The sequence below is a fragment of the Pseudonaja textilis genome, chromosome 14, assembly GCF_049901715.1.
Source record: "Pseudonaja textilis isolate UNSWEBS1 chromosome 14, rPseTex1.2, whole genome shotgun sequence".
In the NCBI taxonomy this organism is placed as follows: Eukaryota; Metazoa; Chordata; class Lepidosauria; order Squamata; family Elapidae; genus Pseudonaja; species Pseudonaja textilis.
Genome location: NC_142003.1, coordinates 4,061,884 through 4,164,749, shown reverse-complemented (window position 1 = coordinate 4,164,749; position 102,866 = coordinate 4,061,884). Strand labels below are relative to the sequence as shown.

Sequence of the window (102,866 nt, the reverse complement as noted above, 5' to 3'; positions counted from 1 at the left end):
ATGTGTAAAGGGGTGGGGGGGGGGTGAAGTGGGGCGAGAAATTAATAAAATAGCAATGTATAGAAAACAAAATGAGGGGGGGAGGGGGCTCAAACAGAAACCTAGCCTGTTCCAAAAATAACATTCCCCCAAAAAAAAATTACCTGTGCCGTGACTTAAAAGAGGCAGGTTTTGGTTACCTTCGCCAGCACGCCGGTCCCGTCAATCTGGCCTCTGGTAATGGCTTTTCCGAAAAACAAAAACAGCCTAATCATTTCATACTGTATTTATTTAATAACTAAAATTCACAAATAAAAAGGTACTCGTAAAGTCCATCTCGTCGTGGCGTCCCCAACTCTCCTCCATTTTTGACTGCTTTCAAACCCATGGGGCGATGATGATTTAAAAAAAAAAAAAAATGGGGGCTCGGGGTAAATTTTTTTGTTTTTTGTTTTAATTAACTGTCATATGATTGGTCAGTTGGAGCTGAAGCACCAATGGAGAAGATGCTTGGATGGAGATGAGAGCACATACACACACGCCCCCGGCCTTCCCACGCACGCCTCGGAGGAACGGCGGGACTCCTCGGCTCCCCTCTATGTCCCTGTCGAGGGCAACCTTCGCGCTATTCTATGTCTTCGCTCAAAGTCACTGACGGCAGCCTCTGGTTAGGTTCCCCCCTCCTCCTTCTGTCCTTCTTGCAGGACCGCAAACCCGAGGAAGAGAGTTCGTTTATTTTATTCCATTATTATTATTATTATTATTTTTAAACTCCTCTAGGCGGTGAGCCAACCGGCGAGCAGGTCCTGTCGCAGCTCGGGGCCAGGTGTCGAATGGGTGTCGTTTTTCATTTTCAGGTAGTGTTGTGTGTTTTATCGGAAGTCTACCCCTCCTTTCGCTTCCTGTCCTTTCCTTGTCGCGTCGGCTGCTGAGCAGGGCTACTCGTACTCCAGGAACTGTTTGTGATAGAACAGCAAGTATCTGCGGAAGAAGGAGAAGAAAGGTGGGTTGCAAGAGCTACGTCGATGTAGGCCTCTCGGCATGAGATCTGGCTCCTCCCCACATCCCTGTTAAAAGCAGGAGGGATTTGGGGTTGCTGTTGTTGTTTTTTTAATAAGGGGAGGACAATTTCAGGGAAGGTTTTTTGTTCCCAGCACATGTGGTGAGAGTCTAAATAATTCAAGGCCGGTGACTCATCAGAGGATATGCCCCGGCTGCTGAGGGATTGACAGCGACACAGGGCTGAGGCTGAATCCCATACCTCGAGACCAAACTCAAAGCGGCAAGAATGGGGAGATTCTGCCAACGTTGGGGGCCTCGTGTCAAAAGGGGGCTTCCGATTAGAACAAGGAGCTTCGGCAGTTTTAGAAGTTTAGAAGGTCTGCCCCAGCAATTCCCAAACATCCCTAGGTAGGTAGGTAGGTAGGTAGGTAGGTAGGTAGGAAGGAAGGAAGGAAGGAAGGAAGGAAGGAAGGAAGGAAGGAAGGAAGGAAGGAAGGACCCTGGATTAAAATACGGGACCCCAAAGTTTTACTTTTGAGGAAGGAGGGCGGAAGAAGATTGCTGCTTTCCCCAAGAGAAGCGCAGGGTATACATTCTAATTACGAACAAATTCTTAAGACGCCTGAAATGTCAGTCGGATTATGACAATGTTCTGTAGACAACAGTCTGCTCATTCCATTCCAATAGTCCCATTCCCTATCTTTCAGGAAGGGGTGGGGGGTGGGTGGTCTCCCATCCTCCATGCAGCAGAGAACATCATAAAGGAAGGAAATACAGGTGGAAAAAAAAATGACCTATGAATATAGGCATTCCTTGGCAATACAGGTAGTCCTTGACTTATGACCACAATGGAGCCCAACATTTCCATTGCTAAAACAGTTGTTAGGGTGAGTTTTGGCCTGTTTTATGACGTTTCTTACCAAAATTGTTAAGTGAATCACTGCAGTTGTTAAGTGAACCTGGCTTCCCCATTGACCTGGCTTACCAGAAAGGTTGCAAAAGGGGATTGCATGACCCAGGACAAGGCAACCGTCATAAATATGAAGCACCTGCCACGTGTCCTAATACTGATCACCTGACCATGGAGGATACTGCAATGGTCATAAGTGTGAAAAGCCGTCAAAAGCCACTTTTTATCAGTGCCATTGTAACTTTGAACAGTCACTAAAGAAATGGTTGTAAGTCAAGGACTATGTAAGGAGTACTAGGAATATAAGGTTTGTATCTCTGGCACCTTTAGATGGTGCTATTACGCAGATCACACAATTCTGTGCAAAGGTAACCCAAGGAGGGAAATCAGCTTTCACAGACTCTCCCATTTTGTGAAACAAAAACCAACAACTAAAATTTCCCTTTCCTGGTATGGTAACACGAAATCTCGGTGAGAATCCCAGAAGCAAACGGAGAAAGTGGAATAACATTTTTGCATCCCTCCCATGCCAGGGAAACCAGAAAAGCAGCAAAAACGGGTGAGTCAGGCCAAAAGAAAAGAGTTCCCTTGCATAATTGATGCAGGCTGCAGAACTGAACTTTTGAAAGCAAAACCTGAGTGCAAGAGGGTTGGCGCTTGTTTTAGAGCAGCATTTCTCAACTTTGGCCACTTTTAAGACGTGCGGACTTCAACTCCCAGAATTCCCCAGCCAGCCGTAGGATTATGGGAATACAGCTGTGCTGGCTGGGGAAGCCTGGGAGTTGAAGTCCGCACGTCTTAAAAGTGGCCAGAGTTGAAAAACGTTGGTTTGGAGTAACGTGCCACCCCGTCTCTTTTGAGGCCACTCCAAAAACATAGGTCGTTTTTTAAAAATATATTATCCCCACTGGCTTGGAGATAATCCCACAATAATCCTCCAGATCAAAGCAGAATTTTATTTTCACACATTCCCTCTAATTTGGCTCCTCTTTTCTATTTCACTGACACGGTAGAGAGCAAAACTGGCATTTGGCGCTTAAGGGGAGTTTGACATACCCTTCACTGTCTAGTACGTCCTTAATGCTAGCCTTGGTAATTATGGCATCGTCACATTTGAACCATTGGTCTCTGTGTTGCCGAATAAAACTGGTATAATGCCCACTCTCCAGGGTTCCTTGATGGTTAACTACTGCGAACAAGGAATACCTGTCGGAATAAACAAGCAAAGAGAAAACAGCTTGATTTTTTACAACATAGAACTTTTAGCCCCTTCAATAATCAACGTTTTGCTAATATGTGGTTGTATGTAAGCTGGGCCATCCGACGTGGAGCTTCCACATGCTACAAGTTATCCTCAACGTACGAGCACAATTGAGCCCCAAAATAGGTGCTGCTAAGTTGTTAAGTGAATTTTGCTCCGTTTTACAGCTTCTCTTGCCCCAGTCGTCAAGTGAAGCACTGCATAAGTTAGTCACACGGTGATTAAGTGAACCTGGATTCCCCAACGACTTTACTTGTCAGAAGGTCACAAGAGATATGACCCTCCGGGACACTGCAACTGTCATAAATATGAATTAGTTGCCAAGCATCTGAAATTTTGACCATGTAACTATAGTAATGCTGCAACGGTCGTAAGTTTGAAAAATGGTCGTAAGTCACTTTTTTCAGTGCCTTTATAGCTTCAACCGGTCCCTAAATGAACTGATGTAAGTCGAGGATTACCTGTGTTAACTAGTATTTCTGAAAAACATCAGCAGTGTTTATACATATTACTCTAACTATCAATGCCAATCCAAGCTGTCAAAACGTCAGATGTGTTAAGATTTTATTTATCATACATATTTGGGTTCCACCCTCTCTACAGAGTCTGGGTGGGCCTTACTAGACCAGTGACTACCTCAACTGGACAAATGAGTAGGTAAAATTTGTGGAGTAGTGAGTCTTTAGAAGATAGAAGGAAGGCTCAGGGGGACGGTGGAGAGAAGTGGAATGGAAAAGTCACTGTTTGAAAAAACAGCCTTTTGTTCCTGGGCTTTTTTCCCCCCCCAGAATTAGTTTAGAATACAAAGTGCTCAAAAAAAACAGGCTACTGAACTCTGCTAGGCAGCTTTTTATACTGTTTTAAGGGACGTATCTGAGACCAAGAAGCACAGAAGACAAAGCCACCTACTTATTATCACTGTTTAGACTATCTGCTGGTTGCTGGTACTGCCCATTCATTCTGCTCTCTTTACTACAATAAAAACAAACAAACAAAAAAACACCATGTTCAATGTCATTTAAAAAGACAGCGGGTTATCAAATCGCCCCTTTAGTTAACAGACATTTAAAATCTGAAGAGATCTCCTTATTTTCTCGACATTCTTCCTGAAGAGGAGGAACAAGTGTTTAAATAAAGAGACAACACTGACATAACTTACCCCTGGCATGAAGAAAACCAGCAAAACACCAAAGCCACAAAGCAGGAGATTTAAATGACTAGTTTGAGCCTTTAAGGCCATTGACAGGGTGAGTTCTGAATGCTTTACATGCAGCGATACTTTGTAGTTTTCTGGAAGTCCTTCTCCAAAGAGGAGAAAGATAAATTTACTGCTCCGTAAACGTATCTTCAAAGGTCCTCTCCCCCATCCCCCAATTGCAATTTTTCCAACTTGGACACTTCTTGAAAGGTCCATTTCAAATCTCAGCATTTCCTGGGACAAAAAGTCATGCTGGCAGGACAATTCTGGAGAACTTTTGACTGACTGTTTAAGGGGGAAAAAATCCTGCCTTTATTATCACAGCCAAAAGTTTTAAAATGTGAGCGTGCATCTTTTATACTTGTCTTGTATCAGTGATCAGTCAGGCAATAAACTTGCCGTTTTTCTTCTCGGCATAATAATCAAATCAAAGGAAATTGATTAGTTAAATGAAAAGCAAGTATACATATAAAACAATTAAAGGAATGATAATAGCAATTGCCCTTAGACTTATATACCGCTTCACGGTGCTTTTACAACCCTCCCTAAGCGGTTTACAGAGTCAGCCTCTTGCCCCCAACAATCTGGCTCCTCATTTTACCGACCTCAGAAGGATGGAAGGCTGAGTCAACTTTGAGCTGGTCAGGATCGAATTCCTGGCAGTGAGCAGTGAATTAATCTGCAAGACTGCATTCTCACCACTGCGCCACCATGGCTCTATGCACCTTAGAGGGAGGAAGGTGGAATCACTCTCTTTTCACTCAAGATACTCCTGCTTAATTTCAATTCTGAAATCCATGCCAGCGGAACCAGTGAAAAGAACACCCAGTTGTAGTCCCTACCTACAAGCTGAACTAGACAATTTCTCTGCCCTTTATATGCTGTCTAAGACATGGAGGGTTTCTCGCAAGAAGAGGTTTCCAGTGCATACCTAGAGGCCATGAAAGGCGTCATGTCCAGCTCTAGTGGAAAGGAGACATACGTAGTGATCTTCCGTCTCAGTTTGGCTGAGTGTTCAAACCGCTAGATAAAAAAATGGATAGATAGACGATCAGATTTAAAATGTTTTAAAAACAATTCTTTATCATTCTTGAGGCATTCTAGGATTTTTAGGCATGGATTCAGCCTGAAACCTCCTTTGTAGCACTGAGGTATGCTGTGATTTATAAAGGAAGACAAATAATATTCTAGGTATCTCACACTGCCAAGACACAAGTGGCTGGAAAAGATTAATTTCAGAGACAATGGGAAATGTGATAAGCTCCATGCTTTCATCATCATCCAAATAAAATGCTACAAGCGGATGTGAACAGGGGGCAGAAAGATTAATGAACTCTTCTTCCAAAAGGGAGCCTTTCTCCAAATTTCTAAAAACTCCTGTCCTATTTACCTTTGTAGGTAATTGTACTCCAATTTCAGGAACACAACAATTCCCTAGCAACAGACCAGGCTATTTTCCACGCACGAGAAAAGAAATTACATAGACAAGATAGCCTTTCACATTTTTGTTTGTTTGCCATATTACATTATTAACATTGTCAGAAGATACAGCTCTTCATCATTACTCTGATAACAGTTCGGCTATAAATAACGCACAGCCCCCTATCCATTACTTCAGCTGCCGGAATTTAGCAATATTAGTTCGCTGGCATTTGAACGCTGTTTTGAGGCATTAAATATTAAAATCTTAATTCTGGACAGATAGGAGGACAGGGCAATTCATAGCAAGAAATCACCCTTTGACATTCAATACAATCGCTGCCTGTTTCCAAAATAACCTTCTCTGTGTTCGCTTTTATGAAATCTAGACATTTGGATACACTACGTATGGCTATTTGTATTTCTCTGCTGTGGAATATGATGATCAACTCAACCCTGAGGAGTCCTTGGTGCTCTCTGAGCTTGCCTGTTTTCTTGCAGGAAAGGTGGGTTGTAAGAGCTAGTTCTATGTGGGTCTCCCCTCAAACTAGGTAACATCATCAGTGCCACCCCTAGTAAGGAGTGCAGTTTGTTGTCAGTTTAAATTGTGGTGGCTTGGTCTGTCAGTATTGGTGGGGGTGGTCTTAAGAGATTCTTTGGTTGAGCTCTTTACTGTTGGCTCTTTGGCAGTTTCTTGATTAAGGTATTGTTTACTTGGCTGTTGGCCTGAAGTTAACCTTCAGGTGCTGAGGTGCTTGAGTCCTTTTGTTCTTTTTTGGGCTGGGTTGATGGTCCCTTTTGCATAGTCTACAGACTTGTATGTCTATTGATGACTGATTTGTCTGAGAGCACCAAGGACCCCCTCATGTCAACCCTACAAATATTCTCCTTTAAGTTTCATAAAATATTAATCTTCAGGAACCACTGGTTGGTAACCCTGACAAAATCTTTTAAATGCTGTAGTTTGGCCTGTTGAAGCTCTATTGTAGTTATAATTAGAATGTTTTGGAAACGTATAGTGGCAATCATTTGGAAGTATGCTTCAATTGAACAGATATTCTCATAAGCATCAAACTGTATGGGTCGGCTAGATTGTTACACAAATGGAAGGGCAAATAGTTTAATAGCAAAAAACCCCAATTCCTCTGAACTATGCTAGTATTCTCTAAAGCAATTCTTCTGGACAGTTATTGAATCAAGGCTGAAAGTTTTAAGTTCGGCAAAGCAACATACAGCTTTGTGGATCAGAGTGCTGGATCTGCAATGTCTATGGAGATTCTCAATCCTCCAGGTCATGGTTGAACCAAAGGTGCTTTTTCCAAAAGACAACTGGACTTTCTTGGGTTTTTTTTTTCCTTTGAAAACCTTTCGCTTCTCATCCAAGAATCTTCTCCTTCAGAACTGAAGAAGCTTCTTGGACTGAAAGCAAAACGTTTTCAAAGAAGAAAAGAAAACCAAGGAAGTCCACTTGCCCTTTGGAAAAGGCACTTTGGGGACTGAGTCTGCAAAATGTTAAACTCTAGATATCTAGAAATATGTCATCCAACAGTCACAAGGTGTGTTCCCAATTCTCAAGTGCACATGCTCAGTTCAAAACCGAGATTCAGTCTACAGTGAGATTTAAGATAAAACCCACAAAATAAAGAAAATCAACCAAGTCCATGGAGGAAGAGCCACTTTCATCATCATCATTTAGCAAACTCACTTTGAGATGAAAACAAGCCACAATGGGTAGTTTCTTCATAGTGAGCTGTTTGGTAGATTCTTGGTAGCTGTGGCAACCACTACATTTGATTTTGGCACTGCTTCCTAGATGTTCTGGCCTTGTAAACCTGAAAAAAAATACGTTTAAAACAGAATGGATAACCAGCACAAGTAAAACACTATTTCACTCTAAATTTCCATTTAGTATCTTTTACCCTCAGGTACAATCTTCTACAGGTTTTACATGTAGAATACTAGCTTCCTCAGAGTTTTCATTCATTTCAAATCCTTTACTATTATGTTTCTTGATTTTTTAAAAAACATAAAAATATAAATTATACGCAACCTATACAACTGGTTTTAAAATATCCCTTCAGAAATTTTCCACAATGTTTATGTTCTTAAAGCCAAGCTTACCTGAAAAATATGACAATAAAAATAAAGTTGGCTCAGAAGCCAATCTATCACAAAAGGCTAATACGAAGAGATCACCACAGACCAAACAAAAACAGGATTTAAAGCTTTGATTAGGTGAATAGGCCAATGTTCTGCATTTGCTTAAACATACACAATTGAGGCATTTGTGAGAACAGATTAAAGTTTTTTTCACATAGCCAAAATACAACATACCTTCACAAATCTGGAAATTACCTTGAGTGAAATCTAAATACACATTTTTATAATTGCCATCCTTACCTTCCAGACTCAAAGAGATCAACTGGTTAAAAAGGGAATATGCAAACCTTGGAATCGTTGAGGTAATGATCCAGACCTTTCTTATTGAAATAATACATCTGAATTCTGTACTGAGGCAGCACATAAGACCAACACTGAACCTTCTTCCACAGAAATAAGTATCCTCCATCCATGAAGATCATTTGGTAATAGGCCTTCTACGTACAATGAATTCTTCGCATGGAACAGCCATGGCAAACTAGCAATTTGAGAGACACTCACTACACAAAACTAATCCTCAAGTCTCTACAAGAAGGGTACAGAACTTCTAAATGAATTATATCTTTTAGCAACTGCGGCTGCTGGCTGTAGTGGTTACAGCTAAAGACAGCTGGAATCCAGAAGCCTCAAGGTTTTCATATTTGCATCATTTCTCTTCCAATCTTGCCTAAAACTAAAACAGCTCCGGATTAGCCATCATTTACTTTTGACTTGAAAAAAACACCCCACCTAAAATCTATGGAGGGCCAAAACCAACTTGGAATGTGAGATTCTTCTGAAATTTCCTGCTTGATGAATGCAGCAGAATTGCTTAAAAAGCAAGACGTTGTATAATTGGCTTTGGTGTTAAGGTAACAAATAAACCCTATATAGTAAGAAGTAATAAGAAAAAAGCATAGTTCTACTGGCATTGTTACTGTATAGTACTTCCATGTTACAGGAAGTTGAAAGGTGAATTCCAGAATTTGTTTAGGATGGTGGCCACCAAAATATGTACCAGTGAATAGTTATGGGATTAGATGGAAGTTTGATCCAGTAGGGCTGTTCCTATGATCTTAATTACTATAATAGTGATAGCTGAATGGATCTGGTTAGCATTATTCTGAAATTGCTTTCCAGATTCCAACAAAATGGAAGAATTTTAGGGGGAGGAACCAATCTATAATCCTAAATAATTTAGTCTCAATGTCCTAATCACAGTGCGGTGATTCAGTGAGTAAAGAAAAATATCCCCATGAGTATCTCCATTAAACTGACCCCAAAGCAAGTAAACAAGTGGCAAACAATTAAACAGTGAACAGGTAAACAGTTAAGAGCCGTGGAAACATTTTCAGTAGTCTACTGAAACTACGGGTAATTGCATAGAGGAAAGCCCAGATAGGGATATAAAAACACCACCCATTCTTGCAAGGAAATGGAATGTAAATTCATTGAGGCCTCTCTCTCGGCTCGCCTGTTATCCATTTGGAGACAAGACAGTCTGTGCAGTCTTCTTCATATGGATTTCTGTATACTGTTGTACAAATTCTTCAGCAAAGATTTTTCTTGTCAATCTTCCTGAAGGAGAAGTGGCTGTGTGATAATTTTATAACCTCTCAGATCTTTTGTGAAGTGATGGTTGCATCAGGTGGAACGGAAAAATAGTCTGCTTACTGTGTTTTGAAAGAAGGATGAAACCTGCTGGACACTGTTCCTCTGTTGATCTTTCTTGAATTCAGTATTAAGATACATTCCACATCATATTTTAGCAGAACATTCTGTTAAACATTAGTAGAATTTCTTCTTCCTAAGGCTAACCAACGGGGGTCCAAAAACTGGTGAAGCAATGGAGGTTTCCTGCTTTACAATTTTGGCTGGCAATTCCTCTTTTTATGTTGGACATCTCTTCCTTACCTCTAAGAGACTTCACTTCTGTTCACTGAGCAAGGGAGGGAGAAGTTAAGAGGCAGACTATCCAGAATTAAGGGAAACAAGGATTGTGAACCTGTACCTATGATCTACAGAGATACCACATATGTAGGCCGTAGGTCCAACATGTCATTTAAAATGCCTGTAAGGTGAGAGATCAAAGGTGTTCATGTTCATCCTGAGCTTGCCTTGCTTTGCAACATAGGAAGCAATACCGTCTACTGTCTAACACAATCAAGGATACACAGTGCTGAAATTTATCATGGGGAAAGCCAAACTGAGGGGGGTTTGTCTTGATTACCTACCAGCTTCTATCAAGTTTATGCTACATGCTTAATTTTTGTCCTGGCCTCTTTTTCCTACAAGGGAACTGAGTTGCTTGCACGATGATTCAGCAGAAATAATTGCAGACGAGGTGGTGTTTATTTGGTTTTTGTTATTTTGCTCCTGGGCCATCTGCCTGCCAATTGCTCATCTGCAGACAGGAGGGAAGGTAAGAGTGCTTCTTTCTAAAGTCAGTCTGCCAGCCTGTACCTTCGCAAGCAGTCTGTGAGGGTGGTGGTTCCTGACACATGGCTCTCTCCGTTCACCACACTGCCATCGCTGCCTGGACTCAGAGGCCAAAACGGGGTGGAGGAACCGGGCAAGTCCAGACTGATGTCCCAGAAGGGGTCTATCGTTGTGGACACACCGCTGGGGGGAAGAAAAGGAAAAAAAGAGAGAGGGAGCTCAGCCACGGGATCACGTGAAGCAATAGTTTGGACAGAAGTGATTGTGGGATCCTTGGTCCTCTCTCAGCTTAGTGTTTTCTTGCAGACGAATCATTACTCAACTAGGTAATAACTTCAGCACTAGAAGGTAGAGGGGTTTACAGAGTGGAGAAAGGAGGAGGAGGAGGAGGACAACAACTGTGGGGCTCTTGGGGCTCTCTGAGTTTGGTTGTTTTCTTGCAGATGTTTCATTACCCAACTAGGTAACATCATCCGTGCAATGATGATGAAAGGCCACTCCCTGTTAGCACTGATGAGGTTACCAAGTTAGGTAATGAAATGCCTGCAAGAAAACAACCAAAGCCAAGAACCCCATCCTCCTCTTCTTCTCCACACACACACCCTTTTCCTTCTAGCGCTGATGAAGTTACTTAGTTGGGTCATGAAACAGCTGCAAGAAAACCACCAAGCTCAGAGAGCAGCCAGGGGTTCCACAGGGTCAGCCCTGTGTTCCAAATATTCTCTTCTATCAGTAACATCCATTTTAACCTGTTAAAATTGAGAGGACAAAATATTAAGGAGGCATTCCTGCAAATCAACAGGTCCAGAAAATGGTGTGATATTACTCTACAAAATAGTAGGTTCACAAGAGTAAACGCTGAGAGGAAAAACGTTCTGGCAACCCTTCTATGTCCAAAATGAACGTGTGAAAGTGGAAGAAAAATTGGCACTTCACCTCTAGGGGGTGCTCGCAAAAGCGATTTCCAACAAAGAACATTTTAAATTTCTTTAGTAGGGATCTTAAGAATAGGGAACAAGAGCAGGATGTTAGGGAACGAACAATATCAACCATCAGTTATAAATCAGCAAGAGGAGTTAATGAAAAGTCTGTATAATTTAATAGTGCAAAATTGTTTTAAGTTCTGGCAGCTCAGGTCTCCCTTAAAAAAAAAAGCACATTGGCTGCCCACTTGCTTTATAATCAAGCAAAAGCTGATTATAAAGATTGTCATCATGTCTTCACCAGAAAAAAAAAAGGTTTCCTTAATGCAAGCAGATTTAAGAGCAGCAGGTTACTCATTGTGCAATTATTATTCTTTTCTCTATTTCATTCAGGTTCTCACTGACATTTCTTGCCTAGGCTCTCTCTCTCTATACCCCAGGAAGATATCGCCATTTTATTCTCCAGGGATGGCCCGTTTTTAGAGAGCTTGTCCATCATACTCACTGGCAGACCTGACAAGTGACATCAGACTGTAGTCCACCTGTGAAGATTTGGTCTATGATACAGTTACAGTGGTTGGGATTGCTGGCTTTCTTCCCATTATCGTCACCTGAAGAAAAGAAAATAAGCACTTTGTTTTTCAAGCCTTCTGAATAGTTGCATGCAGCCGTGCAAAGAACTATGCACTTTATACACTTTATATACAGGCAATTCTTTGTTTAGTGACCATTTAAAGTTACAACAGCAATAGCCCTTAGACTTATATACTGCTTTAGAGCCCTCTCTAAGCGATTTACAGAGTCAGCATCTTGCGCCCGACAATCATCTTCTTTTAACCACCTCATAATCCCTTGCGGGGTGGAGTCTGGGCAACTGAAGGGAGCTAGCAGAGTGCTTTAATGGCCGGATGCCCTTCCTGTTGCCAATGCTGAGTTTTGTTCAGCAGATAAATTCTCAGTGTGCCCAGAGAGAGAAATATCTGCCTCTACCTAGGATCGAACTCACAGCCTTCTAAACTGTGAGGCAAGAACTCCACCTCTAGAACACCACACCACTCCTTACCCCCACAATCTGGGTCCTCAATGGTACTGAAGAAAAGGGACACGATTGTTTCTCAATAACCGCTGGTCACATTATCAAAATTTGGACACTTGGCAAGTGGCATGTATTTATAACAATTGCACGGGCCTGGGGTCATCTGGTCAGCTTTTGTGACCCTCTGACAAGCAAAAACAACGGGGAAGTCAGAGTCACTTAACACCTGTGCTACTAGCTTAACAACTGTAATATTTCACTTAAAACTGTGTCAAGAAAGGTCATAAAATTGGGTGCAGCTCATTTAACGACTGCCTTGCTTAGCAATGGAAATTTCGGTCCCCACTGTAGTCGTAAGTCAAGGACTGCCTATAGACTTAAGACTTACTTTTTGTGGTATATCTACAAAAATAATGTTCCAAGAGTAAGGAAGTGCATCAGGAATGACAGCTATGAAAAACACTACTTCTATTTTATTGCTTCAAGTTGTGCTCGGTTGACCAAACCAAGTAGAGAACTTGATCCAAAATTAGGTATGAGTAACTCTGTGTCATAGGGAACATAATATATTACTATTAAGTAGAAAATTGGCTGGTTTGCTCTGCCCCAAGGACACTTCCAGAAGAGGTAGCCCTGCTATGGCAGTAAGCGGCAATGTTGATTTAAGTGCACTTTGAGGGATTGAGTAATACACGTAAGTCTTTCCAAGTAAAAATGATTCTTGCTGTTAAGAAAATTACACATGTCATTATTCACACTACCTAGCAAATCACTACCAGTCAAGTAAGGTAGGAAAGGCAGCATTCGCAAATGTTGAACAGTTCATAATTTTGACACACAACGTAGCTATTTCAATGTGACTGAAAAAATTAACTAAATTTATATATTTTTTAAAAATATTCATTCTATACATCGTGGGAATTTTCTCAACCGTGTCTAGGAGAACACTCGACCACCAACAAATCCCAGGGAGATGAATGGAAGTAATCTAACACCTTGCCAATGTCAACATGTCATGAGTCTGACTTGGTGTTTTGAGATTAAATAGGGCACCCCCTCATTTGGAACAACTGTCTAACAACTGGGATTTAAACTTTCTGGCCAAGTAAAAGATACATTATTAAATCACTACTGACACACACACACACACACACACAAAACAGCCTTTCCTGTTTCTTTTATGAAGTCATGAAAAGTTATACTGCTGCGTCATTTTGGGAGAAAGGTACATACAGAAAGCAAAACAAAGAATCTTTTTTTTTTAAAGGACAAAGGTTTAACCCTTGCCCGTAAAAGCATTTCTTCCTTTTATTTGCTCTGCTCACAAAAACTAGCAAATGGCTTCTTCGCATTTTCGCTGGGCTGCAGGTAACCCTCCCTGCTGGATAGCCTTAATAGACCATCATTTGCACCCACAGGAGAGTTAAGGCTCTCTCCCTCTTCAATTACCCAAGTCAATTAGGCTCAGTGAGGAGTGGGGGGTCTCTAAAGACTGTTCTGTTAAGCTTGTTCACAGCAACACTGGGAGGTACGACAAACTCACGGGGCTTCCCGTGACATCTGGCAAAATGAAATTACCACCTCCTTGCACCTGTCAATATACAACACAGCAGCAACAGCAAAAAAAAAAAAAAGAAAGCATAATTGGGCTGAAAAGGAATTCCCAAGGATTGAGCAGTTGCAGGTCTGGGCATTAAGCCGTTACTTCTAGGAGGGGATCAATGCTAGTTCAGAGGAGTTTGTGCCACAGTAAACCTATTTAGGACATTCGAAGAGGTTTATTTGGGAGTTACAAAAGCCATACAGGACTACCTGTACGTAGATCTACTCCTCCTTTTTCATGCTGGAACCTACAAAACCTAACTCAACTCAAAATCCTCAGATTTTTATTTTTTTCCAGCTACGAGTGAAGATATAAGAAAGCCACCATAAAAATGAGTGAGAGACTCCAGCCAGTTTAAGAAAGAGCAAAGCAGAAACCTCCTTCTGATATCCCACGGCTAGGTACAGGTAGTCCTCGAGTTACAACAGTTCGCTGAGGTTCAAAGTCACCCAAAAAGTGACTCATGACCGTTTCCCACACTTATGACATGGTCACGTGATTTACATTCGGATGCTTGGCAACGGACGGGCTGGCAGCGTCCTGGGGGGGGGGGGGCGTGGGGTGTGATCCCCCTTTGCGCCCTTCCAACGAGCAAAGCCAACAAGGGAGCCAGATTCAATGAACAGCGGTGTCACTAATTTAACCGTGGTGATTCACTTCCTCAGCTGTGGCGAGGCAAGTCGTGAAGTGGGACCATAAAACTCACTTGGTGAAAGTCACCCTTAGCAACATAAACCGTCGGCTGCGGTCGTTAAGTCGAGGACCGCCTGCCCAAGGCTGCCGAGACGCGCCGGGGAGCAGGAACAAGCGGGACGAACCTCACCTTTGCAGTGTCGATGCAGCACATCCAAGGCAGCAATGAGGAACTCGTGGGCGTCTTGCTGCTCGTACCCTGCTAAATGCCGTGCGTGTGTCCATACCAGGTGCAATAACCTATATGGAATGTGAGGAGATCGGTGCCCAGAGTAGAACTGCGCCCGGGAGAGGGATGGGGAGGGGAGAGGGTTAGAGGGGAGGACGGGAAACGAAACAAAAGGTTCAGCGGGCTTTTTTTTTTTTTTTCCTTTCCCCCTAGCAGCAAACATAGAAAAATTCTTCGTGGAAAGATTAGAATTATTCCCTAATTTTTTTTTTTAATCCTGATTTTGTTATTTAAGGCAGTGAACATATATCATACACCTTCCTCTTCCTGTTTTCCCCGTAGCAACAACAACCCTGTGAGGTGGGTTGGGCTGAGAGAGAGGAGGACTGGCCCAAAGATACCCAGCTGGCTTTCATGCCTAAGGTGGGACTAGAACTCACGTTCACCTGGTGGTTGGCCCAACATCCCCCAGACGGCTTTCAAATCTAAGGCGAGACTAAAATTCAGTCTCCTGGTTTTCTAGCTTGGTGTCTTAACCACTAGATCAAACTGGCTCTCTGATAATGTGTATTATTGGACCTCGAATCCAAACTCTTTATATGTGTATCAGACCAGTATGTCATCTAGAATTAAGGGCAGGGAGCATCTTTCCTAAGTTTACAGATTTTTACACACATCATATTATACATCTGGGAGGAAAATTCTTCTCCTTGCTGTGCTAGAGTTTTGCTGGCCTGAAACAACACCGCAGCAACGCAACAATGCACAAATGCCTTTTATATTCCAAAGGATCGATAAACAATCCTAAGATGCCAACAGGAATGGTAGAGAGACCAGAGCCTGAACGCAACTGAAATCTGCTGATACAGCAGTTGTGACACTATAATTCAAAGAACCGCAGCAATAAAACTTCCCCCTTCTTACAATTAGTTCTGGAATTATCCAATTACTCTACCCAGTGGTACTTTCCATAATTACTTCACTGTGCCTCTTGATATGTATTCCTCAGTGTTTCATTAAAAGGATAAAAAAAAAAAACCTAAAGGAACTTTCTCAAACTACCTTTTACGTTGAACAGGAGGCTTTTTAGCCTCCTGTTAAGTTAGGCTGTCTGTGCAGCTCTAGCCCCTTAGCATTTCAACTGACCCAGTTTCGAAGGCCTTTAGAACAGGTCTATATGTAGGTTGGGCTAGGAAAAGCTTTGAATTCAATTTGGATGGGGTGGTTCAGAAGAGACGGCAACACGAAGGCACGCACGTTATATGAAGACCTCCGTGTAATTATATGAAGGCCCTGGGAAAGGTGCTGATGGTGGAAGAGGTGGAAGAAAAGCGAACAAGAGGATAAGGGACTCGGTTACAGTGACAACGGACACAACATCGTGAGATCACGCTAGGGAAGGACTGTCGTGGAGAAAACCTATCTGTGTAGTTGCTAAGAGTTAACACTGACCTGTGTGTTCTGACCCAACCTCGTCTGACTCTGTTGCAGGGGTGGGATTCAAATTGGTTTACCGCTGGTTCGGTGGGTGTGGCTTGGTGGGTGTGCTTTGCGCACATGGCAAACACACACTTTGCAAGCACGCGCAGAGGCGTTCCTACTGACCTTCTCCTGCCCTCTCCGTCTCTTCAGCAGCTGATGCGCGGCAACCTGCTGTGCCACGCGATGCAGCTGAGCATCAAAAGCAGGAAATGAAGGTCAATATGGAGCTGGGGTGGGTGTATGGGCCCAGCAGCTGATCATCGGCACAAACCGGTTTGCTCCCAGGTGATCTTTGGAGCTACCTGTTCTGTCGAACTGGGCCGAATCGGCAGAATCCCACCCCTGCTCTGTTGGTAGCTCTGCTGGCAGCCAACGGGCCACAACACTGTGTTATAACCAATCAGAATCAGCTGACCATACTGTTTTCAAACCCATCTGCCAACAGCAAGTTGCATCCATGATTACTTTAAACCGATAAGAGCAAATTATGGGCGACCGTTCTGTCGTCAATTGGCACCTTGCAAATGGGAGCGTATGAAAGAGGAAATGGAAGGAAGCCTAAAATACTGAGTAGAGCGATCTCTGGTTGCCTCTTACCCATCGCAAAGATGAAAGTGTGACATTCTGAACAACGGCGAAAAGGGGCAACTTACCTCCTGAAAAAGCGTAGACATTTCACAGACCAGACATGAGCTGGGGCTTTGCATTTCACATTTGTGTCTGTCGGAGAGGAAGAAATCTCGCAGCAGTGGAGTGTGAGTAAGTGCTTGGACAATACAGTTCATAAAACATGTGTTCCCAAGATTAATTAGCCCCCGCAGACCTGTTTCAAAAGGAAACAAAAAGAGGACAAGGGGACTGTGGTTCAGCTTAAACACAACTGGAGGTCAGCTCAGCTCAAACTTTCAATCATAGCAAAACCAATTTATGATCATAATTATTATTTCTTTTGTATTTTGTTCTCCTCCTATTTAGCTTTTAAATGTTATAATAACCAAATGGCTTAAATACATCTGGCAACGTGATTAGGTATTGTGATCCCACCCCCTCAAAATAATGCAGGCATCTCATATGTTAAAAGAATTTACTTTCCCTGCTGAGCAAAGCACCTAGGGCTCACCATACCATGTTTAAAACTACAGCTTCTTAAACCTTTACCACTATGAGATACTGAAGACTTGAGCCCTCTAAAAATGCTGCAGAAAGCTACGCTTGGCAGTCTGTATTTGCACACTAGAGAGGAGATCAAAGCTTGTACTGTGGCCCTCAATCCTTGGTCTCTAGCCACTGTTCACCCACAATTCCCATCACAATAGCCACATCTTGGTAAGAAGCTATAGCAGTTATAAGCCAACATTTGGTTTTTTTTCTCTCCCCGTTAAGTAATACATAAAAACATGAAAACTGCAGAACATCAACAAAATTGAAAAGAGCTTTCAGCATATTCATTTTCATAAGTATTTTCATCCAAGATCCCTAATGCTGGTGGGGTTTCTGGGAATTGGAACCCTACATATCTAGAAGATTGATGAAGGGTGGTTTTAAAGCATTGACTGGAGGAACAAAATATAAATTCACGTTTGTTCTGGAAATGAAAGTAAAGAAACTTCAGCTGAAAGCAGGAAAGTAACAAAATATTTGAACTTAACAGCTGAAATTCTCTCCTTAAAACAACAGGAAACAGGAAACACTAAATCAGGATATTAGTGGATGTAGATGACCAGCTTGAAGATTGGCAAATTCTTACCTCTCCAAAGCAATACAACTAAAATTCTGAGATGGCTCATAATATTAAATGGCCTTGTATAATATGCAGAAATATTTCTGAAAAGCCTTTCATCTTCCTTTCCCAAGCAGGTATGTGTTTCTGTTGCTAGGATACTGCTGCAGACTAAGAACAGTGAATCACTATACTGGACAGCCTATTAAGTATTGATACAGAAGCTGTCCTAAAATCACTGGCATTAACACAACACTATCATCTTATCAGCCCAACAAGGTACCTCTTATTTTCAACAAGGAATTGCTTTGCTTAACTTTTGTCTAAGCGTTTCATTTTTATTACAATCTGCAGGGTAAATATTAAATGCCTTTTAGAATGCCTTTTAACACTTGAATGGAATCTATCATATTTAGAAAGTGTGCAGCACCAGACATGATATATTATGCATTTGTGGGCTAATTGTACAGAGGCAGAAATCAAGAAACCCTGTGTTGTAAGCAAAAAATATATCTTTATCTCACTAGTCCAAATTCCAAAATAAGAAGCAATTCAAAATACCTTACACAAGATAAGACACAAGTGTATCACTTAAATACACTGTGCTTACTGACTGTAACTCTGGAAAATAGATTTGAATAATGGAACAAGGATGATGTTTATTTATTTCTTTTAACAGTACAGGTAGTCTTTGGCTTATGACCACAATTCAGCATTCTATGTTTGGACTGCAGTTGTGTATTGTAGTCAAGTGCACACAAAAAGAAACAAATATCCTTTCCACCAGTGTAATAGCCTTGGCAACAACGAGGCTGTTGTAACCGCAACTCAGGGATAACTACTATAGTTTTAGTATCACTGATTTCAGTTACAAGTTTCTCTAATGATGGGAAACAGCGGAAGAAACAACAAAAGACAATAGGAGTAAGACAAGGTTTAATATGAAGGTTAATGGCAGATTGCGTCAAATGATTTCTGATTTAAGAAACAGAGATGAGATAGAGAAGAAAATATAATAGAGAAGGACAACTGCATTTTTAATCTTGCTTCTTGCCTGCGAGTATGTAAAAAACCCTGAACAATAAGAAGTGAAATATATGTTACAAATTGAATGCAAGAAGGTTGAATGAAAAATAATCTAGTTCTGTAAGTGGCCAACAGATGGCAGTACTGATATCTCCAAAGCTCTGCTGTGTTTTTTAGCATCTCTTCTTTCACTTCAATGAGTGGGAATTATGTTACATGCTGTGACTGAATTTTGACTGGCAGAGGAGTCCCTCCAATTGAAATTCACCATCAAATACAGGTTTGGGATGATGGTAAGAGCATAGATGTGAATACTACGCATCTCCGGACCCAAAATATAAAGACAGGTAGAGCTTAGGTTCAGGAACAAAGTGAACAATGTGTGACAGCAACCAACTGGTTTCCCAGGAGAAGGGGGGCGGGGGGGGTTACATTATTGATATTTTCCAATCTTAGAAGGTTTGTGGGAAAGGGCTTCCTTGCATGCTAAGGGCAGAGGTGGAAACTTCCAAGAGTTGAAGTTGGCCAGCAATTATTGTCATGCTATAGGAAGGAAACTGAGGAATTTCTTCAGCACTTTAAGACAGCCTACTAAACATAGGATCATTGTTATAAGCCAGAATTAAAGAATTGTTCCATGGAGTAGCATCACAAAGTTTCACCTGCAAAAAAAAACAACAACAAACTGCAGAGCCCAGGCTTTGGTAGGAAAAGTCATGGTTATAATTCTTTGGGACACACAGCGAAGTTATTCAGATGGATTTCCTTGAACCTGTACTCACTATCAACACAGAGCGCCACACTGTAACGTCCAAACCTTGAAAACAATGATTAGAGGAACCATGGAAAGAAATTCTGCTGCAACACTGCAACATTAGGCTGACTCATACCTCGTCAGTTATCCATAATCTTACCCCAAATATTATATAGGCCCGAGTTTGGCATCATGTAACTTCTATTAGTATAAGTGAAGAGAAGAACCAGGGGAGATATAATAGAAGTGTTCCAATACTGGAGGGGCTGCCACAGAGAGGAGCAGATCAACCTATTTTCCAAAGCCCATGAAGGCCAGACTCAAGGAATGATGGATGGAAACTGATCAAGAAGAAATTCAACCTGGAAATAAGAAATTTTCTGACAGTGAGAACCATCCAGCGATGGAAGAACTTGTCTTCAGATGTTGTGGGAGCTTCATCCCTGAAAGCTTTCAAGAAGAGACTGGACTGCCCTCTGTCAGAAATGGTGTAGGGTCTCTTCTTTGGGCAGGGGGTTGGACTTGATGACCTACAAGGTCTCTTTCAACTCTGTTATTCTGAGGCACTACTCTGAGACATTTCCCTAAAGTGAAGGAATACCACCGCAGGCATCCGTTTGACTCAAATGATGAAGTGGAAAAAAAAAAAAGTAAGGATCTGACTGAAGAGGCAAATTGTGGAGTTTGTTCATGGTGATTTTAAGAAGTCTGCCTGTCATTGGTAGACATGCACAGAAAATGTTGGTAGGCAATTACATATAAGTAATGAAATAATTAGTTTCAGTGATTATTTCCCCGTTTCATTTATTCAACTATCCATACTTAAAGTAAAGTTATGTGTAGGCCTTACTTTTCGTTCAATGCCCTTATACTGAGATGTCCCCAGGGTTTGCTGGGATCAATAATCCTATAAAATAATGATTACCAAACTGTCTTCTCCTTCAGCTAAACACCACCAATTTCATCAGCATTTCTTCACAACTCAGTCTTTATGCCAGGGGTCTCCAAACTTGGGACCTTTTAAGACTTGCGGACTTCAACCCCCAGAGTTTCCCAGCCAGAATGGGGGAGTTGAAGCCCAGGAGTCTTAAAAGGTCCCAAGTTTGGAGAGCTTCTGCTCGAAGCCACAAAAACTATTTCCGTACTGGGAAATTCCTAACGCGGAATTAGGAGGTATATCACAGAGAAGTTCTTTCCACGATGGAATGTAACTTGGATTAATAGCAGTCTGGGGGCCTCTAAATGGGATGTATAGCAAATGCAGACATTCAGGGATAAAGGCAACAGTGACTTGCAAATGCGGTGTCATTAAACTTTCTGTAGTCTAACTCGTGCCAAGCTTTCTGCCAGAAATTCTGGAAGTAGTTCAACTCTGCAGCCCTGAGCAGCCCTGGAGATCAATACAGAGAGAGTTCTGCAGTAATCTTGCATCAAATTTTCTCCCTTATTTAAAATCTACACCAAAGTGCTTACCGTACATCCTCCTATATAAGACCATCCGTTGTTTTTACCAATTTACCATATGGGGTGCAGAAAGAAACACATTACTATTGTTTTTGTCTTATGGAGAAGGTGAAGTTGGAAGGCTAAGAATAATGACAGGGGACTCCACACAGGCAACCGGAACAAACCTGGAAGTTAAGCAGGACCGATCCTTGTAGGTACTTGGATGCTGGAGCAAGTGGGTATTTCCTGATTCTAGGACAGATCGGGAAATTTTGGAGAAGAAGGGAATTTTTACCAGAACTACACTGATAAAGCAGTAGGGGAGTTTTTCCTCCAACAGATATAATTACAGTAACCCAATCCTTTTCCTTGATAAGTCAGGAATCCGACACACAGTGATCACTGCAAATGGTTTCACTAAGAATCAACAAGAGGGTCAAGGAATTCAGTTTACCAAGTTGTTTTCATTACTGCTTCCAATGGTAATATCAGAACCACAAACTGCAAACTTAAAGCTCGAGAAACAAACTCCCTGCCCTACCACAGTATCTGTATTATGAAGTCATCCAACTGCCTTGGTTAAAAATATTTTGGTAAAGCTGTAAACAAAGAAAGTATGAACACCTCCTGTCACATAATAAGGGCTGAAATGACAAATAAAGAGGGTAAAAGATACAAATACCAAAACAGAGAGAGGCTTGTTGGCTTTAGAGGCTGTTCTTAGTTAGAATTTCACTTTCAGAGCTGACGGTATATGCAAAAGAAGACATAACAGAGTGAAAGTCGGATGCTCTTAATTTAGACATTAAAGCAAAAAAAAAGAATTGATGTCTTGTAGGCAGAGAATATTCCAAGAAAGCTGTTGTGATGTCAAGAGGTTTTAGAGATGTGATAAATAAATAAACAAACCAGCCAAGGAGATGCAGTTTCAATTTCCTATTTTTAGGTGAAACTGAGTCAACTGAGCATTCAACTAGAAATAAGAACATACCGTATTTATCGGCGTATAACACGCACAGGCGTATAACACGCATTCCCTTTAAGAGGGAAATTTCAGGAAAAAAATATGCGGCGGGCGCAGCGCTGACATCACGTCACGACGCTGCGCCGCCGCTAGGCACTATTGGGAACGGGATCCCTTAAAGAGGATTCCGCTCCCTGGACATCGGCGTATAACACACATACATCATTTGCCCCCTATTTTCAGGGGGAAAAAGTGCGTGTTATACGCCGATAAATACGGTATATAGATCACTGTCCCATTCATAGAAACATTTTGCTTAGCAGAAAATCCTATTTGTTTAAGATATACTTTTCCAGTTTGAGCAATTTTAATAAGAAATGTTTAAATCCCTTTTTAAAATTGCCAATTTTAACCTCAGTTATCACCTACACCCACAGAACTCTTACTGCAGTATAGAAGTATTCAATTACTCTTTAAAGGGTGTTTCCTCTGGACTGGGTGGAAATGAATGGTAAAATAAAGAGATAATATATAAATGTATTTCGTGTTGCACATATTTTTTGTAACAAAATGAGGATTTTATAAAGAGGAAATTTTATATTCTCAATTGGAGCTCTGAAGCCAGAATTAAATTTGTGCAGATGGCATCGTTAGAAAATGAGACTCACTCCTACTAAACTGACGAAATACAGTTTATACATAAATTCTTTTCTCCTTCATCCCAGTAACTCACCATATGTTGCTTATATATTCTTATCACTATTCACAACAGACTTCATGTTTCGAAAAATGGGAAGAAAAAAACATTGTCAGTTACCAATAGGTTTTACAAGCCAATCCTACATATTATATATTAGTATGTACCAAAGCATGTCAAACAGACATTGTGCAATTCTTACATTTCCGGTGGTACTAAAACCAGGTATTTAGTTGCTATATTCCCTCACCATAAACAACAGGTTGGAAGAAATAACCACATCTGACAAGACGGAGGAACTGTTATGCATTTTGCTGTGATTTATGATTACAGAAGGTTCCTCCTCTTTAGATCTTTGTCTTTATTCAAGGATCTAGGTAGATTTCCATTACTTTAGCTGTAACTTAAGGTATTTATTGTAATTTTGTCCTAATATCCTAAGGAGATATCCAGTCTGAAAGACAATTTTGCTGTCTATGGCCAGCAGCTTTTTTTTTTTAAAGCTAATTTGATAAACTAAGCAGACCATGTTCTAATTCTCTTCCAGAAGCCCAGCAATCATGCTTACTGTTTCCACCATTGAATATTGATACCCAATAACATTTCCTTGGGCACTGGGAAGAAAATGTGTTTTGCTTCACATTTGAAACAAAGAATGCGCGGCCAAAATATTTTATCAGGGTATTTCAAGTACACTGTTGAAACAAACAAACAAAATCTGAGGCAATTAAAATATTCCGTCAGTACAAAACTAAAAACATTATAAGCAAATATAAATCAATAGGAATTTAAATGAGTCCTTTATCCCTTACTTTTTATTCAGGGGCCACAACTGTAGATAGGATGATAGTTCGTGCCAATCTCTACCAGCTAGCCAACTTGCAGATAGATTGTCAAAGGGCATAGATGATTTTTTTTTTTTAAGTGAAAATAAACATTAAATCCTACTCAGCTTTTCCAGACAAGTAACTTAATTTAAAACAATGGTCGCAATACATACAGCAGCTCTCATTCTTTAACTTACAATTAGTTAACAGCTATCAGCTTAAATATTCTAACACAGCTGGAAAAGCACACTCTTGCTTTCACTACCATGATATGGAGTTCCTTAAATGTTTTCAAATATTTACAAAGCTGCAAAAGAAAAAAGAAAAGGATGAATGCTGCTTAGCTGCATGGAAGAGCATTCGTTCATTAACATTACAATAATAAAACAAAGCAAAATCACCCACTCTTACTGTTTTGCCAGCTTCTGCTACCAATGCCAGCATTTAAATAAATGCAGTTGCATTTATTTAACCGATGAACAAATCAAATGTATTTGGGGTTTTGAGCTTCTTAAATATACCAGGAACTCATCTTATCTACAACCACATAAATGCAGCATCTTTACTGGCCTTCATTCATAAATTTGAAGGAAGGCTTAATTTCATGAATTAAGAAAAAATAAGCAAGTCATCAGAACTATATGTGAATATTTTTTGCAAAGTGCTAACGGGAAGCAATCGCTGTGGTCACCTGGAGCCCCCCCAAAAGGATTTAGTCATGCCTATATTGTGTTTCCCACAAGAGAGATTCTTTGCCGAGTCATGCAAGGCAGCTGGTGGAGATTCTGTCGTATAGTCTGTGGCACAGAATAGCAGGAAACCAACAGATCACATATTTTAGCTTGCCATACCCATTTTAATCCTGGTCGTTTTCAATGAAGTGGAGATCTGTGGCTTGCAAATTATCTTTTGCCAGGCTGCTCAATTTAGGGAGGTGTCAGACTACGATTCCCACAATTCAAGGCTTACGGAAGTTATAGTTCGATGCATCTGGAAAGCTGCACTTTGAAAAGGGTTAGACACTACTGCATGTAAGGCCATCATCATGAGATGTTAGTTTGAACAAAAGTTGCTTTTTTAAAATGTGCATTAATCAGCTGGCAGGTTTGCACACAGCTGCTGAATCTGACGTCCTGCCACTGACTCTCCCAGCTATTAAGACTGTACGGCCTGTTCAGTAGTGGTGAAGAAGAACCAGGGTGGAGTAGAGAAATGCATGCAATTTACTCTTTAAATAAAACAGTTTTTTAAAGCAGCTCTTGGCAGGGAAGGAAAGCCGAGCCCCTGTGAATGGGTCAGAGCCAAGTCACCTCAACTAGAAATGTGTAGTGAATCCTTATTTGAGATGCAAGACGTTCCCGTTATCCAAATTTGACCAAACTGGTGACTCATTGAGAAGCATAATCAAAAGTTGGAGCAGCGCAGTTAAATTCATCTTTGAAGTTTGTCTCCAGATAACTGAAGAGATGCACATATGCTTCTATGACTCACATATATCTCGTAAGAGAGATTTCAGTGGTTTAATGAAAATTTCTGCCTCAAAGAGCTGGGTTTTAAACTACTGATCCTATGGGACTGCTAAGATTTTTCAGCAATGCTTTTCTTCAGAGGAACCTTTTAGACAGCAATTTTGGAATGCGTGAGCAAGCCTATCACCGCGACATCTAATAGGATTCGGTCCTATTAGTTATATACATATTTATTTATAAAAAGCCACACTAAAGAACTGAATAGGGTCCCTAAGAAGAAACTCCAGATTTGGATTTAGATCACATGATCATGGGGATGCTGCAAAGGTTCCCAGTTTTCAGTGCTGTTGTAACTTTGAACTGTCACTAAAAAAACTGTTCTACATCGAGAACTACTTGTATTGTAAGGCAATATGTCTAATCAGACACATTCTTTTGTTGGTTTCCCTGTTAATTATGCAAGATTTGTTAGATCAGGTTAAACATTCCCAAAATAAATGAAACCAAAAAGTTTCTTAATTTCTTTACAGTATACAGTAGATATGGATTAAGATTAGATGACTAGATTTAAACCAGTCATACTGTATAGGAAACCCAGAAAAATGAAGATGATCAACTTAAGAACAGCACCTACATTATAGTTTTTCTGTGGGAATTTGTTCAGCAAGTGAATGTCAAACACAGCTGTTTATTCCCTGTGTTGGTGAAAAGCAAACAAAAAAACCAAGATAGAACAACAGAAAAGGGATGAGTTTTATTTTTAGGACACAGTCCATTAAGGAGGGAATATGAATCCTGAGGGGAAAAAAAAAGCAGCACTCATTCAGAAGGCAACAAATTCTTATATTTACTTGGCATCCCTTCCTGAAGCCTATTATGCAGGTTCTGATTAATCATTTCATCCTGTAAATGGAAATTGGCAAGCAGCATCACTAAAGCACATGATCACCTCAGACCTATGAATGCAACTTAAGGGAACTGCATCCCGATCACCAGATTAGATGCAGCCTGCTGGGCAGCAAATCTGGGAGTTTCCGTTTGATCGAAAAGTCGATGTCACCCATAGATTTCTAGAGGCCAACAAACCTCTGAGAACTCTGAAGCAGCTGTGTGATTCTTGTCTCACAGATGGCTGGTACAATTGAGCCTCCTGGAGCAGCCAGATTTCAGAAAAGCGTTCTGGCAGTTTCTGCATGTGCCTTTTGGGGAGCGTGCAGAAGGGGGTGGAAAGGAAAAAAAAAATACACAGCAAAGCTTCACATTTTCATGACTTATATGAATCAAGTACCAGAAGGAAAGGGCCCCGGGTATTAGAATTGAAAACACAATTATAAGTGAAAGGACAAACCAAAGGCTAAAACCAAGGTCATGATTCTGCATTTTTCAAATTAGAAAAAAAAAAAGGCATAGTAAAAGAGTGGGGTTTAGATTTTTGTGACTTATGCGTATATAAAACAACGAAGGTGATTCTTTCATCGGTCCGTTCTATTGAGAAGTTAGTAAGATGGGGGTTAATTCGGAAGGGAGTTAAAATAGGAATGGTAGAATTGGATTCACACACAAATATTTTAAATGGATAGATTTCTGCTATTATTGTAAATAATTTAGATAGGGGGTTCAGATTGTTTCCATACAAGCCAGTTATGCTGGGGACAATCTACTTGCAGATACATTTTTTTTAACCATACTGATCTCAGTAAACTGAAAACAAGAGTTAATTGATATTCAATTAGAAAGAAGTTTGTTTAGCATGATCTGTATCCATTTTTCACCCGCAGAGAGGCTATATGTTTTATTTAGCTTCTGTGTCATATAGACAGAATACTAATTCTGAATTATGTTCATCATAATTAATAGACAACCCTTTTTAAGTATGGGCTTTTAGAGACCACTACATTTTGACCTACCCTTGCTTTCTCAAGTTGAAAGTAAGCCAGTGCTGGGGTGTTTTTTTTTTTGGCTCAGTTCACCAACCGGCTAGTCTAAATGTAGTCATTCAAGTATTCATTCATGCAATTTTCAACATCCTCCCATCACCTCTGTCCTTGTGCTCAGACACTCATGCTTCAGTTTACATAATATTGAAGGATCAAGCCATGTTTCTGGATGTTGTGTAGAGAATTGCTTAATTACTTTTCCACATGCAAAACCTTCTCGATGCCACTCTTAGGCTAAAGAACTATTACCATATTTATTCCACTCATGTTTTCCTACCCCAGGTCATGCTGCCAAATGTCACACAGCTGCAAGAGGCACCTGCCACTGTTTCTGTTTCTATTGTCAGAGGCATCTCTTCTATTCCTCCTTTTACTTCCCCTTCCATTTCATTTTATTTATTTTTTTAAAAAAAGAGGTTATTCCTCTCCTTTCATTTTTTCTTTCATTTTTATTTTTTTTGCAATGTAACAAATGAGAATCCCAGGTGGCTTTAGCTAATTACTCCTATACTTTGGAAGTCTAATTCTGCCTATTGTGAAAACAATAGTCTTCGGCCACAAAGTAACTTCATATGCTAATCAGAAGCAGACTGTTCTCTAGCTAATACCTCAAGGCTGTTCAGGAAGACTATAACGGTAACAAAATACAAGCTGTGCAAGGAAAGGAAAAAACACACATACACAACGCCATGCTTACATCCCTGGTATCTGAAATTAATCTGATGTGCTCATTTACATCACATGAATAAGATACAGCACAATAGGAAGAATGAACTCGGATTTTTTTTTTCTCTTCCCTTTTAATTAGAAAAGATTCGAAATTAATCTACTTAAAACATTACCAGGCTTCTGATTCTGAATAAGATTGATATGACGAAGCAGAACTATAATGTCCTGAATTAGAAGCCAGAAGTTATTCAGAGCGTTATATGCAGAACCTGTTTTAAAAGTTTGCAGATTAGCTATATTGAGTGGAAGTCAGTATGCATCTTTTTATATACACTGCAATATACAAAGTATATTATTAACAGCTTTTGTGGTAAATAGGCCTCAAAAAAATAATAGATGATGTGGATTATTTGTCTATGTATTCAGCTTAATTTAAGATGATTATCAGGGTGCTATGACAGTTTACAACAATATACACTTTACAAAATACTTTTTTTGCTCCAGAATTCCCCATTTCTCTAGTTCATTGCATTAAAGTCTTACCAAAGAAATACCTTTCTCTCTCTCTCTTCCCAGGAACATCAATCTCTCATCACTCTTCTCAATTAAAATGCTCTTGGCTGAAGTTTATTTTTTTATAAGGAAATTGTACCAGACTCCCAGTATTTGTACTGTTCGTTTCCCATTTCCACAAATCTGATCTGAAGGTATGTCAGAACAGCACATATTCCAAGTGATCACACCACAAATCTTCCAGAATATATAACAAGGTTATTCGAATATCCATAATAAATTTCTAAGGGAAGAGGGGCCTTTTCACAGCCACTGTATGTGGGAACAATACGTTCCCGCCTGCCATGATCCCAAAATCCCTCTGCTGATTAGGAAGTTGAATTAGCCCCTTGATTATGTGTGAAAGTAACGTTTTTGCCCCAATGTGCATCACTTTAAACTTACTTACATTGAACTGCATTTGCCATTTTGCTGCCCATTCACCCAGTTTGGGGAGATTCTTGTGAAGCTCTTCAAAATCCGATTTAAGTTTTCACTATCCTGAAAAAGTTGGGTTTATCAACAAACTTTTGCCAACTTTCTATTCACTCCTAATGTCAGACCATTTAAGTATATTAGCTGACCCTCTAGAAAACCCCATGACCTGCTTAATTCTATTTGACATCTACGCGTTCCTATTCTGCCTCCTGAGCCTTTCCCACAGGGTAAATAGCCTAGGCTACAATGTGCTACCTTTACGTAAGACAGGATTATAAATTTGGCTAAAATATCTTCTTACAGGTAATCCTCAATTTACAACCACAACTGAGCCCAAAATGTCTATGGCTAAGTGAGACAATCGCTGAATGACTTTTGCTCTGTTTTATGACCTTCCTTGCCACATCTGTAAGGGAATCACAGCAGCTCTTAAATTAGTAACACAGTGTTATTGCTTGTCAGAAGGTCGCAAAAGGGGACCACGTGACCATGGGACACGGCAACCGTCATAAATATGAGTCAGTTGCCAAGAGCCTGAATTTTGATCACGTGACCATGGGGATGCTGCAACGGTCTTAAGTCAATTTTCAGTGCTGTTGTAACTTTGAATGGTCACTACATGAACTGTTATAAGTCGAGGACTACCTGTATATCTAACCATGTAATCATTTTTCAAAAAATAAATATAGGTATATACAATCTACTTGATCTTTCATGCCTATGGACCCCAAACAAACAAACGAAGTGTTTATTGAGATTCTCAAACAACTCTAAAGGATTAATGTTAAAAGGCTTACGTTTATTATTATTAAATGTCTGTATTGCTGGGAAATATTCAACCAGTTTTAAAGGAAACCCAGTTACTTCTAAGGATGTTGATGGAGCTATGTTGCTGATGTGTATTCCCGAATGAATTCAAGTAAGAAACACAGATACCAATGGGTGGGGGGAAAGTTAAACAGTTTTTAGGGGTAGATAGTCACCAAAGATGGGGTATCCTGGGCAGTTTAATTGCTCACAGAGGAGAGTGAAAATACAGGCAAGTTACCCGAGTATGCTTGCTTGATTCCTAATAAATAAAAATCCATGCAAACCATATTTACTGATAAAACTCTAAGTTTCCTTCAAGCAAAATGTGTAACTGGCATAAAGATACTACAAATGATTAAATATTTTGCATACAGAAGAATGAAGAATTTTTATTTCTCTTATTATTTTCATTCTGGATTCCTCACCTCAGCACACATTCCCGAGTGAAGGGACTTCTATTTGAAGCAAAGCTAGAAACCTTTCAACAAAAGTCAAAACAGCCAGCAGAACAAGCAAGCAAAGTGGTTTCATTGTTCAGAGATCCTACTCAGACTTTCAATTTATCAAAATACAATCTTGTCCAGCGCTATTGACTTGACACATGGCTGGATTCTCTTTACAATAGTGGAACTTTCTGTAGAGAACTCTGCCCTAAGTTTCCTTAGGTAGTAGCAGTAGTAGTATATGAAATGAATCATTTCCACCAACTTTCCATCCTTTTTAGCAACAGACATGGCTTCTTTTCCAAGAGATTGAGTTTAACATTTGTTTTCTAGACATTTCTAAATATTCAGTTCTTCAGAACTGATATCTACCCAACTCCAAGGCTATAGTACCTTTATGGTACCTGGATTCCAAAATTGCAAAAACATGAGAAATGTATACCTTTTTACTGTAGTTTGAAAATATATAATGCCAACAACAGCTTCACCCAGAAAGAGTTAAGACTCACCCTGCCCACAAGGGATTTATGCAGAAAAATAGGAACAGCAACACAAGAGAGAAATTGGATGAAATATAAGGGAAGCCTTGAGTTTTTCTTATAATTAGGTATTAGATGGATGGAGCAACTATCTGAAAAAAAGAAATTAAAAGGCAGGAAACAGGGAGGGAGGGAAGGAAGGAAGGATGGAAATTTGCCTGTTTTTCAGTTTTTTTTTGGGGGGGGGGAGAATACATTGATAAAGTAACAACAAACCACCTGAGCAACTAAAATATATCAGACCAAATAAAAGATGAAAGAATAAAAGATAAATCATCTGGAAAGAGTATAAGAGGATCATAAACTAGGGGAGAGGAAAGAGACAAATAGGTAAATACCACCAAAGTAAAAAAGACAAAATTGGCTCCTTTCCAAGTATTAACACTATCCAAGCCTCCAACTTTGAAAACTTCACATGGAGATTGACTTTATCAATATTCTGATATAGGGAAGTCGAAGTGCAATAAATGGGAAATCAATATATAAAAGACTAATGAAGCATGACTAGTCCTTGCTTAATAACCCTAACTGGGATTCACAGTTCTGCCACTAAGTTGGAAATATCATGGTGAGGACTGTGGTTTCTGGAAGGAAACAGGTAGGACTACTCAGTTTCATACCTTGGGCCTGTGTTTGCCTCCTAACCATTCTCCTTTGTTTTAGAAAGCTGTTGTGTATTTACTCTCTTGTACACATCAAGAGCTATGCAATGCAATGCGCCATAGTCTTTGAAATCCCTCTTCAATCTCTCTGCTCCACACAGGAAGGTCAGGCAAAGGAGATTACAGAAACCTCTTGCTTCCCACCCCTCTTCAGAGTGGAGAGATTGGAGAGAAAGAGGTTTCGAGAGAGTACTGCAAGCTTTTATAGTACACCCCTGGCTCCCAACCCTGGGCCGCCAGTATGATCACATTGCTTTTGATGGGCAGAAGAGCAAACAGCTTACTCTCTTGCAATCCCTTTCTCTCAACTATTTTCTTGCTCTGCAAAGGAGAAAAAAAAAAAAAGAAATACATCAGGCACAGTCCAAAGCACATTGATTGTAATGGCAATCATGTGACTAAGAGATGCTGCAAAGGTCATATATAGTCTGTAAAGTTATTTTTTAGCAGCACCATAACCTCAAACAGTCCCCAAAAGAATGGTTGATAAGCGAGGACTACCTGTAATTCTGCAGATGATTGTAGAATTAAGTGAGGAATGCAATTCTCTCCCTTACCTATGGTACAGTTTGTGGTTATTTTTCGTCGCTTGGGGTTATGTCGAAGCAGCTCTAACTCTCGTTTGGTTGGCTCCCAAGTTGAATACTTCTCTCCAATACCTGGATAATAAAAAGAAATATAGGACTGTATTTCAGAAGACTGCTTGTAGCTATAAGGATATTTTGGAATGCAAACTGCACCATTCATTAAATAGCTTTCCCTATATATTTCCTCTACAGTTCTGACCTTCTAAGTATGTTCCCACAAATGTATGGTAAAGACCTATTGACTGGACTGTTACTGGCATTTTAAACATGTTTAAAGTAACAGTTTCCTCTCCTTTTCTTATTCCTAGCCGTGGATCAAAATACTTTTAAATTAAAAAACACAACAGCAGGTTGTCCTTTTGAATTAAGACAACTATGCTGTCAGTGAAACCACCCCTGAAGCATGACCTTTGCGTAGAGATGTTTTTAAAATATGATGACATCAGCAAAAATAAATAATCCAATTCATTAGGCAGCTATGTGTTATTTTGAAAAGCTGATGTACAGAACCAATACAATGTGGGTGATATTCAAGCCATTTCCTTAGTATGTAAAAACTAATATCCCCCTCAGTCTGTCTCTGCAATCTGGACCATAAATTATATAAGCTGAGAGCCAAAGAACTTTGCAATTAATTCTGTAAGACTGCTGAGGCTTATCTGCCTGAAAGAATAGCTCCTGAGTCTGGCAAGTCTGTTTTTAAGAGTGAAGAGTTTCAAAGGAGAATATGAAAGGAGAGGTAGCTATTCTACTGAGGAATTACTGTACATATCCACTGAGTATAAGCAGCTCTTTGGATCCTGGCTGTAAGTTTTAGTTAACAATGTGTTGCTGAAAAACAAATGATTGTTATCTGTCTACGAGAATATGTGTGTATATCTACATGTATACAGGTATGTGTGTGGCATGTACACTCTGGATATGAATTTGCTGGGAACAGATAACTATTTGAAGAAAGGGCTGAAATGGGTCATCTTGGTGGCTTTCTGAGTCTAATTGTTACAATCAGAGATGTTAGTAAAACAAATCAATAAAATGATACCTGTTGGGCATTTATTGTATGCAAATTACAGATACATGATCTTATAAATGATATTCTACAATCTCACACGCACCCCAAACAAAGAGGGGGGATAACTCTTCACCTCAAGTAACAAGAATTTCCTGCACTATTACTACTAAGCTAATATTCTAACCACCAAAAGGAAAATATACTTTACAGGACATAAAGCTAAAGTAGATTTCCATGTAATATCGGATGGAGTAACTATAAACAAATACAATATGAAGTCTTAATTTGTAAAGATGAATGAAGCATTTTTGCCGCAACAGATAAAAAGATCTAGCGAGGGTCTTTAGCAAAACTTTTCAAAAATTGAGCTTTCACAGGAAACCCATCAGCTCTTTCAAAGGAGCAGTGTTTTAACTTTTTGAAATCTTATAAAACTAGAATGCAGAAACAATTGGCACGAAGGGAAGGACTTAGCATAAATCAACCAGAGGGGTGGATTAAAGACGATCTTGAGAATTACATGCACTATGCAGAGTGTGTACTAGACATGGCATATCAAGATGAATTTGTGTACATGTTTGTTTAGATTAGTGCTAATGGCAGAAACAAGATTCTGTAAATAAGAAGCAAACAATAAAGACACATTGTTAAATACATGGACAAATATTTACAGGACAAGGACTTACATAATTATCAACTATTTATTTTAATGAGAAAGAAAAAGGTTTCTTTCGACTTTAGCTATGTGTCAGCTCTAAAACAGACCTCCCAACCATCAATACAGCTGCAGGTTGAAAAGGCTTCCTTTAATTTACTAGAGAAACATATATAGCAAACTGAGGGTTCACTCTCAAGTATTGGAGGTTATCACTGCCAATTTTCAGCAAAAGAGCTGTTTTGCTTCTGATTTAATAAGCACAATTTGGCATTGATAAGGGGTTACCTTGACTGTCATGTAGAGAAAGTTTAATGATACTTTGCCAAGTATTTTGTTCTTAAAACTATCCATTATCCCTCCCTCTCTTCCTTTGATTGAGCTACTTTGAAAATAAGATTTAACAAGGCCAGTTGAGAATGATGAACAATGCAATGGCAACGTGCATACCTATTTTTAACAGCCGCCTATAAATGGTGCAATTCCTTCTAGATAGACAGGATATATTTTTTTAAAAAAAATTAATTGCTGTGAAGGGGGAATATTTTGGAGCAGCAACTCAGCTACAGGAAGGTCCTGCAGAATGTATTATTTCCCAGATCATGAAATACATTCTTCACAATATGAAAACATTGCAGATTCTGTCTCTTGCTGGAAAATGGTAGGCAATCAGTAAAGGGACGCTTGCTAGTGAAATGTGTCGCCAGCTCACACTTCTTACCTGTCATTGTACACTGGTAGTGAGAAATCATTGTTGGGGTGAAGGCTAAAAAAGAAAAGAATTAGGGAAAGAAAACTGAATAATAAAACAAACGTGTGTACATATATTTGTGTGTTAATATCTACATATATACATACTGTATGTGCAAACAAAGTGACATTTTTGTTAAGCTGGCACAGTAACTGCCTAGGGAAAGGGTGGCGTTTTGTATGAAGAATATAAATTTTTGTCTACTATGTTCCAAAAAGATCTGAATAACTCTGCACAATCACAAGGGAAGAAAGTATTTTACTTAAATATTCTTCCTAAATTTCGTTTAGCTATGCTTTCGTGATGTGTTCAGTTTAACTCCTGAAGAGAAATAATCTCTACATTTCTCTCTCCCCCAAAACTTTCATTAAAGTTTTCTTATTTTTCTTTTACAAGAATAAAAGGGCCAGTACAACTTGAAATGAAAACTTCTTTCAGGAAGATACTTAAGGAAAACCAAACCTTGTAGCTTCCAAGCTTTCCGCTGTTCTTCTTTGGCAATTTGTTCCATATCTTTGTCATATATGTAATCTTGACACATAAAGCAGTATATACCCCCATACAAAAGGTCTATGGCTGCAGAAGGAGAAGGGATGGAGAAAAATAAACATTTTTTTAAAATATTAAGAAAAAAGAATTAATCTCTTCTTATTAGCAACTTCAACAACTGTCACATGACAAAATGTTATGACTTTTATATGTCTATTGCCAAGCCTCAGACAAGCAGCAACTTTTAAAGATCTTCCTGGTTAAATTATCACAGATTCCAAGGTATGAATCTCCAACACAATCAATGATATGAAAATATTTCCCAGCAGCCAAGGCACAGCTTCACATTCCCTGTAAAAATCGATTCTCTGTCACTGTTTATGTTCATCAGCCTGCAGAGAGCAAGAATAAGCAGATAAACTTCTATAGAATTGTTTTGTGCTTGGACATACCTTTTCTGCAAGCCTCAAAAAATTCCATCATGTTAAGGAAAGTTAGAAATAGTGGATTTTACTGTTTCTGAGCAATGTGAGAGAACTATCAATCTCAAATTTCTAAAAGCGAATTTTAAATCAAGAATCTTCTGATAGTCCTGAATGATACACATGCTAGATCTTCAAAGCCATGCAATTTTAGGTATAAATCAAGGCTAGTCATAAGTTTCAAAATGTGTTGCCTGTGTATTCTTATAATCAATGGAGCTCCAATTTGCCAATGAGCTATGTATCTTTTAATACAAAGAAAACTGAAAATCTATTTTCACTAAGAAAAGCCTTCTAAAAGTTACTAAATTTTAAAATGATTAACACACCGCTTTACAATGAGGATATATCTCTTTTCCTTGTTTAATTGAGTTACACGTGACTGGAAGAATAGATTAATTAAGACATACAACTCTGATCTTGTATCATTTCCATATTCTAATTTAACTAAATTTGATGCCCTACTAAGTCATACCAAACTAAGAACAAAGATTTCAAAACTCTTAGGTTAAATTGCTGCTTAATACTGTTTTATTACACTTTACAAATAAATGTTCTATTCCATTGCTGAAATTGAAATAATTAGTTCCACTAGATTAAACTGGAAATCTAACTATTAGATAAGGGAATTTTTATAAAAGTAGTTCCCGTCATTAATTGGTAGATTTACTAATGGATCTGAAGAGGGTCAAGGATTGACAGCCATGTCCCATAGCATCTTATACTTGTTAACCCAATAACTAGGCTTCAATACGAGGTTTAGCTTTAAAGCAGATTGATTTTTTTAAAAAAATACAATCTTTGTGTGTACCAATTTCAAATTGCTTTTGCTAACAAAATAACTTATGCACACTAGAGTTAACAGGTAAAGCTGTTCATTAATGTAAAAGATGAATGGGAAGGTTTGTTTATCTTCATTTCATACACATACATCCCTTTCTCTTCATATAATGAGAAGATAGGAATGATTTTTAAAATGAAAAACATCAGTTTTAACGATAGCATAGAATGCAGTTCTTGCTTATATAACCCATCCAAGTTAACTGTTGCTATAGCAATATAATGGGTGGATGAATGTCTTACAATATGATTATCTGAATGTTATACCCTAAAATAAAGCTTCAATGTTGTTAAAAATGGAGCATTTCTTATAGATCTAAATGTATGTTCTACTCTGCAACTTGGCTACAAATCAAAGTAATTTTGCAATAATATTTAAAAGTAAATAAACAAAAGACATCAGTGTCAGTTACCCCAAAACTCTCTAGGATAAAAATGGTGTAACTGACATTTGCAAATTTAGTGCAAAAAACCACAATCCTTTTCATGAAGATTTTGATTAAAAATATGAAAATAGCAGCAGAAGCAGATTCTATTACACTTCCAGATCAAATCACATAATCCCTGTTCACTGACAAGTTTTCCCTTTTGTATTTATGTATTTTTCTGTCTGTGTGTGATACAGAATGATCTTTATATTTGTATAAAGGCCTTATACAAATCATCCAGTAATAATCAGCTTAATTTGCATCGAATGGGATTCTTTAGCAGCAGTTAAACTATTTTATTAATTCACATCCTGGAAGCAACCACTGAGATGGCTTCTTATGGTAGCCTGCACATAACAGACACAACACTGAGAGTCTGCTTATGCTTTTTCCATTCCAATCTGGGCTCACTTATCCAGCCTCCTATTTGCCAGGAATGAGGGTACCCATAATTCAGTTCCTTAACCAGAAAGGTCTACAGTTTACACTCTAAAATCATCTGGATGCTGGATTGCAGATTTTGAAGTCTACCGTGAGATAGATTTTGCAAGATGGAGTTACCTATGTTATACGGCTAGTATATTATATTGAGCTTTTTTTAAAAGAGAAAATAATGGTGGATTCCTACACTACTAAGCCTACAAGTGGTGCTCACTTAACAACAATTTGTTCAGTGATTATTCAAAGTTATGACAACACTGAACAAATAGTAAGAAATTGTGCTATTTCACAACTGTCACAGTTGGGTAGAGACTGGAATCTTAATTTCCCACATCCAAATTTAGCATCCTTGCCTTTGCACACTTGTTCAAAACAGATAAAGGGATTTTGACCTGGGTTCATTTGCTACCAGGTGATTTTGAGATTGTAAGAGATGCCAATGTCTGAAATATGGGCAAAGTTCCTTCAGGGTTCAAGATTCTTACTATTGGCAAGTTTATGCCCTGCTGAAAGACAAGAAAGCTACCTGGCCTGCTTTTCCAAAGGAGCTATAAAGGAGTGATAATGCATAACATTTACAACTTATGAGCTCAATTTTCTCCTTTTTTAGAACTTTTCAAATAGAGTTTGGAAAAGGTACAGCTCATCTGTATGGCTAGGTAAATCTCTGAAGAAGACAAATTTGTTTTCGTCATTGCCCTGAGAATTGCACCATAAATAATACCTTCCTTAACGCAAGGGATAATGGAGTAAGGGCTACCATAGCCAGAAAAACTGAGCTTTTTATAACAAAGTTCATCTCCAGCTACCACAGAGATCAGGAAATGTAGAGCGTTTACTGCAAGGTTCAATACCAGCCAAATTAACCATGTGGAAAAAGACAGAACACAATTCAGAATATAAAAATGTGAGCCCAATGCTGATGAACTATGAAAGCAGGTTGTCAGTGACAAGTCCTGTAAAACAAGGTGACAAATCCCTCAAATGTTTCAGCTCCCTCCTTCCTTCTTGGACCTCTGTGTGCAAAACATGCAAATATTTCATTTTGCAAATATACATATAACTGCTTTTGCTAATGATGTGCAGTTGGGTCTCTGGAGTTTGAATTTCTCTTTGTCTCCATGGAGACTGCTGTTAGCTAAGCAGAGCCACTAAAAGCTTCAAAGAAGAAATTTTGTTCATTCTGGTATGTGCCCAGTTGAGAATGAACTGGAAGCAGCTGAGCTGTAGTGATTTTGTATCTGGGGTGACGTTTTGCAACCACTGCTGTCAGAGGGTACAGGTAGTCCTCGACTTATGACCACAATGGAGCCCAAAATTTCTATTGCTAAGCAAGACATTTATGAAGTGAATTGTGCCTCATTTTACAACCTAACTTGCTGTGGGTGTTAAGTGAATTGCTGCCGGTTAAGTGAATCTGATTTCCTCATTGACTTTCTTTATCACAAGGGGATCACATGACCCCAGGATACTGCAACCATCATAGATATGAATCAGTTGTCAATTGTCTAAATTTTCATTATGCGGCAATGGTCATGTGAAAAGTAGTGAAAAGTCACTTTTTACAGCACGACTGTAACTTTGAATGGTCACTAAACTGACTGTTGTAAGATGAGGACTACCTGTAATTGACTGAGCGAAAGGGCAGTGGTGGTGGTAGCAGCCACACCACAGTAAGTAGGTATTGTGGCTGCCATTGCAAACAATCCTGGATTTACTCTTCAATATAGAATGCACGTATCTGAACCTAAGGGATGAACAATTCAGGCTTCTTGGCTTCTAAGAGTTTTCAAATTGGTATCAAAAATAAAAGGAATTATATATAATTCTTTAAACAGTAGGGCATTTACATAGACATGGATAAGAAGATGACATACTGTTGGCTGAATCCTATCAGGCTGAGCATCTGCCAATCCAGGAAGATGAGGCTAACAAAGTAAATACACAACAGTAAAAAGAAACCTACAAGGAGATTCTACAGCTAAATGTCTATTTCAGTCAAAATACAGCAATTATAAAATATGTAAATCATAGATGGGTTAAAGAAAACCTTGAGGGAAAGCTCTAAAGTGAACTCGATAAAAAAAATGCATATCTTTACAAATAAATAAAATTGTGGACGTTAAAAAAACCTGAAAACTAGCTAAGGTTTCTATATACTGTGGGCCACTTGACTTCAGACAAAAAAACGCATCATTTAATAAGTATCAAAATTCCTTTCAAATCAGAGTTGTGTTTCATTTCCCTATTTTCTGTTAAAATGATGAAGTCTTCAACCATGAATCCCCAGGAATTGCAACATTTTCTGTAATTTCAGATTTTATAACAGTAGAGAACATAAAAATGAGAAACTGTGTAAGTTTTATTTCCGTTAGCCTGCTCTTTGGTTATTTATACATATTTAGTTTCAATTAATCATGGCCATAATTACAGGGTAACTTCCATATTAATTTTTTTTATAAAAAACCCTCCTGCGTGGATTATATGGAATATTCTCCTTAGCCAGAAGAGACAACCTGTCTGAATGTATTCAACATAACTGCAGTATTGTATTGTAAAGCTCATGCCTTTATAAACAAATAATTTTACTGTAAGAATCCAGGATAATTACTTACCTAAGTTGTGTCGCTTTGCCTTTGCGTGCTCGTGAATATGTTTCTTTGTAAAACAGCCAAAGAAGACACAGTACAGGCAAGAATGAAGTCTGTTCAGATGGGCACCGCACATATGACAGATGCACGACTTTGCCTAAAATATAAACAAGATGTTTATTAAAAGTAGAAAACATTGCGTCATTTTTCCAATCTACAACCAGGCTTTAATTCAAACTTTAGGCTTAGATATTATTTCTACTTTTTTAATACTAAAACAAAACCAGGCGGGATTGTGAATTCAATTCCATTCCAAAAATGTAGGGTCAAGAACTTGGTATGTTTAGTAGGAAGACCAACTGTCCCTCAACTGCCACACAGTCCTCTGTACCACTCGCTCTTTTGATCCTTTCTGCTGTGACACAGCTATTTTGTAGTCCTTCTGCTTCCAGTGCCACAAAAAATCTCACCCTGGCTTTGACATATGTGGTCCAAAGGAAAATGACTGCCACTCCTTTTTTCAGGAACTGCAAGCAGAAGTAGAAAGTACTGTACCAAACTTTTTATTAAAATATAAGGAAAAGTAAAACTTCCTTTTAACTTGAGGCAGCCACAGGCATATATAATCACACATATAGATGGATGAAGTAGGAATAACAGCATGAAGATTGTAAACAGTGTCTTAAACATCAGTGCCTCCTAAAATTCCAGATGCAGATTCCCAGTAGATGGAAACAAGGGTCAGACAGCATAATGTGATACTTTAGCTGTAACTCTTCTATGGAATAATTTACCTCCAAATCAGATTAGTTCCATTCTATTGCTTTTTTTCCTTTCTTCCTTTCAATTATGTCCAATTCTCAGAAAGTGCAAAAGAAAGGGATTTGCCCAAGGTCAATTTGGCCCAACTGGATTCGCGCCTAAGACAGGACTAGAATTCCCACCCTCCCAGTTCCTAAACTGATGCCTTAACCACTACACCAAACTAGGAAGCCAATAAAAACTTGGCCTTTAAAGAAAAACCTGAGAGGTGGATTTGGGCATGTATTATTCATCAGCTGCCAGAGTTCCATTTGTAATTGTACTTGCTATTGTAAGTTGTGTTTCTTTTTTGCAATATTGTTTTGTTGTTTTAATCTTCTTACCGAAAGAAAGGAATGTAAGCCACTCGGAGTCCCTCTGGACTGGAGCAGCATATAAGCCACAGTAAATTAAAAAGCTTATTGAAACTATCAGGACTTCACCATCCTAATATTGTTATTAAGTCACAATTTTATATAAAATGATAAATAATTAGATAAATGTTCATGATAAGCTCTTATAAAATGTTACCTAGGAGTTTTAAAACATAGAACAGTTTCCATTTCTAAAATTTAGCAGTGCCTCTCATAAAACTATGATTTTATAGGAAATGTTTCGAGCCTGCGGTGCAACACTAAATTGAGAACATTCCTCTTAGTAAATACCAACACTGTTTAGTGGTTGAACCCACTCAGATGAAGGAATAGACTTATGAACGCTGCTTTGGAGGCGTCTATGTACAGTATCATCATTAGTTGTCTTACTATAATAAGAAATCAGTCACTGTTTCAAATGTCACTATCACAACTTGGTGTCCTCAAGGTAAGTTAGAACCACAAGTTCCAGAATTTCTAGGCACTGATCATCTGCCCAAAATTCTGAGTGTTATATTTTCAATTTATCAGGATACCTATTTGGAGAAAAGGGTGCTACATCATTCTACTGCAGTAAGCTACGGTAGAAATACAACGTCATATATTATAAATGCAACAATGATACAAAAAAAAGCCAGAGTTCACAATTCCTAGCACTTATAAAATATCTATCAACTAAAATATGGCCACAGAATGCGGGGAGGAAAGTGAGGACAATTTTGTTTTATATACTCACTTTCATTATTACATACATAGCAGATTTGCCTCAAAGAATCAAGCAATACAGGTAAAGCCTTGACTTACAGCAATTTATTTAGTGACCCTTCAAAGTTACCATGGCACTGAAAAAAGTGACTTATGGTCATTGTTCACACTTATGACTGTTGCAGCATTCCCATGGTACCATGATCAAAATTCAGACACTCAGCAACTGACTCGTATTTATGACAGTTGCAGTGTCCTGGGGTCACATGATCCCCTTTTGCGACCTTCTGACAAGCAAAGTTGATGGGGAAACCAGATTAGCTTAACAACTGCAGTGTTTCACTTAACAACTGTGGCAAGAAAGGCCGTAAAATGGGGGGAAATTCACTTCACAACCGTCTCGCTTAGCGACAATAACATTGGGCTCAATTGCGATCACAAGTTGAGGACTACCTCTATTTATAATTGGAGAATACACTTCCCAATTTTTTTCTCAATGGTGGAAAAAAAAAAGACCCATTAGCCACACCCAATTGCAGGAGGAGCCCCAGCTAAGACACGTTAGGCTGAGTGTGATGCACTAACATGGCTGCAGATTTAAGTAAGGCTGAAAAAGCTGCCTGCCTGTGTATATGAAAGGATATGTTCTGCATAATAGGAGACAAAAAAAGAGTTCAGGGCTGCAGGTCCTGCTGCTTTCAGAACCATGTTTAAAACACACATATTTTAGGCTGACTTTATCCTGCAATGCATCACTGCGGTAGCCAATTTTCATATGGGGAGGAGATGATTTGCAATAGCCAGTGGTATGTTCTAAAACAGATTATAAAAATTGATGACTTCATCATTTCTCTGTGTCAGCAAGTCATGACAGTGTTTTAAAATATTCTATTAACCCCAACCCTGTCACTATTAAGGAATGTACCAATAGAATCTTCATGTACACATGGCTTGAATAGTAATGCAGCAGACAAAGTAAGCAGCCTTACTTACCTAACCACTGAGTTGGATGTTCACTTAATGCTGCCCATACTACTAAAATGTTGTTTACAAGATAAGATCACACTGCAGGAAAACAGTACTTTTCCTAGGATTTGGGGAGCTGTAGAACAGAAAGCTATGCTTTTAGGAGCCTGCCTATTGCTTCAAGTTGCATTCTATCACCTAAATGAAATGAAGATTTAGAAATTTACTGCATGTTTTTCAAGCAAGCAAACTCTTCAACTCTGATTTATTTAAGCACTGCGAACTCTCTGCAGGAAATGTAAATTTAATTAGCCCACATCAAAGTCAGTGCAGTGCTACTAGTGAAAATGATAACTGGAATGCAGATCGGATATGAAATGATTTATTTAGGCAGCCCAAAAGAGCAAAAAAAGAAAAAACAAGGTTAACTCATATTAGAAATTTTAAAAAAGAAAAGGAAACATGCATTTACATTGGATTAAGGCTTATTGAAGGCTTTCTACCGCATCATGCTGCCCTCAATTAGTTGAATTATCCCATTCTGACAACCTATAGAACTAGAGAAGCATAGCTTTAAAAACACAACGAGGAAACAGCAATAAATCCAAAATCTCAGTTCTTAAAACTCCAGGAGGTAAGCTTCCACTTGTGTTTTTATTATGTGTTTTTATTATAGACTTGGGCAACATGTAACCCTACAAAGTATTAGGTTAGTGCAGTAAGGAACTGCTTTTCAATAATATAGCAGCACAGTCATGATATATGGTATGGATAAGTGATGTTGATCTATCAGGTTGTTTCTTCTGGATAAGAGATATATAATGATGCTATGGGAAGTAAGATCAAAACATTGCAATTGTCAAAAGAAGATTAAATATGTTATACTGTACTCAGCATTGTAGTTGCATCATCCAAATCCTGTCTTCTTTTTAACATTACTAAATATTATAATTCGTGTGAAAGAAGGAATTAAAAACACTCATTCATTACCAGTTTGAACTTTTACTACAATGGACACACATACACTCATTCCACCCACCCCCAAAAAACAAAACTGGACTTAGCTATATCTGTACATAGGGTGTACTGTAAACAATTGCTACAAGTCTGTCAGCTCTACAATATGTTGATATAACTACAAATGATGTAACAAACTGTAATGAAACATGAAGTAATAATTCTAAAGCTTATTCTTAAGGATTTATATTCAGCCTCCTCAAACTCTCTAGAACTATGACTTCGACAACTACCATATGTCCTCTGACAAAACTTTTAAAATTTCTAATGTAAATGGGTATTTAGGAAACCAGCTACAATACTTTGAAGTTCATTAGCAACACAAAGGAAAAGAAAACCCGAGACAGTAGCATTTTAGGCACATCCACTCAGACTGTTATGCATCTAACGATGGCCCATTTCTATATTTTCAGAATGAAGTCAGTAACATGTAACAGTAGTTCTGGAGCACATAAATTTCAGCCCTGTCAGATCCCAATGCATAAAGCCTACAAAAGAAAGATACCATTAAAGTGTGAGAATAGGATATACCAGTAACTCTTTGAAAATTATTTCTTTCATCTTAAGCAGATGAAGATGAAGCAGACAGAAAAATGTTGTGTCATAGGAAGTAGAACAGGGAAGTGGGGGGATCAAATAGGACCATTCTGCCAGCATTAATTAGTCCCAATACCTTGATTTTGTTACCTTGTTCGTGTTTTTGATTCAAAGTGGTTTGCTGGGTTCAGGAAAAGTTTTTAAACAAGAATGGACCTCCTGTTGGGTGGTTAAGCATTATTTTTAATATTTTGGGAAGGTTGAGTACTGTCCCATGGGTTGAGCAACATTATATTTGTGAGCAGGGTTCAGTTTTGGGAAATTTGAGATTTAACTAGGACAAGCTTATTGTAGAAGTTATAGCACATAAATCTCCCAATTCAAGATAACAACAAAGTCTATTGTCAATTTTCAGGTAAGAATGAATATTATCTACACCGACAGAATAATTTTAAATGGTTATAGAGTTGGTAAATACATGTTTTAAATTAAGGAATATCCAGCTTTATTTCTTAGCTGCTGTTATGTGATATTGTATAATACTTTCTCTGATTGGAAACAATTAAAACCAATTTAAGAGCTAACCAGGAAGTTCTTTAAGTAATTGTTTACTCAACCAATGCTATAGGCTAATTCGCTGGATGAAAAAGCAGAAAAGGACTGTTTTTTGCTCAATTACATTGTGGGGATAGTGACAATACACAAGTCTTTCATCTTGAATTTTGTATAGACTAGAAACTTTTAAGGAAAGATGAAAACCAGGGATTATGACATCTGGTCCATAGCAACTTCCATAACATTACTACAACTAAACAATCAATTCTTTTTAATTGGAATAATAATCCAGGAAAAATATTAATAAACAAGATACAAAGATGTCAGTCCTCCTGGTATGCAAAAGTCCCACAAAGACGGACTCTTAATTGCAGAGTTGAACAGGTAGGCCAATGAAGAAAACCATCATTTATATACAGATATTTAAAAGCACATTACAAGTAAACAAGAAATAGAACAGATGATCAATACTCAAATAGGAATCTTGTACATTAAAGCAATCTGCTCATCAAAATATTTCAAATAAGTTATAAGTATGAATGCTCTCTCCAACTTTACAAGACAACACTGTGGAAGAAGACATCAATACTCAGATCTCCCCCCCAAAAACCCACACCCCAATATAAATAAATATGGCATATGCTATGGGTGTACCTAATGTCCTAGGCAGTGGTAGATAGCACACTATTTAATGCAAATCATATGCTTCACATGCTAAGTGGGAATTTTTTTCCCTTCTCTCACAATAATCAAATATCTCACCAAATACTACGTCTGTCAAATAGGAGCTTGCCTTTATCCTCACCCTACATCTACTATATCTGATAGACCATATATATATATATATATATATATATATATATATATATATATATATATATATATATATATATCAACTCTATCTAATAGAAACAGTCAGAACCCAGAGAACATAAACTCCCCCCAAATAACCTCACAGAAGTCACTGAAAGACCTTATTCGCAATTCAAAAAAAGAAACAAATTCTGAAAGCTATAGGCAAATACCCTGTTTCTCCAACAATACGGCCTCCCCCAATAGGAAGTCCCAGCATGTTTTATAGGCATGAAATGAAATTAAGCCTCTCCCCCCAAATTAAGGCCTATATTAAAACATGCGAAATGGGGGGGAATGGTGGGGGGGCTTGCCGTTAGGAAGTACTTTTGTTGCACACCCGGATATGGTGCTGCCTGTGTTGACTCCGATACGAAGTGCCCCACCAACGCCGAGGTCAACATCCAAGCCGTCGCCGCCCACCCACCCGAAGATGCAAGTGGGGGAATTAAGTCACCTCCGAAAAGACGGCCTAGCCATTTTTTCGGGGCTCAAAAAAAACCTTTTAAGTACATGTTCATAATTCATCCAGTAATTCTATGGTATTTTCATACCTGATGATGAACACTACGGTATTCAGGTTAACATAGCCAGTTACTTCCAATAGATCAATAGAATTTAATAACGAAATCAGTTTTCTCATATACATAATGAAAACAGTAAATGTGAAACAGCAGTTAATAAATTTTGCATGGTTCACAATGTGAGGAGCAATCAACAACTAGTGAAGTACAGATATGACATTAACTGAATTCTGGACTGATTATTATGTAAAAAAAGAAAAGAATATAGCAGCACTTTGAATTTTTTTCTACCTATCCAAAAAATTATGCCAAAAATTCAGGAAATATTATATAGAGATACATATTTTAGTCAGGCAAAAAGGATTTATGAGACAAGTACAATCCAACCTATGCTGAAGTACAAAGAAATCATATCAATTTTGTCTCTCTTTGGGTTCCAAACTTAGGGTGTCAGCTCTAGATACTAATCTGGACATCCCTTTATAGCAATTAAGCTAGAGCTAAAATAAAATGAATATTTTACACGAAGAGGGTGCTGGAATACAAAAAGATGTTACAATTGCACTAGTTAAAAAGGTCAGTGTATATAATTTTTTAAAGAAAACAACAATGTGATAAACTTATAATAATAATTAATTCTGTTAAGGGGGAAACCACATAAAATTTGTGCATTTTAAATAGTTGCTTACTGTATTTGGATTGTGTATTTTAACTATGGCTTCAGTAGTAGTAGAAGTAACCTACATGAATATACAACTATTCCCAAGTCATACTACAAGTAGACTTCCAATTCTATCAAAATAATTATTATTCTCAGATGGAATATTATTGTCAATAAGCTAAAATGTTACACTGAGAATATGCAGTACACAACTGTTCTAACTGAAACATCTGAGAAAAAAAACCTTTTGAAAAACAGGCCAAGCATTATTATCTTCTTGGATCAAGCACTGATTTTCTGAAGTACCAATCAGAGGCCTTTCTAGAGACAAACCATAGAGATAACCATGCACAATGCATTTGTTCCAGACATCAATCCCTTACATTTCTTAAATCTGTGAAATCAAGAAATCTTTATCATAGTACATCAGCTGCCAATTTAAATTTGTAAATGTAAATATTACCAAGACAGAACAAAATACGAAACAAATATTCTGAATGTTCTAGTCTGAGGTACATATGCATTCTCAAAATAGATTCTCTGACTCGTCAAAAAAAGATTGCTATTATCCATTCTAAGCACACTGTAGTTCTTGTCATGTAGTAACTTGCACTAACATTGGCTTGAACAAAAAAAAAACTTTAGTGAAAGGCAACCTTCATTTTCCATAATATAAAAAGCAATGGATTAACAACTAAGACATGCATACTGCATGGGGAAGAGGGAAGAACAATAGAAATAAAAAAGCAACACAATACAGTTAGCAGCCTTTCAGAAAAGGTAAGGCAATAAGCAGTGTAGACAACCAAGTCAGAAATAAAAATACACCCCTTCTGCCCCCTACAGTTTATTTGGATATCAGGATGTTTAAAACACAAGGGCCAGAAATAAAAATGGGAGGTTAATCCTGAACATCAAATGACACGATTTTTCATTTATTCATTGGATAAGCCATAGTAATTTGCTTTCCTTTGCCAACACTGGTTTTAGAGTTTTCGCTACTGCATTTTATAAAATCAATACTCCATATACCGGCTGTTCTATCGAATTTCTACATTATCTCCTCTCTCTGGAATTGTCAGTGCCTGAGCAGTGCTATCTTCAGCTTTTTCTCTCTCTCTTTACGTCTGTGTACCAATTCAGATAAAAGCAATGGAGATTTTTCTGACAAAGCAAGGCCAGAAAAATCATATCAACATCTTTCTACAAAGCAATATTAGATAGCAAGCCATCACAGAAGAAAATGCTTGTACATTTTACTTTTTCATCCCCAGTGCCAGAACTGTGAATGTCAAACTACCCAATTATTTAAAATGCTATAGGAGGGAAACTAGTTGTTTTAACAGTTGACACATAAAGACACTTTACTGAAAGACTTTGACACTTCAGATTGGAAGAGAGGGTTTGCATGTACGGAAACCTCTACTTAAAAAGTACCACATAAAGAAAACTGGACAAAGGCTTTTCCCTTACAATATGCATTTGCTATCTGTGAGAAAAGGTGGGTATTTTCTAAAGAGGAATAGAGGCATTTCAAAGTTTTTAAAAATGGAACCCTGTTCTATGGACAATTCTCTCCTATTCTTCTGCATATGCATATGATTTATCTGCCAATTACTAATGGAAACTACTGTAACCTAAGCAGGGAGCAACTGTCAAGGCCTCAAAGTTACATCTGGAGATATGCCTACCCCACAAATATTTGCCCCATGGGCAACCACCTACAAACCATTTTCCTGATGTTACAAATTACATCCAAGTGCAACCAACAACCCCTCTAACATTCATCCTGCCCTGCATTTGTTTAACTTTCTTTAACTTGGCACATGCCTTTCACTGCTGCAGCCCTGCCACTTCAACTCTGACCTTGGCTTGGCTCCTTAAAAAAAAAAAAAAAAAAGCGGCCTTCACACCAAAAGCCAGAACTCCACATCGGTTTTCTCCCCCAGCAGCAGCTGCCTTTTGTATCCTGGATTTATGGAGCTTGCTCCTTTCCCATAGGGACACTTTAGTTGTTTTCGCGTGTTATAGGGGAGGCCGACTCTGCAACCCACCCATTGAAGGAAAGAGGAGGGGAGGGGGGAATCCCTGCCTTAGGCTTAGACCCTGTGTTGTTACATGGTCCTTCCTTCCTGGTGCATCTTTCGAGGGTAATCTGTGCCCTGAAACAGATCTCCTCTCTGCATTTCCCTTCTGACTTCCTCCGCCACCCACAGATCATGTTTCCCCCACCTACGATGACCGTGGACGCCCGGCCCTTTCAGAAACATCCCTGCCCGCCTAACGGCAGGACGAGACCAGTTTCCACCTATTGTGTGGTGGGCAACCCCGGCCGGCTTCCTCCGGCAGCCGGGGGGGGCGGGGGGCAGCTCCAGCCGCGGCCTCTCCCCATAGAATGGACCAAGGAGCGGAGAGAGAGAGAGACCCCCCCGCACTCCGACCGCGCCCCTTCCTCCGCCTGAGCGCTCCTCGCCCACCCACCCACCCACCCAGCCGCGGGACATCGGAAGGGAGTGGGGGGAGAGAGGCCGGCTTTCCTTGGCCGAGCGGACAACCCCCCCAGGCCAACTTGAGCAGGCCGGGCGCGCTCTTTGGCCCCAGAACTCCGGCTCTGCTGTCCCATTTTCCCTCCTCCTCCTCCTCCTCCTCCTCCAGGCGGGCTCTGCAGCCGCCCGATTCCGGGAAAGTCCGCCCGCAGCAGCAGCAGCAGCAGCAGCAGGAGGAGGAAGAGGAAGGCTGTCCCCTTTTTCTCCTCCCTCCCTCGCTGTCCCAAGCCATGAGGACTAGGAACACGCCTGGGGTGCTGCTGCTGCTGCAGGGGTGTGGGAGGAGGGGCCGCCCCGCCCCTCGGGACCGGTCCCTTTGGGGAGGGGCGAGGCGGAAGAAGAGGAGGCCGATGATGATGATGATGATCCCTCTTCTTCTTCTTCCTCCTCCTCCTCCCCTGAACCACCAGGACCAGAAACGCGTCTGCTGATGCTGCGGGGAAGGGGGCTTCCCCTGGGGCCTCTGCTCCCCCCTTCGGGGAGGGGATGGGGATGGCAGAAGGAAAAAGAGGGTGCCTTCTCTTTCCTCAACCATGAGGACTAGAAACACGCCTCTGCTGCTGTAGGAAAAGGGGGGTCGGCCCCTTAGGAGAGGGGAGGGCGGAAGAAGATGCCCCTGAGGACTAGAAACGAGCTTGCTGCGGGCAAGAGAAAGAGAGAAGCCTCCCTTGAAGAGGAGGCAAGGAGGAAGAAGAGGAGGCACCCCTCCCTCCTCTCTCTCCCCCCTCCAAAACCATGAGGACTAGAAGCTTGGGTTTGCTGTCCCCCGGGGGAAGAGGAGGGGCAGGCCCTTTAGGGGAGGGGGCACCTTGAGGACTAGAAACCTGGGGGTGGGGGCGGAGAAGAGGAGAGGTCGCCCACCGGGGACCAACGCCCCCTCCCCTCTTTCCTTCTCCCCGCCCCAGAACCATGAGGACTAGAAGCTTGGGTTTGCTGTCCCTGCAGGGAAGGGGGGGACAGGCCCTTTAGGGGAGGAGCCAGGAGGAAGATGCACCTTGAGGACTAGAAACGCTGGTGGTGGGGTGGGGGAGAAAGAAGAGGGGAGGTTTCCCCGCGGGACCTCCTCCTCCTCCTCCTCTCCGCCCCAAAAGCATGAGGACTAGAAACGCGCCCGTCTCGCCGCTGCGAGGCCGCCCCGCCCCCCGCCCCCCTTCTTCGGGGGGGGAGGAAGAGACGGTGGGAGGTCGCCCCCCGCAGGCCGGGCGGGGTAAAAGGGAGGTTGCCTGGCTCACCTTGCGCTTCCTGCTCTCGGCCGAGCCGCTCCAGACGAAACACTGGTAGATCACCCGCAGGTTCTGCTTCCAGTTCTCCACCTTGAAGCCGGTCACATGGCAGCACCCGGCGGCCGGCGGACTCATCTCCGAGCCCCCCACATCAATCCCCCGCCCGCCCCGCCGATGCGGCTACGGCTACGGCTGCTTAAGGCGGGAGGGGGGGGGAGGGTCTCGCGGGGGAGGGGGGGGGAAGAGAAGCCGAGGAGGCGGCTGAGGCGGGGAGGGGGAATCTCCTCCTCCCCCGGGAGGGGGGCCACTGCGGGCCGATCCCCCCCCTCCCTCCTTTCCTTCCTCCCTCCTCCTCCTCTTCCTCCTCTCGGGCGCGCTCCCTCAGGGCGGCGCGGCCGACTGCAGTGCCGGGGAGCGGCCGCCCGCCCGCTCCCTTCCTCCCTCGCCGCCGCTGCTTCGCCTCAACCCCGCCCCCGGCTGCTGCTGCTGCTGCCGCTGCCGCCGCCGCTCCGAACAAAGCGTCGACGACGACGGCGGCGGCGGCGGCAGCGGCGCCGCACAAAGCTGAGGGGAGAAATCGGCGGGCGAAGATTCTCCTCAGAGGAAAAGGAGGAGGAGGAGAGAGAGAATCTCCTGAGGAGAATCGCCGCCGGGTCGCGCGCTGCTACCTCATGGAGGCCTCGGGGGAGGCGGCGGTGGCGGTGAGGGAGAAGGGGAAGCCCTGGCAGCCGCGCTGGGCGAGGAGGGGTGTGTGCCGGGGCTCTTGCCGCCGCCTCTTCTTCTTCTCCGCCGCTTCCCTCCCTCCCCCACCCCGGCTCGCCTGTCTCTTTAAATCGAGCCTCCTCGTCGCCGCGCGTGCTGCCCTTCTTTTCCCCCCCCCCGCGCCGCCCTGAAATGAGCCCGTCCTCGGTTAGAGAGCGCGCGCGGCAGGCTCCTCTCAAGCGCCGCCGCCGACGGGCCCGAGCGGGACAAACCAATTGGGAAAGGATCGGGGGAGTTTGGGGAGAGAGAGAAGTAAGGTAAGGAGGAGGAACGGAGGGAGGGTGGGAGGAAGGAGTGGAAAGGAAAAAAAAAAGAGAGGGAGGGGAGGAAGGAGGGGGAAGGAGGTCGGCCCTGCCTGACTAAAGCCCAGGAGGGCCGCGGATTGGAGGCGCGAGGCGTACGTCCCGTCTCCGGGCCGCTTCTCATTGGTGGCCGCCGCCTTCCCTTACAGCGGGATGGCGAGGAGAGGCCCTCCCCTCCGCCGCCTTTGATTGACAAAGGAAGTTCTGGCGACGGGGAAAATGGAGGGGTGGGAGAGAGAAAGAAGAGGGACCGCCGATTGGCGAGGCCTCCCGCCGCTCTTTCGGTCCGCGGCGGAGGATTGGCTGGGAGGAGGTCACGGGGGGTTAAGCGCCGCCCCCCGAGGAGCCCAGACCAGACGGGAGGGAGCAAACCAGCCAGTCAGCCGGCGGGTAGGGCCGCTGTCACATCCGCTGGAGGCTTTGCAGGCGCTCCGTTTGCCCAGCGTTTCCCTGCAAGGAGGGCGGAGCTGCCTGGATGCTGCTCCATTGACTCTGCTCCGGCTGAGCCTGGCCCAGCCCGAATCCTTCACCTTGCAAAGGCCGATCCCCTTGCATCACCGCACACACGTGCAACTCCCGGGTTGCCTTCACACGACCCTCGGGTCAGATCAAATCGGATAGATAGCCAGTGCGCCGAGCTGGTCTTGAGAATGCAGCCAGGGAAAAAGGAGATCCGTGTCGGGCAAATAGACTAAAACTCAGTTTCAACCGTGGCTCAAATGTAATGTGAGAAAGCAGTTTTCCTTGCTTTTTTTTTTTCCCCAAGTGCAGCAACGTCTTAGTTGGAACTAAAGCACAGCTATTCAACTTGGAGGGTGCCTGGTCCATTTTTCAGAGTTCGAAGAAGAGCAACTAAGTCTAAGATGATCAAAGGCCTGGAGATTAAAACATGTGAAGAACGGCTGCAGGTTTTGGGGTTGGCCAGTCTAGAGAAAAGAAGAATTAGGAGTGACATTAAGCACACCAACATGCCTACAGTCCCTGTCCTAATGTTCCCTTAATTTGTATCCATTTCGTTTATTAATAATTATGTTTGTATTTCTGTTATCTAATAGATGCTTGACAAAATAGATAAATAAACAGTATTTGAGGGGCTGCCACAAAGAGGAAGGGGGGGTCAACTTATTCTCCAAAGTACCAAAGAAGGCAAGAAAAGAAACTAATCAAAGATAAAAGCAACATGGAATTAAGGAGACACTTCCTAACAGTGAGGGACAATTAACCAGTGGAACAGCTTGCCACCAGAAGTCGTGGGTGCTTCCATCACTGGAGGTTTTTAAGAAGAGTCTCTTAGAGAGTCACTTAATCTGAAATGGGAAAGGTTCTCCTGCTTGAGCCAGGGGGCTGGACTAGAAGACCTCCAAGGTCCCTTCCATCTCTATTATGAGGCTCCGGAAGATTAATGCAGGTTCCCCCCCTCCCCCCACCCAAAAATGGGGATTTCAAGATGTCTTTCGCTTCAGCTCCCCTAGGCTTTAATTTAAAAAGTGTGGGTCCAGAGATCAGAAGATCAAATATCCCCTCGCCGGAAATCAGTCCCATCCTCATTTAGCAACATGGCAAGAAAAGTCATAAAAATGGGGGTAAAAAACCCACTGAACCTATTTCTCACTTAGCCACATACATTTTGGGCTCAATTGTGGTCGTAAGTGGAGGACTACTTGTACTGCCCTCAAACAACCACCCTTGTAAAGGGTTTTGGGGAATAATAACTGTAATAATTATTAATAGTAATAATCTTGGGTGTGGCAAGCAGCCACAAGAGGACAGCTCTTAAGTTATTCAGGGGAGGAATGTGGCTTAAACAACCAGCTGAAAACCAAGGCCTCCCCTCTTGTGCCCAGCTATCACGTTACACACCTGGGCAGAGTCTATTCCCTTTCCCACCTCCACGGGGAGGCTAACCCGACCCACCTCCAGGTAATATGACAAGCCTTAATTCCCAGCATTTGAATCATTAGCTTCCTGGATTTTCTGGGCCTCCCCAAGCAAGGCCATTAAAGGGGCTGGTAATGTGTATTTAGGTGCCAGCTGCCTGCCAGCGAACACAGGGTTGGGTGGCCTTGGGGATGCGCCGGAATTCACACACGCCGCCGGGCTCCCGTCTCGATTGGATTAAGTTTCTGAAATACAAGTAATCCTCGGCTTATGACAAGTTTCATTTCCTGACGGTTCGAAGTTACGCCGGCACTGAAAAAGAGTGACTTCGATGACCGGGTTTTTGTTTTTCACCGTTACGACTTTTGCATCAACGGGATCAACATTCAGAGGCTTGCCAACTGGTTCATACTTATGACCGTCGTTGTTGTGTCCCCAGATCACGTGATCTGCTTTTGTGACCTGACAAAGTCAATGGGGAAGCCATTTAACAACCAAATTACTAACATATCAAGTGGAGTGATTCCCTGAACAACTGCGGCAAGGAAGGTAGGTCACCAAATAGGGCAAAACTCACTGAACAAATGTCCCACTTAATGACATAAGTTTTGAGCTCAATTGTGGTTGTAATTCGAGGACTATTCGTATCCAACACTCTGTGGCTTCCTAGAGACAGGATCTGGGGCCTATTTATTCCCCTGTTACGTACAGGTAGTCCTCGACTTGTGACTGACTGTTCAGTGACCATTTGAAGTTACAATGGCAGTGAAAAAAACTGACTCAGGACCGGGTTTCCCACTTAACGACCGTGTGCAGCATCCTCACGGTCATGTGATCCAAACACAGGTGCTTGGCAACTGGCATGTACTTACGACAGTTGCACTGTTCACAAGCAAAGTCAATGGGGAATTTTGATTTTTAAGAAGTGACTGAACAGCCACTTGCCTGTAATGGTTCTCCTGCTTGAGCAAGGGTTGGACTAGAAGACCTCCAAGGTCCCTTCCAGCTCAATTCCGATGGATAATCGCAGGATCTCCTTAACAACTGTGGCAAGAAAGATCATGAAATGCGACAAAGCTCATTTAACAACCACCTTGCTTAGCAATGGAAACCTTGGGCTCCATTATGGTCGTAAGTCAAGAACTACCTGTATATTTTTTTTTCATGTGCAAACCTTTTCTTTTTAGCCGTTTTCCTGTAAACGGTGAGATCAACAATTTAATAAGCAGAAGCATCTTTTGGGAGGAGCTGTTTCCCACCACAAGCAGCAAGCCTTGTTTGCAACTACAGTTCCATGTTTATCTCCACTTGGCTTGGGACACTAAATTAAGCCGTTGCCTAATCCTGGTTTATTGAATAAGTCCCAAATGTCCAGATTTGTAAAGTATTACCAAGCGGCAGTTATAATTTTTTTTAAGCCACCCAGAATCAGAAACAGTGAGATTGGCAGGGGTGGGTGGGAGTACAAATTTAATAAATAAGACAAACTATGTAGGGTTGAATTTGTACAATAGCAAAAAAAACAAAGCCATCGTGAAATTTGACTATTTGCCCAAATATGCAGGTAATACCTTGATGAGGTATTATCCTCATTTGGGGAGGATGGGGTGATTTCCTCCTTTTCTTTCCTTTGGGCCGGGCAGAAAAGAATATTCCTTTTGGCAGCCTCTGGATCACGGAATAGCAGATGGCAGGACTCTTTCAACACAGGGTGGAAAATCGATGTTGAGCAAAGAGGAAGATGATTGCAAAGCAGGAAGACGCACTGACCTTGACAAATGGGGGCGGGGGCTTTGTTAATTTAAAACCGGGCGGCCGTTTAAATTCTCCCAACAGCCTTGGGCTAAAGCAAGCCCACTGTTTTCCAAGACCCGAGACTATCAACAAGAAAGTATGGTGAGAGAATGGTGGGTTGTCATTTTTAAAAAATCCTTGCAGCTTTCTCTGTCTCTCTGTCTCTGTCTCTGTCTCTCTCTCTCTCTCTCTCTCTCTCTGTGTGTGTGTGTGTTTGCAAGCCTGGGAAACATGGAGAAAATTCTTCACTGCAGCAACCCAGCGAGCGATACGCTTTGGAAACCAGAGCCTTAAAAAGCGAACCGATGATGGGTGTGAACAAATATGGGTGATCTGCTGAACTTAGCCGGGTAGCCAGTGACAGCCCCCTTTTCCCCCCCCTCTCCAGAATCATTTTTTTTTCCTCCCCTCCCTTTCCCAAACTGATTGTCAGAGAGAGAGAGAGAGAGAGAAGTAGATGAGGAAAGGACACCTGGAAAGCTATGTGTGTTTCATGGTGGTTCAATTTTATTATTATTTAAGGCGCATTGGGAGGGAAGAAACAGCTGCACCAAGGTATGGATCAACAGCAGCATCTACTGGCCAATGTAGGGACTGAGCCTTGGTTAATAGGCTCTGCAAAGAGGCAACTGCAATAAGTACAAAATGAACAAATGGAACGAGTAGTGTGTTTTTTACCTGGTCCTTAGGGGAAAAAAAAAACAAAGGGCTTTGATAGCATGAACCAGTCCTAGCTTTGGTGGGCTTTGCATACTAGCCCTTGGGGGATTCAGGGATGTGTTTAATGGGCAGAGAAGAGAAACTTCTACCGATTTGATTAGTTAACTTCTTCTGTTGCATGGAATGATACAAAAAGAGAGATTTGATCAGGAGCAGAGGTGGTATTCAGCAGATTCTGACCAGTTCTAGAGAACAGGTAATGGAAATTTTGAGTAGTTCAGAGAACTGGCAAATCCCACCTCTGACTGGAGATTTTACAGTCTCCTTCCCCTGCCACGCCCACCAAGCCACGCCCACAGAACTGGTAGTAAAAAAAAATTGAATCCCACCAAGGTTCTTGACAAGAGTTGGGATGGTTTTAGATCCAGATCCTAGTCCACTTGTCAACCAGGGAAGTCCTCGTTGCTCGACTTTGGACCAACCTGTCTTGAAAAATTATTGGGATCTATTGAAGTGGGGTGGCTAATATATTCAAATATGTAAACAAGAAGAAGCATTCCATACGCACTGCTTTGAATTTGAATTCTTTATTGTCATTGTACATATATACACAGTATACATAACAATGAAATTCAGATAACACCCAGAGTACCAGACCCAACACGCACACACACACATGACAATCCCCAAACACACTCCCACTCACCAAAATTCTGCGCCCCCTAAAACACACAAGCATCCACACAACAGACCAAGTAATACTGTCCAACAGCTCACTGATGGTGGTCCTTAAGTTCATTGTTAAGTGCAATTATAGCTCTGGGCTAAAAACTGTTTGACCAGGGGGTGTTTAAAAATAATCGCAGTCACAACAGCTTGGCTGGCTGGGCAACTCTGGGAGTTGAAGTCCAGAAATCATAAAGTTGCCAAGGTTGAGAAAAACACTGAAACAGTAAACACATTGTCTTATTCCTGTGAAGATTAATGTATTGATTGCCTCTTGCTCCATGTTAACTTTGTATAATGGTCCGTGGCTTTATCGTATACTTGAAATGATCTCTGCGCTAAGTCAAAATCCAGTCATCTGTTTTGCGAAATGGTGCTTAATGCAACCCACAATCCTTCCAGGAGAAAATTAACTTCTCCTGCTTCATTTAGCAGAGAAGAAATTTGCGACTAAACCCAGACCTGCTCAGCTTCTGTCAGCCCAGCTAAATGAGGGATGAATAATGAGAAATATAATCTAACAATATTTGAAGGAGCATAGGTTCTTCAATGCAGAGAATCATTTTGTGATTCTCTATCTGACCAGCTTTTTCTTCCCTCTTTCTAATGTTAGCTTAATAATACGCTTGGTCAAAAAGAGGTTGAGATTCCAACAAGCTTGAATATTGTTTTTCACCCACAGTTGTGGAGATAAATGATACCTAAAACAAGGTGTAAACATTAAAGTGTCCCGCAAGTTGAGTTAGTAACTTCATGCTCTCTTTCATTCATTTGTTCATAGATTTTTAGCGTAATTTTTATTTGTAAATAAATAAAAATGGTTTTGCCAATTATCTAAGAATTTTACTTCCGCTTTGACCTCTCTTTTCTGAATTAGAAGGTAAACAGCTATCTAAACTTTGAATTAAGTAACGCATAACTTACTTTGCTGTCTGGTTTTATCAGTCCAAAGAAATTGGTGTGCCTTAATCCTATTTTGTACAATATAAATCCAACCTAAGGGTAAAAAAATACAGGATAAATTTTAAAAGCTTATAATTTACAAATTTCTTCATGCATTTCTTTCCTTCTTTTCAGTTCTGTAATGCTTCAAAACAGCCAAATTGCATGAATGGTTTTAGATTTCAATCAAATATTGGACAATTAAGGCTGAACAGCTACATATTCCTTGAACATATTTCTAAAAAAGAGGTGCAGAGGGTTTGCCTCTATAATCTGAGTTACTGTGTTTTGTCTAGCGGTCTTTTCATTTCAAACGGTGAACACCGCTGAAATTAATGCTTCCCTCCTGGGCTAGTGCTAAAAGAGCAGCAATAAGGATCATCCTGCTGGGGGAAAACGGCCCTTAAGGGACATTGCAGATTTTCACTGACAGGCAGATGGCAATGGTATGTAGGAACAGCAGCTTTTGTAAAGCAAAGCATCACAGCAGAAGTTGGTAGGACGGTGAGAATAGAAGAGAAAATAGTCCAGGATCTTTCAAACTTTGCAATTTTAAAATGAATGGACTTCATTTCCTAGAATTCAATTCCTGGCCAATCTAGTCAATTATACAACTCAGTCTTTATTAAAGAACCCATTTTAATCAATATCAGAATACATGCCTGGTTTCAAAATACGATTTTAAAAAGAAGATTGTTCATTTGCCTTACTTTTACAAATACTATGTGAATTCTTTGTGGGATTTGTCTCCAGTTGAACTGATAAAAATATATTTGGTTTCCCCCTGTTTTTTATTATAAATCTTAGCACTATATTCTTTTGTATGTTGATTTTTGTGTAACATGTTTACACATTACTGCATTAACATTAGTTAAATAACTTAGAACATTGAGAATAGGGGGAAAAAATCCATCAATGTTACTGTTTGGCATTGCCACATACACACACACATATGGGGGGAAAGTACACAAAGCAAATTTAGTAAGAATTCATTATTGTATCTGAAAGTTATATATATATTATTTGTTTTATTTGGTTTGTCAATTACTTACAATAGGTATAAGTGAAAACATAGCTATGAATACATGGATACATATAAGAAAAATAAAAGAAATAATAGGACAGGGACGGTAGGCAGGTTGGTGCGCTTATGCACGCCCCCTACAATTTTTATGCTAAAAACATTCCCTGAAAATCACAATAGGAAAAAAAAACTATTAATATTACAGACCTAAAGAATTGACTCAATTCCTGGTACTATATAGACAAATCCAAGCAGTTTTCCTGCAGTAAATTTCTATGTAACATTTCCATTGTTTTCCTACAAAGCTTCCAAATATGCTTCCAAATATATCCAGCTGATGTAGGAATCATGTTCAGGGCCAAAAATTCATTTTAAGAAATCCTCATCAACAAAATATTTTGCAAGAAAATGGAGGACTAAAAGATTTTTAGGCGAAAACCCTATAAAAGAATTCTTATGGGTGAATGAAAAAAACAAAATCCCTCTTAAATCCTGAATTGGCCTCTCCCTATTCAAGATTCATGAAACCTCCGCTCCGGCTTTTTCATTACTTCTCTCCCTTGCTGACCACAAAAACAACAACCAAAAAACCTCCCCCAAATCCTATTTTATCTTATTTTTCTTCTTTTTCCTTGGAGGGATTACTGGATCAGAACCCTAAGCCAGGCGGAACTCTATTCCTAAGGTCAAGGTTTCCGGAGGGGATTTAAAAGCAATCGGACCACCTTTCGCATCAATTGCGTCCGACCTCGCACCGTCGCTGATTGGTAGCTTGTCCGATAGCTCCGCCTGGTGTCTGGTTTGAAACGGTGCGTCTTGATTGGACAGAGCGGAAAGGGGGGCGGGGAGAAGGTGTCATCCCACTTCCGGGTATGGGATCATGGTGATGGGGGTTGCAAGGTAGTTTGTGTAAGACCGGAAAAGGGGGGGAGTTGTCGGGGGGGATATATGTCTTGGGAAGCGGGTCACAATTATAAATATGGGGAGCTGGTTATATAAATCCGGGAAGATGGAAGGAGGTAGAGTTGCTTTCCCCACTCTTGCAGGTTTGGACATTGGATTGCAGTGCCCATCATCCACAGCAACTGTACTAGTTGGATAGAGAGTGGGGTTTTTTTTTGGGGGGGGGTTGTATTCATATTTAGCAAGAAAAATAAACCCAGAAAGAGGGTAGATGGAAGAGGGTTAGCAGTTGTTTTCCCAACCCTTTTATGTTGGGCATTGGATTGCAGTGCCCATCATCCACAAGTGTAATAGGTGGATTGAGAGGGGTGTTTTTCTTTGGGGGTTCATACATTCTTGCTAAATATGGGGAGCCTGGCTACGTAAATCCAGAAAGAGGATAGATAGAAGAGGGATAAAGTTTCTTTCCCAACTCTTCCCTGTTGGGCATTGGATTGCAGTGTCCATTATCCACAGCAAATGTAATAGTTGGGCATGATGGACATTCCCATCCAAAACAGGTGGAGGGTGCTGGTTAGAAGAGGTGGAATGGAATGGAAAGGATGGAGTGGAGAGTGACAGGTTGAGGCCATGGCTGGATCGGTGGGGATGGGAATTGTAGTCCAATGGTTATGGAAGGCAATGGATGGGAACCATGCGAGGGGAGTGGAATGAAATGGGTAATGGAATGAAATGGGACATGGATGAGGAGGGAGTTTAGAGCAATGTTTCTCAATCCCAGCAACTTTAATTCAGTGAATTTGTTTCAATTCCCAGAATTCCCCAGCCAACAATTGAAGTCCAGACTTCTTAAAGCTGCCACGGTTGAGAATCTCTGGTTGGAAGGTGAGACTGGGAGTTGATCTTAAGGCAGTTGACATCTGTCAGTCTAGCTTACCTTGTAGGATCATGATCGGGGTGCTTATGTATCTGATTTGTTAATAAATAGTTATTAATTGTTGTAACTCCCTGACTATCTTCACCATGGACGATGACATAGCTGCATTTTGGCTTAAAGTGTTTGTCCACAAAGGTCTTGGAATTAATTTAGGACAGTCTCAACCTTGGCAGCTTAAAGATGGGTGGACTTAACTCCCTGAATTCCCATAACTGTCTGGAGAATTCTGGGAGTTGATGTCCATCAACTGCGAGCTGTTATGGTGAAAAAAGCTGGTTTGGGAAATCCAGAACATTTGGCGTCTTGAGTCATCCTTAATTATGTTTGCCTCAAAGTCAAACTGGAATCTCAACATTTTCATAATATTAACATAGCAGAGGCTTGCAGCTAGATTCTGTTTTTTTCTTCTTGGAATTAAGACCCATAGAATTGAACTTCTCAGAGTGTGTGGCATTTTAATCAGAGATGATGTCGAAAAAAGATCAAGCTAGTTGAAGGATTCTCTCGAGTTCTAATTGCTGCTGGGTTGGGATGCTTAACAAGTAGACTTGTTGTGTCTTGATCAGGGACACTTGAGCAATTTAATTTAATTCCATCACTTCAGCAAGTCCAAAAATATGTCAGTAACACTGGCAATTGAATGGATGTATGGAAAATGGGCACATGTAATTTTGCGTATATGCCTTACGTGGAAAGTGAAAAATGGAAGATAGAGTGATCTCTTTCTTGCTTGATTACCCATCAACTGGGGTGTTTCCTTCATCCGGCACAAGATGGAGTAGATTGTCCAACTCCCTAATTCTGAATTTATAACCTCCATTTGTGGTTTTTAAAAGCTCTTGGGCCTTACTGGCAAAGAACAAGAGGAGGAGATATTTAAGAACAGAACCTGTGCGACAAGTCCTGGTGAGAAAAGAACTAAATTTAGCTTGCAAAAAAGAAGGACCAGATTTTTTTTTTATTATTCCCTCCCCATGTAGGTGAAGCAATTCTGAATCATTAAACGTTGGCGAGCAGTCTGGTGCTGTTAAAATTAAAAATAGTTAGCAGACAGACAGCTTCCAGTGCAGTAAATGAATGGGGGGGGGGAGCTACTTTTGATGTATATATGTATATTTCCCTTGTGGCGCCTTTGAGTCAGTGTTGACTTCTGGCAAGTGCCTAGAGAAATCCTTCAGTTTTCTTGGCAAGATTTCTGAAACAGAGCTGAGAAGAATGACTGATCCAACATCACCCAGCTGGTTTTCTGCCTGAGGCAGGAGTAGAACTCATGGCTTCTCCATTTCTAGTTTGGTGACCAGACTGGCTCTCTGACATATAGATACCCTCTCAATTTCTTTAATCCGATGTCATCTTCTTTTTAAAAAATATTTTTTTAAAAATTTTGCTATGTAAAGAAAGAGCAACAGTTTCAATGTCTATATAAACAGTATGTTGTCTGGTTACAGTTAGTTTGAGCAATAATCATAATAGTAATGTTCATTAGTGGTGGTCATATAATAGTGTTTTCTCATAATAATATTAATACTTATTAATTATACCATGGTAAGCCCTCATGGTTAAATTAGTCCTTCTCTTATAATTTTAAATGTTCTAACTTCTGTTTCTGCTAGTTAACCATTGATAAAACGAATCCCATATTTCAAAATATTCCATCTCTTCCTTCTCTTTAATTCCAAGTGTTAATCTATCAATTTCTGCACATTCTAGTATTTTTTATTATTATCTTATCTTCTGTAGGGATCTCCACACCTTTCTAGTTTTGTGATGACCTGGGGGGGTGGCACAAAGGCAACACAGTCAGATAATCAGTAGGAGTCCCTTTATTAGCTCCAACTTTGCCGCCAATGTCCTGGTTACCTTCTGGCTGGAGAAAAACTCTCCCAGGAACAGCCTTTGGCTGCAGAGAATCAAGTCCAAAACGTGATCAACACAAACTGTAACTATAAGTCCCTGTTCCCAGTGCGTGTATGCGCAGAGCTGCTAGAAGGCAAGAGCAGCTAAGACAAAAGGGGTGACTTGGGAGTAAGGCTGGGAGGTGATTGCCCTTCTCATAAGATATAAAGGAAGTACAAAGGGACAGGAACCTTTGCAGGAAGCAACGTTGTTCTCTCTGTTCGGATTAAACCTTGAAGCTCTGTGTGTCAACTCATAAAATATTTTTGTGGTCTTTTAGAGTTGCCAACAGAAAGGGAGGAGGGAGCAGTGGGCAGCTTGCATTCCATAAATGTTTTCAAAGATAGTAACTTGGTGACTGAAGTTTCTGCCATGCAAAATTCTAACTGGAGAGATTGATGACTCTAGGCTATGGATGTGTCCCATTGGAGAATATGAATTACGATACACCCAGGGAGTGGGGGGGGAAACCAGGGTCAAGGGTAACAATGAATGATGTGCCTCAGAGTCGGCTACACCCAGGCAATGCTGGCATGTTTACTCCTAATAAAACTTCTTTAAGTTTGAAAATCCGGCTGGAGACTCATGATTTAAATGGGGGTAACTACCGGAGCCCTGACAGCTAGCCGACTCTCCTAATAAATCAATTACTGGGGTCCTGGGGCCTGGCCTCTCTGATGGTTCCCCGATATCTGGGATGCGTAGAGAGAAACTGGCAGCCATGGCAGAGATCGGGCTACCAGGACTTTTTACTTCGTTTGGCTTTTAACAGTTAATTTGGCACTTTAGTTGTCAGTACTTCAAAGGAGAGAAAGGTGGGTGCTTATCTCGAGGAACTGTTTGGGACTTATTATCGGCTGGGAATGAACATAATTCCCAGTGTTAAAATAAAACAAGAGTTGTTTTAACTAAGCATGTGCTTAATTACGGTCTCAGGAAGCCTTGGTCAGAACGCTTACCCCACTTCATTTAGCAACCATTGGAAGTTGCCACGGTCCTGAAAAGAAAGGACCATTTCCCAGACCGCGGAAGCCTCCCCACGGTAGCGTGATGAAATTCCAGACGCTTGGCAAACCAACTCGTACTTATGACGGTCGCAGTGTCTTGAGGTCACGTGATCCCATTTTGTGACCTTCTGCCAAGTAAGGTTTGTCCAACACAAGACCTTTTGTGTGTTTGGTGAAGGCTGTGGCTTCCTGGTTCTAGGCTGAACCAGGCCAATAAAACGTAGATATTCATTCTATGAATATTTACGGGACATCCGTTCATTCTTGAACGCCTATAACCTGGCAGTGTGTTACTTGGAGGCTGGCTGTACTCTCATGTGCCACTTCTTAGCTTGGCCATCAGCCATTTTATCTATTTAAATCTTTTGGCTGTCGGTGAAAGCTCCAGAGACCAGCATGGGACACTGCTCTGCCTTAGAAGCTTCTATTTTTCCACAAGGTAAGACAGTACGATATTCAGGATGACACCCTCAAAGACTTAGGAGAGAAGGTCTTACGTTTTCTTGGTCCTCTCTTTTCTCGGTCTCCCGTTTAGGATTTGTTTTTGCATTAGGCATTTTTTCCTTAAAAAAGAAAAGAAAAGATCCCACAGGCCTCCTTTTAGGCCTGCCTTCCTAGCATGGATTGCAATGTTGAATGTCTGGAAAAGCTCATCCGAGAAGCACCGTTAAAGTGAATGGTTGTTCTCTCTATCGGCAGTGAGGGTTCCTTGAAGGTTCATTGGGCAGGGCTTGTCTTGATGGCCGGTTTAAATTCAGCAGAATGTGGTTTTAAGAGCACAAAACGTTGCTTTGCTTTATCTCTGCAGGGAGGAAGGATTCCTACATTAACAGTTCCACAGAAAAGGTTTTTCTTAGGGTTCCTTAAATAGATAACAGATAATTGATAACAGATAATCAGAGTTGGAAGGGACCTTGTAAGTCATCTAGTCCAACCCCCTGCCCAAGCGGGAGACCCTTCACCATTTCTGACAGGTGGCAGTCCAATCTCTTCTTGAAGGTCTCGAGTGATGGCACTCCCACAACTTCCGAGGGCAACTTCTGTTCCATTAGTTGATTGTTCTCCCTGTCAGAAAGTTTCTCATTTCTAGGTTAAATCTCTCCTTGTTCAGTTTCCATCCATTCTTCCTTGTCTGGCCTTCAGGTGCTTTGGAGAATAGCTTGACCCCTTCCTCCTCTCTGTGGCAGCCCCTCAAATATTGGAAGTCTGCTATCCTGTCTCCCCTGATCCTTCTCTTCACTAGACTAGCCAAGTCTAGTTCCTGTAACCATTCCTCATATGTTTTAGCCTCCAGTCCCCTAATCATCCTGGTTGCTCTTTTCTGTACTTTTTCTAGAGTCTCAACATCTTTTGTATAGTGTGGTGACCAAAACTGGATGCAGTACTCCAGGCCTTACCAAAAGCCTTTACAGAGTGGTATTAGTATCTTCCTTGCTCTCGATTGCATCCCTCTGTTAATGCAATTTAGGATTGCATTAGCTTTTTTTGGCCGATGCTGCACGCCACTGGCTCCTATTTAGCTGGTTGTCCAGCAGCTAATACCTTTGTTGGAGCAGCTAATACCTTTTGCCAATGAATATGGCAAAATATTCACCCTTCCCATTCAAACAGGTGGCCCCTCTCATTCATTGCAGTTATTAAGTTAGTAACCATTAACAGCCATAACAATTGCAAAAAAAAAAGGTCGTAAAACAGGACAAAACTCACTTATCAACTGCCTGATTGAGCCGTGGAAATGTTGGGCCGCTCAACCATAGTCGTACGTCGAGGACTACCCATAGACCAGGGATCCCCAAACTTGGCAACTTGAAGACTTGTGGACTTCAACTCCCAGAATTCCCCAGCCAGCCGTAACTGTTTCTTTTTTCTCTTAACCTCCTAAAGTGGAGAGATTGCAGAGGAAGGGAATACAAGAGAGTAAGCTGTGCTGGCTGGAGAATTCTGGGAGTTGAAGTCCATAAGCCTTAAAGTTGCCAAGTTTGGAGACCTCTGGCATAGACAATATTTTTTTTAAAAAGTCATTTCAAAGATGACTTGGGATTTCCGCTGCTGTTCTTGCCTCCCTGACGTTGCCTGAACGATCTCCCTGTAGAGACTCTTAGAACTTTCTCTCGAGTGAGAAGATCGGAAGCGGCTTACTTGGCCCTGGGTTTAGTTGGAGCAGCAAACCACCTTCCAGAACCAGCCAGTCCCAAGTACAGTAAAGCGTGTTCTCTGTTTCTGGATCCAGTGGCTTCTCTCAGGTGGGAGCAATGGATGGCCAGGTGATTTTTGGCATTTTCTAGAGTTTTGACTTGTTTAGTGTGGGGTCCTTGCCTCTAGTTTACAGACTGACAGAGTTGTTATTATTATTATTATTCAAACACTCTTATAGGCTGCTTTGCTTAATGATTGGCATTGCACTTTGCTTAAGAATCTAAGCGAGTTTTGCAAATGAAATTAAAGGAATGCATGGGGCGTGACGAAGCTAACCTTGATGACGGCTAGATTTGAAATCTTAAATTTTACACTAATCATAATTTTAACACGCTGGCTGGGGAAATTCTGGGAGTTGGAATCTACCCGTCTTGAAGTTGACAAGGTTGGGAATTCCTGACTTAAAAGGGTTAGCGATCAATCTATTCCACGTGCCTTTTTTTTCCTCCCATTCCTTTCTGCTCCTCCAGGAGAAATCAAAAGTTCATGGATTTCACCACTGGGATCCTTCTTCCACTGATTTTGGGTGGCGTAGGGATCTTCACTATCTTGCGATTGGTCAGGAGAATCCAGGCCAGGGCCTACCTGAAGGACGCAGTAGTAGTGATAACCGGGGCAACTTCTGGACTGGGGAAAGGTAAGGGGTTTTCTCCTGAAACTTTGCTCTCCTGCCAAAGAGGAGGGACATATCTCCTCTGCTTTCCCATAATTTGATTTGTGCTGCAGACTAAACCAACACATAGTTGGCTCGTTTCTAGCTGAGCAAGTCGAGTCAACCCAGCCGTTGGTGGCTTGATGAACCAAGCACGAGAGAGCAAATCGTGGCTTAGCACAGGATGGGGATCCAGTCTGTGCGTTGCATGGAGGGGCAGGAATCCAAGATAATTGGGAAAGAGCTGGCTTCAGATGTCCAGGGGGAAAATAAAATGTTTTGCATTCTTTTATTTGTGGAGAGGAATTTGATTTTTTTTTTTTTAAATCTTGCAGTCTTGTTTAAAAAAATAAAAAACCTCTTTGCCACTCTTTCTTTAAAAAAAAAATGCAGAATTTTTTTTCTCCAAGAGACAGATGCTAAAATTAGGTCATTGTTTCCCCGGGATATTTATCTTCTCAAACACTTACATAAGCATGGGCGATACGCACTTTTGCCTTCATAAAATACCTTTTTATTTTTGCCAAGAAAGAAGTGCTGTCGCTCCAGTTAGCAGGACTGGAATCAGTGAAAAACATGGTTTGCGGGCAGGCTGGCTCCTGTTGGATCCATCCGAAATGGCCAATAGCAAAAGCTTCTAAAAGTGGTGCAGTTAGTCCTCGGCTTACAACGACAATTGAGCCCAAATTTCCGTTGAAAACCAGTCGTGTCACTTTTATCAGTGCTGTTCTAGCGTTGCAAGCCGAGGGCTATCCGTAGTCCACCCCCTCTAAAGGGCATCAGGTTGGAATGGGCATCCCAGGCGTACGATCAAACAGATCTCTCTCACGCACACATACAACTTCTCTCCTCCTGTTTTCTTGGCTAGAATGCGCCAAAGCTTTCCATGCCGCGGGATCCCAACTGGTCCTGTGTGGCCGAAGTGGAGAGAGGCTTCAGGATGTTCTCCGGGAGTTATCTGCTGCCGCTGACCCCCTCAAAAACGTGAGTAGTGGGCCCGAGACAAGTTGGGGAATTGACATTGTTGCTCGCACCCACTTGACTTCGAGAATGCCATGTCTCTCTGGGAACAGGGTCTGTGTAAAATAACAGCAGTGGTGCCCATGGAGACTCTCAGTCCTCCAGGCCATGGATGTCCCAAAGGTGTTTTTTCAAGAGGCAACTGGACTTTGTGGTTTTTCTTTGAAGACGTTTCGCTCCTCACCCAAGGAGCTTCTTCAGCTCTGATTGAACAGTGGGGAACGGAAGGATTTATACTCCTTGCAGACAGCTGGTCATTTGCATTCTTTTTAGAGAGTCGTTGAGGTCACTTGGAGGTTTATCTGTCCTCAGGGTCACCTGAGTGGTGCAAATGGTTCCTGTAGTCTGCAATTTTTTCCTCTGGAAATCCATTCCTACTCCCACACCATTCGTAGGATGTCCATCCCAAATGGTACAGCTGAAAACCTATGGAGATTCTCTGTCATCCAGGTCATGGTTGAGCCAAAGATGCTTTTTTCAAGAGGCAACTGGACTTTCTGGTTTTTCTTTGAAGACATTTCACTTCTCATCCAAGAAGCTTCTGCAGAACTTCTTCTTCCAAGGTCTATGAAGATTCTCAATCATCCAAGGTCACGGCTGTCCCAAAGGTGCTTTTTCAAGAGGCAATTGGACTTTCTGTTTTTTTTCTTTGAAGACGTTTTGCTTCTCATCCAAGAAGCTTCTTCAGCTCAGAGCTTCTTGGATGAGAAGCGAAACGTCTTCAAGAAATACCAGAAAGTCCAGTTGCCTTTTGAATAATCACCTTTGGAACGGTAGCGGTGTATACACAGCTCTGGTACAGGGAGAATTAAATTTGAGTTTCTCTCCTTCCTGATGATACCTTTGGAGAAGCTTGCAAAAGAGAAAAATGATGCAGGTAAGTGCTCAACTTACAACAGTCAGTTTAGTGACTGTTTAGTTACGGCACTGTAAAAAGTGACTTATGGTTGTTTTTCATACTTATGACTGTTGTGGCATCCCCATGGCCACTCGATCAAAATTCAGATGTTGGCAACCAATTCATGTTTATAACAGTTACAGTGCCCCAGGGTCACTGATCACCTTTTTACGACCTGACAATAAAATTCAGATTCACTTAACAATCCTGTGTTACTAACTTAAGAGCTGCAGCGATTCACTTAAGAACTGTGGCAAGAAAGGCTGTAAAATGGGGCAAAACTTACTTCACCAATTGAGTTTAGCATTTAGCAATGGAGTTTAGCATTTAGCAACGGAGTTTAGCATTTAGCAATGGGGTTTAGCATTTGCTCAACTCATTTAACAATGGAAATTTTGGACTTGTTATGGTTATAAGCTGAGGACTACCTGAACAATGTAAGGCTAGGCTGCAAATCCTGTAGCTGAAAAGATTTGGGTGCAAAAAGTTGTGGGTTTTTCATTTTTTTTTTCTTCCCCTCAATTTTCATAGGCTCACAAACATCACGTTGTGGTTTTTGATCTCTCGGATATCAATGCGGTAGTTAGCGCTGCGGAGGAGATTTTGAGCTGTGTGGATCATGTTGATATTTTAATTAACAATGCTGGCATCAGCTACCGGGGCACCATAACAGAGACGGTGATAGAGGTAGACCGGAAAGTGATGGAAACCAATTATTTCGGTCCGGTTGCTTTGACGAAAGGTAAGGCTCGAGACAACGGATTCCAGTTCCAGGTGAGAAAGGACCCAAAAAAAATCAGACCTGAGCAACGTAGCAAAATCATGAATTAATAATGGGAAGAATAGAATAGCAACCAAGTGCAGGTAGCCCTGGATTTACAAGCATTGCTTCGGATGCTTGGCAAACAGCATGCATCTGTGACGGTTGCAGCCGTCATATTGGTACGTATAGCAATAGCGCTTGGACTTATATACCGCTTCCCAGTGCTCTACAGCTAAGCGGTTTACAGAGTCAGCCTCTTTGCCCCCAACAATCTGGCTCCTCATTCTACCAACCTCGGAAGGAGGGAAGGCTGAGTCAACCTTGAGCCGGTCAGAATCAAACAGCTGGTAGTGGGCAAATTAGCCTGCAACACTGCATTCTAACCACTGCATCACCGCGGCTCAGATTTATATTTGCATTGGTGTATTTATGACAGCCGATCACATGATCCCCATTTGGGGCCTTCCCAGCTGACTTTCAACCTGCAGTCAATGGAGGGGGGAGGGGAGCAGGATTCGCTTAACGACCGTGTGGTTCACTTCGACAACCGTGCGCCAAAGTGCGTAAAATCAGGCAGCTCAAATGATTTGCCTCGCTCAGCAATGGAAATGGTGCTCCTGATGGCGGCCGTAAGCCGAGGACTACGTGCAGTTGTTATGGTCGCGTTTGAAAGTCTTAAATTTTTCTCCCCTCTTCCATCCCAGCCCTCCTGCCTGCCATGATCAAGAGGAGAAAAGGGCACATCGTAACCATCAGCAGCGTGCAAGGAAAGATCAGCATTCCCTTCCGGTCGGCGTGTAAGTCCCGCCTTCCTTTGCGGCCTCTTGTGGTTTGTGTTGCTTTTAAGGACCAAATTTTTTTAACCTGTGCAGTTTTCACGTCTTTAATTCGCCGGTTTAATCCTTTGGAGTTGGGCAGATGTACAGCGCATTTGAAACACAGAGGCAACAGCGGTGGCTTAGGAAAAAAACTTCCCGTTGGATGCTGTTGACACTACCCTTCCTGTCTCCTTCGCCCTCTTCAGATGCGGCCTCCAAGCACGCAACCCAGGCCTTTTTCGACTGTTTGCGAGCCGAAGTGGAGCGGTTCAACATCGACGTGACGGTTGTGTGTCCCGGCTACATCCAGACCAACCTTTCGCTCAACGCCGTCACGTCAGACGGATCCCAGTACGGAGGTGAGGATCGGTTCTCCTCTCAGGGGGCCAAGGGCCTGCCGATCCGGTCGGCAGTTTGTGTATTCATTTATCCTGGCCCCTCAAGCCCAGCAATTAGATCGTCAGAACCGTTGAACCGGAGAGGCTTAAGGGATGCAGGGATGCTGAAGGGCTTACGGTGGGGGAGGCTGTCCTCAGCTGTTGTGGGGGAGGAGGGCCGGTGGGCCCATCTGGAATTTGGCAGAGACTTTATGGGACTCCTCAGAATGGCAGGTAGGGCCAGTCGTGAAAAGGCATTTAGCAGCCCCCGCCCCCGCAAAAGAGGCCGTTGAGCTACCTATGTCTAAATCCAACAATGCATCTGGGGTCTTCCTAAGCCTTGGGCACTGCTGGCAATGCAGATGAGGTTTGAAGCTGTCGTCTTCCTTCGCAGAACAGCTGCTTCCTTTATAAGGGAAAGCAATAAAAATTACAACGAGCAGGGAACTTGGGAGGGCTAAAGACTTATTCATGAGCCCTAGCTTTCCAGCAGGTGGTGGTACAGCTCACCCTCGATTTACGAGCCCAACGGAAGCCCAACGTTCCGTGGCTAAACGAGACAGTTAAAAGTGAATTCTGTCCCGTTTTATGGCCTTTTCGCCGCCGTTGTTAAGGGAATCACTGCAGCTATTAAGTTAGTACCAGACTTAAGTGAACCTGGCTTCCCCACTGACTTTGCTGGAGGTCACGGAGGATCTTGTGACCCCCCCAGGACACTGCAGCCGTCATAAATACGAGCCAGCGTCTTGAGTTTCGACGGTGTGACTACACGGGTGCTTGTAACAATTGTGAGAAGAAGGGTCGTAAATCACTTCTTCCAGCACCACCGTAGCCTTGAATGGTCACTAAACAGTTAAGTCGAGGACTAGCTAAAAGTCTGTAGAGATTCTCAGTCATACAAGATCATCGTTGTCCAAAAGGTCCTTTTTTCAGGAGGCAACTGGATTTCCTTGGTTTTTTTTTTTTTTTTGAAGACTTTTCACTTCTCACCCAAGAAGCTTCTTCAGCTCTTGACTGGACGGTGGGGAAACGGAAGGATTTAGACTCCTTGCAAAAAGCTGGTCATTTGCATCCTTTTAAGAGGGTCGTTGAGGCCACTTGGAGGTTTATCTGTATCCTCAGGGTTACCCGAGTAGCGCTCCTGGTCCCTGTAGTCTTCTCAGTCCTCCAGGTCGTGGTTGTTCTGGAGGCAACTGGACTTCCTTGTGTTCTTCTAAAAGGATGCAAATGACCAGCTCGGTCTGCAAGGAATATAAATCCTTCCATTCCCCACCATCCGGTCACATCTGAAGGAGCCTCTTGGATAAGAAGAGAAACATCTTCCAAAGAAAAGGAAGTCTGGTTGCCTCCTGAAAAAAAAAAAAAAAAGCCCCGTTGGGTCAAGGACTAGCGGTCTTTGTGATGGTTTGACTGGGGTAGCGAGGAAGCTCCCTGCTCCTTAAAAAAAAATGCTTGCTTGCTTTCCATACAACGCAGTGATGGACAAGAGCACCAGCGAAGGCAAAACAGCCGCGGACGTGGCTCGACTGGTCCTGGACGCCGTGGGAGAGAGGAGAAAGGAAGTTTTGCTGGGGTTGGGTTTCTTGCCCGCCCTGGCAGTTTATCTCCGGCCGCTCTGCCCCGCTGTCTTCTTCACCCTCATGGCCAGGAGAGCACGCAAGGAGAAGAAAGACAAGCAGTCCTAACCCATCCACCCCGGGGAAGACTTCACCAGGTCCGAGTGTGGACGGGAAGCCGCTAGGTGTCGTAGCTGACATGGGTGGAGGACTGCAGGAGCCGAACGTTTCATCTTTTGCTGCGCTAAGGGGTGGATTTATGTCTGGGGACAAGAAGCACCGCCAACTAAAACTTTCCGAGCCCCGCAAAGCATTTTATGTACAGAGGGTCGATGCTTAGCCGATTCACATCCGATTTCGAGAACGGAAGCTGCTTCCCGCTCAAGTGGATCTTCAGAAGACAACGTGCCATGAATAGCTGGATATTTTAACTTCTTTTTTTCCTTACCTGTCTTTCCAGCTTATCTTTTACGCTTAATTTGTAAGCAGGAGAGGGGGAAAAAAATACTACTACTGACATTCCCCATAGGTACCGGGTTTTCCCCGAAAATAAGACCCAACCAAAAAAATAAAAAATAAGCCCTAGCATGATTTTTTCAGAATTCTCGTAATGTAAGCCCTACCCCCGCCCAAAAATAAGCCCCAGTTAAAATCGTCAGCAAGATGAACACATTAGAGTCAAGACACGACTTAGCAATCGAACCTCAATGTTTTGCGAACCCAACCACTGCTATTGACAAAGGTCCAAAGCTTTTGTTGTAGTGGTGTCAAACTCGATTGCATTGAGGACTGCATCAGGGTTGTGTTTGACCTCGGTGGGCCGGGTTGGGCGTGGCCAGATCGGTGGCACTCGTGGCAGGGGGTGCTTGTGGCAGGCCAAGAGCTCTGCTACCAAAAACAGGTTCCCAAGCTCAGTTTTCGGCTGCGATGGCCTCCTGCAGCCCTCTTGCTGGTAGAGGCACCGTGGACCGGTCCTTCTGTCAGGGCTCCGGCACTTACCCCCACCCTCCCTTTCTGTTGGCAACTCTGAAAAGACCATAGAAATATTTGATGAGTTGACCTCCTGTTGTAGGTCAGTCTACTGACAAGTGAGCTTTCACCCAATCCATCCTTTAAAATTAGGCTCCACCCCGCCGGGAGAATTTCCTACCAGATATTTTTCGTCCCAAAAGAAAAAAAAGGACCTCTTCAAATTCTCATCCTTTAATGAATGGTCAGTGATATCTTTGAGCTGGTTCTGTAGAATACAATTAAACAAGATACTTAAGGGATGTGTGTTTCCTCACCCCCCCCTCCTCTCCCCAAGGGTGGGGGAGGAGAGGATGGCTGGAGGAACCAAAACCTTACCCACCCAACCCTCTTGTCGTGTAACGACTGTTGTCTTCATCGCTCATGCTGTTCCACCCCACCACAGATCTAGGTCGGAGGGATTAAAAATAAAAAGAACAGGAATCCCTTGATGTGACGTCAGTGTGATTGTTTCTTTCGAAAGGAAAAAGAAAAAGAAATAACGAAACAATAATAATAATAATAATAATCGGGTAAACCGAAAACGGCTTTTCAGGCACCACTTCAAGAAGGTGGGGGGGGGGAAAAAAGTTAAATTGTTCCTGTAGGAGTCCTTAATACACCTTTTATCGGTTCGGATGGGTTTTTCCCTCCTCCCTCCCCCCCCTCCCCACTTTTCTCGGCCGCAATCATACGGCGTAGAGTTCGTACACCTTCTTTACACAGTACACCAGGGCCGCCAGTGCTATCGTGTTGTGCAGCCTCTTCCTGTGCAGATCGTCTTTCCTCACTAACACGACCGGGGTGGACGTGGTCAGCGTGTGTAGAGGCAGGCGGGAGAGTTTGTAAGCATTGTACTCCACCTGGTACTTGCAGCAGGGGTCAAACTGCCAGGAGATCCCGTAGAGGGTGCAGCAGGCCACGCTGAGCACCCCGGCCGGCAGAGAGATGTAGTGGGAATAATCCAGCGGGAGAGCCAGAGGGGCGAAGAGGCAGGCCGTGCCAGCCAGCACCGCCGTCTTGTGCAGGCAGTTCCCCACCGTGATCCAACGGGCCGTCTCGTCCCCGATGCGGGTGGGCTCGATCACGATGTACTTGTATTGGGCTTCCAACGCTTGCTCCAGCTCGTATTCGAACTGGTCCTGGGCGTTCTCCCCGTTGTAGATTTCGTGAACGATGTAACAGTCCGTGGCAGATAAGGAGACCCTGTCGGGAGGGAAGAGGAAGAGTTACTCAGCGGGACTGCCGGAAGAGGCCTGCCCCCCCCCCCGCCCCCAGAGGTGGTATATTCAGCAGGTTCTGGCCAGTTCTGGAGAACCGGTAGCGGAAATTTCGAGGAGTTCGAAGAACCAGCAAATGCCGCCTCTGACTGGCCCTGCCAACCCCATCTATTCTCCGCCTCCCATCGAGTCTCAGCTGATTGGCTGGGTCTTCTTTGGTTGCTCTAAACAGGAGAACGGAGCTGGAAATCAGGCTAGTGGGGTGGGAATGGGAATTTTACAGTATCCTTCCCCTGCCACGCCCACCAAGCCACACCCAAAGAACCGGTAGTAAAAAAAAAACTGAATCCCACCACTGCCCCCCCCTCTTCAAGGGACTTTGGGAGCCCCATCACTGGCACCCACACAATAGCCATTTTTTCCCACCTCTGCCCATTCCGTTATCTTCATCATCCACTCTTCCATTGTGGGAAATATACAGAATAACAGGGACCTCCCCGGATGTCTCCTTGAACCCGTGAAGAGGTGGACTTTACGGGTCTCTGGGAGTATTTTTAAAAGAGGCCCCGGGGGCTTTGATAATGCCAGACTAGCTCCCAGCTCCATTGAACACATCAGCAAAAGGCAAATGGGGTTCAAATAGGGTTCTGCTTCCTGAGAGCGAAGCGGTCGAGTGTTTTGCTAGCACTGGGCTGGGTATACAAAGCGGGCTTATCAACTTAGCACATTTTGAAAGCCACTGCGTCAGGGGAAAAAAAAAAAAAGAAGCAAGCTTCTGACAAAATCTAAAGCTAAATCAGACCGAGAGGAGGTCTTTTGTCCAGGCCAGGATGTGAGTGAGCTTCTATTCAAGGCCTCCGTTCACTGGGGCTTCGTGCCCCTCACAAAAGCAGGATTTGTTTAGCGTCTGTTTCAAATGCTGGCGTCGGTAAGACAGAGACGAACGGTGTGTCAATTTTAGTGCTTTGACCAAATCTCTTCCCTATCACAGTCCTATGCCTGGGAGAGAAGAATCTAAAATAGGTTCTAAAATAGTTGTGTTTGTTAGTGTTAAAAGGGGTGGACTTCAACTCCCAGAATTCCCCGGCCAGCTACGAATAATAAAGTCGGAAGGGACCAGAAGGATCACTTAGTTTAGTGTTTCTCAACCTTGCCAACTTGAAGATGACGATGGGTAGACTTCAACTCCCAGAATTTCCCGGCCAGCCATGAACGATAAGAGTTGGAAGGGCCGGAAAGACCATCCAATCCAGTGGTTTCTCTCCCTGGGTAACTTTAAGATGGGTGGACTTCAATTCCCAGAACTCCCCAGCTAGCCATACTAGCTGGGGAATTCTGGGTGTTGGAAGTCCGCTGTGCTGTTATAGAAGCTATTTATACCTCCAGGAAGAGAAACTTGAGCAGGTGGGAAAGTAATGTACGTACGTTACTGGTTTCCAATGACATCTGGTAGGGAAGAGCAATGCTGGCCTATCTGAATTTTGATCCCACCCAGCTGTTCCCGTGGCTTTAGGAGCAACTGTAATGATATTATATTATATTTGTTGGGGTGTCCCAACATTGTCAAGAGAATTCTACCCCTCTTGAGAAAGATGGCTGAAATCCTGCATTTACAATAATCAATTCCTCCTTTAATTAACACAAGGGGAAAACAGCAACGGTGAACCGGGAGACTGGCTAGTAAGGTTTCACCGCCGACTCCCTTTTCCAATCAATGTGAATGAAATTGGGAGTCACACATCTTTGGGTTCAAAACATTTAAGATTGTACCGCTTGCTGAGAAGGAAGAGCCTAAGAAAATCCTTAAAGAGAGTCTGCAAAGCAAGAATCCACTCTTAGAAAACGAAGCTCCCATTCTGAACTCAGTTGCTGCACATGCAGATTGTCCTCCACTTGCGATCCCAACTGAGTGTAACACTGCTGCTAAGCGAGACATTTGTTAAGGGAGTTTTGCCCCTTTATACGACCTTTCTTGCCACAGTTGTTCAGTGGATCACTATGGCTGTTAAATTAAACTGTTGTTCAGTGAATCCGGCTCTCCCAGTGGCTTTGTCGAGAGGTCTCAAAGGGACACTACGACCATCGTAAACACGAGTCAGTTGCCAGGTGTCTGAATTTTGGATAATGTTGGTGACCCAGGGTGGGATACAAAATAAACTCGGTCACAAAAACAGGTGAAGCCCCTTTTATTCCTTCACTTTGCTTCAAAACTACAAATATCCTTGACTGGAGACAAAAAACTCCCCCACAAGCAGTTACGAAAAGGAGGAAATGCTGTTTACATTATAAAGGGTAAAAACATCACAAACTGCACTGAAGCAATTAAGGGAATCAGGCAAGATAAGGGCTTGAAAATGTCCAGAGATATCGGAACACACACTGGAAAGGACGCCAAACTCAGAGAGGAACGACAGACTAGAGATATTTCCACGCTTTGTTTCCAGCACTGGCCCATAAGCATGTCCGTCCTTTTAACCAGTTCTCACAGCTGCAGCCTATGAAGAGGATCAAGGCCCTTTCCTCCCCCGTAGACCATGCCATTCACGTTTCTCCCTTATCCTCTCCTCCCTGAGTGCCCTAGGTGCCCTTTCATGACCGAAATTACAACAGCACTGAAAAAAAAGGGACTTAGGACTGTCTCACGCTTGGGACCGTTGCATCATCAGGGGATCGAAATCCAGATGCTTGGCAACTGACTCGTATTTATGACGGTTGCAGTGCCCTGTGGTCACGGGACTCTTCTTTACGACCTTCCGACAAGCAAAATGGTTATCTGACGGACCATCTCTTGCCGGTCACATCTACTCAACCCATTAGAGCGGGGAGGTAGGGAATGCTACGGGTCCCACCCTTGAGGGAGATACACTCGGTGGGACCCAGAAGGAGGGCCTTCTCCGTGGTGGCTCCCTCTCTCTGGAACATCACCCCCCCCAAGAGATTAGAATGGCCCCCTCACTAACACTCTTCCGGAAGGCGCTGAAGACCTGGTTCTGCCAGCAGGCCTGGGGAACCCAGAGCGGGATGGAGCCCATCAAATAGCTCGCGGGATCTGCTATCGTCGAGGCAGGATGGGTGGGAGTTGGGGGGGTGATTTCCCCCCCCCCCCATTTTGTTCTATTGTACTTTATTAATTTATCTGATTCTTTTTGTTAGTTTTTATTGTTTTTTTAGTTTTAGTTTTAGTTTTAAATATGGTTTTACATTCTGTAAGCCGCCTCGAGTCACCATGGGCGAATAGGCAGCAATATCAAATAAACAAATAAATAAATAAATACATACATACATACATACCATACATACAATCAAAGGGAAAGCAAGATTCACTTCACGACTGTGTTACTAACTTAACAACTTCAGTGATTCACTTAACAAATATGGGGAGAAAGTTTGCAAAATGTGGCAAAATTCACCGAACAAACTGCCTCGCAGAAGTTTTGGGCTGAGTTGTGGACATATGTTGAGGACTACAGGTTATTTCCCAGGTCAGCCAGAACGTGCTGGCTTCCCTTCCAAGACACATTCTGTTCTTTAAGCAGAGGATCGCTGGGCAGAAAGGCAACGAGGAGCTTGCACGACAGAAGAGGAAATACTTTACATTTTCTTCTCTAATAAAAGGACCGAGTTATATTCCTATTCAATTCTGTCCCATTAGACGAAGCAAAGTTTGGAAAATACAAGCAAGAGACCGAATCTCTTTTAAGTCACGCAAACTGCCCTTGGAGGCTAAAACATCATCCTGCCACAAATGTGCCCAGCAACACTTAACAAGATTTATACATATTGGAACAAAACTACCTCTGGAAACAATATTAGATGTAGTGATCCAACCAGTCGGGTAAGGATCAATTCATATTTATTACTTTCCTGGTACTTTCTGAACATTCAGAAGGTATTTATTAAAACAGCCCAGAGATGGTTAATGGTGTTAATTACGGGCACCCAGGTTCACAAAGTGTTTCACACATTGAAGGGAACAATTAAAAAAAAAAACCCTCTGTAAAGCGTCTTTACATACAACAACTGAATCTTTAGACCAATTCCTACAAAGCTTCTAGAACATCACTTGCATTGACCCAAGCCAAACATCCAGACACAAAACCAGGGGTGTCCAACCTTGGCAACTTTAAGACTTGTGGACTTCAACTCCCAGAATTCCTCAGCCAGCTTGTCCACAAGCCTTAAAGTTGCCAAGGTTGGACACCCCTGCACTAAACCAAATGCCCCTAAAGAATTAAAATCAATACTCTGCTTATAGCTGAGACGGCACACATTTCAAGCTAAGCTACAGTCTAGACACAGTTTTCCAAAGTAAATCACAACGGGCAGGATTTGCAGATCGCATAAACGCCCGTTATGGATTAACCTAAGGCAGGATCTAAGGCACTATCAAAGAACACTGGAAAATAATTGAACACTAAGTTTATTATGCAACCTAATTACAGATCCACTCAGGCCAATAGTCATCCGTAACACTGCTGGCAGAAACTTCAAAAGTTTTAAGCATCGGAGCTATCTGTTCAACTTCCTATCGCTCCACACATATTATATTTGAGTGGAAAACTGACTTGCCCTTCCCTATATCCAAAGGGGTTAAGTCAGACAAGTCCCCATACAATGACCCAAATTATGGTATTTTTTTTTTTCCATTTCTGCCATTCAATAAATTTAAGCAGTTTCTCAACTCTGGCAACTTTACAACAGATGGGCCTCAATTCCCAGAATTAAGTCCACCTATCTTGAAATTGCCACTGAGAATCAATGCAATAGGTCAGGGGTGTCCAACTTTTAAGATTTATGGACTTCAACTCCCAGAATTCCCTACCCAGCTCTGGAATTCTGGGAACTGAACGTCCCAAAGTCTTAAAGGCTGGACACCCCTGCAATAGAGCATTATTAATCCCACTAATATGAGTCCTTTCATACCCACAGCCTTGCCTTCAAAGCGAGCCAGCAGTCCAAACACAACTTCAGGAAAAGGGCTAGAAGAAACAGCCCCGAATTGAAGGAATCTGATACGAAGGATTGGACCCCTGTGAAAATAGGCATGTAACAGGGGTGAACATAATTCACTGTATCTAAACTACATTCCTAGCTGCAGCCAGCTACTCTTGGAGATGTTTCCGGAAAAACCAGGGGAAGAGAAACGATGTGGGAGAACTCTTAAAACGAAAGAATCCACTATGATGCCGTTATTGCTTGCCCATAAACACGAGGTCTGAATTCACCACATGGTTCGAAGAAGAAATTTTTTTTCTGAGACAGCTGCTTGGAAGCCTTCAGGGGAAGAATGCCTATCACAACCCTCCCACATTTTCAGAAATATGGATAATAATTAAAAAAAAAAAAAAACCAGCCAGCAAATATGTTTCCCAGGGTGAACGTAAAAACACCACAGCTAATTCTACTTTGGGGGGAGGAGGGATGTTTCCAACAATTGTGGGGAGAGACACTTTATATAGAGCAAATAAATATTAATAAATGCAACACAGGGTGTGCCCTTGTAACTCTGGATGGGATCCCAGAATACAATGGAAACATACTTTACAGCTGGGACCAGCTCTGGAGAGCGTGTAGAAGACTAATAATAAAATGTTCTCTTTGCCTTGTGTTAATTTGTGACGTGGTTAAGGCACCAGGCTGGAAACTAGGAGGCTGAGAAGTCTAGTTCTGCCTCAGGTATGAAAGCCAGTTGGGTGATTTTTGGCCAACCACCAGGAGACTGGGAGTTCTAGTCTCGTGTTAGTCATGAAAGATAGTTGGGTGACTTTGGGCCAATCACCAGGAGACTGGGAGTTCTTGCGTTAGGCATGAAAGACGGTTGGGTGACTTTGGGCCAGTCTCTCTCTCTCTCTCTCAGCCCAACCTACCTTACAGGATTGTTGTTATGGGGAATAAAGGAGGCGGAAGGAGGATTAGGTATGCTCGCCCCTGTGAGTTACTTATAAAGACGAGATAAAAATCTAGTAAATCAATAAAATCTAGAGAGGCTGGAGCAATAAAGCATCTGCTTCAACTACCATTTCCTCACTGTGGTTTAATGGTTAACCCTGTTGAACAGCAACCTAAGAAATGCAAACTAGATAACAATGTCATCTTTTGATTGGCAACCCCTTGATAACAAAATTCACATGTGATTGATTGATCCAGTCTGTTGAGGGGCTAACATGCAAGTATTCGTAGCCAAGTTCGCTAGAGAAGGCCCCGATTTTAATATTTTCTGACATCCTTATATAAGCTTATATAACAACATATTCCCTGAAAAAATTAAGCTCTTTTTCTTTCATTCCTTTGCAGATCCAACTATTTCAACGATTAAAAAAACCCCTCACAGCCACACCATGAAGTTAGAAAAGTTTGTTGCAAAGATTGAAACTGGGCAGCAGAATAAAAATTAAGTTGCTGTTTTCAGACTTTGTCACATAACAGTTGGGATGTAACTATTTTTCTTCCATAAAGTAACCAGAGAGGAATAAAATAAAAATATTTCCCACTTTTCATTCAGGAGCTCAAGCCCTTCTTCCTACTTTCCTCCAAACAATTTTTAACTTTCCATGCCAACAAAAATATCAATTTGTCCATTTTTCTATCTTGCTAGAAAAGCCAACGGTGAAATACTTAAAAATGTCCAAGCTAAGAGCCTACCCACAACTCAAATTAATTCCATGCCAGCTCCACACCTAATTTCCCAAATCCAAGACAAATACATCTACAAATACATCAAATACACCTAAAATACAAATCAACCAGCACCAACAATTGCGCACCAAGAAGTCATTTTTGGAAGATTCAGGGGAATGTTCAGAAATGACAACCTAAAATTTTAAAAAAATTAAGACTTGCAGGGAAGAAATGGTGAAATGAAGAATGGACTCTTCGTAATTCAGATTCTCCAGACAAACTGATCTGAGAGTGAGTTTCAAACTGACCAGCTACAAGAATATGGAAAAAAGAGGCTCAGCTGCATAATACGAATGAAAAGTGGTTGATGCTTTCATAATTAAAAGCGATGTACGAATAACAAATCAAAGGCGTTACTTGGATAACTTTCCTATACTGGATTGACCCCCAAAAAAGAAGACGACTCAGTAAAGCTTTGAAGGGCTTTGTGAGAACTTCATTCGATGAGATTACAGATCAAGATTGTTAAAGGGGAAGAATGTAAAAGTTGGTTTATTAGATCAAGTTTAAAATAGACCTGGCGCTCATGACTGATAATTCTTAATGGACTTTTGCTGACATCAAGACCGAAGAACGAAGCTTTTAAGGGTTTGTAAGTAAGCAATGGTGATTCGGAAGGAGAGATCATTTGCTATATTTTAAAAGAAGGTGATAAATTACTAAAATAATTCGTACTGGTGATGAAGAGAGAAGTTATTTCTTTATATATTCTTCTTCCTTTACTCTATCCTTGTTTTTTTCTTTTCTATTCTCTTCCTTTCTTGCAGTTTTTTTTCTTTTTTTATCTTTTTAATTGTAATCGTTTATAAAAAATAAATTAGGAGCACTGAGGAACCACCTTCAGAAGTGAACTAGGCACTCGTGTTGCTCCGATTCCAACATGTAGGAAAGAAAGGCGAGGATTTCCTGACCTGAGAGTGGAACTTGACTTTCCCCTTCCCACGTTCTCCCCCAGATGATGTTCACCCCAACCCTCAATGAGGTACGCTCGCTGCCTCGAGAGATAAAAATCTAATCATCATCATCATTCCCTCTTCCAAGCCAAGTCCACCCTTTTTCACAAAACCTGGGCCTTTCCAAAACAGCCACATTCTTCCCTCTCCTACCCAGGACTTCTCCAGGACAAATGCAACTTCACACCTGTCTCCAACCAGCCCACCGAATTTTTCATCCATGCTTTCATTGCTCCCAGCCACCCAGGGCCCCAGCTCATCCCACCCCCATGTCACTTGCAGCTGAATTAATAGAAGACCCCCTTTTCATGAGTTTGCCCAGCCCTACTAGGTAGTCTAGAGTCTAGAGAAAACACACCCAGGAGAACTCTGTATCTATTGTAAGGTTACCCCAACAGTGTTTATGGAGATTCTTAGTCATACAGATCATGGATTTTCAAGAGGCAACTGGACTTTCTGGTTTTTCTTGGAAAACCTTTCGCTTCTCATTCCAAGAAGCTTCTTCAGCTCTGACCGAAAGGGTGGAGGATGAAAAGATGTATGTTCCTTGCAGTCATCTGGTCATTAGTAGTCTCTCTGAGAATCGCTCAAGCCACTTGGAGGTTCTATGCCCTGAGGGTCACTTGAAATGGATGTGGAGCCTGCTTAGAGCTGTTGAAAGGACTGTGTTGTGGACAGGAGATGGGTGACGTGGTGTCCTTTTCTCTGTTGAGAGAGGGCTGTTCAGTTTGGACACTGATGGCCTCTTTGGCCCCTCTTTCAAACCAGCGGTCCTCTCTGTCCAAAATGTGGACTTTTCTGTCTTCAAAAGAGTGGCCTTTGTCTGAATGCGGATGGACCGCTGAAGCTAGTCCTGATGGGTTTGTTCTCTTGTGTTGTGACACGTGTTTAGGAAGTGGCTGAAGGCTCCACACCCATTTACCCCACTCAGGTGATCCTGAGGACACAGACAAACCCCACCAGGTGGCCTCAAAGACTCACTAAAAGAGGGCATATGACCAGCTGTCTCCAAGGAAAATAAATACTTCCGGTTCCCCACCATCATCCAGTCAAAACTGAAGAAGCTTCTTGGGTGAGAAGCGAAACGTCTTCAAAAGACAAACCAGAAAGTCCAGCTGCCTCTTGGGGAAAATAAAAAAGTATCTTTGGGTTACCCCAACAGAATCATTGCAGGGCCGGAAGTCTTTCTCCCCTCTCCCCTCCATTATTTTGACTCTCCCCAAAACTAGGAGGGTCCCTTCTGAGACGCTTCGACCACCCCCCACCTCAATTCCTGCTTTGGATTCACCTCTGACCCTTGCCCAGCCTATATAGGCTCTTCATCCTACATCCCAAGGTCATTCTCACAAACCCAGGACTTGATTCACACCACCAGCCTCGACCTCCCCCGCAATCCCTTCCTTCCTCCCTCCCTTCCCCTCCCCAAAGCTGGTTTAGCCCCTCATCCCTTCCTCCACCCCACCCCACCCCCTGGTTTAACCTCCCACCCCTCCTCCTTCCCACCTACCCCAAGGCTGTTTAACCCCCTCATTCCTCCCCCTGCACCCTAAAGTTGGTTTAATCCCCCATCCCTTCCTCCCTCCCCCAAGGCTGGTTTAACCCCCTCGTTACTCCCTCCCTGCCTGCCCCCCTCCACAAGACTGTTTAACCTCCTCATTACTCCTCCCCAGGCTGGTTGCTTTAACCCCCTCATTACTCCGTCCCCTGCCTACCCCCAAGGATGTTTGCACCCCCAGGCTGATTTAACCCCATTACTCCCTCCCTGCCTGCCCCCCCGCAGGCTGCTTAACCCCACATCCCTTCTTCCCTAGGCTGGTTTAACCCTCACCCCACTTCCAGCTTCAATAGCCCTGGCAGTTCAATTCAGGGCCCCTCCTCCCTATACATGTGATTCCCCCCTCCCCATATTGAATTAGGACGTGCAATCCAATGGTTGGCTTCTTTTGGGGTGGGGGGGGAATAGGTCTCCTGGGCCTGGAGAGGGGAGAATCGGCGGGGGGGGGAGGACGATGGGCGTTGTAGTCCTTGGAGGCTGCTCGCTCTCCCTTCTTCCTCTCCCCCCCTCGCCCCCAATAACCCTCAGCCTTTGGCCAAGCAGTGGCCGCCCTCCCTCCCTCCCTCTCCCCCAGGCGGGAAGGGGCTTGCAGCCCGCAGCCGCCGGACCGGCTTCCCTGCCCGCACAGGCCCGTCTCCCAAGGACCGAGGAGGCCCCGGCTGGAGCGGCGGGGCTCACCTCTCCCTCGTGGCGGCAGCGGCACCGCCGCTGGAGCTGCCGGGCCCCGCGCGCCTCCTTCCCCAGGCCGCCATCTTGGAAAAAGGCTTCGCAAATGTCTCCGCCGAAAGGGGCAGCGGAGGGCGGGGCCCGGCGGAGGGCGGAGAGGGAGATTTCGGAAGCCGCCTCCCGAGGGCCGCCGGGAAACGGAGTCTGGCAGGAGGGAGCTGGGGAACGCCGGGCAACGGCCGCCTCCTCTCGCCCAAACTACAATCTCCAACCATCTTGGCGGCGGCGGCGGCGAAAGGGGCGGGGGAAGGAAAAAGAGTGCGAGCGGTGCCGCCTGGGAAACGGAGTTCCGCCGCAAGGGAAGACGGGGGCAGGAGCGGGAGGGAAAAACTACTTTTCCCAGGGAAGGGCGGGAGAGGTACGGGCCACGTGGGAGGCTCCCCGAGAGCGCGAGGGGCGGGAGGAGAAAAAGATTTTAACCACACTTCGGAGAGCGGACGGGTGGCTTGGCTTGGAGTTCTGGCCCCGCCCACTTGGCGCGGCTCAGCCAATGAGAGCCCGGCACCTCGTTTCTCGGGCTTCGGATTCAGAATGTGGAAAATAAAGAATAAAACGGAATAAAATGGATCTCTGGAGGCTTTGAAGAAGAGACTGGACTGGCATTTGTCAGAAATGGTGTAGGGTCCCCTGCTTGGGCGGGGGTGGGGGTTGGACTAGATGACCTACAGGGTCCGTTTCAACTCTGTTGATCTGAAATAAATGAAAAAAAAATGCCCTTTCCAGTTCAAACAGCCCACATGCCTCCGCTCCGTAGCAACCAGCGCTTTCCATTGCAAAGTTATGGGACTTTTTGGAAGGGGCTTGTGGAAGGAGTCCCACCGGGCGATCATCAAACCAACATCTCGATAAACCATGGTTTGCTGTGGGGAAAAACGACCCAGCACCGAAGGTCACATTAAGCCAGGAAAGAATATGGGAAAGCACCAAGTTAGCACGTAAATCCGGTCACTTCAAGAAGGATGGACTTCAACTCCCAGAATTCTACAGCCAGCATTAGCTTGACCCAGTTTGAATAACCTGCTAACTTCACATATGATGGTTTAACACTGGCTATGAATCTGTCCGAGAAACAGCTTTTTCTGCTGCCTCTGGACCTCAGCTTGAAAAATTGCTCCGTCTAGAATAGACAGACTATAGATAGTTGATAATGATTGATAGATGACTGATAGATGGTGTGTGTGTATGCGTGTGTGTGTGTGTGTGTGAGAGAGAGAGAGAGAGAGAGAGGAGAGGAAGACGAGAGAGGGGGAGGGAGAGAGAAAGAGGAGAGAAAGAGGAGAGAGAAAGAAGGAAGGAAGGAAAGAAAGAAAGAAAAAGAAAGAAAGAACCCTTTAGTCTTTGGCATAAGTGAATCTGTGCACTTTTCCATAGTCTTACCAGTCCCAACCCCAACAAATCAAGTGATCTTTAGTGACCAAACCACTTAGCCACACTTTTAAAAACTGTATTTCATGCAACAGGGTCAGCTTTTTATTAATAACACAACCCGAGAAGAAAAATATTAAAAATACACATGTACACCAGCCAGAAAGGTCATTGTTAAGAAGTCCTGAGTTAGAAAGGCACATAAGACTAAGGGTGAAAACAATCCCACATTGGTGGTCAGCATGGAGTCAGCCCCACCCCTCCGAATCTTCTAAGCTGATGCCTCTGGAAGGGGCAGATGGTTCTTGAAGTTGTGCCCATCCTGTGGTTCTTGAAGCTGTGTGCCCACCTAATGCCCTTCTTCCCACCCTCAATCTAACAACAAAGGGGGGCTTTATCTGTGCTCTGTTCTTCCTCCTGCAGATCCCAAGAAATAATTTTTGTTCTCAAAAGATCTGTTAAAAAGTTTCATTCTGGCCTCTTCCAGAGAAGCTGGGACTCCCAAGGATCTCTAGCCCAGGGGTCCCCAAACTTGGCGACTTGAAGACTTGAGAACTTCAACTCCCAGAATTCCCCAGCCAGCCAGCCGTGCCTGTTTCTTTTTTCTCTTAACCTCCTAAAGTGGAGAGATTGCAGAGGAAGGGAATACAAGAGAGTAAGCTGTGCTGGCTGGAGAATTCTGGGAGCTGAAGTCCACAAGTCTTAAAGTTGCCAAGTTTGGAGGCCTCTGCTCTAGCCACTTCAACCACAGCTGGAATCCCACCATCTCTGGGACAGACCAAAAGTTGCAGTGAGACACTTACAACTGAGATACTTCAATAGAGGAAAATGGGGCCTCCATTCCACCACCTTGGACTTTGTGAGTCCTTCAAGGATAAGGGTTGGATTGGTATTCCCCCTGCCCGCCTAGGGACCCTTGTCCCTCTGCAGAGCAAAAATTAAAAACTTTCCAAAAGCACCAGTGTTACTAAAAAAATATCTCAACAGACTTTTGTTGGGGCATCGTGGAAGGAAGCTGTAGCATTTCTGAAATACTGCATTTCAGACCAACTCTGATCTTTGCAAGTCGCCCTCTTCAGCCGAGGAAAGTATTCCCATCATATTTAGGATTGGTAAATCATATCTTCTCCTCTACAGCACCCAATAGTATTTTCTAGATAAGGAGGACATCTTCAGGGAGAGACAACTGAAGACCATGGGGGTGCCATAAGAGTTATTGAACAGTAAGGAGGAGAAGTTTTAAGTTTTCAAATTGTACGACAAGCAGTCTTAACATTTTGTCGCTTAGTGGGAAGGAAGATGTCCATCAGACATAGCAAAGGGATCTTCCAACTTGGCAAGTTTTAAGACTTGTAGACTTCCAACTCCCAGAATTCCTGAGCTAACATGACTGGAGGAGGAATTCTGGGAGTTGAAGTCCACAAGTCTTTTAAAGCTGCCAAAGTTTGAAGACCCCTGAGTTACGGTGTCTGTGTGTGGGCATATGAGTGCCAGTCCTCCCACAAAACTTCAGCTGGACTCTCACTGGTTATGTTTTTAGAACGGTGTTTCTGAAAACATGGCAACTTTCAGACAGGTGGACTTCAACTCCCAGAAATCCCCAGCCAGGAATTCTGGGAGTTGAAGAAGTCCGCCCATCTTAAAAGTTGCCAACTTTGAGAACTTTAGAACCATCCACGAATCAAACCATACAATACCATTTGCTGCTCTAAATATCACCCTTTTAGGTAATGAACCTTATCTCATTTTCTCCATTTATTTCTGCTGAAATTCCCAAAGACACATCTAAGGAACTGAATTGGGCAGGGGGGGTGGAAAAAGGGACACTTGGATCCCCAAAGGAATTCAAATTCTGCGACAAAATTAACCCAAGCAAATCCTTCTATTAAACCAAGTTTCCCCAATGTGGGCACCCTCTGCACTGGCTCAGGGTGATGGGAACTGTAGTGCTAGACATTTGTAGGGTGCTTGGCTAGGGACAATAGGAGTAAATCACCCCCATTCATGAGCTGGGGGGGCGGAGGGAGAGAGCAGAAAACAGAAGGTGATTACAACTTCCTGCAAAACACTGCATTATCTTGCAAATCACTGCAATCTAAAAAGGTAACTTTGACAATAGCCTCACTCTTGGATATGTAACATTTAAACAGGAAGATCCAACCTTTAAAACCTGTGGGAATTCTGAGAGTCAAAGTCTACCAGTCTTAAAAGTTGCTGAAGTTGAACACCCCGAAGACCGGTGGACTTCAACTCCCAGAATTCCCACAGGTCTTAAAACTTGCCAAGGTTGGACATTCCTAGTTTAAATAACCCTATCAGGGGCGCTCTCTTATCTTTCAGACCTATTCTTCCAAGGATCCCCAGCTATCCTCGCCAGAACCGAAGGGCTGAAGAAATGAAGATGTTCAATCAAAGCTAGAAATCCAACGTTTTCCCTGCCTGGAGTGGACTCCTCCACACTTGGTTTCACTCCCTCTTTTCTTAAACTAGTGCAAGCCAACTCATCTCAAAGAAGACCTTCTAAGTTCTAGCTGCATTTCCCGTTTCAGCCCCAGACAATCCCTAGCCGTTCCGTTTGTAGGATTCCACCTCACCTACGCTATCTGCATTATGGATCCATGGTTTTGTTTTTGTTTTTAAACAGCTCCAGAAGAAAAAGACTCTTTTCTGGTTGGAGATGCCCATCGTTTTGTTCAGCAGATGCCCAACACTCTTCCCTTCCTCGGGTCCATCCTTCTTAGCCCCTTGCTTCGTCTTCTTCCTCCATATAATGACAGGAAACATTCCCCACCCAAGGAGATTGAGAAGGGAAGGGAGGTTCCCACCCAAAATGCGATAAAATAGCCACACCAGCCCCTTCCTCAAAATGTCCGTAGAAGCCACCTAAACATCTCCTGTGCACACCGTCAGCCCAAAACACCCAACACATTGCCATGTTTCCCTTGGCGAGCTCCGTTGAGCAAGTGCCCCAGTGAGAAAAAGTCCTCTCTTTACGTCAGTCTGTAGTGAGAGCGCACGGCGGAAGAAGCAACATTTATTTCACCTCTTGCTAAAGGCTCCAAGCTTAGCCAAGCTTAGCCTGCTTTGAAACCTAGCCCAGGGTTCAAAGATGCCCTCAGAGGCCCAGGAAGCTCGGTGTCTTATCTTGTCCATGCTGCTCCCGGAGAATAGAGGACCCAGTAGACTTCCTTCAGCTCAGCCCTCGTTGGAAACCAGAGCCACCCCCATGCCTTCTACGCTGCCCAAAGTGCACCCAACTGGCAAGGAGGTTGAATGTTGCCCCTGAGGGTTTCACTGACACAACAAAAAGGCAAATGCAAACTGTGAAATTCACGGTCGGCCGAAACGGCTTGGAAGCATGGTTGAGAAATCATGCCATCTGGTCTTTTTCAACAGTAGGACCTCTGAGCATGTACAGAGGGAGGTGTGAGGGGTCCCCCGGGACAGCTTGGAGGCCAAGGCAAGTCCCTAGCAGGCCTGGCTGCCATCTCCCAAGCAAGGTTCTGTGTTAAGACTGTAAACGTTCCAGATATTGTGGCAGGGGGTTTTCCTTGACGTATTTCTGGATATACCAACACGTGAGGTGGGCTTTCAAATCTTCCTCCACCACAAAGTCCAAGGCGGCCTGAAAATAAAGAAAATAAAGACAATAAAATAAAGACAAACTAAAGAAAATAAACACAGTTAGTGTCTGAAATAGAGGTAATTCACAATTTGCAACCACAGTTGGCATTAGAAGTTCTGTTGCAAAGCAAGACGATGTTTGCATGAATCGTGCTAAGGTAAGTACCAAGGAAAAGAACCATAACGGATAAGAACTAGAACCCCTGGCTTAGGCCCAGGAGCCCAATATTCTCCAGCAATTCTGGCTTCTGCTAGCCAGGAAGCATAGTCCTTCTGCCCCAACCTCAGCTTCTGAAACATCCTAAATAATCCAACCCTGTTGGAGAAAGGTGTGACTCACCCTTGCCCAATCTTCTTCTTGGTCAAAACAAGCACATTAGCCAAACCTAAGCAAAAGTCACCTCAGGTCATGGTTTCCATCCAATGTTTAGAGCAGGAGTCGCCAACTTATTGGACCTCAGGGATTACCAAATAATTTTAAATCCTGCGGACCAGAGACCCTGGGAAAATCCCCCCCAAAAGTCTGCAGGAAAATCCCCCATCCCATTTTCCTACCAATCGATTGTTCTTTATTTGGGATCACAGGATACCGTCTCCAGCTCTGTTCTCAGGGAGAGAGAGAGACTTTTGGCTTCATGAAAGGAAAACAGCAGAAGTCTTTCTTTCTCTCCGGGCGGACTTTGGGGAGAGAAAGGAAGACTTTGCTGCTTTCCTGCGTGCAGCCAAAAGCAGAAGAAGAAAGAAGCGGAAAGAAGCAGCCCAGTGGCCAGGTGAGGCGAGCTGGGCAAGTTCCCCCCTGCCTTTTCCCCATCCCCTCACTACCTTGTGCTGTTCACAATGCAAGTGACGCAGGCCAGGTGGGCGGCGCGGCCTTGTGTACCCGCGCAGCCTGGATTAATTCCTTTGGAGGTGACATTTCTTTGCAGACCATCAAATTTTTCTCATGGACCACCAGTGGTCCCTGGCCCGCTGGTTGGCGACCACTGGTTTAGAGGAGCTACACGTTCAGGAGGACCTCAGGTGGCAAACAAATGTTTCACTTAACAAATGTTTCATCTAACCAATGTTTCGCTTAAAAAAACGTTTCACTTAGCAACCTCAATTTTAGGTTCAACTGTGGTTGTAAGCCGAGGAACACCTGTATGTATTTAACAAGGAACGTGGGAGGTTGGAGACAACTGCTTAGGACTCTTTCAACAACGACACAACAACAACACGAGAAATGAAGGCCCTGAATCAACCTCCTAAAATCTAACTGCAGCATCAGCAGGAGGAGAGATAAAAGTGGGTTTTTTTTCCTCTCCTTTGTTTCCAAAAAAATGCTTTCTTTTTCACCTGGGGGAGAATTCCTTCCTGGCAGAAAAAAAAACCCCCTGCTTTTTATGTAGACCAAGGAAAACATTACAAAGAAGAACAGAGCAGACCAGAGAAGATAAAGAAAAACGGGATGCGGAGAAGAATCAAGACCATAACGGGGGAGGGAGGGGCTCTTAAGGCTGAGAATTTGCAATCCAAAGCCGCTTATCCATAAATTGCAGGTTGCAAAGCAAGTTCAATCCATCCCTTTGGAGTCCCCAGCTTGTAATCAGCTCTGTGCCGGTTTCTCCACGCTCATTAGCTAATTTAACGAACAAAGGCTGGAGGATAATAAAAAGAAATCAGTAGCGAAAGCCCGAAGAGGCAGTTTTAATGGGACCAGATGAAACGCTGCCCAACAACAGCTGTAAAGTCCCTGCCCATCCACCATTAAATCAAGAATTTTTCTTTTTCCCCCAGTGGGGTTGCACGGTATGTAAAACTTAGAATTAAGTGGGAAAGCTGAAAGGCCAGCATGCATCTCTGTCAAGAAGGGCAACCAGCGAATCCATACCTTGGCCAGGTGTTTTGCGATTCCTCTGCCCCTGTAGGTATCTGGGACTTCCGTGTGCTGAAGATCCACCACCCTCTTCCCTACGTATTCATACAACAGGACAGCTTTATCATGGCAGCCTGCAAGTGGAAAGAAAAACCATGTCTGTCACACGAGACACACCTCACATTTGGACTGCAACTCCATCATCCACAGCTAACTGTGTTCGCACATTACGGGCACTCCTTGACCTACGGCCATTCGTTTAGTGGCATTCCCCTCCGTTCGGTTATAAAAATCTATCCAAAGTGCCCCATTCAGGAGAAATTAAAAATAAGTTGGAATCTACTCTTAAGTGCCTCCTATCCTACTCTTTTCACTCGTAGGAGTGAATTTTCACTTGTAGGAGTTGGAAAGGTCTACTTGAGGTTGTAAAAAATGAGTTTTCTAGTCTTCTGTTCCAATGTCTCTTGACCTCAGTAACCTGAAGTTGTGTGGACCTCAACTCCTAGAATTCCCCAGCCAACATGAGAGTTGAAGCCCACACAGCTTCAAGTCACCAAGATTGAGAAATTGGTCTACTCTATGCAATAAGAAAAGAAAAATGCTCCACCGCCTTCTCAGATAAATCTCAGATCCTACTGTTCTTCGCAATGCTTCCCCAGTTACCAGTTCTAGGATGCCTCTCTCCTTGGTTCATTTCCATCCACTGTTCCTTGTCTTGCTTTTTGGTGCTTTGGAAAATAATTTGAGCCCCTCGTCTTTGTAGGAGCCCCTCAAATATTGGAACACTGCTGTCACGTCTCCCTGAATCGTGACTTTTAACCACGCCATGCAGGCATCCCAACTCTGGATAACTTTGGATAACTTTCCTAAACCCCAGCCAATAAACCCAAGCATCTGTTCTTCTCCCCCCACATCTCTGCCACCAAAATTCTCTGATCTTGTCTAAATACAACTAAAAGACACTATTCATACTCTTCGTCCATCTCTCTTCCCAACCGAAGAGAATTCAAGACGCCTTGACCAAAATCTTTTTAGCTGAAACAAAACCTTTGGAGAGAAACAAATCCCAAATGAACTTGATTTATAGCTCCGGCAGATTTCCTTCGCAATCCGTCACGATGGAACTATTTTAACCTTGTGCTATTTAAGGAAGCTTCATTTCTTTGGCTGTCCAGCCTGCAAAATTCATTCGCTCTTTACTTTCACCCATTGTCCAAAGACAGTAGATCATTCTCAGCCATGCCAGGCCCAGAGAAAGGAAAGCGATTCTGTGTATTTCTATTTTTCAGCCATTTTTGCAGCCATGTCTGTCTCTCTCTCTCTCTCCACTACGGGCCACGTTAATTTTTGAGTTTATTCACTTTAACGCAGCCTGCCGTTTGAATGAAACAAGCACACACTTTTAACAAAAGCCACCAACTTTTTAAAAGTCAAGAACAGGGGAAAACAAAGAGAGTTTGAAAGATACTAGCCTCACTCTTCCGCTGCTATATATGACATGTATTATATAACAATACCAGAAACTAGTCTGCAGTTCCTATTAAACCATGATTTAACTACAGAATACTTAAGGCCAGGGGGGACACAAATAGGCTAGGTTGATATATTTTGCTAAACCACTGTTTCCAAATGTGGAAACTTTTCAAGATGGGTGGACTTCAACTCCCAGAATTCCTCAGCCACTTCCTCTCTCTCTCTCTCTCTCTCTCTCCCTGAACTATAAATCAAGTTCGTTGGAGTTTGTTTCTCTCCAAAGGATTTTTTTGTTCTTTCAGCTAAAAGCTATGCCGGCTGGGGAATTCTGGGAGTTGAAGTCCACCCATCTGAAAAGTTTCCACTTGCTAACTTATCATGGGAAGGGCTTGGTTTAACTCAGTTCTGCAAATCCCAGCCTTTGCAAGTTATCCATCCTAGCTGGGCTCTCACCACAACCGAGCCAAGGGCAACAACAGGCCATGGTTGAGCAGAAGGGAAGGCTTCAGAGACCTTCGAACCATGCCAGCATGGCAGGCTTTCCAAGCCTCCCCAAATCAGTCAAAGCCAGACCCCACCACCAGCTGTCAATTCTTCACTGCAGGTTGGGATTGAATGAATCCACTCACCTTTTTTCTTTCAAGTCACCAAACCAGGAGACACAAGCCAGCCGTGCTTAACCGCCCACCCCTCCCCAAGAAATTCAGGGGGTCTCAAAGCCGAGCAGCACACCAGGATAAGAAGCTTCCAAGGCCGGATCGAGAGGAGGATATTCAGTTCCGTAGGAGCCCGGGGGCGCCCGGTTGCAAAAGCAGAAATCAAAGCTTCCAAGCCTTCTCGCCCCCCAACTCCCCTCTTTCTGCTCCGTTTTTTTTACTGAGGGGGTGGGAGAAAGAAAGGGAAAGTTGGAAGCTTAAGCGACCACTCTTGCTCGCCTGGGCAGCCCCCAGCCCGGCTGAGAGAGCCCCCCACCCCCAATTTCTGGGCTTAATCAAACCCCCCCACCCCACTCCACAGGGTTTGCATGCAACTCCCAACTCTCAGCACAGCAGCAACCAGGAAGTGGGGGGGGGGGGCTCCTTCCCTGCCAGGTGGCGAACAAAAGATGCACCCCCCCACACACACACACATACATACCCTGCGCCTGCCTGCAGAGCCAGCCAGGCAGGGGAGGGGGCTCCAGCCTTTATCCAACCCGGCCCGGGCCCTTACCGTTCAAGCGGACGGTGAACTGCCTCCGCTTCCGATCGTGCTCCACCTGGATGGGGAAGCCACCGCCGCCGGCGCTGCCGGGCTCCAGCAGGTTGAGAGGGGCCGCCTGCGCCATGGAGGACCCCACACACACACCCTTTCCTTCCCTCCCTCCCTCCTTTCCTTTCTTCTTTCCTTCCCTCCTTCTTTCCTTCCTTCCCTCCTTCTTTCCTTCCTTCCCTTCTTTCCTTCCTTCCTTTCCTTCCTTCCCTCCCTCCTTCTTTCCTTCCTTCCCTCCCTCCTTCCTTCCTTCCCTCCCTCCTTCCTTTCCTTCCTTCCTCCCTCCTTCCTTCTTTCCTTCCTTCCCTCCTTCTTTCCTTCCTTCCTTTCCTTCCTTCCCTCCCTCCCTTCTTTCCTTCCTTACCTCCCTCCCTCCTTCCTTCCTTCCTTCCCTCCCTCCTTCCTTACCTCCCTCCCTCCCTCCCTCCCTCCTTCCTTCCTTCCCTCCCTCCCTCCCTCCCTCCCTCCTTCTTTCCTTCCTTCCTTCCCTCCCTCCTTCTTCCCTTCCTTCCGCACCCCCCCGCCCGGCCGCTTCGCCTTTGTCCGCGCGTGGTGGGGAAGGACTCGTAGGGGAGCCCGAGGTGGGGTGAGGGAAAGGAGGGAGGGAGACCCCCTCCCCGCAATACGGATCAGTAAATCCAGGTGCGGGGAAGCGATCCGTGCGGGTCTCTCCGGCCAGGAAACTTCGTAATGGGGAAGAGTAGAGAAGGAAGAAGAAGAAGAAGAAAAGAAAGGAAGAAAGAAAGAAAGAAAGAAAGGAACCTCTCCGGCCGCCGAGCCCGCACTCGGCAGCAGCAGCAGCAGCAGCAGCAGCGAACAGATCAAAGGCCAGGGATAAAAGCGAAGAAATCAGCTGTGGGGTCACGTGGCCGTCGGGCGGCCAATGGGAGGCCCCGCGCTTTTGTTTTGATACATTCCGTTCGACTCTTAAAGGAGACGCGCTGCCCTTCCTGGTTTCTGTTCTTTGGGGCTCGCTTCTCGGGGGCTTTGGGGTGGGGGCTGGGGCTTGAAAAGCGGGGGTGGGGAGTGTTTCCTCCGAGGTAGGTAGGGGGAATGAGGATTTGGGTTTTGCTTTTTTTTAGGTTTTTTTTGTTTTTGTTTTTTTTTAAATAATTTATATGTCAAGTCTCTGTTTGTAGGTTTCAGTGGTTTTAAGGGATTGCATGGATGATGTTAGCTAGTTTGGTAATAAAACGTCTTGTAAGGAAAGCATCAAGCTCACAGGACACCAAGGACTCTACATTCCTCCTTCTCCTCCTCTCTGCAAAATCCACTCCCTTCTAGCACTGATGATATTACCTAGTTTGGTCATGAAATGTTTGCAAGAAAACAGCCAAGCTCAGAGAACACCAGGGACCCCACAGTTGTTGTTGTTGTTGTTGTTGTTGTTGTTCTTCTTCTTCTTCTTCTTCTTCTTCTTCTTCTTCTTCTTCTTCTTCTTCTTCTTCTTCTTCTTCTTCTTCTTCTTCTTCTTCCTCCTCCTCCTCCTCCTCCTCCCCCCTCCTCCTCCTCCTCCTCCTTTTCTCCTTCTCCTTCCTTCTCCTTCCTCTTCCTCTTCCTCTTCTTCTCCCTCTTCCTTCTCTTTTTCTTCTCCTTCTCCTTCCTCCTCCTTCCTTGTCCTTCTTCCTCTCCTCCTCCTCCTCTTCCTTCCTCCTCCTCCTCTTCCTCTCCACAAACACCATTTCCTTTTAGCGCTGATGATGTTACCTAGCTTGATAATAAAATGCCTGCAATAAAACCACCAAGTTCAGAGGGCACCAAGGACCTCTGGCAGGAATTCTGGGAACTGAAGTCCAAAGTGCTGACAAGGAATTTTGGGAGCCGAAGACAAACATCTTAAATTTGCCAAGGATGCAAAATGCTGGTCTTGGGGATGGTTTGTCCAAACGTTAGGTTCGTCTTTTTAATGTTTTCTGTCTTGAAGGGTAAGCCACCCAGACTTATTCAAACAACTATTAACATGAAATCATAATAGTAACAATAATATCAATAACAACAACAAATACAACAACATTCCTCTAAATCCAACGCCAGGTGATAAGAACAGGGACAAAACTAAGCCCAGCCATCTCATTATGAAGTCTGGCCTCTAAAATGAAATGATAGTAGCGAAAGTCCTACCTGCTCTAAACCGAGTTGAATTTTTAATGGATTTATTTCATTTAGTATTACGTTTATCTGCCGCCCATCTCTTTCCAACTCCAGGTGATGACAGCACAAACACAACTGTCTCATTTTCTGGGCAGCAACCTGGAATCAGTATGTTCCTGTTGTTTGGGAGAAATTTTTCTTTTGAAATTTCCCTATCGAAGCTATGGGCTTTGAATGTTTGGGCAATTAACCAGCTCTAATCTCGCTTAGCTTGTTTCAAGATGAGCCAAAACTTGGTTAGGTGCTGCTGTCAGAAAGGGGTGTGGGGCAGGGGAACCAGCTACTCTAAAATTGAAAACAAAGGGAGGGAAGAACTGGGGCAGGCAACGGAAAGGAAGGAAAACAGGGACGTTTGTGGAGATTATTATAGTATCCGCTCCTTGAACAGATTGGGATTTGTTTTTGGTTTTTTTGAATAAATTTTATTGAATTTACAATTAAAAACATATCGACATTACATATACAACAGGGGGAGAAAAAGAAAAAAGAAAAAAAGAAAAAAAACGCTCGGTCTTGCGAACCGAAAAAAGAAGAGAAAAAGAGATATAAAAGAAAGAAAGAAACAAAGAAACGGAAGAGAAAAGAAAATACATTTAAAAACAGACAGATATCCTTTTTGACAGTCTGCAAGATCCAATTCTCCTACCTTACTTTAAATACACACATCTTATCAATATCTATGCTTAAATTACCCATTGTTCATTAAACAGTTTATCTCTGAAATAACCAATTATACCACAAATTCCAATTATCATAAAATGTTGAAGACTCTTTATTTTTAAGTGCTATAGTTAATTTGTCCATTTCTGCACAGTCACATATTTTCTGGATGACCATTTGTTCTGTAGGTATATAGGATGATTTCCAGCACTGGGCAAATGCTAATCTGGCCGCAGTTAGAATATGAATTGTTACATATTTCATCTTTTTAGGTAAATGTTTATCAGAGATCCCTAGTAGGAACTGGGGCAGGCAACGGAAAGGAAGGAAAACATGGACGTTTGTGGAGATTATTATAGTATCCGCTCCTTGAACAGATTGGGTTTTGAATGCTCTGAGCATTTGTCAGGAAATATGGCCTGCCCTGGTACCATTGTATGAGTTCCTGCCAGAGATTAACTGAAAGAAACACAAAGATTAGAAAATATGACTCATCCCCGCCACTGAGGCTAAGAAGCAAATCCCAGAATTAGCAAGGCAAAAAGCTCCGTTGAATTTTTTCCCCTCTACCTCTTGAATTTGCTTTTTATTGATTCTGTGACTTATACAGCTACCGTAATAATCACAGGGGACAGAGTTGCATGGTCCACCTGGCCACAAATGAGTCTCAAAAGCCATTTTGTCTTCTTGATGATCTGAGCTGGACTTGGGAGACGAAAGAGAAAAGTGGAGGGAGAGGGAGAGAGAAAGATGGAGAGAGAGAGATGAGAGAGGGAGAAAGAGAGAGATGGGGAACAGAGATGGGAGAGAGAGAGAGAGAAAGATGGGAAAGGGTGGGAGAGGGAGGGAGGGAAAGAGAGATGAGAGAGGGAGAGAGATGGGAGGGAGAGAGAGGGGGGGAAGAGGGAAAGAGAGATGGAAGACAGAGGGGAGAGGGAGAAAAAAAATGGGGGAGGGAGGGAGGGAGGGAAAGAGAGAGATTTCCAACTTTTTTCCAGTGTGGGTAAAACATATATTAAAAAAATACAATCTCAGCTTTTTGCTTTATACCTCACAACATACACTTCGGGCCTTTTTTGTAATAACAAAAGCTTTCCAATCATCAAAACCGGAAATGAAAGTTTCGCTGCTTTTTGGGTTTTTTTTAGTTTCGAGCCATAAGTCCAGAAGAAGCGGTTTCCAAGTAGAAACAAAACTAGCCGAGAGTTCTTCTCTTGAAATAAAACCGCCTTTTTTTTTTTCGCCATCTCCACCAGTTCCATCATCTTCATTGTCCTCTCTTCCATCGTGGGAAACTTCTAGAATGCAGAATAACAAGAGTTGGAAGGGACCTTGGAGGTCTTCTAGCCCACCCCAACCCCCCGGCCCTACTCCAGCCTATACCATTTCAGACCAATCTCTTCTTGGAAAAACGCCAGTCCACAACTTCTGGAGGCGAGCTGTTCCACAGCTTAAAAGGAAAAAATCCTTCTCCCATCGCCCATTCCAGGAAGAAATTAGCATGACGCTCTCCCACGATGCGTTCTGTACATGCTTCAGGAATTCCATCAGAAAGAATGCCAGGAATGAAAGTGGGTGGAGGGAGATAGTCTGTAGTATCTGCCTGCTGTTTACTTAGGCAATTCGTCGCTTCTTCAGGCCACCAGAATCGAACAGGCCTGGAAAGCCAAATTTCCATTCCCTCTGCACTCCTGGGCGGGGGGGAAAGGTTACCGCTGGTTCTCCGAACTCCTCCAAATTTCCGCTACCAAGTTCTCCAGAACTGGTCAGAACCGGCTGAATCCCCCCACCTCCCTCAAGGGTCTCCGCGGTGACTACAAATCAATAAAAAGTCATCAAAAAGGAAATCCTTCCCGTAAGTAGCGTGTGATGTACTTCCAGATCAAATTCAATGGGTGGATTCTGTCATTTATTCAACGGTCAGTAGGGGGCAGCATGGGCCCGTCAGAAAAAAAATTGCACAATGATAAAGTCACCTTTGCTAGATAGAATTTCCCATCTATTTGCTCAGAGCTTTAATTAAAAAGAAAGGGGGGGGGGGACAAAAAGGAATTTTGACTTTTTTTGCCTTTGCAGTAAAGATCCCGATTCCCATCCTGAGTAGGCTGGGAACCCTAAGTCAGCAGGCATATCCCTGGCCCTACAGCAGAGGGATGTGGGCTCCAGTTAGGATCTTCATTACGGAAGCCGCTTCTTAGTTCTTCATCTGTTGTACCTGTTGGAAAACGGCCTGTGAGAATAGCCCAGAATGGTGTGTTCGGACGGAGCAATAACAGAAATCTCAAGGGGTGTGTGTGGCATCAAGAGGAATTTCTAGTGGAATGGATGTCCCCTCTGCGAAAGAGGTGGGCAGTTTCAGAGTTTGGATGGATGGATGGATGGACAGACAGACAGACAGACAGCTGAAAGAGAGAGATATGGATAGATGTTATATATATATATATATATAACAAAGCTGAATACCATACATGTAAGTACCCGCGAAAACTTAAGAAAACAAATATATATGTGTATGTATGTATGTGTGTGTGTGTGTGTGCGTGTGTGTGTGTGTGTGTGTGTGTGTGTGTGTGTGTATAAAATAGATAGATGAAATAGAGCAGGGGTCTTCAAACTTGACAGCTTTAAAACTTGTGGACTTCAACTCCCAGAATTCCTCCTCCAGTCCTGTTAGCTCAGGAATTCTGGGAGTTGAAGTCCACAAGTCTTAAACTTGCCAAGTTTGAAGACCCCTTGAGATGGATGAGAGAGATGATGGATGGATGGATGGATGGATGGATGGATAGACAGACAGATGGATGGATGGATGATATAGATAGATGAGAGATAGAGATGATAGATATGGTAGATAGATAGTAGTTGATATATAGATGATATAGATCAAGGGTCTTCCAACTTAGCAAGCTTAAGACTTGTGGACTTCAACTCCCAGAATTCCTGGAGGAGGAATTCTGGGAGTTGAAGTCCCACAAGTCTTAAAGCTGTCATGTTTGAAGACCCCTGATATAGATGATAGAAATAGATTATTGATAGAGAGATAGATGATAGACAGATGATATAGATAGATGACAGATGCAGAGGGAGATAGAAATAGATGTGTGTGTGTGTGTTTGAGAGAGAGAGAGAGGGAGAGAGAGAGAGAGAGAGAGAGAGAGGGAGAGAGAGAGAGAGAGAGAGAGGCTTGTATGCTGACTTGTTAGATCATGCTTTGTTGAGCAAGTTACAATTGGCTGAGCCCACACGTTGCTCCAAATCAGTACTTCTCAACCATGGCTGCTTGAAAACATGTTGACTTCAACTCCTTGGATTCCCCAGCCAGGTAGTTTCTTAACCAAACCAGCCGAGTTGGCAGGAATCGTCCTCCAACCTTCACCCCAAACCCCCATCCCGACTCAATCAAGCAGCCCCCAACCAACCAAGCCACGTTACTATGGCCTGTGACCCCTTCCCTCCACCCGGTCAACTTTCTTCCCATCCAGGTGGAGTCAACGCAACTGAAGCGACGGTGATTAAATCTCTCTCGGTTTTTCAGAGAAGACGGGGATCCCCTCTGATGCAAATACAAGTTTCAACCAAGGGACTTTTTTTAAAACAAAAAAAAACTGCAGCGGGTCGGGAAGTTTATCTCGCCACCCCCATCCTGCTGCAAAGCCCAGTTATGAGAATTTCACCCCACAAAAGGAACCTTAGTGAATGGTGGCTTCATTTCTTCGCCAACGGCCCCTTTCTCTGAAGGCCTTCCCCCATCTCAACACACATCCTGGGTGTGTCATTGATTGGTTATCAAAGAACTTCTCTCGTTCTTCTGTTTTATTTTATTTTTGCCTTCCCCTTCTTTGTTGGGGTGAGCTAATCCACCATTCTTCCAGCTTCCCCTCCCGATCTTTCCAGTCTCAGATTCACAGCAGGTCCTGATTTTTTGTGTGTGTTTCTCTCCTTTTTTTTTTTTCCTTTCCTTTCCCTTCCTCGCTTTTCCTCATTCCACTCAATCCATCCCGATAAGGAAGCAGCAATAAGGAATTGGATTTGCTCACGGAGATTGAAGAGCTAAGCAACCATCAAGCTGGGGTGACGCGGATACAAACCCCGTATTGGGGTTTGCAAATCATCCTAGTCGGTTTTATGCAAATTCATTCAAGGTCGAGGAAGGAAATCATGTCATGGAATATTGTGTCCATGTTTGGTCACCATCACGCACACACACACAATGTTGAGATGCTAGAAATGGTGCAACTCCTTAGCATCAGAGCATGTTAATAATAATAATATAGGAAATACTAAATGCTCTGATGGTCATTTTGAAGAATCCTTTCTTAGTGAACACCTAGAAGCCAAGAGGAACATATGTGCCAATTGATAAGTTTCTAGGCTTTACGATTCCAGAGATTTTGTGAAGACGTGTGAGGGGTATTTCGTTTTTATATAGATGGATAACCCAAGGCAGTGCATCCTTGGTTTGCACACCTCAATCAAGGTATGGAAAGCAGCTGGACCTGCAACCCTCATTTTGCACAACCGCTCTGTGTGTGCAAGACAGGCCTCTCTGCATTCAACTGAAGGTGGGCTGTGCATGATTCAGGACCTTCCCACAAGATTTATCTTGGCTAGAAATCGGAGGTTTCCTTCGTGTCTGCGTTGTTTGGTTTTGCATTTGCGTGAAAAATATATATATATATTTTCTTGCTGGATTTCCAGATTTTGCCATGACGGTGCAAGGGCTTTCAAGTAAATTCAGCTTGCCGGTTCTGCAAGCGGAAAGACTTTGGTTGAAGCATCTGCCTGTTTCCTGTTCGCATTTTGATAACCAGAGGTCAAAGGAGGAGGGTGGGAGGGAAATATTGCAGGGGGAGATTGGGATCATTGACGTCACCCTTTTGCCCTGGGTAGCAAAGTCAATGACAGCTTTTAAGGATGTTTAAGGACATTCTTGCTTTCATTGGGGTATTTATTTTTTGATAGATGAATGGATGGATGGATGGATGGATGGATGGATGGATGGATGGATGGATGGATAGATGATAGATAGATAGATAGATAGATAGATAGATAGATAGATAGATAGATAGACAGACAGACATATAGATAGATACAGATGATAGATAGGTAGGAAGGTAGATAGATGATAGATAGATGATAGACAGATATAGAGATATAGGTAGGTAGGTAGATAGATACAGATGATAGATATAGAGATAGATAGATAGATAGATAGATAGATAGATAGATAGATAGATAGATAGATAGATAGATAGATGGATACAGGTGATGGATATAGAGATGATAGATAGATAGATAGATAGATAGATAGATAGATAGATAGATAGATAGATAGATAGATAGATACAGATGATAGAGATAGAGATAGATAGATAGATAGATAGATAGATAGATAGATAGATAGATAGATATAGAGATAGATGGATACAGGTGATAGATAGATGATAGAGATATAGAGGTAGATATAAATATAGATATAAAAATAAATAAATGCCATATATACCCCACCCAAAATTACAACGGCACTGAAAAAAGTGACTTATGACCGTTTTCCCCACTTTTGACCATTGCAGCCTCCCCATGGTCAGGTGATCAAAATTAAAACCTTTGGCAACCGACTCTTATTTATGACGGTCGCAATGTTCCAGGGTCACGCAATCTCCTTTTGCAACCTTCTTCTGGTTATAAAGATAACAAATATAAGAGGAAATGATTTATGACTTACAAAGAAAATGTGATTATTGCTATATTGGTTAAAAATATTAATTATGATTGTAAGCAGAAGATATATGTCAGTAAATCATTTCCTCTTGTGCTAACAATCATAATTAATATATAAAGCAATATAGCAGTAATTACATTTTTTTTGTAAGTCACAAATTGACACAGTGTATGAATGAAAGATGGAATTACTGTAACTATTAAAAAAATAAAAATTTGGGGGGAAAAAAAAAAGAAAGAAAGAAATAGGGGCTTTTCTCCCCTAACCTGGGGGAAAAAAATAATGGGGAAAAAAAGTGATCCAGTTTGAAGAGAGGATCAGGGCAGGAAACGTTTGAAGAGGAAGAAGAGGGATGAGAGAACGGATGAGTGGGAAATTCAGTTTAGGAGCTGCAGGTGGTTTTAATCATCGGTGAATGTAGGCATTGACAGAAAGGTAGCTGGGTGTGGTGAGCTGATTAATACTCCAAATTCTTTGCCTGTTGTTGAGTTTGAACTTCACATAGCAACCTGAAACTTAAATAGACATTTCTCGTTATTGGAGTGAACGCACGTGCCTTGGTTGGTCACACCCGCCCCTCACAAAATCAACACAACCGCCGGAGAATGCCTTTCACAGGTTCAAAGCCAGCAAGCGGGGTTCCCCGGCAAACGACAAATGGCGGGGCAGCCTGTTGCAGGCCCTTAAAGCAAAAGGTGGCTTGATCAACAATGCCAACTTTGAAGTCAGAGCATCCCAAATTCTGGAGGCAACTGGACTTTCTGGGTTTCTTTTGAAGACCTCTCGCTTCTCATCCAAGAAGCTTCTTCGGCTCCGACTGGATGGTGACGGAATGGAAGGATTGATATTCCTTGCAGGCAGCTGGTCGTTTGCATCCTTTTAGAGGGTCCTTGAGGACACTTGGAGGTTTAACTGTGTCCTCAGGGTCATCTGAATGGTGCTCCTGCAATTTTTTCCCCTCTGGAAATCCATTCCACACCATTCCAAGGGGGTTCATCCCAAATTGTGTAGTCTACAGATTTTTATCTGTAGAAGTCAGTTCAGTATCGTGCTGGCTGGGGAATTCTGGGAGTTGGAAGTCCCCATGTTTAAAGGGGCCAAGATTGAGATATAATGCCATGGTTGATTAAAAAAAGGGGGGTTAAGCAGCTGAAGGGGTGATAAGGCAGGAACCCCTAACTCAGTCAGAACACAGATTGGAAATGGGTGCCAGAGGCACACTGGCCAGAGGGCAGCGTTAACCAGATTCCTTTCTCTGTGCACGAGGCAAAACC

At 42.8% G+C, this 102,866-nt stretch overlaps 4 protein-coding genes across 17 annotated transcripts; 1 reads left to right on the top strand and 3 right to left on the bottom strand.

The window, feature by feature from the left end:
- Nucleotides 1–249: 249 nt before the first annotated feature.
- On the bottom strand, nucleotides 250–51,325 carry USP22 (ubiquitin specific peptidase 22). Of its 3 annotated transcripts, XM_087942018.1 has the most exons (15): nucleotides 50,253–51,044; nucleotides 39,507–39,639; nucleotides 38,769–38,819; nucleotides 34,674–34,787; nucleotides 34,182–34,226; nucleotides 31,764–31,865; nucleotides 16,907–17,076; nucleotides 14,733–14,880; nucleotides 11,776–11,881; nucleotides 10,372–10,530; nucleotides 7,475–7,601; nucleotides 5,282–5,373; nucleotides 4,062–4,124; nucleotides 2,948–3,097; nucleotides 250–960 (listed from the first exon to the last, which is right to left on the bottom strand). In XM_087942018.1, the coding sequence occupies exons 4-15, from the start codon at nucleotides 34,750–34,752 to the stop codon at nucleotides 918–920; spliced, it is 1,284 nt and encodes a 427-aa protein (XP_087798144.1). In that variant the 5' UTR covers nucleotides 34,753–34,787; nucleotides 38,769–38,819; nucleotides 39,507–39,639; nucleotides 50,253–51,044; the 3' UTR covers nucleotides 250–917. The 3 variants fall into 3 exon arrangements, with proteins under 3 accessions (XP_087798144.1, XP_026560092.1, XP_026560094.1); XM_026704307.2 differs by lacking the exon at nucleotides 38,769–38,819 and having other exon boundaries at nucleotides 50,253–51,325; XM_026704309.2 differs by lacking the exons at nucleotides 4,062–4,124; nucleotides 38,769–38,819 and having other exon boundaries at nucleotides 50,253–51,325.
- A 7,824-nt stretch (nucleotides 51,326–59,149) lies between these two features.
- DHRS7B (dehydrogenase/reductase 7B) lies at nucleotides 59,150–72,814 on the top strand. Of its 11 annotated transcripts, none has more exons than XM_087942013.1 (9): nucleotides 59,175–59,214; nucleotides 60,051–60,119; nucleotides 65,167–65,317; nucleotides 65,741–65,907; nucleotides 66,791–66,906; nucleotides 68,372–68,582; nucleotides 69,308–69,400; nucleotides 69,628–69,780; nucleotides 71,275–72,814. In XM_087942013.1, the coding sequence occupies exons 4-9, from the start codon at nucleotides 65,757–65,759 to the stop codon at nucleotides 71,481–71,483; spliced, it is 933 nt and encodes a 310-aa protein (XP_087798139.1). In that variant the 5' UTR covers nucleotides 59,175–59,214; nucleotides 60,051–60,119; nucleotides 65,167–65,317; nucleotides 65,741–65,756; the 3' UTR covers nucleotides 71,484–72,814. The 11 variants fall into 11 exon arrangements, with proteins under 11 accessions (XP_087798138.1, XP_087798139.1, XP_087798134.1 ...); XM_087942008.1 differs by having other exon boundaries at nucleotides 59,175–59,231; XM_087942007.1 differs by having other exon boundaries at nucleotides 59,175–59,231; nucleotides 65,167–65,338.
- On the bottom strand, nucleotides 72,542–83,712 carry TMEM11 (transmembrane protein 11). Its single transcript, XM_026704317.2, has 2 exons — nucleotides 83,447–83,712; nucleotides 72,542–73,568 (listed from the first exon to the last, which is right to left on the bottom strand). Exons 1-2 carry the CDS (start codon nucleotides 83,707–83,709, stop codon nucleotides 73,052–73,054), a joined length of 780 nt encoding a protein of 259 aa, XP_026560102.2. The 5' UTR covers nucleotides 83,710–83,712; the 3' UTR covers nucleotides 72,542–73,051.
- A 1,225-nt stretch (nucleotides 83,713–84,937) lies between these two features.
- On the bottom strand, nucleotides 84,938–93,883 carry NATD1 (N-acetyltransferase domain containing 1). Of its 2 annotated transcripts, XR_015745174.1 has the most exons (4): nucleotides 93,024–93,883; nucleotides 90,354–90,472; nucleotides 86,773–88,484; nucleotides 84,938–86,741 (listed from the first exon to the last, which is right to left on the bottom strand). XR_015745174.1 is itself a non-coding variant. In XM_026704316.2 (3 exons), the coding sequence occupies exons 1-3, from the start codon at nucleotides 93,136–93,138 to the stop codon at nucleotides 88,368–88,370; spliced, it is 351 nt and encodes a 116-aa protein (XP_026560101.1). In that variant the 5' UTR covers nucleotides 93,139–93,883; the 3' UTR covers nucleotides 84,938–88,367. The 2 variants fall into 2 exon arrangements, 1 of the variants encoding a protein (XP_026560101.1); XM_026704316.2 differs by having other exon boundaries at nucleotides 84,938–88,484.
- Nucleotides 93,884–102,866: the final 8,983 nt, after the last annotated feature.

Excerpts from the sequence above, each read along its gene's own strand:
- NATD1 (XM_026704316.2), bottom strand. The coding sequence starts at position 93,138 with ATGGCGCAGGCGGCCCCTCTCAACCTGCTGGAGCCCGGCAGCGCCGGC. Across the intron at positions 90,473-93,023 it reads GTTCACCGTCCGCTTGAACG|GCTGCCATGATAAAGCTGTC; the intron begins GTAAGGGCCCGG and ends TTCCACTTGCAG. Across the intron at positions 88,485-90,353 it reads TCGCAAAACACCTGGCCAAG|GCCGCCTTGGACTTTGTGGT; the intron begins GTATGGATTCGC and ends CTTTATTTTCAG.
- TMEM11 (XM_026704317.2), bottom strand. The coding sequence starts at position 83,709 with ATGGTTGGAGATTGTAGTTTGGGCGAGAGGAGGCGGCCGTTGCCCGGC. Across the intron at positions 73,569-83,446 it reads GCTGCCGCCACGAGGGAGAG|GGTCTCCTTATCTGCCACGG; the intron begins GTGAGCCCCGCC and ends CCCTCCCGACAG.
- DHRS7B (XM_026704312.2), top strand. The coding sequence starts at position 59,212 with ATGGTGATGGGGGTTGCAAG. Across the intron at positions 65,908-66,790 it reads AACTTCTGGACTGGGGAAAG|AATGCGCCAAAGCTTTCCAT; the intron begins GTAAGGGGTTTT and ends TTTCTTGGCTAG. Across the intron at positions 68,583-69,307 it reads TCCGGTTGCTTTGACGAAAG|CCCTCCTGCCTGCCATGATC; the intron begins GTAAGGCTCGAG and ends CTTCCATCCCAG.
- USP22 (XM_026704307.2), bottom strand. The coding sequence starts at position 50,378 with ATGAGTCCGCCGGCCGCCGGGTGCTGCCATGTGACCGGCTTCAAGGTG. Across the intron at positions 17,077-31,763 it reads AACCACAAACTGTACCATAG|GTCTGCGGGGGCTAATTAAT; the intron begins GTAAGGGAGAGA and ends CTTTTGAAACAG. Across the intron at positions 7,602-10,371 it reads CTCACAGACTGCTTGCGAAG|GTTTACAAGGCCAGAACATC; the intron begins GTACAGGCTGGC and ends ATTTTTTTTCAG.